General features: G+C 40.8%; 17 protein-coding genes across 23 annotated transcripts in view; 10 read left to right on the top strand and 7 right to left on the bottom strand.

The window, feature by feature from the left end:
• The window catches only part of nfascb (neurofascin homolog (chicken) b), a 9,283-nt gene extending 5,202 nt beyond the window's left edge, over positions 1-4,081 (top strand). The window contains exons 17-26 of the mRNA XM_076166255.1: positions 1-119; positions 508-623; positions 914-1,124; positions 1,275-1,397; positions 1,754-1,927; positions 2,048-2,179; positions 2,298-2,367; positions 2,737-2,748; positions 2,949-2,984; positions 3,086-4,081. The exon at positions 1-119 is cut by the window's left edge and continues 104 nt beyond it. Coding sequence (XP_076022370.1) covers positions 1-119; positions 508-623; positions 914-1,124; positions 1,275-1,397; positions 1,754-1,927; positions 2,048-2,179; positions 2,298-2,367; positions 2,737-2,748; positions 2,949-2,984; positions 3,086-3,317 — 1,225 coding nt within the window. The 3' untranslated portion in view covers positions 3,318-4,081. The remainder of the gene's footprint in view (positions 120-507; positions 624-913; positions 1,125-1,274; positions 1,398-1,753; positions 1,928-2,047; positions 2,180-2,297; positions 2,368-2,736; positions 2,749-2,948; positions 2,985-3,085) is intronic.
• A 1,588-nt stretch (positions 4,082-5,669) lies between these two features.
• On the top strand, positions 5,670-9,135 carry LOC143012914 (chitinase-3-like protein 1). Its single transcript, XM_076166254.1, has 12 exons — positions 5,670-5,694; positions 6,030-6,059; positions 6,162-6,366; positions 6,477-6,533; positions 6,629-6,794; positions 6,933-7,057; positions 7,145-7,268; positions 7,372-7,554; positions 7,649-7,765; positions 8,394-8,526; positions 8,621-8,935; positions 9,107-9,135. The coding sequence occupies exons 1-12, from the start codon at positions 5,670-5,672 to the stop codon at positions 9,133-9,135; spliced, it is 1,509 nt and encodes a 502-aa protein (XP_076022369.1).
• A 1,590-nt stretch (positions 9,136-10,725) lies between these two features.
• LOC143013454 (acidic mammalian chitinase-like) lies at positions 10,726-25,853 on the top strand. 2 transcript variants are annotated; one of them, XM_076167089.1, is made up of 11 exons: positions 10,726-10,816; positions 10,907-10,933; positions 11,032-11,236; positions 11,315-11,371; positions 11,468-11,633; positions 11,734-11,858; positions 12,085-12,208; positions 12,704-12,886; positions 12,994-13,110; positions 13,185-13,317; positions 25,546-25,853. In XM_076167089.1, the coding sequence occupies exons 1-11, from the start codon at positions 10,792-10,794 to the stop codon at positions 25,836-25,838; spliced, it is 1,455 nt and encodes a 484-aa protein (XP_076023204.1). In that variant the 5' UTR covers positions 10,726-10,791; the 3' UTR covers positions 25,839-25,853. The 2 variants fall into 2 exon arrangements, with proteins under 2 accessions (XP_076023204.1, XP_076023203.1); XM_076167088.1 differs by lacking the exon at positions 25,546-25,853 and adding an exon at positions 13,420-14,548 and having other exon boundaries at positions 10,730-10,816.
• A 2,629-nt stretch (positions 25,854-28,482) lies between these two features.
• LOC143012913 (chitinase-3-like protein 1) lies at positions 28,483-44,860 on the top strand (the record flags this gene model as incomplete). The annotated part of the gene is made up of 13 exons (XM_076166253.1): positions 28,483-28,537; positions 28,702-28,906; positions 29,002-29,058; positions 29,643-29,808; positions 29,916-30,040; positions 30,132-30,255; positions 30,340-30,522; positions 30,643-30,759; positions 32,765-32,894; positions 33,074-33,077; positions 33,515-33,810; positions 44,573-44,697; positions 44,765-44,860. Coding segments are annotated over 13 exons (1,683 nt in total), but the record flags the coding sequence as incomplete, so codon positions are not given.
• A 3,183-nt stretch (positions 44,861-48,043) lies between these two features.
• On the top strand, positions 48,044-56,751 carry LOC143012912 (chitinase-3-like protein 1). Its single transcript, XM_076166252.1, has 14 exons — positions 48,044-48,127; positions 48,304-48,508; positions 48,604-48,660; positions 49,190-49,355; positions 49,464-49,588; positions 49,680-49,803; positions 49,887-50,069; positions 50,190-50,306; positions 51,194-51,323; positions 51,932-52,419; positions 52,945-53,052; positions 54,409-54,600; positions 54,994-55,063; positions 56,714-56,751. Exons 1-14 carry the CDS (start codon positions 48,115-48,117, stop codon positions 56,749-56,751), a joined length of 2,016 nt encoding a protein of 671 aa, XP_076022367.1. The 5' UTR covers positions 48,044-48,114.
• Positions 56,752-62,073: 5,322 nt separating this feature from the next.
• LOC143013455 (uncharacterized) lies at positions 62,074-63,727 on the top strand. Its single transcript, XM_076167091.1, has 4 exons — positions 62,074-62,162; positions 62,284-62,336; positions 62,420-62,446; positions 62,587-63,727. Exons 2-4 carry the CDS (start codon positions 62,312-62,314, stop codon positions 63,198-63,200), a joined length of 666 nt encoding a protein of 221 aa, XP_076023206.1. The 5' UTR covers positions 62,074-62,162; positions 62,284-62,311; the 3' UTR covers positions 63,201-63,727.
• A 757-nt stretch (positions 63,728-64,484) lies between these two features.
• On the bottom strand, positions 64,485-68,403 carry LOC143013453 (N-fatty-acyl-amino acid synthase/hydrolase PM20D1.2-like). Its single transcript, XM_076167087.1, has 13 exons — positions 68,093-68,403; positions 67,901-67,987; positions 66,855-67,090; positions 66,682-66,768; positions 66,442-66,575; positions 66,066-66,185; positions 65,878-65,953; positions 65,717-65,778; positions 65,553-65,631; positions 65,403-65,474; positions 65,142-65,307; positions 64,954-65,053; positions 64,485-64,712 (listed from the first exon to the last, which is right to left on the bottom strand). The coding sequence occupies exons 1-13, from the start codon at positions 68,370-68,372 to the stop codon at positions 64,583-64,585; spliced, it is 1,629 nt and encodes a 542-aa protein (XP_076023202.1). The 5' UTR covers positions 68,373-68,403; the 3' UTR covers positions 64,485-64,582.
• Positions 68,404-69,181: 778 nt separating this feature from the next.
• Positions 69,182-74,421, bottom strand: lemd1 (LEM domain containing 1). The gene is made up of 10 exons (XM_076166250.1): positions 73,973-74,421; positions 72,485-72,596; positions 72,214-72,363; positions 72,055-72,131; positions 71,781-71,837; positions 71,530-71,682; positions 71,002-71,316; positions 70,776-70,841; positions 70,090-70,163; positions 69,182-69,800 (listed from the first exon to the last, which is right to left on the bottom strand). The coding sequence occupies exons 1-10, from the start codon at positions 74,165-74,167 to the stop codon at positions 69,488-69,490; spliced, it is 1,512 nt and encodes a 503-aa protein (XP_076022365.1). The 5' UTR covers positions 74,168-74,421; the 3' UTR covers positions 69,182-69,487.
• An 11,741-nt stretch (positions 74,422-86,162) lies between these two features.
• Positions 86,163-89,184, top strand: slc60a1b (solute carrier family 60 member 1b). The gene is made up of 10 exons (XM_076166493.1): positions 86,163-86,392; positions 86,500-86,698; positions 86,923-87,162; positions 87,280-87,439; positions 87,573-87,688; positions 87,809-87,982; positions 88,084-88,231; positions 88,311-88,381; positions 88,465-88,585; positions 88,688-89,184. The coding sequence occupies exons 1-10, from the start codon at positions 86,163-86,165 to the stop codon at positions 88,780-88,782; spliced, it is 1,554 nt and encodes a 517-aa protein (XP_076022608.1). The 3' UTR covers positions 88,783-89,184.
• A 236-nt stretch (positions 89,185-89,420) lies between these two features.
• LOC143013051 (acidic mammalian chitinase-like) lies at positions 89,421-92,517 on the bottom strand. The gene is made up of 11 exons (XM_076166494.1): positions 92,493-92,517; positions 92,336-92,365; positions 91,974-92,175; positions 91,779-91,835; positions 91,530-91,695; positions 91,220-91,344; positions 90,933-91,056; positions 90,667-90,852; positions 90,344-90,463; positions 89,894-90,035; positions 89,421-89,811 (listed from the first exon to the last, which is right to left on the bottom strand). The coding sequence occupies exons 1-11, from the start codon at positions 92,515-92,517 to the stop codon at positions 89,537-89,539; spliced, it is 1,452 nt and encodes a 483-aa protein (XP_076022609.1). The 3' UTR covers positions 89,421-89,536.
• A 2,223-nt stretch (positions 92,518-94,740) lies between these two features.
• On the top strand, positions 94,741-96,497 carry LOC143013055 (CMRF35-like molecule 1). Its single transcript, XM_076166505.1, has 3 exons — positions 94,741-95,266; positions 95,498-95,549; positions 95,663-96,497. Exons 1-3 carry the CDS (start codon positions 94,885-94,887, stop codon positions 95,799-95,801), a joined length of 573 nt encoding a protein of 190 aa, XP_076022620.1. The 5' UTR covers positions 94,741-94,884; the 3' UTR covers positions 95,802-96,497.
• Positions 96,498-97,128: 631 nt separating this feature from the next.
• LOC143013054 (cell division control protein 42 homolog) lies at positions 97,129-102,312 on the top strand. 2 transcript variants are annotated; one of them, XM_076166502.1, is made up of 6 exons: positions 97,129-97,216; positions 97,619-97,736; positions 97,839-97,911; positions 98,018-98,127; positions 99,792-99,989; positions 100,859-102,312. In XM_076166502.1, the coding sequence occupies exons 2-6, from the start codon at positions 97,632-97,634 to the stop codon at positions 100,946-100,948; spliced, it is 576 nt and encodes a 191-aa protein (XP_076022617.1). In that variant the 5' UTR covers positions 97,129-97,216; positions 97,619-97,631; the 3' UTR covers positions 100,949-102,312. The 2 variants fall into 2 exon arrangements, with proteins under 2 accessions (XP_076022617.1, XP_076022618.1); XM_076166503.1 differs by lacking the exon at positions 100,859-102,312 and adding an exon at positions 100,175-100,759.
• A 511-nt stretch (positions 102,313-102,823) lies between these two features.
• On the bottom strand, positions 102,824-105,862 carry LOC143013053 (F-box only protein 6-like). Of its 4 annotated transcripts, none has more exons than XM_076166498.1 (6): positions 105,213-105,862; positions 104,328-104,592; positions 104,097-104,211; positions 103,896-103,991; positions 103,605-103,740; positions 102,824-103,518 (listed from the first exon to the last, which is right to left on the bottom strand). In XM_076166498.1, the coding sequence occupies exons 1-6, from the start codon at positions 105,360-105,362 to the stop codon at positions 103,384-103,386; spliced, it is 897 nt and encodes a 298-aa protein (XP_076022613.1). In that variant the 5' UTR covers positions 105,363-105,862; the 3' UTR covers positions 102,824-103,383. The 4 variants fall into 4 exon arrangements, with proteins under 4 accessions (XP_076022613.1, XP_076022614.1, XP_076022615.1 ...); XM_076166499.1 differs by having other exon boundaries at positions 104,328-104,589; XM_076166500.1 differs by having other exon boundaries at positions 105,222-105,862.
• A 784-nt stretch (positions 105,863-106,646) lies between these two features.
• Positions 106,647-109,670, bottom strand: LOC143013052 (F-box only protein 6-like). Of its 2 annotated transcripts, none has more exons than XM_076166496.1 (6): positions 109,281-109,670; positions 108,406-108,670; positions 108,175-108,289; positions 107,974-108,069; positions 107,684-107,819; positions 106,647-107,596 (listed from the first exon to the last, which is right to left on the bottom strand). In XM_076166496.1, exons 1-6 carry the CDS (start codon positions 109,428-109,430, stop codon positions 107,450-107,452), a joined length of 909 nt encoding a protein of 302 aa, XP_076022611.1. In that variant the 5' UTR covers positions 109,431-109,670; the 3' UTR covers positions 106,647-107,449. The 2 variants fall into 2 exon arrangements, with proteins under 2 accessions (XP_076022611.1, XP_076022612.1); XM_076166497.1 differs by having other exon boundaries at positions 108,406-108,667.
• An 808-nt stretch (positions 109,671-110,478) lies between these two features.
• Positions 110,479-117,355, bottom strand: LOC143012910 (uncharacterized). Its single transcript, XM_076166249.1, has 13 exons — positions 116,969-117,355; positions 116,199-116,463; positions 115,968-116,082; positions 115,760-115,855; positions 115,421-115,556; positions 115,181-115,326; positions 114,874-114,973; positions 113,092-113,304; positions 112,312-112,576; positions 112,081-112,195; positions 111,870-111,965; positions 111,581-111,716; positions 110,479-111,488 (listed from the first exon to the last, which is right to left on the bottom strand). The coding sequence occupies exons 1-13, from the start codon at positions 117,107-117,109 to the stop codon at positions 111,342-111,344; spliced, it is 1,971 nt and encodes a 656-aa protein (XP_076022364.1). The 5' UTR covers positions 117,110-117,355; the 3' UTR covers positions 110,479-111,341.
• A 1,325-nt stretch (positions 117,356-118,680) lies between these two features.
• On the bottom strand, positions 118,681-125,866 carry dnajc11a (DnaJ (Hsp40) homolog, subfamily C, member 11a). The gene is made up of 16 exons (XM_076167163.1): positions 125,767-125,866; positions 124,902-125,031; positions 124,726-124,799; positions 123,397-123,498; positions 123,153-123,281; positions 122,895-123,017; positions 122,683-122,756; positions 122,409-122,598; positions 122,212-122,297; positions 121,931-122,047; positions 121,481-121,636; positions 121,297-121,366; positions 120,989-121,046; positions 119,900-120,042; positions 119,484-119,613; positions 118,681-119,139 (listed from the first exon to the last, which is right to left on the bottom strand). The coding sequence occupies exons 1-16, from the start codon at positions 125,836-125,838 to the stop codon at positions 119,114-119,116; spliced, it is 1,680 nt and encodes a 559-aa protein (XP_076023278.1). The 5' UTR covers positions 125,839-125,866; the 3' UTR covers positions 118,681-119,113.
• Positions 125,867-139,514: 13,648 nt separating this feature from the next.
• The window catches only part of LOC143012909 (calmodulin-binding transcription activator 1-like), a 226,733-nt gene continuing 225,214 nt past the window's right edge, over positions 139,515-141,033 (top strand). Inside the window, exons 1-2 of the mRNA XM_076166248.1 lie at positions 139,515-139,533; positions 139,595-139,698. Of these exons, the coding sequence (XP_076022363.1) occupies positions 139,515-139,533; positions 139,595-139,698 (123 nt within the window). The remainder of the gene's footprint in view (positions 139,534-139,594; positions 139,699-141,033) is intronic.

The raw sequence follows: 141,033 nt of genomic DNA, 5'->3' as shown, positions 1-141,033 counted from the left end.
GAGATACTACATCTATGACGCTGATACCTTTACTCCTTATGAGATTAAGGTCCAGGCTGTCAATGATTTTGGACTGGGACCAGAGTCTCCTATTGTCATCGGTTACTCTGGGGAAGACCGTAAGTACTTTTATCGACTGTCAGCTCATCAATGCTTACGATTTCAAACAATAAATAAATACCTAATAATTAACAATATATTTCTGTTGGGTTGGTTGTACTATGTTGATTGAATTGTATTGCGAGGGGAACGTATTCAATCTGAGATACATTGCTGACTTATTATGTGTGCCTGTGCATCTGTGCGTCTGATGTGCCTGATGTGTCTGAGGTTGTTTTGAATTCAGTGCAGCAGAGAAGGAGGAAGTAGATGAGAGACACTTGGCTGACAGTCCTTAGCACGCCCTGTGTTTATCTTGTATTTTGTCACCTCAGGGATCTGTTGACCTTCTTCTCATCTAATAATAATTCGAAGACAAATAAGTACATCCTATTTTGCCCTTCCCAGGTCCCATGGAGGCACCTCTGAACCTGAGAGTGTCAGACATAGAGAGCAGCCAGGTGACTCTGCACTGGGAACCAGTGACACGCAGCTCTATTATGGGAGAACTGAAAGAATACAAGGTGAGCCTGTTGTGAATGGCACTGTGGCTCACTAGCATTGTTAACACAGGAACAGAGGAACACATTTGTCCTCTGCTTTGTCCAGCATTGTAGGTGAGTTTGCTTAGGCAGTAATGTGAAGTGTAATAATTTAATATCTGAGGTCAGTTTTAAGATGATATACTTTGGAAAGTAAATTTGTCTCCTGATATTTGAACCGTATTAGTACAGTGATATCAACTCACAATCCAATGATTTTGTGTACTGGAAGCAGGGACAAAATGCTGGGTGTGTGTCTCCTCTCCCCTCAGGTGCATTACTGGAGGGACAGTAGCCAGCTGAGGTGGCATTGGGTCAACAGGGGCGTGAAGTATAAAGCATTTATAGATCATAGTGCAGAGCCGTCGGGCATTCTCTCTGGGCTCTTCCCCTATAGCAACTACAAGATGTACATAGTGGTGGCCAACAATCGATTTGAGGGGCCTCCTAGTAATACTATACAATTCTCAACACCTGAAGGAGGTAATAAAAATCACATATATGAAATAATGTCATATCCTTTACCCCCTCTCTTAAAATCACCATCCTGGAAAATAAAATAAATTAAGTGATGACATAAAATGGGTTTCCAAAGCTCATGTTTGCTGTCTCCTGCTGTGTGTTTGTCTGTAGTACCATCTGCCCCCAGATCTTTCAGGATACAACAGCGTCATCTGGACACTATTTATGTTGACTGGGACCAGCCGGCAGAACCCAACGGAATTATCATCGGATATTCTCTCAAGTACCAGACTGGTATGTTGGCTAGTTATTAGTATTAACAACTTTCATTGCTCCATAGACTGCACACTTGTGTTGTTTTAGCTCAAATGAATTTGATCACTAACAAAGGGAAAAAAAGGAGGAAGTGTGCTACTGTTGTCATACTGCTCAGCTTTCTGCTTATGTAATTGGTGCAAACAGTTTTTTGGTGATCAAAGGTTTGTGTTGGGCTACGGTGCATAGAACTCACTGGAGTAGGTTCTCAAGAGGGTAATGAACACTTTTGTGGGCACTTTCCAGCTAGGCTAGACTTGGAATTGCTCAGCTGTGTTCACTCTGCCACCATGAAGAGTTTTCATAGCTCACTGAAATGTCCTCTCTCGTCACAGTGAATGCCACCAGAGGAGAGGAACTGCGAGTTGAGGAGTTCCCTCCAAATGTAACAACCTTCTCAATTCGACGATATGACCGCTACACTCGATACGTATTCTCCTTGGCCGCACGAACTCGGATTGGGCTCGGGGAGTGGTATACAGAAGAGTCGCCCCACTACACCACTGAAAGTAATTGAATACATCACAACACTTTTTGTCACGGTGTAGTGAAAAACACAATATATACTGTAGATAATACTGTGGATATACTGTGTGTGTTTTTGAATATGCTTGTTTGTCTACACACAGTCTATGCTCAGGACCAGGTAGACATCACCACTCAAGGCTGGTTCATTGGAATAATGTGTGCTGTGGCTCTCCTCGTGCTCATCCTCCTCATAGTCTGCTTCATTAAGAGGAGCCGAGGGGGGAAATACCCAGGTACAGCCACCAATTATTCCACTCGGATTCATTCTTCATATGTCCACATTTGACACACTATATCTCTGTACCACATGTCAGTGAAATTAATCGATTAGGTCGCTTGTTTCATTTTCAGTACGGGAAAAAAAAGACATTTCATTGGAGCCGGTGGATGACAAAGATCAGGAGGGAACATTCGACTATAGGTAAGTGTTATAGATCAGGTTCAGAACAGGTTGGAAACCAGAAAATTTATGTTGATTTAAAGCACAATTTGTTTTGTGGTACTTTTGAAAATACTTACATATTGACATGGTATTTGACATGTCATTATGTATATGATATTTACGTAATGACTGGCGATAACTGATTTTCATTATCATTTCCTATAACACTGATTGAAAAATATGACAAGAGGCATGTTTTCGTATATGTTTGCTCTTAGCTGTGCATTCTTTTTTACTGGATTTTATATTCTGATAACTCTGATCATACTTAACATTATCTTCTGATTTTGTCTAAACCTATATTCCCTCAAACGCCACCCCTGTTGTTTTTGCATTGCACCACTCAAGGTCTCTTGAAAGGTATGGAAATACTAAATATTGACACATTGACACTATTGATAATTCCACTGTACAATCCTGCAAGCTTTCTTATTCATTAATGTTTTTTGCAAGTGAGCTGTAATAGACTCAGAATATTATAAATTAAATGTGACCAAATCATCTGCTGTATGTTCTTATGCAATTTTCTCAAACCAACTATGCATGATGCACCATTTCAGGATAGCACGTGTCTCCACTCTGCCCTACCCTCGCAGGTACGTCAATGTGTTGTGTCAATTAAAGTTGTATAATGTATAATTATTGTGGTATTTCATAGCTCAATCTTTTCCACGTGATTCCTTTAACATATTTGAAGGGAGGAGGAAAGAGGGCTCCAAAGGGGCCAGCCGTCTATGGAGGCGATGATGAAACGCTCTGACAGTGACGACAGTCTGGTGGACTACGGTGAGGGTGGGGAGATCCAGTTCAATGAGGATGGCTCATTCATTGGCCAATACACAGGAACCAGGAGAGATGTCAGGGAGCTGGATTTCGGTGGAAGTCTGGAGCTCCACTCACCAATGAATGCCATCTATTCCCTGGCTTAACTCTCCACCTGGAAATAATCAGACTTTCTGACTTAAACTCAAAATATTGACTGACTTTTCTTGTACTCTCCTTGAATAAAGAACCTGGAGGAACAGTGGTGCCTCTCCATGGAGTCCACAGTACTGTTGCCCTCTAATGTATGCCTTTGTACTGAGCTCTGGACTGATGATGCATCACACAAACATTTTAAGAAGATTAAGTGGAACATTTTGGCAATCACGCCAGAAGATGAAATACTTACTGAACGGAGGGGCATTAAGATTTAAATTGGGCTTCTTTTTTTCCCGTTTTTTACTGCATTTTACTGTAAATAAAAATATGGAATGTATATATGCCTACTCGCACACAGGGACTCGTACAACTGTACAGGCACTCGTGAACAGTTTCAGTTATAACAAAAGGGGAAATAGTGCTGCACATTAGCAGAAAGAGAAGTAAACCAGTTTATAATGATGATAAAAGCAGAAGCATGGATTAGCTTAATTACATTTTACTACAATTTTTTCTGTCTGCTAATTTCAGTAACGAGTTCATATATTTTTTGTATGTTGAACAATTGGAATCTACTTTCAGGGCCGCGTGACTTTCAGTTTAACAATGAAACTTTGCCCCCTATTTATGTTATACACTGCACTGCTACAAGTACAATGTGGGAATGTGTTTCATAAGTGAAGGATAATAAAAATCTCTACAGGGACTAATGATTCATCTGCACTGTCCGTTTGGTTTTGTTGGTTTACATTTAGGGGACCAGAGGTCATACCAGCAGGGAATCAGCAAGCAGCCATAAATAAGCTGTAAAATCAGAAGTTGCTGATATTTCTCAGAAAATAATCACCCACCACCTGCTAACAACAGAGATAAATATAAAATGTACAGTACAGGGTTTACTTGAGTTAACTCCTAATATGATGAGTGTATAATAAGTGTATACCTTGATGTAAATAAAGTGGAAATACATTTGTTGCATGTTCTGATCCTTTATATTCAGAACCCACAAATATGTTAATCTGGTCTCTCATATTCATGAACCGGTAGTCTTTTGGGCTATGAAGCACAGGGTACATACAAGTACTACGACTACTAACTGACCCGAGCAGCTGGTGACTACTCTCTCTCTCTCTCTTTCTCTCTCTCTCTCTCTCTCTCTCTCTCTCTCTCTCTCTCTCTCTCTCTCTCTCTCTCTCTCTCTCTCTCTCTCTTACAGTTCCTCCAAGTCAGCAAAAGGTTGGAGACCCCAATATATTTTGCACGCAGCTTACTTTTAACACTCCGTGAAGTTGAAGAAAAAGTGTCAAAACCTGCTGAGATTGTCCTTCTCATAGCAAAAAGCAAACACTGAATAGTTGGACCCTAAGAAACCTAATGACAAGATAACACACAATTGCACAGCATCTTATCTTTTGACCTATTCTGGTTTATCACACTGATATGATAGCCACTGGTATTGTTTAACATACATAATAAAAGCCTTAATTACTGTTACGTTCTTCTAAAAGCAATAAATGATAAATCTAAAAGTACAAGTTAACATAACAGAAAGCTGAGAGCCGTGGTCACAGGTCTTGTCATTCAACTCACTTTTGAGACTGAGACCAAACAGAAAATTAAGCAGAATCAAATATTTCACCAATTGTTACACACGCTTGTAGTAGTTGTGGTAGTTGTTTTAAGTTTAAATTGATAATATTGAACAAGGAATATGTGAATCTATCTGTATAATTCATACATTCTCAATGATTATCATGACAAATTCTGAAGGCAAGGAAGTAAGCTAAGACAGTGAATTCCTGTTCTCAAGGCAAGTACGTAAGCAAAGACAGTGAATTCCTGTTTACTACACAAAAACATGACCAACCATGTTAGGCAGTGCTAGGACAGTGTTAGGAACAAACAAACATTACCTTGTAATAAAATTACAAGGTAATCTTATCTTTGTGGACTGGCCACTTCAGAGGGAAGCTTACATAACCATATGTGTTCTGAAATATTTCACGCCAATAAAAGCTCATATCTTAACTGTTCCTCTTATGATATGTCGTTGTACTGGTTTACCACTACAATGATCCTGTTCTTGATCATGCAGCCTTTGTCCCCTCCCCTCACTCCTACAGGATATAAAAGACTGTGACATGGATCAGAGGACAGCCTCTCACCATCCAACAGGTAATCAACACATTGACACACTCTAGCATCCTACACAATTAAGGAATTCTGCTTATTGTGGTAAACAAAATGGCTGTAGAACTGACTGGAGCTTTACATTATCTGTAATGCAAACCTATGCATTAACGACTCACACCTGTTTCTTTAGCAGCAGGCCGCTTTGGGAAAGAGGTCCAACTAACAACATGGGTCAACTAACTGTCTTAGTCGGTAAGCATCTTAAAGAAACAATTTTTATTTATCTATTGATATCTTAATTTAAGGTAATGTGTACCTGTGTAATGTCAATTGTTGTCTAATTTTAATTTTAAGTTTACTTTAAGTGCTTATCTGAGTCTACTCCATTACTTTTATAAAGGAGACTTGTACTTTTTATTCTATATTACTTATCAGATTAAGACAGACAATTCAACATGAAATGCATTTATGAAATTTGTGTTTTTATTGAACTTCTTCTGTCACTAATAAATTGTTAATCCATTTCTAGGCAGTGTTCTTGTATTTAACTATTGTGCTTTTTCCAACACAAAATGTTTGATTTTTAGGACTGGCACTTTTAATGAGCATTCAAATGGGTATGGATTCATTCAACTTTTCATACGCTACTGACATTCTTCTGAATTGCATGCGACTCAGAGATGAAGTTTTATTCTAATTCATTCTTTATTTTTCAATAGTGTCTTCTACTAAACTGGTATGTTACTTCACCAACTGGTCCCAGTACAGACCAGGCATTGGCAAATATATGCCTTCCAGTGTTGACCCCAGCCTCTGCACACATCTGATCTATGCCTTCTCAATAATCAACAATGCTAATGAGCTGACAACCTATGAGTGGAATGATGAGGTTCTCTACAGGGCATTCAATGGACTGAAGAATAAGTGAGTCGCACAGTCGGTACAGTCACATAAGCAGTTGGTATGAAGTTGAATGTTTTAACATAGTTATTGGTATCTTTTCGTTTTACATAAAAAGAGTTCTCTCTTTACAGAAATCCCCAACTTAAGACTCTTTTGGCTGTTGGTGGGTGGAACTTTGGAACGCATCAGTGAGTCGGCAAGACCTCATCAGGATTGGATTATTGTTTCACATTTAATATTTAAGGCCATTATCAACATTGTAGCAATTGGTTGTTTTAAACAGATTTACCCGCATGGTTTCAACGTCTGCCAGCCGCCAGAGGTTCATCCAGTCCTCTATCAGATTCTTGCGAACACATGGCTTTGATGGGCTGGATTTGGATTGGGAGTATCCTGGATCACGAGGAAGCCCTCCAGAGGATAAACAGAGATTCACAGTGCTGTGCAGGGTAAATTTGGGAATCTAGCTCCACCTGAGACAGAAATACCAACATAGCAATACAGCGTCCTCATTTAATCAGTAACAACGATGTTCACTCTCAAATCAAAAACCTGATTATCCTCAACTATATTCCTCTGGGATGTAGGAATTGCTTGCAGCCTTTGAAAGGGAAGCCATTAAAACCAAAAGACCCCAACTGCTGCTCACAGCTGCAGTGGCTGCTGGAAAGGCATACATTGACAATGGTTATGAAATTGCCGAAGTTTCAAAGTGAGTTTGTATGGCAAGAAGTCCATTTTGCTAAAATCACAGTTGAAGTTATTTATACATGTGTGTTACACTCTCTTTGTGTAACAGGTACCTTGACTTTATCAATGTCATGAGCTACGACTTTCATGGAGCTTGGGACTCATTCACTGGTCATAACAGCCCTCTGTACCTTAGCTCTTCCGACATGGGTGACAACATCTTCTACAATGTGGTGAGTGAAAGACCCAAAATCGTCTTGTTGTGGTATCTTGTTTAAGCATCTGCAAATGCAACAATTAACATTTTAAACATACAGTCACTTTTTCCATGCACAGGACTTTGCCATGACATACTGGAGAGACCAGGGAGCACCTGTTGAAAAACTCATGGTTGGTTTTGCCACCTATGGACGCACATTTCGCACATCTTCAGCAGCTAATGGAGCTGGAGCACCAGCCAGTGGAGCAGCATCTGCTGGAACTTACACTCGCGAAGCTGGTTTTTGGTCATATTATGAGGTTAGTGGGGGTTTAACAAAAAAGATAATACAATATCCTCACAAATCTTTCTGACAGGATCATCATCATCATATCATATCTTTAATTTCAACAGATTTGCACCTTCCTGGAAAAAGGCAGCCTGCACTGGATAGGTGATCAAATGGTGCCGTATGCTACTAAAGGCAATGAGTGGGTTGGATTTGATAACAAGCAGAGCTTTACCATCAAGGTAATATATGACGTAATAGCCCTAAAATCATTGTCTACAGAGAGGAACACTAAAATCACACAAACATTTTGGGATTTTTTTCAATATAAAAGTTGCACAAAATGGTCTTGAACTGAGACCATGGCCATTTATATACATTACAATACAGTTATATTTTGCATTAATGTTTGAGACAGAAAGGTTTTGCACTGTGTAAATCAAAAATGTGTGTAATTCCTATCTAAATTACAAAAGACAGAGGACTTGTAAAGGCTTTTTAGGTTTTGCCTCACCAAAGCATGGCCCCCTTAATTCTTAGTCTAAGCAGGCATGCACATTAACTTTAAGTATTTAACAATTAAATCTGATCCAAAAGAAAAGTTATTCCTCAGTCTGCTCATGCTCAATTCAAGGTATATTTGAGCAGTTTCGATTAGCAGGTGTGTGGATATATTGTGGTATGATTCAGGGACGTTAGTTAGTACTAGAGTAGACAAAAATATATATGACAATCTCATGAGCCTCATATATATACTGTAGATGAAATTATGAAAAATAACTAGTTTTCAACTTCATATTTTACTTGTTTGTTATATATTCATGAGAAGTATCATATGTGTGTTGTGTGAAATGAATTTGGTTTCTGCAGGCTCAGTATTTAAAGGAGAGGAAATTTGGTGGCGCGTTCATTTGGGCTCTGGATCTGGATGATTTTGGTGGACGGTTCTGTGACCAGGGCCCTTACCCCCTTATTGGCCACCTGCGCTCTCTTCTGGATTCAGGTAAACACATGGAAAAAACTGCAGGACATGTAAAAGCTGGATTTAGAGACGGGAGAACCTTTATTTGTAATGTTATTGACTTCTTTTCCAACAGATTTGCCACCCGCTACTACTGCAGCGCCACCCGCTACTACTACAGCCCCATCCCCTACCACAACTGAAGCCACAACTATAACCTGTAACACAGAAACCACATCCACTCCTCGCACTACTCCCACTACCACTGCAGCCCCACCCGCTACTACTGCAGCCCCACCCGCTACTACTGAAGCCCCACCCGCTACTACTGAAGCCCCACCCGCTACACCCGCCACTGGTGCTCCTGACAGAAGTTTCTGTGCAGGAATGGCTAACGGCTATTACGTAAACCACAACGATGGCGGCCGCTCCTTCTATCACTGCTCCCAAGGTCTCACCTATCTCCAGACATGTCCTGCTAAACTTGTTTTCAATGTCAGATGCAATTGCTGTGACTGGCCCTAAATAAACATCATTTATAGCAAATGGAAAAGTGAGGCTTGGTGTGGATTTTAAATACTTCATTGGTCTCAAATGTTAAAGATCTTATGTGACGGTACAGCAGTGGCGGGCCGTTCTCTACTGGCCTAAACATCATCAGAATATAAATCTAATTTTGATATATATTTTTCACAAATATGTATTAAATTATTGCCCATGGTCTAGTCTCTTCATTTCAAAGCTTTCGTCTTGGTTGCGCTGCTTCCAGCCTCAGAACGAGATTTGGACTTTATGTTAGAGCTTTTATCCAATCATATTTCAGCCTTAATGTGTTGCCAGGGTCCATGAAATCCGCCCTTAGGCCTTCAAAATCAACAGTGAGGGCAGCCTGTAGCTTAAAGTCAACGCTAACAAAACTGTGGCGTTAAACAATCAGATTTCAAGTTGGCTACTACGGGCCAGCTAGCAGGCGAACAATAACATCAGAGCATGCACGTCTTTTAATTTGATACGCACTATTGAGAGGCAGAGCTATGCCGAGCTAGCAAACTGAACTTGAACGAGCTAATTTGTGTAGATTTCTACAAGCTGTTTTTCAACCCACAATGGCTGAACAAGGAGAAGAGATCGATTTGGTCGCAGAAATAATTTCAACGCCATTTTGAAGACAAACTTTTTTTTGAGAAGAAAACTGCCAACCCTGACGCTGGCGATCCAAGCGATCTTTGAGTTGGTAGTTTAACACTCTTAATTGTAAATGCGGATTTATTGATTATAAATGCTTCGGAAATATTAATATAACTCTGTTGTTCTTGACTATGTCAAGGTGATGCAACGCCCTGTTATACTGCATTTCTGTCAAATTGTATAGTTACTAGAGCCATGGCGTCATAATGATGGTATTAAGAGGTGGAATAATTCAGGTGGGACTGTGTAGGACATCACTGAAGGCCTAGGTGTGAAATGCACATCCCGCCACTGCGGTACAGTAATAGTAGTTAAAAAGGCAAAAGCCTGCACAACTGTGGAATGGATGGAATCACAGAAATGTTGACTCTGTATTACGTCCCACGCACCAACGTGACACACGATTGACAGCTAAGCTAGTGATACCCCTTGTGTGTAATAACGTTAATTTCTGGCTCATGGGTTTGCCCCAAAACAGATTCCATCAGTAGGAGGCGTAATGGCAAAATTATATTTTTGTCAGAGCGCTCAATTAATGGATGGATTCCTGTCAGGGTTTAAAGAGGATTTCAGCAAATTCTAAAAAAAACAACAGATGTTTTTATGACATTATTTACTGTTGCTTTAAGGCAAAAGTTGTAAATGATTAATTTTCTAGCTAGGCATTGACCTCAAACATGCCATTACATAAATGTTTTTCTCTTAACGGCCACCAGACCAAAATACCACAGAAAATCTTACAAGCCCTTTACAATTTAGAACATTGAGAATATTTGGCAATTTCTGACAAAATTCTATCTTGTATTTTGTAGTTGTGTTTTTAATAATGATTCTTGGAAGACAATCAGTGAATGTCAAATAAATAATGTTCACTTACATAATAATAACAATAATAATGCAATGGATATAGTATCATCATCATCATCATCATCGTGATAAAGTTCAGTCTTGTTTTATTTATCTTAGCTGGATGTGGCAACAGTTTGATGACCCAGACTTGTGGTCATCCAATTGGTTTCTGGTTAATGATTTTCATGGTTTGGTGTTTATTTTTTCAAAAGAACATCATTCGCTGCTCTGTTTTGTCACATTGCGAGAGCTCACCGAAGCCTCACAACCATGAGAAAGCTAATTTTAATTGCAGGTAAGGCACACGGCAAAGTGAGGAAAATATTCTGTTCTTCAAATCTGTTTTTGCTGTCTATATTAAACATCTAAATCTATAACTTTGAAGGTCTCTGCTTTACCCTTTGCAACTTGGGTAAGTTCACAAATTGTATTACCAGTTAATATTTTGCAGGCTCAGTACAAACTCGGAATTTAATTTAATTTTTGCATGTTTTTTTCCCGTCATTATAGCTTCATCTGCCAGATTACCATGTTATTTCACTAACTGGTCCCAATACAGACCTGACGGGGGAAAGTTTATTCCTTCAAATATTGATCCAAATCTGTGTACCCACCTGATCTACGCTTTTGCTGCTATTAATGATGCAAATGAGTTGGTCACTGTTGAATGGAATGATCAGGAACTCTACAAATCCTTCAATGGACTCAAAGACAGGTCAGTCATTTACCCTTGAAATAATGTAGCGCAATGCTGTATATTCTGAAACGTTAATAGAAAATAATTGTTGCATAGGAATCCAAATCTTACAACACTGTTGGCACTTGGAGGCTGGAACTTTGGCTCACAAAAGTAAGATAAAACATTAAAAACAATGAAGCTTTCTAATCAATACAGCCATTTCATTGATGGCAAACTAACATTTCTTTAACCCAAAATGCGGCCTAGGTTCACTATAATGGTGTCAACACCAGCCAACAGAAACAAATTCATCCAGTCTTCTATCACATTTCTGAGAAAACATGGTTTTGATGGGTTGGACCTGGACTGGGAATACCCTGCAGCCAGAGGAAGTCCTGTCCAAGACAAACAGAGATTCACACTGTTATGCAAGGTTCAGATATATTTTCCTTCTTGCTGGTGCTAAAACTGTAAATGATTGATTAAATTGATATTTCACATAAGCTGATTATAAAATGCTCTGTGCTCAACAGGAAATCCTTGTGGCCTATGAGGCTGAGGGAACAAAGAGTGGCCTCCCTAGATTGATGGTCACTGCTGCTGTGCCTGCTGGAAAAGGAACAATTGATGCTGGTTATGAAATATCAGAGATTGTAAAGTAGGTCACTAATACAGGTTGCAGTGCAGAGGCCTGTATGCAAACACAAGGGAAAGAATTTAGTTCTTTATTTATACAAATGTATATTCTCTTGTATGTATATTCTCAAATCAATATTTAACATTTCAAAAAATGTTAATATAAATGGCATACTTTCCCACTGTCTTCTTCTTCTTCTTCTTCTTTTTCTTCTTAAGTAAATCTGTTCTCATTTGCATTTTATCAGGTACCTGGATTTCATTAATGTGATGACTTATGACTTTCATGGCACCTGGGAAAGTGTCATAGGACATCACAGTCCATTGTACAAGGGGTACACTGACACTGGGGACCATGTTTACTTAAACACAGTAAGTACATTTCAGATGCATGACTGTGTTTCCGTGTATGTAAAGATTTGCTTTATTCTCCTCTCAGGTAGAGGCTTTGCATATGATCGAACACAACACTAGCAGTGTCACCCATACCTTAAATTTTTTTTTCCATTGCTAGTTATGTTACATGTAGAAGAAGGTGTTCATAAGAGGAAACGTTCATGTGACAATTTAGATTAAGTTGGTCATCACTTCTGACCAGAGAAGGGGTAGAGTCCACCCAAGACTTTCTAGGTCAGTAGGAAACCCATAACATGACTTCACACCCTTGTGGATTTTAGAGTAATAACTCCCAACAGCAACACTAGAGTCAGACTGTTTACAAAGCTGTCACCACACAAGAACCAGTTTCACATTTAATGGATTAAATTAATCGAGATTGCTTAGTTGTGTCCAAATTAATGGACACAATTGAGCAATCTCTAACAGGACAATCATCATCACTCCCATTCTCTTCTTTCTTCATCTCAGGACTTTGCCATGAGATACTGGCGAGACCAAGGAGCACCAGTAGAAAAGTTAAATGTGGGCTTTGCGACATATGGGCGAACATTTCACCTCTCCTCTCCATCTAGTGTTGTTGGAGCACCAGTCAGTGGTGGTGCTTCTGCGGGCCGGTACACCAGGGAGGCAGGCTTCTGGTCCTACTATGAGGTGAAACTTGGAACTACATTTTTACTTTCTATTTCTTGAATTAACTCCTCTCTCTCAAAATCTGCCGTCTGGAAAACTGCTGTATAAATCATACTTTTACTCTTCAGATTTGTGGATTTCTTCAAGGGGCCAGTGTGCAGTTGATTCAAGATCAGAAGGTTCCATATGCAACCAAACAAAACGAGTGGGTCGGATTTGACAACAAAGAAAGCTTTGAAACTAAGGTATTCTTCTGTGTGAGTCAGTGATACCTCTGCAAATGTTCTGCCCACTCAAGGTCTGTTCCTAATTTATTCAGGTCCGCTACCTGACAGACAACAGGTTTGGAGGAGCCTTTGTCTGGGCTTTGGATCTGGACGACTTTGGTGGACAGTTTTGCGGCCAGGGCAACTACCCCCTTATCAGCTACCTGCGCCTCCTTCTGGCTTCAGGTAAACAGTTCAAAATCTGTTCATTCTTAATTTTTCACCATTGGTTAATATGGACTACAGTATATTTGACTGCATACTGAAAACTCATTCTGATTCCTCCAGTACTTCCTCCGATTCCACCAACCAGTCCAAACCCAGTGACTACGATATCAAACAAAATCAAATTTCACCCCACACCGATTCCCGCACTGACCCCTACCACCTCCAACAACACACCTGACACAAACTTCTGTGCAAGGAAAATTGGTGGTCTTTATCCCAAGCCCGATACCCCAGGTGCTTATTACAGCTGTGCCAATGGAATAACCTGGATCCAACACTGCCCATCTGATTTAGTCTTTCGAGAGAGCTGCAAGTGCTGTGACTGGCCAACTGCCAAACTGCCTTCATTATAATTGACAGTAAAAAGTGAAAAATGTAAAATGCATATATGATCACCAGCAGCTTTGATGACAAATTCAGATTTATATTTTGAACAACTGGAATACAAATGATCGTTTATAGTTGATGCTATCCATTCTCCTTTGTGACACTATTGTGTGGTACTCTGTAAATCATTGAGGAATGTACCATATTACCATATTATTGAGACACAACATTGAGAAACAAGTGGCTCATAGTCCAAATAAAAGAATCAGATTCAGAATCACTTTAATCGCCAGTTAAACATTAAGAAAGTACTTCCATGTTAACACCTGAAAGCAATTCAATCCATGATTGTTAATTCTGATGGAACATGACGTGGAGTCTATTTTTCATTCCTCTTCTATTAAGCCACTGACAAAACAGTGGTGTGGTCTAAATGAACCCAATGGAATGTCTTACATCATAATTATAGTTACCTTTCATTCCTTTGGTTCCTCTGGTTTCACATTCAATAATTTGTAGATGTCCATGTAAAGGAGCAATCATTTAATTATACCTGCACATACAAATTTTAGTTGTCAAACAGGTGGTGAAGTAGTATATAATTAGTTTAATGAGTATGTGTGTCTGTTCTAGGGCTTTGTTGTGTTGAATGGGCGCTTGTCCTGGCTTACCGACACACCTCAATGCAGCACGGTGCAAGCATTAAGTCATGGAGAATACGCCCATTCATTTCCTGCCGTGAAAAATAAAATATGACCACAATGGAATAAGTGTCCCTCAATATGCAAATGATGTGTGCCTGCATCACAGTGTGCTCAAGGTACAAATATAAATGTGGAGGTTGATGGAACTTCAATCAGTCTCTGAAAAAAATGTTCCTGAATGTTTTTCAGAACAAATATGTGAATTGTTTACTTAAGTGTAATTATAACCTACCACCTTATCTTTAATCCGCATGCCATTAACCAGACGAGAAACTGGAAGAATGGCCTTCAGTGTCGGTGCTCCAAAAACATAAATGAAACTACAAAGTGTCACTGTCACTGAAATATTTTGTTTTTTCTAGCACTTTTAGCAGTTAGATTACATTATTTTTGCCTTTATGATTTAATTTTGATAGTTTCTGTTTTGCTTTTTGTGCTTTTGTGTATTGTAAATGAGGATTTTCTTTCCTTAATGGTTCTTTAAGATGAGATAAATATATACAAATATTAAATACATTTTCTTGCAACTGTACAAAAACACATGTATCATGTACACCACTGTTCAGAGAGTTTTTAAACAAGTAAATATCAAAATACAAGGTCTAAATGAAGGTTAACATGTGTGAGCTGATGCAGTGGAAGTATACCTTAAAGAAGATAAAGATAAAACGTTATACTACTCAATGTATTAATATGACATTCAGTGGAAACATTTCACATTGCATGGGAGTGACAATTCAGACTGAATTGTTCAGAGTTCATAATTACATTTCATACCTGTTGGACAAGTCCCATGTGAGTCTGACATGGACCATTTAGACCCATTGACAGCATTTGCAGTGAGAACAAATAATAATAGCAAATTATCTCAAAACAATTAGTCAACAGAATAATTATGATGATTTTACAGTCACCACCCAGTTGAGATGCCCCACCCCTATAGCTTTCTGCCTGTTTAAATTGAATCGGCCCAGAGGCATCGGTCACACCAGTGTAGAGAACATCCTCCATCCTGACATCACCTGTAAGTATTCAATTTACCTTGATATCATTGTTGATATAATTGTGAGTTTATAATTGAGTGTTGATGTTCCTATTACAATCTCAGTAATATAGCAAAAAAATTAAAGATGTGTTCATGAGATTTGTTAAACCTGTAGTACCAATTTTGTCCATTTTGTGTTCCGACTTGTGGTTTATAACACTCGACTGGCAAGGCACATGGACAGGTGTGAAAGCTTTTCTAACTGCAAATTTAAAATGTTGGCGTTAGTGGTTGCCGGTTTCCAAGCACACCATAGCACAGCTCACCATGTCAGTGATGGCAATTAAAGCCATCACTGACAAGGTTTCAGTTGTGGTGCTGTTTGACAATGGAAAACCAATTGCTTTTGGTATAGATGAAGCAGATATGATGGCCTGTCAAGAAGTGTAATCCAATGGCTTTAACCATTTCTTTGTCACATTGAATGGGTGTCCCTGAAACAGCAAACAAATTGTTGAGCTCCCCAAGGACCAATTCTATGTCCGCCTCTTCTTAGTTGAAAATGTTACTGCTGGGCAGGTAGTTCCTTTCACAGCAACACTGGTGATACTCAGCTGAAGATGTGTCTCTTGATGGCACATGTCCTCAATGTATCTTAGATATGAGTGTTATGATGTCACACAATTTTTTAAAGCTCACCCAGGACAAAACCCATCTAACTTGTTGGTACAAAAGCCCCGTTAGAGAAAGTGGCTGCAAATTCAATAGAAATTATGCCAAGCCACAAAGCTAAAAACCAAGGGCTTATTTTTGATTCTGAATTAAACCCTAATTCTCTAATTAAAACATGAACTAAACTGAATTATAAAGCAACTGAATAATATTTCTCTGTAATATTTATTTTTTCCTCTCTGAGTCACATATAGAGATTAATGTACTGTAACATATTGGACAACTGCAACACTTCTCTCTGGTCTTGGAACTTGTCTTAACCCATTCAAATGTCTTCAGGCACTTCTAACTACTTCATACTTTCAGACAGAGAAACCATCCAAACATTCAATCTTTCAGACATTTAATCAGCATCAGCAACTCATTCATCAGAGTTCCCTGTGTTTTGTTGGTTTTGCCCATGTCCCCTTAAGGGCCTTGTAGAATAACACTATGAGCACATTTTTCATTCTTTTATTCAAATTTATTGTATTCATCCACACAGAAACATGGGGAAACTACTCCTAACTGCAGGTAAGCAATGTAAACTGAATGAAAGAATGTTTCCTTCAGATCTGATTTCAACCATTACTGACTCAATTCTGTCATTTTGAAGGTCTCTGCGTTATCATGGCCGGCTTGGGTGAGTTTTTGTTTCGCATAAACTACTTATATTCAACAGTTTTGCAAGCAGTTAATTAGATCTGTATTGGGTTAGATGGCGTAAAATGATTATTGTTTACTCATAACAAATCCTAAATAAATATACAAAAATGAAAGGCTATAATGAGTTCCTTGTCTGTTTAGCCTCTTCATACAGACTGGTGTGTTTCTTCACAAGATCGTCCCAGTTCAGAGAAGCTGAGGGGAAGTTCACTGTTGGCAACATTGATCCGTACCTGTGTAGCCACGTCATCTATGCCTATGCCAGCATTAGTGATGCCAATCAACTGGTCCCCTTTGACCAATTGGACACAGGCTCCTACAAGGCCCTAAATGACCTAAAAAAACAGTCAGTTCTTCACCATGAAATATTTCGGAAATTGCATAAATGTTATTTTTTGCGTAATGTTCCATATTTGTTACTCAATCTGTTTATTCCCATAGGAATCCAGAGCTCAAAACCCTTCTGTCAGTTGGTGGCTTGAACATTTGGAGAGAAAAGTGAGATAAAGGATTTCTAATAATATTAATCTGATGCGTTGTGAAAGTGCAAAGATAAATTCTACATACAAAGAAATCATCATTATTAGGTTGTCAAAAGTTGAAATTCTGAGGTAAGAAAGTAAAAGAAGATGCAGTCATAATTTTGACTTCTTATCTCATATCTCATTTTGACCATTGTTTTTTTAGCTGGTTGATATGGGCTTCAATACAAATGATTGCCTTGTGTTTTTAAATAAAACAAAACCATTAGACATCATTACATGTGGAAACCATAGTGACCAGCCTTTCAATTATAAATTCTAATTCTAATTCTAATAGGCCAATAGTGTGCCTATAAAAGTACTGCACATCTACCAGTCAACATTTCTTTCCTACTTTGCCTCACCGTTTAGAGATGAATAATGCTCAGCTTATTCCAGTCTACATAGGATCTGTGTAAACAGAAATATCAGGTGTGCTTTAAATCCCCCTCAAGGTCTTAACATAACACTTTGCACTAGTATTTCCGACTGTACCATTCAAATAGAACATGGGAAATATCTTCTTGAGAGTACTTATTGTTCATATGTTCATCAGATTCAGTGTGATGGCGCAAACACCAAGCAGCAGATTGGCTTTCATCCAGTCTGCTTTAATACTACTGAGAACCTATAACTTTGATGGGCTAAACTTGGACTGGAGGTTCCCTGGAAGTGAAGGAAGTGATGCAAAGGACAAGGAAAAATTCACAGCGCTGTGCCAGGTGTGATCTAGATTCACTCATTGTGTTGGAAATATACAACATCTGCAACACAAGCTACATACTATGTATAACTCAGTGTGACTGATGTATACTTCAATGTTATATAGGAAATCTTTCAAACCTTTGAGACTGAAGGAACCTCAAGTGGCCGACCCAGATTAATCATCACTGCAAATGTTGCTGCTCATAAACCAATGATCGATGCCAGTTATGAAGTGTCAAAGTTTGGAGGGTGAGACTAAGTTTTATTCTCACTACTGTTTCCGTGATTCTGTGATTATATGCTACAGAAACTAATTGATCGCATAATTGTATTTTGTCAGGTACCTGGATTTCATTAATGTGATGACCTATGACTTTCATGGTGCCTGGGAGAGTGCCACTGCACATCACAGTCCATTATACCGGGGATCCCATGACACAGGGGACCACATTTACTCAAATACAGTAAGTACTGGGTTTCATAGCTAAACCAGTTCACATTTTGTGTAGGGAAGAGCTTAACTTTCTATTCCAATTCTTATTATTTAGGACTTTGCCATGCGGTACTGGCGTGACCAGGGAGTAACTGCAGGAAAGCTAAATTTAGGGTTTGCTACATATGGACAAACTTTTAATCTTTCCACTGCTGCCAATGGTGTTGGAGCACCATCCGGTGGCCCTGCTGATGAAGGCTGTTACACCATGGAAAACAACATCTGGTCCTATTATGAGGTAAAACTGTGTATTTTTTGTCCATAGCCAAACACAAAACCTCTCACTACCTATGATGTGACAAGTTGTTGTTTATGTTCATGCATGTGATCAGACACTGACATTTAATTATTCTTTTAGACTTGCCTTTATCTTGAAGGAGTACCTGTCCAGTCGATTGCAGATCAACAAGTTCCATATGGCACCATGACATATGATTGGATCGGATTTGATAACAAAGCAAGTGCTGAACTAAAGGTCAGTATCCTTTTCTTTAAAAAACTATAGTTCAGTAATTCATTGGCAAACTAGAGGGGGATTCTTTAGACCACATTCCTCTACCAAGCAAGCCTAGAAGTCAGAATTATCTTACTAATGATGAGCTGTCCTAAAAAGTTTGAAAATCAAAAGATTGAATCAATGAAATGACTGACATAAAAATAATGTTTTTTCTGGATCTATCTGGAATTAGTAAGAACAGAACAAACCAAACCAACCAAAACTGCGCAGATGCTGAATCAGCATCATCACAGTTACAGAGTAATGGTTGTTGAATGTGTGAAGCTCTGTTTTTTTCTGTGCAGCAGCGACTGTCTCTAGTCCATACATTTCAATTCACCACATGATGATACTTATCCAGATTCGGACCAAATTGCATCCATTTATGGGATCATCATGAGAAATCTTAATTGAGATTGGAGTATTGTCTTTGAATAAATTATTACATTTTAAATAAAGTGTCACATATATTATCAATACCAGACACTGGTATGCACAAAGGCTTGAAAGGTAAGTCTTATTCCACTTACAAATGGTCTCAAGTTGCCAAAAATGTGGGTATTTTCAACTTCATTTTAAATCTTTGCTTGGCAGTCATCATTGGTTTGATAGATTATCATTGAAGGGTGTCTAAAGCGAATTCTTGACATCCACATTATGTGGTGCTCACCAAATAGTATCTGATGAGCATGAGAACATATCTGGTGCTCAGAAAATAGCATCTGGAACCCAAGACATTGCATCTGGTGTGCAAAAGCATGTGAAACAACAGTTCTTTTGTAAAAATGAATTCAATGGTTTAAGTGTTTTCTTCATTTATCAGGCTAATTATGTAAAAAACAAATTTGGAGGAGTCTTCGTCTGGGCGCTGGACCTCGATGACTTTAACGGAGAATTCTGTGAACAGGGACATTACCCTCTCGTCAACCAGTTGCACAATCTTCTGCTTTCAGGTAAACCAAATATTTGTAAAAATATCATAGTTATTATAAGGTGGTGATTTAAGTTAGAGTTAGTGAAAAAATATATCTTTTCTTTCTGTAATGAGCTTTTTTTGCCTGACCTGACCACTATTTGATCTGTCAAGACAGTTTTAGCTCTTTTGATGAACTTGTTATTATCCATTTCTTAAGTATGTGTCCCCCGTATAATGAGGAAGGGTATTGAACAATGAATAGAACAGAATAATACAAACACTAAATACACTATTGGCAATTAATTTTCCTTTGAAAAACAGTCCATCTTATTAGACAAAGTTAAAAGGATTTCGTGTACAATGTAATGAAAAGCATGATTAAACATAGATTTACTCTTTCCATTGTCCAGGACCGGAAATAACAAGGCCAACTACACTTCCAACCACAGCCACAACTACACCTTCTGCAACCACATCTCCAGCTACTAACACTCTTGGCAACAATATTCTAACTAATGAAAATGAATGTTTTTTTCCGAATAGTGCAGACAGCACTACCTATTACCAGGGGTGTGGTATTCCCATTCTAAAATCATGCCCCCCAGGTACAGTCTTTTCATCAACCTGCAATTGCTGTACAGGAACAAGCTCACCTGTGACTTCTACCACAGCCATACCTGCTACCATAACTACTACAGCTACAACTACAACACCTACTACCACAACTACTACTACATCTACTACCACAACAACACCTGCGACCACAAGTACACCTGTACCTACTTCCACAACTACTACACCAGCTACCACAACCACCACAACGACTGCTGCACCTACAACCACAACTACTACACCCACTACCACAACCACAACTACTTCTGCACCTACTACTACAACTACTGCTGCAACTTCAACCACCACAACTACTGCTGCACCTACTACAACAACTACTACACCCCCTACCACAACCACTACAACTACTGCTGCACCTACAACCACAACTACAACACCCGCTTCCACAACCACAACAACGACTGCTGCACCTACAACCACAACTACTACACCTGCTACCACAACCACCACAACGACAGCTGCACCTACTACCACAACTACTACACCCACTACCACAACCACAACTACTTCGGCACCTACCACTACAACTACTGCTGCACCTACAACCACAACTACTACACCCCCTACCACAACCACCACAACTACTGCTGCACCTACTACCACAACTACTACACCTGCTACCACAACCACCACGACAACTGCTGCACCTACTACTACAACTACTGCTGCACCTACTACCACAACTACTACACCCCCTACCACACCCACAACTACTTCTGCACCTACTACTACAATTACTGCTGCACCTACAACCACCACAACTACTGCTGCACCTACTACCACAACTACTACCCCCCCCACCACAACCACCACAACGACTGCTGCACCTACTACCACTACTACTACACCTGCTACCACAACCACAACTACTACTGCACCTACTACTACAACCACTGCTGCACCTACAACCACAACTACTACACTCGCTACCACAACTACTGCTGCACCTACAACCACAACTACTACACCTGCTACCACAACCACCACAACTACTGCTGCACCTACTACCACAACTACTACGCCCCCTACCACAACCACCACAACGACTGCCACACCTACTACCACAACTACTACACCCGCTACCACAACCACCACAACTACTGCCGCACCTACAACCACAACTACTACACCTGCTACCACAACCACCACAACTACTGCTGCACCTACAACCACAACTACCACACCCCCTACCACAACCACCACAACTACTGCCGCACCTACAACCACAACTACTACACCTGCTACCACAACCACCACAACGACTGCTGCACCTACAACCACAACTACTACACCAACTCCTACAACCACCACAACGACTGCCGCACCTACAACCACAACTACTTCACCTACTACCACAACCACCACAACTACTGCTGCACCTACAACCACAACTACAACACCCGCTACTACAACCACCACAACGACTGCCGCACCTACAACCACAACTACTACACCTGCTACCACAACCACCACAACTACTGCTGCACCTACAACCACAACTACTACACCTGCTACCACAACCACCACAACTACTGCTGCACCTACTACCACAACAACTACACCTGCTACCACAACCACAACTACTTCTGCACCTACTACTACAACTACTGCTGCACCTACAACCACAACTACTTCACTCGCTACTACAACCACCACTACTACTGCTGCACCTACTACCACAACTACTACATCCCCTACCACAACCATCACAACAACTGCTGCACCTACAACCACAACTACAACACCCTCTACCACAACTACTGCTGCACCTACAACCACAACTACTACACCTGCTACCACAACCACCACAACTACCTCCGCACCTACAACCACAACTACTACACCTGCTACCACAACCACCACAACGACTGCCACACCTACAACCACAACTACTACACCCGCTACCACAACCACCACAACTACTGCCGCACCTACAACCACAACTACTACACCTGCTACCACAACCACCACAACTACTGCTGCACCTACAACCACAACTACCACACCCCCTACCACAACCACCACAACTACTGCCGCACCTACAACCACAACTACTACACCTGCTACCACAACCACCACAACTACTGCTGCACCTACAACCACAACTACTACACCAACTCCTACAACCACCACAACGACTGCCGCACCTACAACCACAACTACTTCACCTACTACCACAACCACCACAACTACTGCTGCACCTACAACCACAACTACAACACCCGCTACTACAACCACCACAACAACTGCCACACCTACAACCACAACTACTACACCTGCTACCACAACCACCACAACTACTGCTGCACCTACAACCACAACTACTACACCTGCTACCACAACCACCACAACTACTGCTGCACCTACTACCACAACAACTACACCTGCTACCACAACCACAACTACTTCTGCACCTACTACTACAACTACTGCTGCACCTACAACCACAACTACTACACTCGCTACCACAACCACCACTACTACTGCTGCACCTACTACCACAACTACTACACCTGCTACCACAACCACCACAACGACTGCTGCACCTACAACCACAACTACTACACCTGCTACCACAACCACAACCACTGCTGCACCAACTACAACCACCACAACTGCAATTACTACTACTACCACGCCTCCAGTGCCTGATTCTGTACTGCGTTCCTGTTCAGGAAACAGACAGTCAGGTACAATAGCCAACCCTAATGACCCAGCAAGCTATTACACCTGTACCAGTGGGGTTGCTACTATCGCATACTGCTCCCAAAATACATTATTTTCGCAGGGTTGCAAATGCTGTCAATAAAGTTTCAGCCCATAAGCAGTGCTATCGAAATGAGCTGTACTTATATAGAGCATTTATTCAAATTGCTTTACAATGATTTAATCTGGCTATATATATCTATATATATGATCTATACATTTGATCTTGATACTATTGTTGTATAGAAGTAATTCTATGTACACTGAATATGTTAATTGTTGTCATTTGTTGTAGTTTTAACGTGTTAGATTGGCAGTATGTCATAATTATTGTTTTGAGTTGAAATTGTTGAATAATTGTGTATGTATATCAACAAATAAAACTTATCGAACAAATCAAATGTTGAAAATACATTTATTCGATATAACCTTGTACATAGAATGTTATAATATAACATGTGTGACTTTCATAGGCCAATGCAACTTTACTCATATATCACTTCCAGAAATGATTGCTCTGACTGTCCCAGTGCTCTGATGTGTTATAATTGCTATTTCCCAAAAATCTGTATATTTGAAATCTGCTCTTACAGGGAATTCTTGGAAAAAATCTTTAAAACAATCTTAATAAATAATTTCGTTAGGGTTATACATATGAAATACATACATTTACATTACTTAGCCTGCAAAACAAGGAAATAATAAGAGGACACGAAATACCTGGTTTTGTCTCTTCTATTGTTCTGAAGAAAAGCACTTTACCAGCAGGTTAAACGCCTCGCTGTGGTTAAAACTGGAATTGACTCAATACTAGTATGATTTAATTTTAATAAACAGGCTGGTATTTCAGGCAGAAATGTGGCTCTTAGAAATTAATATTATAAATATTTCAAATCATAAGATTTGACCTTAGCTTTGTGTGCACATAACAATTAATCTGTGTACATTAGCTCATTCACTGTCTTTATTTGAGTAAATCTGTTCTCATTTGCATTTTATCAGGTAGCTGGATTTCACTGAAGTGATGACTTATGACTTCCATGCCACCTGGGAAAGTGTCGCAGTTTATCACAGTCCATTGTACAAGGGGTACACTGACACTGGGGACCATGTTTACATAAACACAGTAAGTACATTTCAGATGCATGACTGTGTTTCTGTGTGTGTAAAGATTTGCTTTATTCTCCTCTTAGGTAGAGGCTTTGCATGATCGAACGCAACACTAGCAGGGTCGCCCAGAGCTTGAATCATTTTTTTCATTGCTAGTTATGTGACATGTAGAAGAAGGTGTTTATGGGAGGAAACTTTCAAGTGACAATTTAGATTAAGCTGGTCATCACTTCTGCCCAAAGAAGGGGTAGAGTCAACCCAACACTTTCTAGGTCAGTAGGAAATCCATAACATGACTTAACACCCTTTTGGTTTTTAGAGTATTAACTCCCAACAGCAACACCAGAGACAGACTGTTTACAAAGCTGTCACCAAGTACCAGCTTTACATTAAATGGATGAAATTTATGGAGATTTCTCAATTGTGTTTAAGTTAATGTCACAATTGAGAAATCTCTAACAGGACAATCATCATCACTCCCATTCTCTTCTTTCTTCATCTCAGGACTTTGCCGTGAGATACTGGCGAGACCAGCGAGCACCAGTAGAAAAGTTAAATATGGGCTTTGTGACATGTGGACGAACGTTTTACCTCTCCTCTCCATCTAGTGGTGTTGGAACACCAGTCAATGGTGGTGCTTCTTCAGGCTGGTACACTAGGGAGGCAGGCTTCTGGTCCTACTATGAGGTGAAACTTGGAACATTGTAACTTTCTCTTTGTTAAATTAACTCCTCTCTCTCAAAACCTGCTCTCTGGAAAACTGCTGTATAAATCGTTCATACACATTGCTTTTCCTCTTCAGATTTGTGGAATTCTTCAAGGGGCCAGTGTGCAGTCGATTCAGGATCAGCAGGTTCCATATGCAACCAAACAAAGCAAGTGGGTCGGATATGAAACTAAGGTATTCGTCTGTGTGAGTCAGTGATACCTCTGCAAATGTTCTGCCCACTCAAGACTTTGTTCCTTATTCATTCAGGTCTGCTACCTGAAAGACAACAGGTTTGGAGGAGCTTTTGTCTGGGCTTTGGATCTGGACGACTTTGGTGGACAGTTTTGCAAAAACAGGGCAACTACCCCCTTATCAGCTACCTGCGCCTCCTTCCGGCTTCAGGTAAACAGTTCAAAATCTGTTCATTCTTCAGTTTTCACCATTGCTTAATTTGGACTACAGTATATTTGACTGCATACTGAAAACTCATTCTGATTCCTCCAGATCTTCCTCCGATTCCACCAACCAGTCCAAACCCAGTGACTACGACGTCAAACAAAATCAAACCTCACCCCACACCGAGTCCCACACTGACCCCTACCACCTCCAACAACACACCTGACAGAAAATTCTGTGCAAGGAAAATTGTTGGTCTTTATGCCAAGCCCGATATCCCAGGTGCTTATTACAGCTGTGCCAATGGAATAACCTGGATCCAACACTGCCCATCTGATTTAGTCTTTGGAGAGAGCTGCAAGTGCTGTGACTGGCCAACTGCCAAACTGCTTTCATTATAATAGACAGAAAAAGGTGAAAAACGTAACATGCATATATGATCACCAGTAGCTTTGATGACAAATTTTTGAACAACTGGAATACAAATGATCGTTTATAGTTGATGCTATCCATTCTCCTGTGTGTCCTAACAGTATACATGACACTTTTGTGTGGTACTCTGTAAATCCTTGAGGAATATACCATATTATTGAGACACAACATTGAGAGGCTCATAGTCCAAGTAAAAGAAACGTCACATTAAGAAAGTACTTTCATGTTAAAATGTCACCTGAAAGCCTTAGTGACTATACATGCCCAACTTCAATCCATAAATGCTTATTCTGATGGAACATGACGTGGAGTCTATCTTTAATCCTCCTCTATTAAGCCGATGACAAAACAGTGGTGTGGTCTAAACCCAATGGAATGTCTTAGATCAAAATTATGGTGTTTCATAGTTCCAAATCATAGTTAGTCCTTTCATTGTCACACTACACTCAAGATAAGGAGTAACTCCCCAATTACTCACGGTGATAATTATTTTCAAATGCGGAAAAGAAAACTGGAAACCATAGAAGGAAAATATAGAGCACATGACACTTTTAGTCTATATACCAGGGTGCCCAGTGATCAGTCTATTCAGTCATATATTTTCCCCTGGTTTCACATTTAATAATTTGTAGATCTAGGTCTATGTAAAGGAGCAATCAATTAATTACACCTACACATACACGTTTTAGTTGTCAAACAGGTGGTGAAGTAGTATAAAATTAGTTTAATGAGTATAACAGGTGTCTGTTCTAGGGCTTTGTTGTGTTAAATGGGCACTTGTCCTGGTTTACCGACACACCTCAATGCAGCACGGTACAAGCATTAAGTCATGGAGAATACACCCATTCATTTCCTGTCGTGACAAATAGAAATATGACAAAAATGGATAAAGTTTCGCTCAATATGCAAAAATTTTTCTAGCACATTCAGCAGTTAGATTACATTATTATTGCCTTTATGTTTTAATTTTGATTGTTTCTGTTTTGCTTTTTGTGCTTTTGTGTATTGTTAATTAGGTTTTTCTTTCCTTAATGGTTCTGTGAGATGAAATAAATATATACAAATGATAAATACATTTTCTAGCAACTGTACAAAAACAAATGTATCATGTACACCACTGTTCAGAGAGTTTTTAAACATGTAAATATCAAAATACAAGGTCTAAATGAAAGTAAACATGTGTGAGCTGATGTAGTGAAAGTATCCCTTAAACAAGACATAGATAAAACTTTGTTGTTTGGAGCACATCCTCCATCCTGACATCACCTGTAAGTATTCCATTTACCTTGATATCATTGTTAAAGTAATTGTTGTTGAGTGTTGCTGTTCCAACTGCAATCTCAGTAATATAGCAAAAAAATAAGAGATGTGTTCATGAGATTTGTTAAACCTGTAGTACCTAATAACACCCGACTGGCAAGGTGTGAAAGCTTTTCTAACTGCAAATTTGAAATGTTGGCGTTAGTGGTTGCCGGTTTCCAAGCTCCCCTTAGCACATAGAGGGCAATGAAAGCCGTCACTGACATTAGACCACCATTTGCAGCCAGACAGTTTCAGTTGTGGTGCTGCTAGACACAATGGATCACCAATTGCTTTTGGTATAGATGAAGCAGATATGGTGGCCTGTCAAGAAGTGTAATCCAATGGCTCTTACAATTTCTTTGTCACATTGAATCAGAATCAGAATCAGAATAGCTTTTAAAGTCAATTAACTTTACAGTTATAAGGAAAAAAAATCTGGTTATTGACGTGACATATAAAACCACAACTGTGCAAATGAATGAAATGGGTGTTCCCTGAAAAGCGGAAACAATTGTTGAGTTCCCCAAGGACCTATTCTATGTCGATCTCTTCTTAGTTGAAAATGGTATTACTGGGCAGGTTCACCAGGAGACATGACATTTCTTTTCACAGCAACACTGGTGATACTCAGCTGAAGGTGTTTCTCTTGATGGAACATGTCCCAAATGTAGCTAAGATATGAGTGTTTTGATGTCACACAATTTTTTAAAGCTCACCCACGACAAAACCCATTTCACTTGTTGGTACAAAAGCCACGGTAGAGAAAGTGGCTGCAAATTCAATAGAAATTGTGTCAAGCCACAAAGCTATAAACCAAGGGCTTAGTTTTGATTCTGAATTAAACCCTAATTCTCTAATTAAAACATGAACTAAACTGACTTTTAGCAACTAAGTAATATTTCTATATAATATCATTTATTGTTTTCCCTATCTGAGTCACATGTAGAGATTAATGTACTGTAACATATTGGACAACTGCAACACTTCTCTCTTGTCTTAGAACTGGTCTTAACCCATTCAAATGTCTTCAGGCACTTCTAACTTCCTCATACTTTCAGGCAGAGAAACCATCCAAACATTCAATCTTTCAGATATTTCATCAGTATCAGCAACTCCTTCATCAGAGTTCCCTGTGTTTTGTTAGTTAAGGGCCTTGTAGAATAACTATGTAAAAAAAATAGTTAAGATAATAATCTAATCTAATTTATTGTATTCATCCACACAGAAGCAACATGGGGAAACTACTCCTAACTGCAGGTAGGCAATGTAAACTGAATGAAAGAATGTTTCCTTCAGATCTGATTTCAACCATTACTGACTCAATTCTGTCATTTTGAAGGTCTCTGCGTTATCATGGCCAACTTGGGTGAGTTTTTGTTTTGCATAAACTACTTATATTCAACAGTTTTGCAAGCAGTTAATTATCTCTGTATTGGGTTAGATGGCGTAAAAGGATTATTGTTTACTCATAACAAATCCAAAATAAATATATAAAAATGAAAGGCTATAATGAGTTTCTTGTCTGTTTAGCCTCTTCATACAGACTGGTGTGTTTCTTCACAAGATCGTCCCAGTTCAGAGAAGCTGAGGGGAAGTTCACTGTTGGCAACATTGATCCGTACCTGTGTAGCCACGTCATCTATGCCTACGCCAGCATTAGTGATGCCAATCAACTGGTCCCCTTTGACCAATTGGACACAGGCTCCTACAAGGCCCTAAATGACCTAAAAAAACAGTCAGTTCTTCACCATGAAATATTTTGGAAATTGCATAAATGTTATTTTTTGCGTAATGTTCCATATTTGTTACTCAATCTGTTTATTCCCATAGGAATCCAGAGCTCAAAACCCTTCTGTCAGTTGGTGGCGTGAACATTTGCAGAGAAAAGTGAGACAAAGGATTTCTAATAATATTAATCTGATGTGTTGTGAAAGTCCAAAGATAAATTCTACATACAAAGAAATCATCATAATTAGGATGTCAAAGGTTGAAATTATGAGATAAGAAAGTAAAAGAAGATGCAGTCATAATTTTGACTTCTTATCTCATAATTTTGACCATTGTTTTTTTAGCTGGTTGATATGGGCTTCAATACAAATGAGTGCCTTGTGTTTTTAAATAAAACAAAACCATTAGACAACATTACATGTGGAAACCATAGTGACCAGCCTTTCAATTATAAATTCTAATTCTAATTCTAATAGGCCAATAGTGTGCCTATAAAAGTATTGCACACCTACCAGTCAACATTTCTTTCCTACTTTGCCTCACCGTTTAGAGATGAATAATGCTCAGATTATTCCAGTCTACATAGAATCCGTGTAAACACAAATATCAAGTGTGCTTGAATTCCCCCTCAAGGTCTCGGTGCACATAACACAACACTTTGCACTAGTCTTTCCGTCTGTACCATTCAAATAGAACATGGGAAATATCTTCTTGAGAGTACTTATTGTTCATATGTTCATCAGATTCAGTGTGATGGCGCAAACACCAAGCAGCAGATTGGCTTTCATCCAGTCTGCTATGATACTACTGAGAACATACAACTTTGATGGGCTAAACTTGGACTGGAGGTTCCCTGGAAGTGAAGGAAGTGATGCAAACGACAAGAAAAAATTCACAGCGCTGTGCCAGGTGTGATCTAGATTCACTCATTGTGTTGGAAATATACAACATCTTCAACACAAGCTACATACTATATATAACTCAGTGTGACTGATATATGCTTCAATGTTATATAGGAAATCTTTCAAACCTTTGAGACTGAAGGAACCTCAAGTGGCCAACCCAGATTAATCATCACTGCAAATGTGGCTGCTCATAAACCAATGATCGATGCCAGTTATGAAGTGTCAAAGTTTGGAGGGTGAGACTAAGTTTTATTCTCACTACTGTTTCCGTGATTCTGTGATTATATGCTACAGAAACTAATTGATAGCATAATTGTATTTTGTCAGGTACCTGGATTTCATTAATGTGATGACCTATGACTTTCATGGTGCCTGGGAGAGTGCCACTGCACATCACAGCCCATTATACCGGGGATCCCATGACACAGGGGACCACATTTACTCAAATACAGTAAGTACTGGGTTTCATAGCTAAACCAGTTCACATTTTGTGTAGGGAAGAGCTTAACTTTCTATTCCAATTCTTATTATTTAGGACTTTGCCATGCGGTACTGGCGTGACCAGGGAGTAACTGCAGGAAAGCTAAATTTAGGGTTTGCTACATATGGACAAACTTTTAATCTTTCCACTGCTGCCAATGGTGTTGGAGCACCATCTGGTGGCCCTGCTGATGAAGGCTGTTACACCATGGAAAACAACATCTGGTCCTATTATGAGGTAAAACTGTGTAATTTTTGTCCATAGCCAAACACAAAACCTTTCACTGCTTATTATGTGTTAAGTTGTTGTTTATGTCCATGCATGTGATCAGACACTGACATTTAATTATTCTTTTAGACTTGCCTTTATCTTGAAGGAGTACCTGTCCAGTCGATTGCAGATCAACAAGTTCCATATGGCACCATGACATATGATTGGATCGGATTCGATAACAAAGCAAGTGCTGAACTAAAGGTCAGTATCCTTTTCTTTAAAACTGTAGTTCAGTAATTCATTGGCAAACTAGAGGGGGATTCTTTAGAGCACCTTCCTCTACCAAACAAGCCTAGAAGTCAGAATTATCTTACTAATGATGAGCTGTCCTAAAAACATTGAGAATCAAAAGATTGATTCAATGAAATGACTAACATAATAATCATGTTTTTCTGGATCTTTCTGGAATTATCAAGGACAAAACCAACCAAAACTGTTTACATACTGAATCAGCATCATCACAGTTACACAATAATGGTTGTTGAATGTGTGAAGCTCTGTAATTTTCTGTGCAGCAGTGATAGTCTCTAGTCCAGGCTTCCCTAACAGGCGGCATGTGGATTTCATATTGTGGCCCCGACATGCCTGGTTATGAATGCATAATAATTATAATTAGCCAACCAAAATCGTGTGAAAATTAGGCAGTGCACCTTTAATTTAAGTTAAGCTGCAGTTGTCTGATTCAACCACCAGGAGAGTGGAAGTAATTTCAGACGATCTTTTATCACAGTTGATAAAAGACGTTGAAAGTGTGAGTACTTTAGCCTAGCATTGGATGAATCCACCGACCGCACAGACTTATAGTCTGGGTGCGCTTTCTTGAAGGGGACACATTTGCCGAGGAAATGCTGGCTTTGCTACCGCTAACAGGGCAAACAAAGGGAGAGGACATTCATTCTGCAATGATGAGCTTTTTTCACGGACCAGGCAAAAACATCAACTTAAAAAAGCTGGTTTCTCTGACTACTGATGGGGCTCCTTCCATGGTAGGAAACGAGAAAGGATTAATTGCTTCGCTCAGAAAAGATCCTGAAAAGCCTGACTTCTTCTCATATCACTGCATTTTGCAAGAGCAATTGTGTGGCAAGCTGAGAGGTGGAGAGCTCAGAGCAGCTACAACTGGGCAACAACCAGATCTGAAAGTACTTGTAAAAAGAATGCAGACTCAGAGCTCTCACTAGGAATAAGTAGCAATTGCAAACGTTATCAATGTCATCAATGCAAAGCTATTCACTCCAGTGTTCATAAAACATCAGCTTGACCAACCCCTGTCAACCTTGGAAACGCATTCGCTACACCACATTTGTTACTCAAATTGAGAATATTTGTTAAATATTCCATGATGCTTTGCAATGCATTAAAAAATTACTAGCAAGACAGCATATTAAACAGCAGTAGTAAATACAGGAAATAAACTGGAACAAATAAATGTTAATAATAATTTGTGGTCCTTTGCACGTGTTGTGGTTTAAATTTGGCCCTCTTGGCCTCTGAAGTTGAGTACCCCTGCTCTAGTCCATACATTTCAGTTCACCACATCATGATACTTATCCAGATTGGGACCAAATTGCATCCATTTATGCAGTGGCGCCATTAGGGAGGGGCCAGGGTTGGCCGCGCCCCCCCCTGGAAATTCGCTGGCCCCCCCGGTGGCCCCCACACCGGCCACTTGACCTTCCATCACTCACACTATCGCGCACTTGCCGTTTGCTGGCGGCTGCACCGATAGTGTGCCGGCGCACTCACTGCCACATTCAGCGGAGCACTCACCGATGCACCAATCGATGTACTCACTGGTGAACTCACTCACCGCAGCCGGCGCATTCACCACTAGCGCGGCACACAGTACACCCGTCGCACTTTGCACTTTAACTAAAGTGTAACATATATTATCAATACCAGACACTGGTATGCACAAAGGCTTGAAAGGGAAATCATATTCCACTTATAAATGGTGTCAAGATGCCAAAAATGTGGGTATTTGCCACTTCACTTTAATTCTTTGCTTGGCAGTCATCATTGGTTATTTTATTACATCATTATGTGGCGCTCACCAAATAGTATCTGATGAGCATGAGAACATATCTGGTGCTCAGAAATAGCATCTAGAGCCCACTACATTGCATCTGGTGTGCAAAACCATGTGAAACAACAGTTCTTTTGTAAACATGAATTCAATGGTTTAAGTGTTTTCTTCATTTATCAGGCTAATTATGTAAAAAACAAATTTGGAGGAGTCTTCGTCTGGGCGCTGGACCTCGATGACTTTAACGGAGAATTCTGTGAACAGGGACATTACCCTCTCGTCAACCAGTTGCACAATCTTCTACTTTCAGGTAAACCAAATATTTGTGAAAAATATCAAAATTATTAAAAGGTGGTGATTTAAGTTAGAGTTAGTAAAAAAATATATTTTTGCTTAATGTAATGAGCTTCTATACCTGACCTGACCACTGTTTGGTCTGTTAAACTGTTTGAGCTCTTTTGATGAACTCGTTATTATCCATTTCTTAAGACAAGTATGTGTCTCCCACATAATGAGGAAGGGTAATGAAGAATGAATGAAAAAGAATAATACAAACACTAATTACACTAATGACAAAATATATATTCTAGAAATACATTCCAGATGTTTGTGAACTGCCGTGAAACAGCAGCATTACTTTCAAAAACAATATCTTATTAGCCAAATTGAAAGGATTGTGTGTACAATGTAATGAAAAGCATGATTAAACATAGATTTACTCTTTCTACTGTCCAGGACCGGAAATAACAAGGCCAACTACACTTCCAACCACAGCCACAACTACACCTCCTGCAACCACATCTCCAGCTACTTACACTCTTGTCAACAATATTCTACCAGATGAAAATGAATGTTTTTTTCCGAATAGTGCAGACAGCACTACCTATTACCAGGGGTGTGATATTCCCATTCTAAAATCATGCCCCACAGGTACAGTCTTTTCATCAACCTGCAATTGCTGCACAGGAACAAGCTCACCTGTGACTTCTACCACACCTATACCTACTACCATAACTACTACAGCTTCTACCACAACCACAACTACCACACCTACTACCACTGTGGCTACCCCTACTACAACAAACACACCTATACCGACTACCACTACTATCGCGGCAACAACACCTACTACCACAACTACAGCTACATCTACTACCACAACAACTACAATACCTACTACAACAGCTACACCTTCTACCACTACTACAACTGCTACCACAACTACTGCTACACCTACTACCACAACTACTACACCTGCTACCACAACCACAACTACTGCTGCACCTACTACCACAACTACTACACCTGCTACCACAACCACCACAACTACTGCTGCACCTACTTCTACAACTACTACACCCACTTCCACAACCACCACAACTACTGCTGTACCTACTACTACAACTACTGCTGAACCTACTACCACAACTACTGCTGAACCTACTACTATCACAACTACTACACCTACCACTACAACTACTCTTGCACCTACTACCACAACTACTACACATGCTACCACAACCACCACAACTTCTACTGCCCCTACTACCACAACTACTTCACCTGCTACCACAACCACCACAACTACTGCTGTACCTACCACCACAACTACTGCTGTACCTACTACAACAACTGCCACACATACCGCTACAACTACTCTTGCACCTACTACCACAACGACACCTTCTACCACAACCACCACAACTTTTGCTACACCTACTACCACAACTACTACACCCGCGACCACAACCACCACAACTTCTGCTACAACTGCTACCACAACTACTACACCTGCTACCACAACCACCACAACTACTGCTGCACCTACTACCACAACTACTACACCTACTACCACAACGACTGCTGCATCTACTACCACAACTACTACACCTGCTACCACAACCACCACAACTACTGCTGTACCTACTACCACGACTACTACAACTACTACCACAACAACTGCTGTACCTACTACCACAACTACCACACCCGCTACCACAATCACAACTACTGCTGCACCTACTACCACAACTACTACACCCGCTACCACAACCACAACTAGTGCTGCACCTACTACAACAACTACTGCTGCACCTACTACCACAACTAATGCTGGACCTCCTACTACCACACCTGCTACCACAACTGCTGCTGCACCTACTACCACAACTACTGCTGCAACTGCTACCACAACTACTACAACCCCTACCACAACTACCACAACTACTGCTGCACTTACAACCGCAACTTCTACACCTGCTACCACAACCACCACAACTACTGTTGCACCTACAACCACAACTACTACACCTGCTACCACAACCGCCACAACTACTGCAGCACCTACTACCACAACTACTACACCTGCTACCACAACCACTGCTGCACCTACTACGACAACTTCTACACCTGCTACCACAATCACCACAACTACTGCTGCACCTACTACCACAACTACTACACCTGCTACCACAACCACCGCAACTACTGCTGCACCAACTACCACAACTACTACACCTGCTACCACAACCACCACAACTACTGCTGCACCTACTACAACCACCACAACTGCAACTACTACTACAACAACTGCTGCACCAACTACCACAACTACTTCACCTGCTACCACAACCACCACAACTACTGCTGCACCTACAACGACAACTACGAGACCTGCTACCACAACCACCACCACTACTGCTGCACCTACTACCACAACTACTACACATGCTATCACAACTACTACACCTGCACCTACCACCACAACTACTACACCCGATACCACTACCACAACAACTACTGCCACACCAACTATCACAACTACTACACCAACTACCACAACCACTGCTACACCCACTACCACAACTTCTACACCTGCTACCACAACCACCACAACTACTGCTGCACCTACTACCACATCTAATACACCTGCTACCACAACCATCCCAACTACTGCTGCACCTACAACCACAACTACTACACCTACTACCACAACCACCACAACTACTGCTGCACCTACAACCACAACTACTACACCTGCTACCACAACCACCACAACTACTGCTGCACCTACAACCACAACTAGCACACTTGCTACCACAACCACTGCTGCACCTACAACCACAACTAGCACACTTGCTACCACAACCACTGCTGCACCTACTACAACAACTACTACACCTGCTACCACAATCACCACTACTACTGCTGCACCTACTACAACTACTTCTACATCTGCTACCACAACCACAACTCCTGCTGCACCTACAACCACAACTACCACAATTGCTACCACAACCACTGCTGCACCTACTACAACAACTACTACACCTGCTACCACTACCACCCCAACTACTGCTGCACCTTCAACCACAACTACTACACCTGCTACCACAACCACCACAACTACTGCTGCACCTACAACCACAACTACCACACTTGCTACCACAACTACTGCTGCACCTACTACAACAACACCTACACCTGCTACCACAACTACCACAACTACTGCTGCACCTACTACAACCACCACCACTGCAACTACTACCACAACTACTGCTGCACCTACAACCACAACTACTACACCTGCTACCACAACCACCACAACTACTGCTGCACCTACTACCACAACTACTACACCTGCTACCACAACTACTACGCCTGCACCTACTACCACAACTACTGCTGCACCTACAACGACAACTTCTACACCTGCTACCACAACCACCACAACTACTGCTGCCCCTACTACCACAACTACTACACCTGCTACCACAACTACTACACCTGCACCTACAACCACAACTACCACACCCACTACCACAACCACCACAACTTCTGCTGCACCTACAACCACAACCACTACACCTGCTACCACAACCACCACAACTACTGCTGCACCTACAACCACAACGACTACACCTGCTACCACAACCACCACAACAACTGCTGCACCTACAACCACAACTACCACACTTGCTACCACAACCACTGCTGCACCTACTACAACAACTACTACACCGGCTACCACAACTACTGCTGCACCTACAACCACAACCACTACACCTGCTACCACAACCACCACAACAACTGCTGCACCTACAACCACAACTACCACACTTGCTACCACAACCACTGCTGCACCTACTACAACAACTACTACACCGGCTACCACAACCACCACTACTACTGCTGCACCGACTACAACTACTTCTACATCTGCTACCACAACCACAACTACTGCTGCACCTACAACCACAACTACCACACTTGCTACCACAACCACTGCTGCACCTACTACAACAACTACTACACCTGCTACCACTACCACCCCAACTTCTGCTGCACCTTCAACCACAACTACTACACCTGCTACCACAACCACCACAACTACTGCTGCACCTACAACCACAACTACCACACTTGCTACCACAACTACTGCTGCACCTACTACCACAACTACTACACCTGCTACCACAACTACCACAACCACTGCTGCACCTACTACCACAACTACTACACCTGCTACCACAACCACAACTACTGCTGCACCTACTACCACAACTACTACACCTGCTACCACAACTACTACACCTGCACCTACTACCACAACTACCACAACAACTGCTGTACCTACTACCACAACTACCACACCCGCTACCACAATCACAACTACTGCTGCACCTACTACCACAACTACTACACCCGCTACCACAACCACAACTAGTGCTGCACCTACTACAACAACTACTGCTGCACCTACTACCACAACTAATGCTGGACCTCCTACTACCACACCTGCTACCACAACTGCTGCTGCACCTACTACCACAACTACTGCTGCAACTGCTACCACAACTACTACAACCCCTACCACAACTACCACAACTACTGCTGCACTTACAACCGCAACTTCTACACCTGCTACCACAACCACCACAACTACTGTTGCACCTACAACCACAACTACTACACCTGCTACGACAACCGCCACAACTACTGCAGCACCTACTACCACAACTACTACACCTGCTACCACAACCACTGCTGCACCTACTACGACAACTTCTACACCTGCTACCACAATCACCACAACTACTGCTGCACCTACTACCACAACTACTACACCTGCTACCACAACCACCGCAACTACTGCTGCACCAACTACCACAACTACTACACCTGCTACCACAACCACCACAACTACTGCTGCACCTACTACAACCACCACAACTGCAACTACTACTACAACAACTGCTGCACCAACTACCACAACTACTTCACCTGCTACCACAACCACCACAACTACTGCTGCACCTACAACGACAACTACGAGACCTGCTACCACAACCACCACCACTACTGCTGCACCTACTACCACAACTACTACACATGCTATCACAACTACTACACCTGCACCTACTACCACAACTACTACACCCGATACCACTACCACAACAACTACTGCCACACCAACTATCACAACTACTACACCAACTACCACAACCACTGCTACACCCACTACCACAACTTCTACACCTGCTACCACAACCACCACAACTACTGCTGCACCTACTACCACATCTAATACACCTGCTACCACAACCATCCCAACTACTGCTGCACCTACAACCACAACTACTACACCTACTACCACAACCACCACAACTACTGCTGCACCTACAACCACAACTACTACACCTGCTACCACAACCACCACAACTACTGCTGCACCTACAACCACAACTAGCACACTTGCTACCACAACCACTGCTGCACCTACAACCACAACTAGCACACTTGCTACCACAACCACTGCTGCACCTACTACAACAACTACTACACCTGCTACCACAATCACCACTACTACTGCTGCACCTACTACAACTACTTCTACATCTGCTACCACAACCACAACTCCTGCTGCACCTACAACCACAACTACCACAATTGCTACCACAACCACTGCTGCACCTACTACAACAACTACTACACCTGCTACCACTACCACCCCAACTACTGCTGCACCTTCAACCACAACTACTACACCTGCTACCACAACCACCACAACTACTGCTGCACCTACAACCACAACTACCACACTTGCTACCACAACTACTGCTGCACCTACTACAACAACACCTACACCTGCTACCACAACTACCACAACTACTGCTGCACCTACTACAACCACCACCACTGCAACTACTACCACAACTACTGCTGCACCTACAACCACAACTACTACACCTGCTACCACAACCACCACAACTACTGCTGCACCTACTACCACAACTACTACACCTGCTACCACAACTACTACGCCTGCACCTACTACCACAACTACTGCTGCACCTACAACGACAACTTCTACACCTGCTACCACAACCACCACAACTACTGCTGCCCCTACTACCACAACTACTACACCTGCTACCACAACTACTACACCTGCACCTACAACCACAACTACCACACCCACTACCACAACCACCACAACTTCTGCTGCACCTACAACCACAACCACTACACCTGCTACCACAACCACCACAACTACTGCTGCACCTACAACCACAACGACTACACCTGCTACCACAACCACCACAACAACTGCTGCACCTACAACCACAACTACCACACTTGCTACCACAACCACTGCTGCACCTACTACAACAACTACTACACCGGCTACCACAACTACTGCTGCACCTACAACCACAACCACTACACCTGCTACCACAACCACCACAACAACTGCTGCACCTACAACCACAACTACCACACTTGCTACCACAACCACTGCTGCACCTACTACAACAACTACTACACCGGCTACCACAACCACCACTACTACTGCTGCACCGACTACAACTACTTCTACATCTGCTACCACAACCACAACTACTGCTGCACCTACAACCACAACTACCACACTTGCTACCACAACCACTGCTGCACCTACTACAACAACTACTACACCTGCTACCACTACCACCCCAACTTCTGCTGCACCTTCAACCACAACTACTACACCTGCTACCACAACCACCACAACTACTGCTGCACCTACAACCACAACTACCACACTTGCTACCACAACTACTGCTGCACCTACTACCACAACTACTACACCTGCTACCACAACTACCACAACCACTGCTGCACCTACTACCACAACTACTACACCTGCTACCACAACCACAACTACTGCTGCACCTACTACCACAACTACTACACCTGCTACCACAACTACTACACCTGCACCTACTACCACAACTACTGCTGCACCTACAACCACAACTTCTACACCTGCTACCACAACCACCACAACTACTGCTGCCCCTACAACCACAACTACCACACCCACTACCACAACCACCACAACTTCTGCTGCACCTACAACCACAACCACTACACCTGTTACCACAACCACCACAACTACTGCTGCACCTACAACCACAACTACCACACTTGCTACCACAACCACTGCTGCACCTACTACAACAACTACTACACCTGCTACAACAACTACCACAACCACTGCTTCACCTGCTACCACAACTACTACCCCTGCTACCACAACCACAACTACTGATGCACCTACTTCAACCACCACAACTGCACCTACTACCACAACTACTGCTGCACCTACAACCACAACTACTACACCTGCTACCACAACCACCACAACTACTGCTGCACCTACTACCACAACTACTACACCTGCTACCACAACCACTACACCTGCACCTACTACCACAACTACTGCTGCACCTACAACCACATCTTCTACACCTGCTACCACAACCACCACAACTACTGCTGCCCCTACTACCACAACGACCACACCTGCTACCACAACTACTACACCTGCTACCACAACCACTACACCTGCACCTACTACCACAACTACTGCTGCACCTACAACCACAACTTCTACACCTGCTACCACAACCACCACAACTACTGCTGCCCCTACTACCACAACGACTACACCTGCTACCACAACTACTACACCTGCTACCACAACCACTACACCTGCACCTACTACCACAACTACTGCTGCACCTACAACCACAACTACCACACCCACTACCACAACCACCACAACTACTGCTGCACCTACTACCACAACTACCACACACGCTACCACAACCACCACAACTACTCCTGCACCTACTACCACAACTACTGCTGCATCTACAACCACAACTACCACACCCGCTACCACAACCACCACAACTACTCCTGCACCTACCACCACAACTACCACACCTGTTACCACAACCACCACTACTACTGCTGCACCTACTACCACAACTACTACACCTGCTACCACAACCACAATTACTGCTGCACCTACTTCAACCACCACAACTGCAACTTCTACCACAACTACTGCTGCACCAACTTCAACCACCACTACAGCAACTACTACTACTACTACTACCACGCCTCCAGTGCCTAAATCTGTACTGCGTTCCTGTTCAGGAAACAGACAGTCAGGTATAATAGCCAACCCTAATGACCCATCAAGCTATTACACCTGTTCCAGTGGGGTTCCTACTCTCCAATACTGCCCCACAACTAAACAATTTAATTTAGGTTGTAAATGTTGTCGATAAAGTTACAGCCCATAAGCAGTGCTATTGCAATGAGCTGTACTTGTGATAAAGCATTTTTTTCAAATTGCTTTACAACAACCACCACTATTACTACTACACCTGCTACCACAACCACACCTACTGCTGAACCTACTACTACAAGTACTGCTGCACCTACTACCACAACTTCCACACCTGCTATCACAACCACCACAACTACTGCTGCATCTACTACCACTACTACTACACCTGCTACCACAACCACGACAAGTACTGCTGCACCTACTACCACTACTACTACACCTGCTACCACAACCACAGCTGCACCTACTACCACAACTACTACACCTGCTACCACAAGTACAACTACTGCTGCACCTACTACAACCACCACAACTGCAACTACTACCACAACTACTGCTGCACCTACTACAACCACCACAACTGCAACTACTACTACTACCACGCCTCCAGTGCCTGATTCTGTACTGAGTGCCACAACTACACAAAATAAACAAAGTTGCAAATGATTGCTGTGAATAAAGACATAGCACCAGGTTTACTTTTTTGACGAAACAAACAGTATTCATGATAACTGACAAGAAAATAAAGATCAGGCTTCACATATTAACATTTTATTTTCAGAGCAACAACATGTCTCTGTCCTCAAAAATGACAACTAATAAAATAATCAAAAACAACACTTATGCAAAAAAAAAAGTGCCTGCTACCAGGTTATAACTTAAAACAAAGTGCATATATAACCTGGCTATATAATAACCTGTAAAATTACCTGGTAACCAAAATAACAAATTAATAATAAATAATAAAAAAATTAACAACAGGCCAAGGGTTTTTTTTTCCCGAGTTAACCCCAACATCTAATGTTAACAAAAAACTAAGTGGTGTGTAGCCGTAATCGCCTCGGTCTTCATAAGCTGTCCGGTCTGCGTCAGTCATGTCACGTCTCCGCCTTTGGCAGTTTTCTGAATAAAATGAAGAAGAGCGGAGAGGAGACTATTGTTTTTTCCAGCGTGCATCTGTTTCCGGAAACAGATGCACGCTGGAACCCCTTCAGGGTTCACAAAAAAAATCCCGACAGACAGTTGCGACAGGCTGATTACAACCGATTACAACCACACATTTACGGAATGGTCAAATTATCGTATATTTGGCCTTTTTTTGGGATTATTGATCGTACATCGTACAGAGGGCAAAATTATCGTACAAATACGATAATTATCGTACACCTGGCAACACTGCACCCCTGTGCTGCTTTTTGTAGCAATACTCTTACGCTTGTCAAATTGGCTGTTTTCTGGCCGGGAGAAAACATGGGAAGGTGGTTATGTTAATCTGGGTGGATGATCTGATAATTGCAGCTAGCCATTTAGCCAGAAAAAGAAATGAAAGATATAAAAGAGATGCTTGTAGAAAAATTCAAGATGAAAGATTTAGGTAGACTTAAGCATTTTCTTGGTATCGATTTTACTCAAGTCTTAGTCTTTAGTCTGATGGATGTGTAAAGATGTCACAGGAAGCATATGTCAACAAGATATTGGAAAGGTTTGATATGCAAAACTGTAAACCCAGGGAAATTCCCTGTGATCAAAAACTGTGTCACACAGAAAATGCTACAGAGAGGCTGTGGGCAGCCTAATATATCTAACAACATGTACTCGTCCGGACTTAAGTTTTGTGGTGAGCAAGTTGTCACAATATTTTTGTGAACCAACTGAGGAACAATACTGTTAAACAAGTGTTAAGGTATCTCAGAGGCACTACAAACAGAGAGTTGTGTTTCAGGAGAAACGACAGGGAGGAGTTAGGCCTAGTAGCCTATAGTGATGCTGACTGGGGCAGCTGATAACACTGACAGACGTAGCACTACAGGTTACTGTGTAAGCCTGAGTAAAAACAGTTCTTTAGTTTCATGGAAAACTAGAAAACAACCTACAGTAGCGCTCTCAACCTGTGAGGCAGAATATATGGCTCTGGCTTCTACTATGCAGGAGTGTATATACCTAGAGCAGCTATTGAGAAACATTGATGACTACAAATACACACAGACAGTCGTGCATGAGGACAACCAGGGAACAATTGCCTTAGCCAAAAACCCTGTAAGCAGACAGAGGTGTAAACATGTGGACATTAAGTATCACTTCATAAGGTCCATTGTGAACGAGGGAAGGATGACCTTGGTATATTGCACTCCTGAAGAGATGGTCACAGACATCATGACCAAACCTGCCACTAAACTAAAATTGAAAAAGTTTGCAGGTGTTATGATTGGTGTTTAAAAGTGTGGAAGAGGTCCACATCTGCACTGTATTTGATTGTGATTTGTTTTTCTTTTGTTTTTGTTTGTATCTCCACAACCTGAGTACAAGTGGGGGTGTTAAGAGACATTTATTTATGTACTGGTTGGTGTGTTTGTGTAGCTGTTGACTGGAATGCAGTGCTATGTTCTTGCCTGCGGGGGTCGCTGTAGCGCTGACGGAGTGGAACCTGCAGTGACGTCATTCTGCTTTTCCTGTTCCCTTCCGGTAATTGTTCCCGCCGAGTTGAAGCTCGTGTTAATATCTCTAAATAAATATATGCTGAAGAAGCTTAAAGGAAATAGCCTCCGTCTGGTTACTCCCCGGGTTCAACGCAGGTGAAACCGCGTAGCCCAAAACTATTGTTATAAAGAAGTGATTCTATGTACACTGAATATGTTAATTGTTGTCATTTGTTGTAGTTTTTACATGTTTGATTGGCAGTACGTCATAATTATTGTTTTGAGTTGAAATTGTTAAAGAATTGTGTATGTATATCAACAAATAAAACTTATCGAACAAATCAAATGTTGAAAATACATTTATTCAATATAACCTTGTACATAAAATGTTATTATATAACCTGTCCCAGTGCCCTGATGTGTTAGAATTGCTATTTCCCAAAAATCTGTATATTTGAAATCTGCTCTAAGAGGGAAGTCTTGGGGAAAAAAACATTCAAACAATCTTAATAAATAATTTCTTTGGCACACTTTACGACACACTGAAATACATACGTTTACATTACTTAGCCTGCAAAACAAGGAAATAATAAGAGGACACCAATTACTTGTCTCGCTCCCTTCTATTGTTCTGAAGAAAAGTACTTAACCAGCAGGTTAAACGCCTCGCTGTGGTTAAAACTGGAATCGACTCGATACTAGTTTGATTTCAATTTAATAAACAGGCTGGTATTTCAGGCAGAAATGTGGCTCTTAGAAATTAAGAAGAAATATTTCAAATCACAAGATTTGACCTCAGCTTTGTGTGCACACAACAATTCATCTGTGTACATTAGCTGAATCACTGTCTTTATTTGAGTAAATCTGTTCTCATTTGTACCACAGGTAGCTGGATTTTCATTAATGTGATGACTTGTGACTTCCATGGCACCTGGGAAAGTGTCACAGGATATCACAGTCCATTGTACAAGGGGTACACCGACACTGGGGACCATGTTTACATAAACACAGTAAGTACATTTCAGATGCATGACTGTGTTTCTGTGTGTGTAAAGATTTGCTTTATTCTCCTCTTAGGTAGAGGCTTTGCATATGATCGAATGCAACACTAGCAGGGTCTTTATGCCAAGCCCGATACCCCATGTGCTTATTACAGATGTGCCAATGGAATAACCTCGATCCAACACTATCCATCTGATTTAGTCTTTCGAGAGAGCTGCAAGTGCTGTGACTGGCCAACTGCCAAACTGCTTTCATTATAATTGACAGTAAAATGTGAAAAATGTAACATGCATATATGATCACCAGCAGCTTTGATGACAAATTCAGATTTATATTTTGAACAACTGGAATACAAATGATCGTTTATAGTTGATGCTATCCATTCTCCTGTGTGTCCTAACAGTATACATGACACTATTGTGTGGTAATCTTTGAGGAATATACCATATTACCATATTATTGAGACACAACATTGAGACACATGTGGCACATAGTCCAAATAAAAGAAACGTCACATTAAGAAAGTACTTTCATGTTAACACCTGAAAGCCTTGGTGACTATACATGCCCGACTTCAATCCATGACTGTTTACTCTGATGGAACATGACGTGGAGTCTATCTTTCATTCCTCCTCTATTAAGCCACTGACAAAACAGTGGTGTGGTCCAAATGCACCCAATGGAATGTCTTACATCATAATTATAGTGTTTCCTTTCATCGTCACACTTACAATGAGGAGTAACCACCCAATTAATCATGGTGCTAATTATTTTCAAATGCGGACAAGAAAACTGGAAACCATGAAAGGAAAATATAGAACACATGACACTTTTAGTCTATATACCAGGGTGCCCAGTGATCAGTCCATTCAGTCTAATATTTTCCCCTGGTTTCAGGTGGTGAAGTAGTATATAATTAGTTTAATGAGTATAACAGGTGTGTCTGTTCTAGGGCATTGTTGTGTTGTCGCTTGTCCTGGTTTACCGCCACACCTAAATGCAGCACGTTGCAAGCATTGAGCCATGGAGAATACGCCCATTCATCTCCTCCTTTGACAAATGAAAATATGACAAAAATGTATTAAGTGTCGCTCAATATGCAAATGATGTGTGCCTGCATCCTATTAATTTAACGAGAAACTGGAAGAATGGCCTTCAGTGTCGGTGCTTCAAAAACATAAATGAAACTAAAAAGCAGCACTGTCATTGAAGTATTTTTATTTTTTTCTAGGACTTTTAGCAGTTAGATAACAATATTATTGCCTTTATGTTTTAATTTTGATTGTTTCTGTTTTGCTTTTTGTGTTTCTGTGTATTGTAAATGAGGATTTTCTTTCCTTAATGGTTCTTTAAGAGGAGGTAAATATATACAAATACATTCTTGCAACTGTACAAAAACACACGTATCATGTACACCACTGTTCAGAGAGCTTTTAAACAAGTAAATATCAAAATAATAGGTCTACATGAAGGTAAAGATGTGTGAGCTGATGTAGTGAAAGTATCCCTTAAAGAAGATAAAGATAAAACTTTGTACTACTCAATGTATCAAAATGAAATTCAGTGCAAACATTTCACACAGCATGGGAGTGACGTTTCAGATTGAATTGTCCAGAGTTTATAATTACATTTCATACCTGTTGGACAAGTTCCATGTGAGTCTGAGATGGACCATTTAGACCCATTGACAGCATGTACAGTAATAACAAATAATAATTAAAAAATAATGAAACCTTAAAGCACTTGTTTGAGGGTTTTTTCATCAATGTTTAACTTTGAATGGAACTCAGCATTAGTGTAATTATCCAAAAACTATTAGCCACTCTGAATGTGTGAATGTCTGAAAGCTTATTGGTTACAACTAAGCTACCCTGCTGAAGAAGTAGAAACGTTTCTGACTGACTCATTCCTACTGAATGCTTTTGTTTTGTTTTTATGAACTTTTAAACGTTCAGCTGATCAGAAAGTAGATCAACAGACTAATTATGATGATTTACAGTCACCACCCAGTTGAGATGCCCCACCCCTACAGCTTTCTGCCTGTTTAAATTGAATCATTTCAGTGGCATCAGTCACACTAGTGTAGAGTACTTCCTCCATCCTGACATCACCTGTAAGTATTCCATTTACCTTGATATCATTGCTGATATAATTGTAGTTGAGTGTTGATGTTCCTATTGCAATCTCTGTAATATGGACAAAAAATAAGAGATTTGTTCATGAGATTTGATAAACCTGTTTTTAAACCAAATTTTGTCCTTTTTGTGTTCTGACTTGTGGTTGATCCCTAATAACACTCGACTGGCAAGGCGCATGGACAGGTGTAACAGCTTTTCTAACTGCAAATTTGAAATGTTGGCGTTAGTGGTTGCTGGTTTCCCAAGCTCACCATAGCACATAGAGTGCAATGAAAGCCATCACTGACATTAGACCACCATTTGAAGCCAGACATGTTTCAGTTGTGGTGCTATTTGACGCAATGGATCACCAATTGGTTCTGGTATAGATGAAGCAGATATGATGGCCTTTCCAAAAATATTTTCACATTGAATGGGTGTTCCCTGAAAAAGCAGAACAAATTGTTGTGTTCCCTAAGGACCTATTCTATGTCCGCCTCTTCTTAGTTGAAAATGGTAGTGCTGGGCAGGTTCACCAGGAAACATGACATTTCCTTTCACAGCAACACTGATGATACTCAGCTGAAGATGTGTCTCTTGATGGCACATGTCCCAAATGTAGCTAAGATATGAGTGTTTTGATGTCACACCATTTTTTAAAAGCTCACCAAGGACAAAACCCATTTCACTTGTTGGTACAAAAGCCCTGGTAGAGAAAGTGGCAGCAAATTCAATAGAAATTGTGTCAAGCCACAAAGATAAAAACCAAGGGCTTAGTTTTGATTCTGAATTAAACCCTAATTCTCTAATTAAAACATGAACTAAACTGACTCATACAGCGACTGAATAATATTTCTATATAATTTTTTTTTCCCTCTCTGAGCCACATATAGAGATTAATCTACTGTAACATATTGGACAACTGCAACACTTCTCTCTGGTCTTAGAACTTAGAGTCTTCACCCATTCAAATGTCTTCAGGCACTTCTAACTTCCTCATACTTTCAGGCAGAGAAACCATCCAAACAATCAATCTTTCAGGTCATCAGCATCTGCAACTCATTCATCAGAGCTCCCTGTGTTTTGTTGATTTTGCCCATGCCCCCTTAAGGGCCTTGTAGAATAACACTATGTGCAAATTTTTCATTATTTAATTTCTAATTTATGGTATTCATCCACACAGAAACATGGGGAAACTACTCCTAACTGCAGGTAAGCATTGTAACCTGAATGAAAGAATGTTTCCTTCAGATCTGATTTCAACCATTACTGACTCAATTCTGTCATTTTGAAGGTCTCTGCGTTATCATGGCCAGCTTGGGTGAGTTTTTGTTTTGCATAAACTACTTATATTCAACAGTTTTGCAAGCAGTTAATTATCTCTGTGTTGGGTTAGATGGCGTAAAATGATTATTGTTTACTCATAACAAATCCAAAATAAAAAAATAAAAAAATATACAAAAATGAAAGGCTATAATGAGTTCCTTGTCTGTTTAGCCTCTTCATACAGACTGGTGTGTTTCTTCACAAGATCGTCCCAGTTCAGAGAAGCAGAGGGGAAGTTCACTGTTGGCAACATTGATCCGTACCTGTGTAGCCACGTCATCTATGCCTACGCCAGCATTAGTGATGCCAATCAACTGGTCCCGATTGACCAGTTGGACACAGGCTCCTACAAGGCCCTAAATGACCTCAAAAAACAGTCAGTTCTTCACCCTGAAATATTTTGGAAATTGCATAAATGTATTTTTTTTTGTAATGTTGAATATTTATTACTCAATGTGATTATTCCCATAGGAATCCAGAGCTCAAAACCCTTCTGTCAGTTGGTGGCGTGAACATTTGCAGAGAAAAGTGAGATAAAGTATTTCTAATAATATTGATCTGATGTGTCATAATTAGGATGTCAAAAATTGAAATTATGAGACAAGAAAGTTGAAGAAGATTCAGTAATAATTTTGACTTTTTATCTCGTAATTTTGACCATTGTTCTTTTAACTGGTTGATATGGGCTTCAATACAAATGCCTCGTATTTTTTAATAAAAGTAAACCATGGACATCATTACATGTGGAAACCATAGTGACCAGCCTTTCAATTATAAATTCTAATTCTAATTCTGATAGGCCAATAGTGTGCCTATGTAACTACTGCACACCTACCAGTCAACATTTATTTCCTACTTTGCCTCACCGTTTAGAGATGAATAATGTGCTCAGATTATTCCAGTCTACATAGAATCCGTGAAAACACAAATATCAAGTGTGCTTGAATTCCACCTCAAGATCTTTGTGCACATAACACAACACTTTGCACTAGTCTTTGCGATTGTACCATTGAAATAGAAATATCTTCTTGAGAGTACTTATTGTTCATATGTTCAGATTCAGTGTGATGGCGCAAACACCCAGCAGCAGATTGGCTTTCATCCAGTCTGCTATGATACTACTGAGAACATACAACTTTGATGGGCTAAACTTGGACTGGAGGTTCCCTGGAAGTGAAGGAAGTGATGCAAAGGACAAGAAAAAATTCACAGCGCTGTGCCAGGTGTGATCTAGATTCACTCATTGTGTTGGAAATATACAACATCTGCAACACAAGCTACATACTATATATAACTCAGTGTGACTTCATGTATGCTTCAATGTTATATAGGAAATCTATCAGGCCTTTGAGACTGAAGAAACCTCAAGTGGCCGACCCAGATTAATCATCACTGCAAATGTGGCTGCTCATAAACCAATGATCGATGCCAGTTATGAAGTGTCAAAGTTTGGAGGGTGAGACTAAATTTTATTCTCACTACTGTTTCCGTGATTCTGTGATTATATGCTACAGAAACTAATTGATAGCATAATTGTATTTTGTCAGGTACCTGGATTTCATTAATGTGATGACCTATGACTTTCATGGTGCCTGGGAGAGTGCCACTGCACATCACAGCCCATTATACCAGGGATCCCATGACACAGGGGACCACATTTACTCAAATACAGTAAGTACTGGGTTTTATAGCTAAACCAGTTCACATTTTGTGTAGGGAGAGCTTAACTTTCTATTCCAATTCTTATTATTTAGGACTTTGCCATGCGGTACTGGCGTGACCAGGGCGTAACTGCAGGAAAGCTAAATTTAGGGTTTGCTGCATATGGACAAACTTTTAATCTTTCCACTGCTGCCAATGGTGTTGGAGCACCATCCGGTGGCCCTGCTGATGAAGGCTGTTACACCATGGAAAACAACATCTGGTCCTATTATGAGGTAAAACTGTGTAATTTTTGTCCATAGCCAAACACAAAACCTTTCACTGCTTATGATGTGACAAGTTGTTGTTTATGTCCATGCATGAGATCAGACACTGACATTTAATTATTCTTGTAGACTTGCCTTTATCTTGAAGGAGTACCTGTCCAGTCGATTACAGATCAACAAGTTCCATATGGCACCAGGACATATGAGTGGATCGGATTTGAGAACAAAGCAAGTGCTGAACTAAAGGTCAGTATTCTTTTCTTAAAACTATAGCTCAGTAATTCATTGGCAAACTAGAGGGGGATTCTTTAGACCACATTCCTCTACCAAACAAGCCCAGAAGTCAGAATTATCGTACTAATGATGCACTGTCCTAAAAAGATTGAAAAGAATGAAATGACTAACATAAATATAATATTTCCTGGATCTATCTGGAATTATTAAGGACACTACCAACCAAAATTACTTACATACTGAATCAGCATCATCGTTTTTTCTGTGCAGCAGTCTCTAGTCCGTATATTTCAGTTCACCACATCATGATCCTTATCCAGATTGGGACCAAATTGCATTCATTTATGGGATCATCATTAGACATTTTTAATTGAGATTGGAGTATTGCCTTTGAATAAATTAACACATTTTAACTAAAGTGTCACATGTATTATCAATACCAGACACTGGTATGCAAAAAGGCTTGAAAGGGCCCATATTCCACTTATAAATGGTGTGAAGATGCCAAAAAATGCCAAAAAATGTGACCTGAAGTTCTTTTATCTAACTATGTTGAATGCACTTATTGGAAGTCGCTTTGGATAAAAGTGTCTGCTAAATGACCGTAATGTAATGTAATGTAATGTAATGTAAAAAAGTGGGTATTTTAAGTCTTATTATAAGTCTTTGCTTGGCAGTCATCATTGGTTTGATAGATTATCATTGAAGGGTGTCTAAAGCGAATTCTTGACATCCACATTATGTGGTGCTCACCAAATATTATCTGATGAGCATGAGAACATAGTTGGTGCTCAGAAAATAGCATCTGGAACCCAAGACATTGCATCTGGTGTGCAAAAGCGTGTGAAACAACAGATCTTTTGTAAACATGAATTCAAAGTGTTTTTTTCATTTATCAGGCTAATTATGTAAAAAACAAATTTGGAGGAGTCTTCGTCTGGGCGCTGGACCTTGATGACTTTAACGGAGAATTCTGTGAACAGGGACAATACCCTCTCGTCAACCAGTTGCACAATCTTCTGCTTTCAGGTAAATCAAATATTTAAAAAAAATATCAAACTTATTATAAGGTGGTGATTTCAGTTAGTTTGTAAAAAAATATATCTTCACTTAAGGTAATGAGCTTTTAAACCTGACCTGACCTGACCACTATTTGGTCTGTTTTAGCTCTTTTGATGAACTCGTTATTATTCATTTCTTAAGACAAGTATGTGTCTCCCGTATGATGGATAAAACAGTCGAGATGCTTGTGAACTGCCAGTGAAACAGCAGCACTACTTTCAAAAATAATATCTTATTAGCCAAATTGAAAGGATTTTGTGTACAATGTAATGAAAAGCACGATTAAACATAGATTAACTCTTTCCATTGTCCAGGACCGGAAATAACAAGGACAACTACACTTCCAATCACATCCACAACTACACCTCCTGCAACCACATCTCCAGCTACTAACACTCTTGGCAACAATCTTCTACCAGATGAAAATGAATGTTTTTTTTCGAATAGTGCAGACAGCACTACCTATTACCAGGGGTGTGTTATTCCCATTCTAAAATCATGCCCCACAGGTACAGTCTTTTCATCAACCTGCAATTGCTGTACAGGAACAAGCTCACCTGTGACTTCTACCACAGCTATACCTACTACCATAACTTCTACAGCTTCTACCACAATCTCAACTACCACAACTACAACAACACCTACTACCACAACAATAGCTACTCCCACAACTACACCTACCACCACAACTACACCTTCTACAACAAGCACACCCACTACTACAGCTACTACCACAAGCATACCCACTACTTCAGCTACTTCCACAACTCCAACTCCCCCGACTACAACACCAACTACCACAACTTCCACTACGACTACACCTACTACAACAACCACACCTATACCTACTACCACTACTACAGCTACAACTACAACACCTACTACCACAACTACACCTACGACCACTACTTCAGCTACTACCACGGCTACAACACCTACTACCATAACTGCTACTACATCTACAAGAACAACCACAGCTATACCTACCACAGCCACCACAACTACTGCTGCACCAACTACCACAACTACTACACCAGCTACCACAACCAGCACAACTACTGCTGCACCTACTACTGCTGCACCTACTACCACAACCACCACAACTACTGCTGCACCTGCTACCACAACCACTGCTGCACCTACTACCACAACTGCTACACCAGCTACCACAACAACCACAACTACTGCTGCACCAACTACTGCTGCGGCGGAAGCGACCACAACTACTACACCTGCTACCACAACCACCACAACTACTGCTGCACCTACAACCACAACTACCACACCTGCTACCACAACAACCACAACTACTTCTGCACCTACTACCACAACAACTACACCTTCTACCACAACAACAACTACTACTGCACCTACTACTACAACCACTGCTGCACCTACAACCACCACTACTACACCTGCTACCACAACCACCACAACTACTGCTGCACCAACTACCACAACTACCACACCTGCTACCACAACCACCACAACTACTGCTCCACCTGCTACCACAACCACAACTACTGCTGCACCAACTACCACAACTACTACACTTGCTACCACTACCACCACAACTACTGTTACACCTACTACCACAACAACTACACCTGCTACCACAACCACCACAACTACTGCTGCACCAACTACCACAACTACCACACCTGCTACCACAACCACCACAACTACTGCTGCACCTACTACCACAACTACTACACCTGCTACCACAACTAGTATTGCACCTACTACTACAACTACTGCTGCACCTACTACCACAACTACTACACCCCCTACCACAACAACCACAACTACTGCTGCACCAACTACCACAACTACTACAAGCCCTACCACAACAACCACAACTACTGCTGCACCAACTACCACAACTACTACAAGCCCTACCACAACAACCACAACTACTGCTGCACCAACTACCACATCTGCTACCACAACCACAACTACTGCTGCACCTACTACCACAACTACTACACCTGCTACCACAACTAGTATTGCACCTACTACTACAACTACTGCTCCACCTTCTACCACAACCACAACTACTGCTGCACCAGCTACCACAACAACCACAACTACTGCTGCACCAACTACTGCTGCGGCGGAAGCGACCACAACTACTACACCTGCTACCACAACCACCACAACTACTGCTGCACCTACAACCACAACTACCACACCTGCTACCACAACAACTACACCTGCTACCACAACCACCACAACTACTGCTGCACCAACTACCACAACTACCACACCTGCTACCACAACCACCACAACTACTGCTGCACCTACTACCACAACTACTACACCTGCTACCACAACTAGTATTGCACCTACTACTACAACTACTGCTGCACCTACTACCACAACTACTACACCCCCTACCACAACAACCACAACTACTGCTGCACCAACTACCACAACTACTACAAGCCCTACCACAACAACCACAACTACTGCTGCACCAACTACCACAACTACTACAAGCCCTACCACAACAACCACAACTACTGCTGCACCAACTACCACATCTGCTACCACAACCACAACTACTGCTGCACCTACTACCACAACTACTACACCTGCTACCACAACTAGTATTGCACCTACTACTACAACTACTGCTCCACCTTCTACCACAACCACAACTACTGCTGCACCAGCTACCACAACAACCACAACTACTGCTGCACCAACTACTGCTGCGGCGGAAGCGACCACAACTACTACACCTGCTACCACAACCACCACAACTACTGCTGCACCTACAACCACAACTACCACACCTGCTACCACAACCACCACAACTACTTCTGCACCTACTACCACAACAACTACACCTTCTACCACAACAACTACTACTGCACCTACTACTACAACCACTGCTGCACCTACAACCACCACTACTACACCTGCTACCACAACCACCACAACTACTGCTGCACCAACTACCACAACTACCACACCTGCTACCACAACCACCACAACTACTGCTCCACCTGCTACCACAACCACAACTACTGCTGCACCAACTACCACAACTACTACACTTGCTACCACTACCACCACAACTACTGTTACACCTACTACCACAACAACTACACCTGCTACCACAACCACCACAACTACTGCTGCACCAACTACCACAACTACCACACCTGCTACCACAACCACCACAACTACTGCTGCACCTACTACCACAACTACTACACCTGCTACCACAACTAGTATTGCACCTACTACTACAACTACTGCTGCACCTACTACCACAACTACTACACCCCCTACCACAACAACCACAACTACTGCTGCACCAACTACCACAACTACTACAAGCCCTACCACAACAACCACAACTACTGCTGCACCAACTACCACATCTGCTACCACAACCACAACTACTGCTGCACCTACTACCACAACTACTACACCTGCTACCACAACTACTGCTGCACCTGCTACTACAACTACTGCTCCACCTTCTACCACAACCACAACTACTGCTGCACCAACTACCCCAACTACTACACTTGCTACCACTACCACCACAACTACTGTTACACCTACTACCACAACAACTACACCTGCTACCACAACCACCGCAACTACTGCTGCACCTACTACCACAACTACTACACCCTCTACCACAACCACCACAACTACTGCTGCATCTACAACCACAACTACCACACCTGGTACCACAACTACTGCTGCACCTACTGCAACCACTACAACTGCAACTACTACTTCTACCACGTCTGTAATGAATACCTGTCATGGAAACGGATTTACAGGTGTCTTAGGCAACCCTGCTGACCCATCAAGCTTTTACAACTGTGATCATGGGATTGCTACTCTGCAATATTGCCCCGGTGGTACAGTATTTCGAACATCTTGCAATTGCTGTGCTTTCTGATCGGAATGATCGGAAGTTCACCCATTCCTACACACACACACACACACTCATTTACTGAGGGGCATGCCATGCAAGGTGCCACAGAGTTCAGTGTCTTGCTTCTTTATCAGAAAAACTAACAGGTAACAGGCCGTCAGTGAGGAGCCTGGAATCTAACCACAGACCTTTCAATCCTCAGACGATCACTCTATCTTTCTGAACCATGCCACCCATTTAAATATAGTAAAACAAATCTGGCAGCAGTAGAAGGAATTGTTTTTGTTTTTGTTGTATTTTAAGTTATTATTTAATCTGGCTTTATATTTATATATATCATCTATATATATATCAGATCTTGATACTATTGTTATAAAGAAGTAATTCAATGTACACTGAATATGTTAATTGTTGTCATTTGTTGTTAATTTCACTAATTTAAACATGTTTGATTGGCATAATTATTGTTTTGAATTGAAATTATTGAAGAATTGTGTATGTATATCAACAAATAAAACTTATTTAAACAAATCAAATGTTGAAAAAACATTTATTTGATATAACCTTGTACATAGAATGTTATTATATAACATGTGTGACTTTCAAAGGCCAATGCAACTTAATTCATATAACGCCAAATTACAACAAGTGTTATCTCGAGGCACTTTACATGCAGAGCATTTAAAGAAGTCCAACATCCTATGATGAGCAAGGACTTTGCAACAACTCCCCTTTAAAGGGATGAAACCTTAGGCAGAACCGGGACTAGGTGGGCTGCCTTGACCTTCTGCCTTGACCAGTTGGGTTTAGAGAGAAGGCAGAGAATGACAGAGAAAGAAGAGAGACCCTAACAGAGAGAGGCACAGCAACAATAACAATAGTACAGGTGTTACTAATGATATCAATACTAATTGCAGGACAGGGTCTTCATCTCTACAAGACAGGCCTCTCACATCAACCTGTGAGACGAGACAACACAAAAACCTCTGGGGAAGAAGTAAAGTTAGTGAAATGCAGTGATAATACAATGACTGATACAGATAGAGAGGGGAGGAGGAGAGAGGAGCCTCGTGCATCATGGGAAGTCTCCCACTAGTCTAGGCGTAAAGCAGCATAACTAGGGGCTGGTCCAAGGCAAGCCTGGCCGGCCCTAACTATAAGCTTTATCAAAAAGGAAAGTTATAAGCTTACTCTTAAACGTAGAGAGGTTGTCCCATTTGTAGTTGCACTTGTGAGGCTTTCTGAACACCTCAGTGCTCACACACAATGGAGGTCGGTCATGAATTTAGGACTATTTTAGCTTGGCTCAATCCTGCCTTGTTGACTTTGGCTTTTGCAGTGTCAGGGGTAAAAATAATTGATATAGCTTATAAACCCAACTACAGTATATGCTGCATATAAAGAATGTTTCTGTCTTCTTCTATCCCCCACACCCTGTGTTCTCTTGACACAGGTGATTATGCAAATTACCATTTAATCCGCAACAATTAAATGCTAAGTGTTAGGTTAGCCATCAGGTATGTACAGTATGTGTTGGCAAACAACAACAATGTATTTATATGAAATGATAATCACAGTACTGTCACTGTAAAGATGTGAGAATCCACCAAGGGCTTGTTTTTGTTGACAAGATATAGGAGACGAGTTTAGGAAGAAGGTGTAACGAGCATAAATATTGGATTTGGCTAATAATTTCATTTTAACTCTATTGTTTTGAAATGAGTTGTGTAAGACCAAAATGGACATTCAAATTGTTGCACACAAGACAGAAGTTGGCATGTTGGCTTTAAACCTCTGTGGACGTCTCAAAATGAAGCCATTATTTAGTTGTGTTCCTGTGGTAATGTAACTGTGCTTGGTTCTGTTGTTGTCCAGTTTCTAATAAGTGTTTACGTAGAGACTTCAAAGGAATCTCAGGGCTAACCTTATCTTAATTTCAACATAAAAGGCCAAGGATGATGCTTTAACCACATAAAGGAATGCTGCATGGTCTTACAATGTTCTCAGATCACACCTCATCCCTTGGGGTCGCATGGAGGGCCATATAATATGCAAATGTTTTGTCTCAATCCACTGACCTCTAGGCGAGGGGACAAAGTGGTGGATACATTCACACATCTCATTCTGTTGTCGTTGATTGTGCCAAAAAAACGATGTGACAGTCTTTCATTGGTTGTGGCAAAAGTATGTAAATGTCCAGGATAAGGGTATTTAAGAGGCCATTGTGAATAAGGCTCTCTCTCTTCTATCTGTGCTACCTTCTGCTCTCTTCTATATTTTCTTTGACCTGGGGCTCTGTCTCCCTGGCTCTTCTCTTTCTCCCTGATCCTTCCCTTCTCTTGCCCTTTCTTCTCTCTACTTCCTTTTCCATTCTTCTCTTTTGACCATCATTACCTGGTTTGTTTATCTGGTTTATTTTGTCATTTGTATCTCTTTAGATCTTGTTTTACAGTCTCTCAGCTACTGCAACTGTAACTGTAATTGGAATGTCAGCTATCAGATTTAAGATTTAAGATACTTTTATTCATACAATATAGTCATATAACATGCAATTCACGATCAAATCACGTGCAATTGAAATTTGTCTTGCACCCCCTCCTATATATCATACACACAAACACATGCATTACAGAGGGGGTGCAGGGCAGCCACTACACGGCACCCATGGAGCAGTTGGGGGTTCGGTGCCTTGCTCACGTGCACCTCGGCAGTGCCCTGGAGGCAAACTGCCAACTCACCAGCTACCAGTGCACTTGCTTGGTCCATACGAGACTCGAACCGGCGACCCTCCAGTTCCCAAGCTGAATCCCTATGGACTAAGCTACTGCCGCCTTCAGCTATGCCGCCCTGCCGCCTATCAGTTCATGTTAGTAAACTATCCACCCTTCAGCTCACTTCTATTCTGCCGTGCCTCTCTGTATAGCTAAATTAGTATCACTTAATCATAGTGCCATTCTTATTTATCAATGGAGTCAGATAAAACACAGTTAACTATCTCTGTCCATGGGTGTGAGTTTTTTCATCCTTACAGATGTTTGACGACAATCAATCCCCCAATAGAACAATTGTTTAAATAAAAAACATTTGGACTGTAGAACTGATTACTTTACAATAATTTATATAATGTGCTGTAATGTTTCAAAGGATCAGTGAAATCTTTATATTTTTGAATGAAATATATTTTGTGTAGTTCTTTTCAATTACACCCAGGTCTATGCTTTACATTTATGATTGTAAACCTCCATACATCATTGCAATTTCAGTCTGCTTGTATTCTACCTCAGGGTCTACGTATAAAGTTAAACAACAACAATAGCATTAATAATACAACCTTCCTCTCCAAAATATTCTACAATTGTATGCGCAATGTCATGTAAAATGTTTGCTTCAATGAAAATAAATAAAACTCCATCCAGCAACACAGGTGGAAATGTGTCTTTATGCAGTCTACATTAACAACATGCTACTATTGACTAGGGCTGTCATGCACAAACACACAATGTGCCTAATTTCCATGACTTTGGAGACAACAGGGGAACATAATTTGTTTGACTTATGCAGACATATGCAAAATCCTGCTTGTGTGTAGCTTGATCTACCTTTGGCATGTACATGCAAATGTGCAGACCAATGGTAGGGCAGCGTACGTGCAAATGTTATCCAATCAACCCCACAGTTGCTCCATCCCGTCTATTTTAAAAGACAGATACCTCACTCTCACCCTCACCCTCACTAGGCATTGCATGCGTCTCCTTTAAGTCACTTGTAAGTATCAAGTTCACATATTATTGCAAACTTTACATCTTCTCACTAATGTTTTCTTTCTTTAGAGTCATTATTTTGCCAAAGGTAATTTCTTTAGCAATAAATACTTTATTTTAATTTGTTATTGTAAGACCAGACTAACTATGTTGATTTATTCAGTTGATTTATTTATTTTTGTAACATTATATGTTAGATGTGTGTATCATTATCGAGTTTAATTGCGTCACTTGTCATTGTCATTGATTCTGGTGTCAATCAATCAAATCAAATTGATAAAAACTAAATAGTTATTACAACAAATTCTGGTTCTTCCTGTGGATGTGGATTGGTAACAGTACTTATTGAGTTCCACCCTGGGCCATGTTCACCCTTCCACCAAGTTTAGCTTAAATTGGTTTATAAGTTTTTGAGTAATCCTGCCAACAATCAAGTAAACCAACATATTGCTGTGAAAGCATTACCTCCTTGGCAGAGCTAATAATGTAACTATATAATATACAGTATATGAATATACATATAACAAAATGCATTTTTACTCTGTCCAATTTCTGTGCATTCTAGAATTTGCCTTCATCCACACAGGAACAACATGAGCAAGATCCTTCTAACTGCAGGTAAGGCACAGTAGATTTACGATGGATCAAATTAATGTTTTCTTAAACCTTTTAAACTCATACAAAGTCTTGTCTTTGAAGGTCTCATTATCATCGCCAGCATGGGTGAGGTTTTTGTGTTTGTGTGAAGAACTCATTATCTACACAGAATCATTCATAACAAAGTTTCTAAATGATGTATTTTAAGTTTGAACTCTTAACACACCACTCCAATTTCAGGGACTGCGTTTCCGTCCACAATCCCACCTCAGGCTGAAGAGGCCAAAACTCGCGCCACAGTCCCACCTCAGGCTGAAACTCGAGCCACAGTCCCACCTCAGGCTGAAACTCGAGCCACAGTCCCACCTCAGGCTGAAACTCGAGCCACAGTCCCACCTCAGGCTGAAACTCGAGCCACAGTCCCACCTCAGGGTAGCGCTATCATGCACGCTGATGAGATAGAAGACTGTCATGAAAAGGAAGACGGGATTCACGCAAATCCTAATAATCCGCACACTTATTTTAAGTGTTCCAACGGGGAAACCAGCATCCACACCTGCACACCTGCAAACCATGTTTATAACCAAGCATGCAAATGCTGCGAGTAAACTTCCTTCATGTTACATTTAAGAAATACAAAGAGAAGAAAGAGATTTCAGTTCTTAAATGATAATCTCCACAGATCCATATTAACGCAACGGGTGTCTTGACATATATTCTTAGAATGTAGATCTTCTGATTCATATACACTGAATATACTGTGAGACTAGAGAAGCTATATTTCATATATCCATTTTCTGATTGGCCTGACAGAAGGCATATTTCTCCCTCTCAGCCTTAAAGCTGAGGAAGGATCGAGTTAGATCATGTGTGAAGCAGGCAGTGGTCACAGAGGTGTTTTGATTTATATTGATTATTTACGCCAATTAAACATTCAACCATTTTAATACCTTGTTGTCGATGTCTGTAATAAAGAGGTTAATCATTATACCTGCTTGCGAGTTGTTTTTATTTCAATTCAAAGGTTTGAGGGGTTTTTTGGTTTTAATCTAAGGGGAATTAAGGGGTTAGTCATCTTAATTGAGGCTCAAATCTGATTCTTCCATGTCACACAGCTGAATCAGCAATCTGTTCCCATGATCGTTTCAATTTTACTGTCAACTTCTGTGTTGATCAAACAATTTCAAAGACATACATTTTTAACGACCCACATTTAAGAAAACAAGAAATTAGGGAGTAACTAGACTTGTCCACTTATTTAACTTTATCTAACTTTTTTATTCATATTGTCTGTTCAGTATCATTGGTAGCTCCCAAAAACTCAAAACTTGAATCAGATCAATTGAGATAGATTTCTGAAAACGGCTGAGGGTAATACTAACACAATGAATTTATGCCATGATTTCTCATGTTTATATCCTGTTTATTTACTTTACTTAATTAGGCGGAATAATTACAACTTTGATCGCCACTTTTATGGTTTTGGGACATTTTCAATTACTCTAGAATACATAGATCAAAGCTTAAAGGTGGATGCTGAGGTGACAGTGGGATAAGCTGCAGTGATGATGCAGTGTATACCAAATACCAAATATTTACAACAAATATAAACATAAAATAACATTTAAATGAATATCTATTTTTAAAAATCATAAAATATTCATCATCAGGGCCCACAGTAACTACATATATTAGCTAATAACTAAATGCGCTCCTGATTATTGGTACTGTTTTGTTAGCAGTGAATCAGACAGGGGAAGAATGAGCAGATCAACAGAATAAAACACTGTTTCATTGCCCGGAGCAGTTTAGAAATGACATCACATGTTCAGTATAACAGCATGTCTTGAGGCATCTTTACTGTCTCATCACTTACAGGTCCAGTACCTAAGACGAGACGACACAAATCATGTTAAACTCTGAATATTCATGATGAAAAAGAGAGAATTCAAAAGAGGAGAATCAAATTTCATACTTCCCCTCTTGTAATGACTGTGCTGAATGGATTTGCAGATTTACGCTTCAGCCAAGGAGGGGGATGACGTTCACCTGCAAGGGGCAAGCGCCAATGCTGCTCTCACTGTGAGGCATGGAGGAGTGACCAGGGACGGTAGACACAGTCTGCTTCCCTGTAGCCTGGCCCTTCTCACTTATCCCAATCCTACACAGCACACAAAAAAACATAACAATGAACAGGTGGAAGTCAACCCATTAGTTATGTTGTTACACAATTTATATGTGCATTTTAACTTTCTTTGGCATGTAGAATAGAATAGAATAGAAACTTTATCGTGTCAAATCACACATGCGAACACGTCACCGTGCAAACACGGCAATCTGAAAAGTATCTTGCCCGCCGCCCCCTCTTACACACACACAGGCTTTACAGAGGGGTCAGCGCAGTGTATGCAGGGTGTGTACATGCAAATGTGCACACCAATGTTAGAGCAGCTCACATGTTAGAGCAGCTCATGTGCAAATGTAAAAGGCAGATACCCTCTCTCAGTCTCACTATGCATTGCATGTGTCTCCTTCAGGTCACTTGTAAGTATCAAGTTAACATATTATTGCAAACTTTCTTCTCACTTATGTTGTCTTTCTTAAATAAATGTATAACATTATATCAAAATAATTTGTTTGTCTGTCCAAATTCTGTCCATTCTAGAATTTGCCTTCATCCACACAGGAACAACATGAACAAGATCATTCTAACTGCAGGTAAGGCACAGTAGATTACCGATGGGTCAAATTGATGTTTTGTTTAAAAAAAATTATACTCATGCAAAATCCTGTCTTTGAAGGTCTCTGCATTATCATCGCCAGCATGGGTGAGGTCTTTGTGTTTGTGTGAAGAACTCATTATCTATACAGAATCATTCATAACAAAGTTTCTAAAATTATGTATTTCAAAAAAAAATTCTGTCAACCATTAGCAGCTTGAACTCTAAACACACCACTCCAAATTTAGGGACTGCATTACCGTCCACAATCCCACCTCAGGCTGATGGGACTCCAGCCACAGTCCCACCTCAGGCTGATGGGACTCCAGCTACAGCCCCACCTCAGGCTGATGGGACTCCAGCCACAGTCCCACCTCAGGCTGATGGGACTCCAGCTACAACCCCACCTCAGGCTGATGGGACTCCAGCTACAGCCCCACCTCAGGCTGATGGGACTCCAGCTACAGCCCCACCTCAGACTGATGGGACTCCAGCTACAACCCCACCTCAGGCTGATGGGACTCCAGCTACAGCCCCACCTCAGGCTGATGGGACTCCAGCTACAGCCCCACATCAGGCTGATGGGACTCCAGCTACAGCCCCACCTCAGGCTGATGGGACTCCAGCCACAGCCCCGCCACAGGCTGATGGGACTTCAGCCAGAGCCCCACCTCAGGCTGGAGCTGTCGTGCACACAGATGAGATGGGAGACTTCTGTGTTGGAAAGGGAGACGGACCTCACGCCAATCCTGATAATGAGCACACCTTTTACGTGTGTTCAAAGGGGGTAACCCATATCCAAACCTGCAGATCTTCGGACTTTGTTTATCAAGAAAGCTGCAAATGCTGCAAAGCACCCTAAATTGGTCAACTTCATTCATTTTACATTTAAGAAAAAGAAAGAGATTTCAGTTCTTGAATGGTAATATCCACAGATCTATATTAACACAAAGGGTGTGTTTCCACATATTCTTAGAATGTAGATCTTCTGATTCATATACACTGGATGTACTGTAAGACTAGGAAAGCTACATTTCATATATCCATTTTGTGATTGGCCTGACAGGAGGCATATATCTCCCTCTCAGCCTGATAGCTGAGTAAGGATCTGAGTTAGATCATGTGTGAAGCAGGCAGTGGTCAGAGGTGTTTTGATTTATATTAATTATTTACACTGATTTCTCAACCATTTTAATATCTTGTTGTCAGACTCAGGACACGGCTGCGAGATGTGGTGCCAGTGTAGTAGTTGTCTGTAATAAAGAGGTAAATCATTATATCTGCTTGTGAGTTGTTTTTATTCCAATTCAATTTATTGTCAAGTTCTGTGTTAATCAAACAATTTTTAAGAAGTACATTGTTAACGACCCACATTTAAGAAAACAAGCAATTATGGAGTAATTAGTCTTGTCGACTCATTTAACTTGTGAAAGAAATAAAAAATTCTATTTCACACTCGTCCTGTGATCAGAATTCAAAACTGAAGAAGAGATATCAAATTTCAATATGCAACTCATAAAAAAATCTGATTCTTATTTAAACTTCAAATTCAAAACAGTTTCACAATTCATTGTTTTATTTTTAGGATTGAAATACAGCTTTGAAATCATTATTATTCTGTTGCAGTGTTACATTAAGAAGCATCTTTTCATTCATATTGTCTGCCCAGTATCTTTGGTAGCCCCCAAAAACACAAAACATGTATCACATCAGAGCACCTGAGATACATTTCTGAAGACGGCTGAGGGTAATACTTTATAGAATTAATTGGTAAAGTAAAATAAACACAATGAATTTATGACAAGATTTCTCATATTTATATCCTGTAAATTAACTTTACTTAATTAGGCTGAATATTTACTTTGCTCCCCACTTTGATAGTTTTGGGACAGTTTAATTACTCTAGAATACATAGATCAAAGCTCAAAGGTGGATGCTGAGGTGACAGTGGGATCAGCTGCAGTGATGATGCAGTGTATACCAAATACCACATAGTTACAACAAATATGAACATAAATAAACATCTATTTTTTTTAAATAATAATAAAATATTCATCATCAGGGCCCGTAGTAACTAAATGCACTGCTGATTGTTGGTACTGTTTGTAAGCAGTGAATCAGACAGGGGAAGAATGAGCAGAGCACGTCAGAATAAAACACTGTTTTATTGCCCAGGGCAGGTTAGAAATGACATCACATGTTCAGTTTAACAGCCGTCTTGAGGCATCTTTACTGTCTCATCACTTACAGGTCGTGGTTAGTGCTGTGTGGGGCAGGGAGGTTCTGAATGTCACAGTTTTGGATCAGATCGAAGTAAAATAGCACTAGCTCCTCGTAGTTCTTTTTGGAAATCCTTTCATTGATGCCATGGAACCTAAGGACAGAGAAGATTTTTTTTAATCTCTTGATTCAATTGACAGAGACACTTGTGTTATTCATCCTTTCTGCTATAATTGGCTTTCCTTTAAATTACCTTTTCAATGTCAAAACTGAGAGATGGAGTCATAAGTTGAGGACTACTCGGCCTTAGTGGAGGTATATGCTCACTGAGTTCCTTCTAGTTGTATCTGCAACTGGCTAATTTTAGGGTGACATGTACCACATTAGATTCTTACCTCTTAGAATCACCCGGTTTAAACCAGGTAGGGGCAAAGCGATAAATATCATCGGTCAGCTCTTTGAAGTGACGGCTATCTGTGTTCCCAATGCAGATGCCTGCAGATTCAAACATTAAATCAAAGGACAGGAATAGTTTGAACAAAATGGTAGAAATATGAATCTTTCATTTCTATTTGGTTTCTACCTGGAGCAACTGTAACGCTTGGAAACAAGGCCAAAACTGTTTTCTTAATAATCTGGAACCCAAAGGAGGTTTCATCATAGCTGCTGATAGGCAGAGGGTCAAAGCCCTCTTGCAGCTCTATCTTCACACGCTCATCCCCTATTGTGGAATGGATGAGGTCCAGCACCTAGGAAAGGAGACGACGCAAATCATGTTAAACTCTAAATATTCATGATGAGAAAGAGAGAATTCAAAAGAGGAGAATCAAATTTCACACTCCACCTCTCGTAATGACTGTGCTGAATGGATTCGCAGATTTACATATGCTTCAGCCAAGGAGGGGATGATGTTCACCTGCAAGGAAGCAGAAAATCAGCATTCCATTCTCATTTCCTGCAAATGAGTCTTCTTTTGTAAATTGACTTGCTGTACCTTAACTCCTCCATTAAACATGGTGACAGCTGTGGTTGTCCTTACGAAAGCATTGGTGTCTGGCCTTCTTTCCATTATCCTGCAACATAAAACACACATTTCCTGATTCATTCTATTGGACACAAAAGAAAACTGATTCTGAATCTATTTCAGTATGTAATTACCTGCCAAGGATTGGAGCAAACAGCCACAGATTTGTCATTATGAACTTCATTGGTAACCCAAACTGAAGTCAAACAATCAGAAAATTGAAATACAGCATGTTGAGATGGAAAACTGCATATGAAGAGCAGTGGGTGAGTCATCAGCTCCACCACTGTTTTACCTTATGGGCGAGGTGCTCAAAGGTTCCACGTTCTGGCCCATGACCAAATAGCCTTGGCATTGGGTTATCCTCTAGTCTGAGGAAACAGGACCATACAGTCTTGGATTTTGACTTATCGAAGTACATCAGACACATAGAAAGGCTAAGGTGCATGAAGAGCTTTTATTCTGAAAAAAGGGTCTCATCACCTTTTGACCGCTGAAGCCAAGATACCAATGCTGCTTTCACGGTGAGGCATGGAGGAGTGACCAGGGACGGTAGACACAGTCAGCTTTACTGTAGCCTGGCCCTTTTCACTTATCCCAATCCTACAAAACACAGCGCACACAAAACTATGACAATGCATGTAATGAACAGGTGGAGGTTAACCCATTAGTTATGTTTTTACACAGTACATATGTGCATTTTTATGAAAAACAAAAGCCTAAATGATGCACCAATTCCTAAGCCTTATTGTAAGTCGCTTTGGATAAAAGCGTCTGCTAAATGACCGTAATGTAATGTAATGTAAGCAAATCGCATGCTGCATTGTGACACAACAGAACAGCAATGATTTGTTCTTACAAGGCTGCAGGACCCTGAAGACCATTGATGACCTCATCCAGAATAGCCAGACCCTCATCCAGGACAAAAGACAGTTTCACACCGCGCTGCTTTAGTACACGCACGATGTTCATGGCCCCATTGAGACCGCTGACCTTTAGCAAAAACATGGAGGCACACAGAGAACTAATCTATAGTCACAATGTCAAATAGAAATAAGAGGAACAGTGGTATTGATGATAATGATAATAATCAGTTTACTTCTTCATCATGTCCAAGGCCAATGTAAAATCCTCTGCGTGGCGCATAGCCTTTTATTAATAAGTACTCCAGTGCCTGAAGAATTCCCTGGAAGACAAAATGAAGCACTAGCAGTTGTTTACATTGACATATATTTGCTAAGAATTATTATATTAATCAGGAATGCAATTCACCATAACAGCCTGCTTGTTGTCAATAGTCCCTCTACCATAGATGAAGCCATCAATCTCCTTGGCAGAGAATGGTGGCGCGTCCCAACCATCAGACTCTGAGGCCGGCACCACATCCATGTGAGCCAGCAGGATGTAGGGTGCCAGGTCGGCCTGCCGGCCTGGCACCCAAAACAGGTGGCTGTAGTTTGCCACCACTTCATGATGAACCAGGTCAGAAGAGAAAACTGTTGGGAAAGCTTTAAGAGAGAGAAACAGAACCAGGATTTTATTTAGTAGCAAACGTGACGTATCTGACGTGACTTATTATGTCACTGCTGCTACAGAATGTGGCTGATGATAAATCATACAAAAGCAATGATGCAGATTGTGGCAGGACTTCTTGTTTGCAACCAACAACAAAGCTGCTCAGTTTATTACATAAGAATTATTATCATAGTTGCTAATTTGGGCCTGTTCCACTGCCTTGTTCCTCTCATGACTTCTTTACTGGCACGATTGCTTGATTGTCTTGTGAGATTTGTCAACATCCCCTCACATTTCCCTTTACATTTCCCTTTACTCATTTGACAGTCACTCCTATCCAAAGCAACGTGCAAATGAGATTCAAATACAACACAAACAAGGATCAAGTCAGGAGAGAACAACAACAAGTGTGCGTGCAATGAAGCCAAGGTCATGCCAGCTAGTGAAACACGGTGAGAATAAAGATGAGACATTCAGGGAAGAATCCAGTCAACTGTGCCTTATGGTGAAATTGTACCAGTTTTGGATTAATAAAATCAAATGTATTTAACTGGATTCCTTGAGTCTAAATTTGACATGTAGAATGTTTGAGCCTTTCTGGACAAAAGTTTTATCTTAATTTGTTGATATTCATTACTGTGTTGCTATTAAGGTCATGTATCATCTCAGTTAACAAAAAACCTGGTGGACATGTGTGCTCATTGCTTTCATCAGACAACAGAAAGCTTTGACACTTGTAGTAAGAAAGCCAGTGGCGCTGCCTGGAAGTGGCGTGACCTTTGTGTGACCCGGAGGTGTGTTACCTTTCCGGAGGAGCTTGCTAAAGTCGAGCAGGGCGTCGGTATCGATCTCTGTCGGTGAGAAAGACACTGTGGGGATCCGGATCGCCTCTGCGTGAATGACAAGCAAACACCGACTCACACATCACACAGTCACATGTTTGGACTTCAGACAGGATCGGCTACTTCCTTCACCCTACGATGAGCGAACTTTACCTTTAAGATTATTTAACAGCTCCTCTCTCTGATGCTGATCTATGACAAGCGATAAACTCTTGGTGTCCTCCCATTCTGCGAGCTGAAGTCCGGCGTTCACGTCCAGTGACAGAGTCCGTATCGACGCTATCGTGAACAGCAATAGGATTGTGATTAAGAAGCCACAGATAATAATCTTTACGCACTTATATACTTTTTGCCCCGAGGTTTTCATTGTACTGTAGTGTGACAGACGCTCGATTGTATTTGTTGAGTGAGCGGGTTCACGATCTGCTGACATATCAATGGTTTACTAATGTTGTCGGTTGTGTTGCCAGATATCGCGAGACCCACAGGCAAACGTGGGCCTTTGAATTCAACCAAACAAGTGACTGCTTTCCAGAAGAAGCCGAGAGTGAACCCTTTTTTCTTTTTTTTGTTGTTGTTGTTGTTGTGTGGAGGGTATGTAGTCAGAGACTTATTGCTCTATTCAATTTATTCCAGTTGGATAATATTGGTTTATTATGGTAAACAGTCCATAGACATAGGTAAAACTTTACCTTAACTGTGCCTACTGGATGAAAGAGTTAACATATAACCAAGTTGCCGACCACAAAAATAAAACAAGAGATCACTGTAGGGATGGATTCTATTCAGCACAAATGAACTAAGTAACAAAGGCAATTTCTATCAATGATGTGTCTAAGAATTGAAAGGGCTATTTGGAGGGTGCACGGAAAAAAGTCCCAAAATAAACAGCTTCATTGTGAAAGCAAGTAAAGAAAACCACAACTCGTAACCACCACTATTTATAAGGTTTACTGGGGGAAGGAAAGTAAGCCCGATATTGCTTATAATTAGCGGACTTGGCAACACTGATGTCAAAGCCCGTCATAGAGCCGCCTGGTGGTTAGACAGCGCGCCCCCGTGTCTGTGCTGGGGTACTGCATCATCACTCTGTCGCCATGAACAACTATTTATTCAGCATTGTAATATACTGTATAGCACAAAATACATTGGAATACTTGTGAAGCGAAATATCCTTTATTCAAATATGGCTTAAATATCCTTTTAAAAAATCACATCATAAACACATTAGAAAATATTACATTTACAACATATGCATTTTATTGACATTACATTTTGGCAGAATTGCTCAAATTCGCCACTATTTCTAAACTTGATAATACCCTGCACTCCCTAGGCTTCCACCATGTAGCCATTTCTGCTGTCTAGACATTTGTTGACACAATGTAAAACTGAACTTTGAAGTTTGCTCCCATTCCAATACATTGTCAAGTGTTTCAACAGAAGAAGTCTTTGAATTTACCCAGACAGAAGGTCATTGTGGCTTGGTAACACCAGAAAAACACAAGCAGTCTTCACATCTGAAGACCAATGTAGAAGTATCCACAGTTACTCCTGTCCAGAGAGAGCTGGTGCGACCTCTGTCTCACTCTGAATTAAAAGTCCCTCCTCGCTGTCTGAACCCTGGATCAGACTGTCCAGTAAGGCCACAAATGGACTGTATGAGTTCTCCTCCACACAATCATAAATGAGGTATAGAAGGCCTGCCACAATGAAGAAGACGGCAATCTGAACGTGGATAGGTACAAGGCAGCGCTCCACTTCTCGCCTCTCCAAGGTCGTAGGACTGACTGGGGATTCTGGGTATTTATACTGGACGGGTCTCCCTGCAGCACCCTTGATGGGTCTCCGACGGCTGACACTGAAATACAACAGGATGCATGTAAAACCAATCACAATGCCGGATTATATGGAGAAAAGTGCAACAACGTGTGCTAGGTGGTTTGGTGTCTGCCTTGTAAATCTACAGGTCACCCTGTTGTCTCTCTTCTATCAGAGCAATGCGTTACCCTATAAGGTTTGGCATTCACTACTAATACAATATGCCATTAATTTCTTGTAATTTGAAAGTCTGTTGAACCTTTCACCACTTATATAGCTGTGAACAATTTGTAGGTAGTGCAGTGCAATACTGTGGATACTGTCCTTACTAGATGCCTGTGGGTGTGGTCTCAGCGTTTGGAAACATCTCCCTGAAGATATCTGTTGTGGACTCCTGAGGGACCTAGAAGACGAAGTGGAAATTACAATGTCAAAGGGCACGAGAATACAGAAAAATGTCCCAGTCGCCAGTGTCCCAGAGAAAGAGAGAAGATTGGGTTCACTATAGTGACATACTACACTTGCCATCAGCAATAGTGTGACCTTTATGACATTGCATGCACCCCTACCAAGTGAAAAAAAAAGTATTAGAGTTGATTTATATATAAGTTCGGAGCCTGACACATGAGGGATTGAACAAATGTTGAAGAAGTAATGTTATCCATTATGTGTTTTTGCACATCATCTGCATTCATTGGCAGTCATTATAACTTACGAGTTGGTACTTAAGTACCAATGGGCAAGCCATCACTGTGGCTTTAACCTAGTTCAGAACCTGCTAAAATCACCTTGCCCCCCTTCGGACTTTCACCTCCAAATCAGCCTGAGATGATGACAACAAATCAGTTGGGGGATTAAATCCCGCCGGGTATAGTGTCACATTAAAAGGGAATTATATCAGGGGGGAAAAACCCTACAACACCTTCCAATAAGATCTTTCTATCACAGACTCAGAACTTATCAATCAACCGTTGTGAAACGACATAAATCAAGTCAGCCAAAGAGTTTTATGTGCCTTCATTCCCCGTTTGTAAAGGGGCGCCTCTGGAGTGTAGTACAGGGACTGGTTCCTCATGGTGCACTTGTCCATATTGGGTGTGTCCAGCTAAAGAAACAAGACATAAAAAGACGGACACTGTGGACACATTTCTGTAGTCTACTACTCCTTCTCTACCCCGTCAGCCTCTCCAACTCTTTAACCACCACTTAAGTTTAATTAAGCGTGACTGAACATTGAGAACACTACTGACCCTGTTGGACCGTGACCAATGTTCCTCTACATTGCTTCCATTCAACACCTTGTCTGAGTCTGCACTAGGAGTGAGAGACCTCCGACTCTCCACCTGTTGTTGAGATATTACGCGGTGAGTATTCCAGCGACAATTACGGAAAACAAAGACATTGCGTGATGGGTGATTTTTAAAGATGTGCAATGTCAGCCAAAACTTGAAGGATTCACTTCCCTCCTCAACCATTTGAGTGATGCTGAAGGTCTTAGAGGAAGAGGAGGAGGAGGAAATATTAGACATAACTGATGCAACAGATCCAGATGGAACCTGTGGAGGTTAGTATTATCATGTTTAGAGAAAAACATTACATTACATATAAAATACATCACCCCATATTGGCACCAGTGATACAATTCAAATGAACAATGGCCATTAGTGCAAAACAAAAGGCTGTCATGTGAGGACCCAGAATGAGTCAGTTTAAACACGGAATGCAAAGAATTTCAAATCCATAAGAGGGGTGGAATACTATCAGCATACCCCAGATCCTAATCCTGAATGCTGAACTACAGAGGATGCTCCAAGTCCAGCAGGAATCTGGGAGCAGCAGGAACGACCCTGCTCTGATGATTCTAACACATTCCTTGCATTCCTCTTGGGACTGGGTTCCCAGCGTTTAGTAGGACAGGCACGCTATACATGACCAATGGCACACAGGTAACAAAGATGCAATTAGTTTGACGTGATCCAAGTTTGACATTCGTGCAAATATGAATATCTGCAATATTTACCAGTCTTGATGAGAGTAAAAAGCACTGGTGGTAAGCATGACCACCCCTGTGCAAAACCTACAAAAGGTTAAAAAGCACAAAAACACTCAAAATGCAAGCACTTAGACCAGAGAGTGGCCACTTCCACTCCAACTTCCCCCTTTAACCAGTGAGTGGCACTGCAGGGATGACCTTCTCCACAACAAACAGTTACAGACAATACAAGACGCAATAGCTCAAGCTTCCAACCAATGCAGGAAGAAACATTGTAACGTATTATTTAACAAAGAGATACCAACAGCTCAGACAGTTTTCTTACCTGGCTAATGTCTTCTAACTGTGCGACTGCGTCTTCTCTAGCTTCCTCTGAACCTGTGCCAGTCATGGACAATAACACATAAATATGATTACCTGGATACCATTTATCAAAACAATCTAAAAACACTCGTCATACCTGACTCTTCATCCTCCTCCTCCTCCTCATTTTCCGCCTCTTCTTCACTGTCTGAATACACTGCTCCTTCCTCTGCACCGTTTATTCCATCCTGTGTGTGAGTCTGGAGCAGTTTCCTCAGCTTCTTCTCATATATGGCCCTGGTGGAAGCTAATACAGATAATACATAGATTATTATATAGATAGATAATAATGGATTAAACCAAATTAAATTATTCTTTCAAATCCTGTTACGCGCAGATATCAAAGAGTGTACTATGTGGAATCTCACCAACAATGGGTCCAGCTTTAATCCCATGTTTCAGCAAGGCAGCCTTGAGATCCTCATCAGTAAGTGTGCTGGGGTCCAGGATCTCTGTATTGTCCGGAACCTCTTCCTCCTCCTAACAAGACAAAAATCGCCCAATTGATGTTTTTCCACGGGGGGACATTTTGACTTATGGCAAGAAAAACACAGGCAAAACCGAAAACATTGATGGTGGCTTCGTTCCACTTAGACATGCCAGTAAGACAGCATCCAACACCAAGGCCAGGGCGCTGTCAACGGCTCACCTGAATGGAATGCAGCCATGATTAATGCTATTCATTACACCTGCACTTGCCAAGTCACAACGTCTGCCGTAAGACTGATCTATTACCGAATGCAGCTCGAGACGTGACAGGGACTGAAGCTTGAATGCCAAATGTAGAATATACAGAAACAGACCAAGTGGAGAATGAAAACATGCTGATCACAACTATTCAAATGTGGAAAATATTCACCTAATCAGGGTATGAACCTATTTGGATAACTAATAATAAATATAGAAAAAAGAAGGTATAGATAGAATAGACCATATTATTGTTGATACTGGCTTAATCCAATCAGATACAGTATATCATCACTATAGTACATCCCAGCTCATTTAGTCCCTTTGCAGATTGAAATGGGAGGTGAACTGTCCATCCTCGTTTGTGCAGCAGAACAAAAGTCAAATGTAATGTTTAGTTGCTACACATTTTGTTTCATACGCCTCGGTCCCAACTTCCGAGAGTAAAGCTTGTGTGATCCTTCCAGACATAATCACACAGTGGGTTTTATCCTACAACTCAAATTCCACCCAGATTACTAAACACAGTCTACCCAAACAACCATTCCACCCCATGATGCAGCTTAAGAACAGCTTTTACACTACCGCTCTTGGAGTAAATATATAAGCGTGACAGGTGTAACAGCCCCCCACACACACACACACACAACTGTAATGGTAGCCCCCCCTCTCATGTAAACCTATACCAACTATACAGCTGACAGCTCAGTGGTCAACGACCCCAAATGCTTAGGGGTCTGCTGGGGAGGGACTGACCCAGATCCTCTTCCTCCTCCATGCTCTGTGTGTGTGTGTGTGTGTGTGTGTGTGTGTGTGTGTGTGTGTGTGTGTGTGTGTGTGGACTGAGCTCTGCAGCTTGATGACTTGCATGGCACCAATCATATTCCAAATCAAATATTATTCACAGCAGCTGCTCATCTTCACTCTGGATCTTTGATGTCATGGGGGGGGGGATCTTGTGCTACTTTCCCAAACAGTAGGTATAACGGTGCTGCTTTTAGTCTTTCAAATTAAACTCTGATTACACGGTGAGTATTCAGTGCTATAATTACTTGGTAGCATTATTACACAAGATGTAATCAAGAGCAGCTGTGTTTACTCTGTCAAATTAAATTCTAAGTAAAATATCCTTGTGGGGGAGAGAGAAAAAAACACACAGATCGACTCACTTCTTCATCTTGTGCTTGATCTTCCTCGTCGCTAGAGAAATCCGCCGCTTTTTGGCGATTGATATGTTTCAGGTGTAACTCCACGTAAACCTGCTTTTTGCTCTTAGAGGGCGGCAGAGCGACGCTGTGGGCGATTAAATCCGACTTGAGTCTGGATTTGGAGAGCTGAGTGGGGTCTTCCGAGATCACCGGCATGTCACGGGGAAATGAGACGAAAGGAGAAGAGGAGAGTGGAGAGAAGCCTCAACCTTCCCGTTGATTGTTTGGAGAAAAGCTCTCAGGAGGAGCGAGGCAGGAGCATGGACCTGCCCGGGCTGAGCTGGGGGGAAGGAGGGGGGGGACAACAACAGCTGCGACTGCCCCCTTGATTGACAGCAAACGATCAACATGTAAACATACACAAGCTATTCCAAGTCCAATCACCAGTCAAGATCCCTTGAATGTGAGTTCAACCGAAAACCTTTTGAATACATTTTATTTTATTTTATTTTATTCTATTTTATTTTATTTTATTTTATTTTATTTTATTTTATTTTATCTTTTATTTTATCTTATTTTATCTTATCTTATCTTATCTTATCTTATCTTATTTTATTTGATTTGATTTGATTTGATTTTATCTTATTTTTTTGGCCAATAGTTATTTAGTAAATGTAACTTAAAATAGTATGGGTTTAACCAATTCAATTCTATCTATCTGATCTGGTAGACAGGATATTATTATAATTACCCCATATACGGTGTAGTTGTAACTTTCGGTTCTGATGTAGGCTTTGGTTTGTGTTGGTGTGCCTGCATCCTTGCTGCATTCTCAAGGGAGTGGTGTCACCTAGCAGAGTATGAAAACGAGAAGTGAGTACTGTTATTCCAAAATACTGTACATTGATACATTAACAATAACATGCTAGTAAAACAGTTGAAATCTAATTGTGTGACCTTAAGCCTTCATACCAAACTAACAGTAAACATGCAGATTGTTCAGTTGCTCCTGAAAACACTTCTTGAAACAGATAACACAGTGATTCTCCTTGTCATCACAACTTCAACCATGTAAGTGGGATGAATATAACTTCCCTATGGCTCAAATTTAATTCTGCTAAAGACAAAATATGTGTCTTGTTTTTTAGTTTGCAATGAGAAAAATAGTCTGAACTCCGAGATTGCAGTCACTTGTGAGACAGAAAGATGGAAACATCTGGAACTGTAACACATTTCATTTGTTGTCCATCACTAGTTGATAAACGGAATTGTAAAAGTGGAGCTTAATTTATCAAGCATTTAGGGAAGAATGAAGAAAAGAAAATGATACAATGCAAATGATGCTAGCAAGGCAACAACACATCAAACCTCACTAAATATCCTGATTTATGCAATGAGCTTAAACATTAATGGGTTTACATGATAAGAGATGGAACAGATCTAAGAAATGTGATTCTAATGAAATGAAGTGGTTTACCTTCTCCTGTATAAATAGCCTGTCATCATCATCAAACCAACTCAACTAACTAGCTTTACTTTATGACGTCATCAAGTGGGGCCAGCTGTGAGATACAGTTATTATAATAATATCATTAATTCTTGGGGTGTCTAACAATATGAAAAGAGTCTCACTACTAATTTCCAATTAATTTAGCTCAGTTCCTCCCATCGCAGGGGACTGTCAAATACCTGATGCCATGACGGATTAAGCAATATCTTTCACGGCAGGAAACGGTAGGTGTTAGTTCTAGAATAGGAAGTCCATCATCAACCTCTGCAGTCCATTATCAGAAAATAACTGCTTTAGCACTACAGAGAGCTGTATAATGAACTCTTTTAAAGGTTTACCAGCTGGTGCTAGAAAGCTACACATTTGTCATCAAGTAGGAATTGGAGGTGTGCCATTGAGGAGTTTCCCTGCAGCCCATTTGCTTTTCGTTTGATCATTCACCCCTTAGCATATGAAACAAAAGGGCACATACTAGAAAATCAACATGTGAATCATCTTATCCCTCCCTGAGCCCTGACAGCATTTTAACTGTGCCAGTCAACATTGTCTTATTTAACCTGCCACTTTTCCAGTTTTGTGACCTTGTCATTCTCAATATGCAGGTATGAAATGACAAGACAGGTTGTGGTTACATTGGAGCTCACTCACCTGCTGTTGTAGGTTTGAGTCGGGATTCTCACAAGGCCACTTGGGCTGAGGTCTCATCATGAAGCTCCTCTTGGATCTAGATGGGGAAAGGATGGGGCTGCACAATAAGCCAGTGGTGAGTCCAGATTGGTTAGTGCTGTTTAGGAGCAAGTTAGACAGTATTTCTGTTGATTTACCGATTTGGGTGTTCAAAAAAGCTTTTTCCTTTCAGTGTCTCAGTTAGTAGATGTAGGATGCTTCTCTTTCTCACAGCCCCGATTTGGTGGTCTTGGAAGAAAAGATTTGTATAAATATGGTGATTTTATTTCATTGTGATTTTAAACCTAACAAAGCAATATGCATAAGGTTTTGTGCTTTGTCCATGGAAGATCGGGAGATTGAATAAACTCAAATGAAAGGTCTCAAATCTAAATCCTATAGTGGTCTGATATTTATCTTAAAACTTTTCTCATAAGGCCTCATGTGCTCACATCCATGGTCAAAGAAATAAATATATATTCCTCACAAAGGTTTGAGGCTTTTGGAATCGGAACTTTGAATATTCCTGGAATGCTTTTGAAACATACTTGACAGGAAGGGGGAAGGAACCATGAGAGGTCACATGTTAAGGGTTCTCTAATAGCACAGTGATGATGCTGGTTATGATTTTTTTAAATGATTCAACCAGGAGTGCTTGTTGTATGGGAAAGCGCTGGATTAAAGCCAAAATGATTTACGTGCTGAAGAGTCATCCTCATTTAAACTCTTACCTGGAGAGTAGAGAACAAGTGGGGCAGCAGGTTTCTGTCACAGGTGTCAATCCCACACAATTTTCAAATATCAGTCACATGGAAATTGCCTGATATTTGCTTGCTTATGTCCCTGCAGCTCAGTGTGTGACTGCTCTCTGTTTGAATAAAAACTGAGAATGTAACATGACCCGTGGGAGCTAATTTGCCCTATTTCCATGTTCTGGTTTGTTGTTGTTATGACACTAGAGCATTTAAGGGTAGTGTTTTGCATGATATAACAATTAAGGGAAGAAATAAGGAGAATATTGTATTGTAAATGATTGGAGGCCTATTGTTGCAGTGTTGACTGTCACACATGAAGGTCTGCATAGCATTTCTGGGATGTGTTTGCTAGATACAACACTGATGATGTCATAGTATATCAAAACAATCCATGACAGGCGATTGATTAATGATGTATAAAGCAAAGTCAGAACTTACTCTATAAAATGACACATACTGCAGATAAACCGACACTCATTTGGATATTCAAAAATCTCGAAGATGTGATTTCTCAAGTGCTCTAAGCTGTTCATGGAAGTTGGAGAAAGGCTGACAGCAGCAGGAACATAACTGTTTAATTTTTATGACCATCTGCTACTGCACAGTTTTGTTAAAAACACAGCTTTCATTACCCAAAGCAGCTTCGGCGTTAAAATAAAGTTAGTTCTCTCCCGAAACATCAGCACTTTCCCCTCAACTCATGATGGTGGATGCAAGGATAGATGCTGTCAGCCATGGCTATTATTGATATCAACACATAGCTGAGTTCAACATTTAACCTATATCGGAAGCTCAAGTTTACATTGTAAGTCATTAGAAATACCAAATGACAAAAATTTGTCTTCCATCAGTCGATTATCCACTCCATACCCAATGGCTTTAAACCCTACATGACATGTTAGAAGAAACTCACATAGGAATAGAAAGCCATAGGACACAGCAGTGGTGTGCTTTTGATTATAGAATGTTCCTTTTATCAGGAGCAGTTTCAGAAAACCACAGCCGAAAGATTAAAAACAAGTAGAGGAGAGAATTACCAGATGCAGGTTTCACACTGCATGAATAATTAACCAATGGAACTGGAAGGATTCATTTAAGTGAAGTGACACTCGTTTGATTTCTTAGAGTCAGACAGGAAGAATTATATTCTTTACAATACAAGCTTAAATGTAATGAGCCCCAGTCACAGCTAGTCCGTCTTAAAAGTGATATAACGCAGAACCTTCCCATGATTAGAGGTCTACTGAATATCCTATGATTAAAAATTGAGCTCTAAATCGGTGTCTTCTGGAAGGAGGAACAACATGTACACACAAACACACAAGAATTCCAAAAAAGATTCCTTCAAATCTTTTATTCTGTAGGAATCATCCGCTTGACAACCTCAAGTGCAGAGGAGACCATTATTTCAGCATTTCAGTTCAACTAACAGCTGCAGAAAATGTCATAAAATAAGATAATATTTGTTGTTTATAAATCTATATTGTCTTTAGTTTAATAATTTTCTACTCAAAGCCTCCTTATCTGCCTACAGAAACCCCTTAAATCAAAGCCATTTTAGGAGTCAAGCTCACAAATTGAATGACATTTGCAGTACTGTGCTTGGTTGGGCCTATTGTAATTTTTTTGCATTCAATTTTATATTTAAAGAGGTCAAAAAGCCATCACTCAATTTTGTACAGATTCATTTACCACAATTTATGTACCACAGTGATGTTTTGGACCACGTTGAAACTCCCAGTGAGGAGAGATAGTGCACAAAACCCTTGCAGGCCAAATCTGCTCACCCAGATGTCTACACAGAGAACAGCAGCCTTTATAATAACATGAAAAAATGTCTGTGGACAGAGAGGAAACGGCTACTATGGAGGACAGAGGAGGCATTTGTTGACATTGTATCAAGTGCAAAGCTGAGGTATTTGAGGCACAGAGGGGCCAGGTATTTGTCAGTCAGTCTTTCTTGTGCTTTTGCTGTCTCCAACTCAAACAACAAAAGCCCCATTGAATCAGGCTTCTTTTTCAGCACACACAGCTTCCTGTATTAGCCTGCAACTGTCCGCCACTGAGAGAACCATGTCTCGCCATCTTTCTATGCACCTGTGTTACTGCAAGAAACTATCAAAAGCACTCCGAGAAGAAAATGCACAAACTTTATTTAGCTATTTCTTCATATTTAGAAGTCTTTTCTCTTAGTTTTGTGTCCGGCTGTAGAATAAAGTATCCTTTCTACTCATTGGCCACATATGCACTGAAAAGTGTTTACTCAAGCAGCCTTTTCCTGGTCAAACAAGACCGTTCATCCTGCGCCCCGGGGAGCCCATGCTTATGTGTGTCTCATCATAAAATCCTAAAGCCCCTGTGTCAGACTTTGTCCAGACAAGAAGGTGAATCTCATCCATATGGAGGATTAGCTGTAATCCCACACATCATATAGGGTCCCTCTCAACAGGGAGCCATTTGGGCATTCATCAGTGCCCAGATGTTATTAGTTGCTTTAAATTCTATCCATGCCTCTGTTGTTATGGAAAACAGTCAGCGGGTATGAAGGGATTCAGTCTGCCGGGCCCCCTCTTACTGTGACAATACAGCCGATGATTGTTAAACCACTATCAGACATTTAGACACACGATCATAACAATTTCAAGGGCTACATCCTTTTTGCCAAGATGAGGGAGGGGCACTTGATTAATTGTCATTTACAATTCACAAGAAGTATGCACTTTTCGTTTATTAAACACATACCTAAGCACCTTTCACTGTCAGACTAGACAACCAAAACACACTGGAATGCTGCATGTGAAAGCCTCAGTATCGCAGGCAGTAGCTGTCAGACTTGATGAAAAGAAACATCTTGTTTTTTTTCACAAACATAACATTATTTTGAAAGTAATGGTGATGTGCTTTTAGTGGCGGATGCAAATATATATGTGCCATAAATCTGCCACTTACCTCCGTCTCCCTCTCCTGCATCCCTCGCTGGAACGAGTATGGCATCCCCTCTGCCTAATACTGTATAGAGAGACAATGGGTAGTGGGGGGGAGGAGTTACTATGAAAGCAGGAGGGAGAGCGAGCGGTGAGATGGATGGAGTAAAAGCAGAATGAAAACTGTGAGAGAGAGAGAGGGGGGTGAGGGAGAAAAGGGGGCTCTGGGAGATCACTGCCTCACAATACAGTCAAACCACAAATCTGGCAAAACGTTACTTGAATGGCAATTCTAGGATCACACCCCCCCACCCTCCACAGACACACACACACACACACATACCCGTATGCAATGTCAGAGAGAAAACGGCAACCAAAAAATTCCTGTTCACGTGGGAAATGTAAGGAAAAACAAGAGAGCGGGAGAGAATGGCTCCTGATTTTAAACAAGTCCCTTTCTCTGTCTTTCTTTGAATGAGTTCTTAAGATTCCAAGTTGGCAGAGTGCCCATGGGTCTTGGATAGAGCGGATAAAAGAGGGCGTGAGGTAGGGGGGCTCTCTATTGTGTTTGTTCCCTTCCTTTCAGACCTGGCACTCTAGTTCATCCAGCCAGTTTCTAAATATTTCAGTTAGTTATTCCTAGCTTGGAGAATCTAACATCCAATTTTCATCACTTTTACTGGTATTGAAACATTTTACATCCAGACGGTGACACTAAGTTTGTTTTGTCATCCTGTACAAATAGACAGTGTGGGTGTATGGTCTGTAACAGAAACCCAGGATCAACACCCACCCAGAAAATGAACAAAAAGGCAGAGCTTCCAAGTCTGGGAGATCCTGGTGTCCACAGAGTCTTTGTTTGCTGTCTCCTTTTCTTCTTTCTTTGTCCACCAACAGTCCATCACTAGTAGAGCTAAGAAGGCTGTTTGCCTTGGATGAAGACAGCAGGTGCTGTTGCCCCTCTGTGTGTAGCTTTCTCCCCCTCCGTCCGTTTCCTCTACTATTACGCCCTCCTCCCCCCGTCTCCTCTGAGCTTTCTATGGCCAGTGGATAGGGAGAATCAGCTTCTGTATAATGAAGCTGAAGAAACACAAGCGGGGTAAAAAAAAAAAAAGATGCAGTTTGTTGAAGATTTAATGAAACGATGTCAGGTCATCCTGAGCTGCGTGACACAGAGGGAAGGTGATGGTGTGAAGGGGGTGCAGGATTCACGCAAGTGTATCTCTGTCACTCAGCTCTGTGCTCTCGCTGCTGCATCAGTGCTGTAAGAAAGGCCCTGTTTTCACTCTCGGTCTGCACCCCAACCCCACCCCATCCCCTCCTCCCTCCCTCACAAACCCCTATCCTACCCTCTCTCTCTCTCTCTCCCTCTCTTCCTCTCACTTTCCCTCAAATAGACACACAGGCTTGCTTCATTACTATTCACCAGGTTTCACTAAGACACGCATCACTGCTCTGTTCTCTACAACTGTGCCGGGAGAGGCGGGGAGAGAGGAGGACAGCGAGAGGGAGAAGAAGGAAAGCAGAAGACATGATAGAAAAGAATAAATCACCACTGTGTTATCTCTACCCGGATGTGTGTACAAACATACGGTATATTACTATACAGCTGTATGCATGAGTAGGTCTGTCTGTGGCTTCTACAGACAGTACTAAAAGAAACAAAGCCGGTTCGGTCCTCATACAGAAATCTATTATCCCCCACAGGGTTTGAATTCACTACTTGCCTTTTATTAAGTTCACTGTGGTTGTAAACCGCACTGCCATCTTTAAATTATCATCTGTAGACAGAACATTTCATTCATAAAATTGGGCACAATGCTAAGTTACTATTCCTGGGTTGCATCAGCCTCAGCCTTCTATAGTCTCTACAACACTCAGATGCATCTGTGTCAGTGCATCAGTGTGCTTCCAATCCTTTGTCTTCCAATTTGTTGCTGTATATCAAATGGGTGACAGTGATGTCTAAAATTACTGGAAAGCGTAAAAGGAGAGAAGACTATTCTGTAATGGCAGTCTTAAAATGAGATCTTGATGTGGCTAATAGGCTGAGCCAGCTTGCACAGATCATAACATCTGTAATAGCTGCCAGGCAGTTTTCCCACTAGGCGATGCTGTTTGAATCCATACGCATTAGCAGAATACGATTTTATGAACATTTTCAAACAGGTGAGATGTATCAGCATAATGACTAACACTCTATTCCGACATAGAGACAATTCACTTTAATTACACCTACATGTCCTGAGGAGCAAGCTAAATATGTAACAGACATTACTCAGACTTTGGCTTACAGAGTACTGCATGGCTCACTTACTGTTTTTTGTTTGTTTTTTTGATCATCAATATAGGTATGCTCAGGATTCCATTTTAGAAATTAAAAACATCTGTTGATAGTTTATCAAGGGCAAACAGGAAGCTGAACTGGATGTGAAACATTTGTGTTTTTACAGTAACATATAGGATGTGATATATTATAAACATAGTGTGCTAGACTGGAACAGTATCTAAGGAATAAAACATTTCCATCTGGAAATGTTTTATTCAAGGGGATGTCAGTTTGTAGGTGATATATGATTTAATGTCAAATGTTATGTTCTTATTGTCTTTGAGGTTAGATTATAAAACTCCACAAACATTTTGTCACTTATTTAAATTTTTCATAAGTGTTCCAAATTCATTTGTAGCCCTGAAGATACTGAACAATAACATGGATTTTTATACTGTTCCACTGCAAGATGACTTTACAATAATCTGGAATTTTACGATGTTGTCAGACAGTCATAATGGCAAAGGTCATGATATGATGGCACAAGATAAAACAAATAAAGCAACATAAAATAAACTGGCCACTAATAAACAGATTACAAGGACAATAATAGAGAATAATGAGGCAATAAAACATGGATGGACAGATATTACAGCTCCCCCATTCACATGAATTACAGAGCGAGGAGTCATATTCAGAGGAGCAGCAAGGCCCGGTTGATTTCAAATGCCTGTTCAATGAAAAGCGTTTTAATGTCTCGGTTGTTTGGGGCTTTGTATCAGGTTAACCCAGTAGACTACTAATCATAACACATTCAAAATGATACAAGCGTACAAGAAGAGAATTTTTAAAGACATGAAAACATCCCCCCTGCCTTTTATCCTACTGTCCTTCCAGCTTATTATTATTATGGTTATTGTTGTTGTTGTATCATAAAATGTGGATGAGGTGTAAGTCAGTTTTAAAGACCGCATTAATCTTAGTAACGCATCCTCTCATAATAGTTTTATAGCATGCGGCTTCCTTTTGTTGTCTAATCATAAAGTGCTCCCAGCCTTAACCCAGTATTTGATATTATAGGTGGAGTCATGTAAAAACTGGTTCAGTGTTTGGTATAAAAGGAGGAGTGGGCACTGCAGGGCTTTTCTGACTGTGGCCACTGGGGCTGAAGAGAGAACTCAGGATAAGTCACAGATACATTTCCTGTGTCATGTCATTATAGCTAATCATCTTCATTTTCTTAATACATACTGAATCATACTTACCTCAATACTGTACCTGCCTGCTTGACAAGATAAGCGATTCCATCCAGCTCATAAACAGTGAAATCCTTATTTTGTTCACTCGCCTGCCATTAAATATACACAACCACAGATTTGTGACGACATATATGAGCTTATCATCATATATTCTACAACTGCAAGTGCCTTATGCTGCAGGTGTCTGAGGAGACTGAGACAAGTACATAGTAGAAGAAGAGGGAGGGCAGAGAGAAGAAAGCAAAGCTTTCAGATTGTGATTCCTATCACACTAACCTGACACTGTCTCAGACCGCTGAGTGAGACTCGGCTAAATGTCAGCCTATGGAGATGAGACAGAGTGGGCCAACACAGCTCTGGGTCACTTTTTCCCCCAGTTACTGATGTCTTTGTTATTCACGTGGCTGCAATCACCACACCAGGGGTAAACAGACTTAAACACATACAGTGGTGTGTGTGTGTGTGTGTGTGTGTGTGTGTGTGTGTGTGTTTGTGTGTTGTGTGTGTGTGTGTGTGTGTGTGTGTGTGTGTGTGTGTGTGTGTGTGTGTGTGTGTGTGTGTGTGTGTGTGTGTGTGTGTGTGTGTGTGTGTGTGTTGGCTGACAGTCATGAACAGAAACAGAAAATGAACAGTCAGGTCAAGCAAAGGTGAAGTTTTAGATGAGAATTTAATGAAGCACTGGCTACTGATTTGTAATGGTTTGTAAAGTACTATTAGTATTATTGTGAGGGCATGAGGTTGGAGCTCAAAGAGATGTCAAGCATTTACACAGAGATGCAGACTAGACCTAAAGTAACCTTGAGGAATTCCAAAAGTAAAAGGTTCAGGGGTAGAAGAAAGGTTCCTAAAATGCACTGAGAAAGTTACAATGTGCAATTAGTATTCTGTGATCATCAGGGTCGAAAATGATGGTAATAAACAGCTTTTATTAAACTTTGAGAATGGTCTAAAATTTTAAAGCGCTGTACAGGTTCAGATGTATTGTGATTTACCACATGAGTGATTCTATGTCTATGGTAGAGCTGATAGTACCTTGTACCAAGGATGAATGCAGCACTGTAACACCATCTAGTGTCTGAAATTAGAAGAGAACACATGTAAATGATATTGCAGATGAAATGGAACCCTTCTGCATTGTTGTTTGAGAGTTAGATTAATATATAATTTTAATATATAGTTTTTGAATGTCTCTCAGTGAAAGTTAATAAAAAACTGAAACAAGACATACTGGTTTGGAAGTTGATGTGTGAGTTACATTTGTATTTTTATAATGTGATCTAGAATGTGATCTAGAAAATCTATGTATATGCAATGTCAACAATAAGAGCCTTTTGAAAGAGAAAGAGAGAAGAGAGGAAATGTGTTTTACTTTAACCAGGTTGATTTTTAACACCCAGTACCCGCCTCTGAGATTATGTTGGTTGACAATTACCTGAAGAAGTCACCTTATGTTGTTCTGTCCCAAGAGGAGGAAGTATGGGGGATGATGGATGTTAATGAATGCCTTTTGTGTAAACACATATATGTCTCAGGTTTTACATCCTGACATCCAGTCATCACCTGGCAGGAGAAAGGTGATTCTCCTTGCCAAAGGGCAATGTGTCATATTGTGTAATAGTAACAAATGCAGTGAAGCAAGGGAACAAGATTTGGGTTAATCAGTCAACTAACAAAAAATTGCATCCTACAACTGTATAAAGAAACACACGGGAGGCAGTAGCAGTAGCTCAGTGGGTAGAAGTGGTGTAGTGGTAACCGGAGGGTTGCCGGTTCGAGCCCTTGCTGAGGTGCCCCTGAGCAAGGCACCGAACCCTCAATTGCTCCCCCCTCTGCGAAGGGTGGTTATGTAATGTAAGTTGCTTAAGATAAAAGTGTTTGAATTTCTTTGTCTTTTTGTTGTTTTTAGGCTTAACCGGAAGCCCATGTTTGGCCACAAGCAGTGAAGCATCTTTTCTCATGCAATCATTAAAAGGATTATGTATTAGCCTCTTTTCTTTTTAAGAATTTGCCCATTGACATTCAAGAAAAGAGACTGAATACCTCACAAGTCCCCAAAAGCAGCAATAGCTGTTGAATGAAAAGCAAATTAGTACCATTAGTAGTAGTCAATTCATTACAGCTTCATTTACCGCTGAAGGGCATTTGTGTGACAGCTCAAGGCCTCACACACCTTTGACAAGTACTTAAAACATCATAGAGAACCATGTTTGTCAAGTGATATGACACATCAACAACTCATTATCATAAAATATTCATATCTTAGTTGTAGTCGTGACTGAGAATATTAGTTTCCTACCCATTTAGAATCTTGCTTTGTATTTTGACACATTCTATGTATTCATCATACCACCTGCTCATTTGTCCGCCTAACAGGGTTGTCCAGAGAACATGGAAAACATGTCCATATGGAGCATATGTGTCATCGCTCATTGATACAATTTTCCATTGATAGGGTTAAAAGTCATACAACATATGAATTAACTCTTTCAGGAAACATTTCAACAGAGATTCCTTTTGGACTGCCAATCATTGACACAATTCAAATAGGCATATTATGCTTAGAGGGATCACACTTCACACATTAACTCGAGGGCTTCCTTTGCTGTTAAGCAATCAAAAGAGGAGGGAACTAACCTCAAAAAGCTTTAAAAGAAACCAAGATTGAAGCTTGTTTTATCAGGAAAAGCATCTGCCTACAAAGCAAATATTGGCAGAGCGGCCACAATAAATTAATATCCATAGTTGTGAAAATCGTTGCCAAACTGTTTCACTGAGCTGCATCTTTTCTTTATTGTCCTTTAAAAATACATCTGCAGGAACGGTACAAGATGTTCGTGGATGATCGCATCCTCGTTCTGTTCAAAAGGAATGCTCACCACACCTTGACCTACTGGAGCGTTTTCTTCAGTTTTGGACTCTGCATTGCATTTCTTGGACCTACAATTTTGGACTTGCAATGTCAAACAAAGTCGACACTCAGTCAGATCACCTGGGTGTTTTTCTCCCAGCAATTCTGCTTGTTGATTGGCAGCTCCGTTGGTGGTGTCTTCAAGAGAACGTAAGACGCTGATTTGTTTGTTCTATTCATAAACTAAACACTTCTGCGATTTTCAGTCCAGTATCTATTCAACCTCACTAAGACTGCTTTTTGTCTCTTCCTTCAAGGTTGTTGAGTGCTCTGTCTGCCTTATTTGTCTCTGCTCTCATCATTTCTATAATATTTGCCATGATTCCTCTGTGTGAAAATGTTCTGGTGCTGGCCATTGCAATGGCTGTGTCTGGTTTGGCAATGGGTATAATTGACACCATTGCTAACATACAACTGGTGACCATCTACCAGAAGGACTCTGCTGTTTTCCTACAGGTGACCACAACACCTGCACTGACACAACATCATTCACATTCAATAAATGACTGATAGCAGCCTAATAATCCAATCTGTGATCCAGAACACACTAGGAGAATGAAATCAGTATTATCCCACAATTATAGACTATTCATCTAATGGCGTGGTATTCTTTTTGAAGAAAATGCACATAATATTTTAAATTTGCTCTGACTCTGGCTTTTATCTTGCACATTTTGCAGGCTCTCCATTTCTTCATTGGGTTTGGAGCCCTAGTGAGCCCGCTTATTGCCGATCCTTTTCTCTCAGAGACAGGCTGTGGGAATCACACTGGGAATGGCACTGAGGTCATGCATCATTTCAGGCACATGCACTTTCACAGTCGGATACAGGACAATGTAAATCAAAGCCACCTGCTCCATGAAACCTGGAAGGAGGACTCCATAGTGCATTACGCTTTCTACATCATGGCACTTATCAACGTAAGGCACTGAATACACACAGATGAAGGAGAATAGTTACTTTGTGCATGATTTCTCATTCTACTACTTCACTGAATGGTCAAAAATGACTTAATAAGTTCATTTGTACACCCTTAGCTGCCTGTGCCCATTGCAGTCTTTTTCCTGATGTATCGGGAAAAGCTGTTACCGTGTTTCCAAAGCAGCAACCGTCTTCTGGACAAAGATGAGCTTGCAATGGAGAACCAGCAGGGGGCAGAGGGCACTGACACAGAGCAGAAAGAACAGGAGGCTGGAGGTAAAGATAGTGGGTTTTCAAACCAGTTTAGGAGGATTGATGCACACTATCCTTATATTATAGACTGCTTGGAATATATATAATCCTCTGCGTACCTCTTCATGTTTTCTAATCAGTCATTTCTCTGGTACAGGTCATGGGAATATCTTTGCTTGCTGTCAGAATGATAACCTGCGCGGGCTGCCAGTGTCCTTCTTTATGATTCATGTCCTTGGTGGATTGGTGCTGTTCATGACTGATGGCATTGTGGTGAGTGAGGGGTGCAGATAATATATGATGCACGTTTCATTTGTTATGTATTGATACAAATATGTCTTAGATAGAGCACAGAAGGCAGAACATACGAGCAGCCCTGCTTCTTTTTTTCAGGGTGCCTATGCAGGTTTTGTGTACACCTACGCTGTGGAACCACCCATGCTGTTACCCAATAAGACAGCAGGTTACTTGGCTAGTATTTTTTGGGCAGCGATCACCGCTGGACGCCTAATGTCCATTCCGCTTTCATACCGTTTCAAGCCTGTGAGGCTGCTCCTGTTCAACCTGGTAAAGCCAATAAAACATTTGGAGTGCCCGTACATTGAGGAATATGTACTGTCAATCACTGATAGAGTTCCTAATTGTGTTTCTCTGCTTCATTCCTACAGGCAGGCGCCATTGTTACCGTGTTGTTGCTTCTTATTTTCTACACCAGCAGCACCTTTCTGTTTGCAGGCACCTGTTTATGTGGGTTGTTCCTTAGCAGCATTTTCCCCTGTATGCTTGCCTACACTGAAGACATCCTCGATTACCAGGGTACAGCCAGATGGGTTACCGCACCATAATCATGACACAGTAATCAAGGGAAGACTAAATACTCCATTTCCCTTTGCAGGTTGCGCAACCTCGGTCCTGGTAACCAGTGCGGGCATGGGAGAGATGGTCATGCAGGTTTTGGTTGGCTCTGTAAGTCTGATGCGTGTATCTTCACTTTTATAGAAATGAAGGAGGCATCGGTACAAATGTTAATATTGCTGTTTCATACTCAGATAATCCAGACTGAGGGCAGCTACAGCTTCCTGCTTTGTGGAGTGATCATGGCCTGCATGGGTTTTATCCTCTTCATTTGTCTCTTATTGTTCCATCGCTTGCACCGAAACTACCTCACAGGTACACTGTTAACCAGCACACAAATAGTATACTATAGTTTTAATGTCATATTCATCGTCCTCTACCCGCTCTCCCCACCCCCTCTCCCTCCACTTTTAACAGGAACACAGAGCAAAACAGCCATGACAGAGGAACCAGCTGCAGAGCAGAATGGAACCGTCAAAACAGAGGAGAAAGAGCAGAAAGACAGCAGCTGAGAGACGCCGTGTGTTACCCAGCACTGTGTTTTTACTGCCATTGCAGAAGATTGAAAAGTATTGCAAGTATTTTTCATTGCTTTTAAACACAATACATCACAAATTAGTAAGTAGTACTACAAATGTTGTTTAAGTTCTAAGTCTGTTGTGCTGGGGATGACATGCGAACATCGGCAATATTTGCAAAGTATATCTGCTACTGTTAAAGCGGATACTTCACAATTGTGTTGTGTTTTGTAAATCAACATTAATGTTTATGAAACAGTTGATTGGGGTTCTGTTTTATATTACAATTCAGGAATTGTAATTATGTCAGCGGTATGCCACTGGAAATATTCTTGTGGTATATCGTTGGTTTTATTGGTTGCTTTAGTTTTATCTGATGTTGAATGATTTCTTTCCCCTGCTGCTTTTAATTGTAATCTTTTTCTCATAAAATGTGAAACTTTAATGTGTTATCCTGTATCTTTTGGGATTGAAATATTCATATTTTATGTTGTGTTTATTAAAACACTTACACCAATGTAGTGGATGAATTTTTGATGGAGTTTTTGAGTGTTTTTTAAGTCACAACAAATGTTCAACAATTCAAATGTTTATTTAATTTGCTTTCTGATTAATTTCTCAAGAGGACAGCCTCAAGTTTTACACTGTTAAGCATCCCGTTCAGTTTGAAGGACTTTGTACTCAGTGTAGTAATCATACAGAAACTGTAAAACAGAGGCATCCAACCAGTCAATGTGTAACTTCAGCTTTAAGACCAGTTACAACACAAGCAGGCAGAGCTAAAGACCAGACCAGCTGCACAGTGCTCAAAGTAGGCCTGTCCATGACTGCAGTTGTAGAACTGGTTCTTGTTTTTGGGGTTTGAGTACATGCCGTCAGCCTTTCCGGCACAGAACCCACTATCCATGCCACTGGTGCCAGAGCTTCCACCAGAGGAGCCGCCACCACTGGATCCTCCCCCAGAGCTTCCAGCTGTGGTTATTCCCGCAATCGGAGGCAAAGGAGTAGCAGGAGGAGCACAGGCTGAAAAAGTGACCAAAAAAACGTATATTAACTGATTCATTTGTGATGTTTTCCTGAGAACACAATGAAGAAATGATCTTACATGATTGTCCCAGATTGAGGCTTTTTTTGAGGACATTAATGAGGGGGTATTTCCCCTGGTTACAGAAAGTGCCCATGTAGTCGTCCAAATCAAGGGTCCACACCATGGCTCCTCCAAAGTTACTCTTTACCAGCCAGTCAGCCTATAGACAGCGAGAAGCATTTAACTCAGGTTAGAAACACAGCAACACTTAAAAACAGCTTGACACAAGACTGATAACTGATAACTGCAGCATGTTCTGCACAAACAGAAAAATGGTAATAGAATACAAACTTTCCACTACATTTGCTGCTGTCACATTACTTCTTGTGGCGGAGGTACCATCACATTGCAGAACACCTCTCTTGACAGGTTATGATGACACTCTAGGCTCAGTCACAGCTCAGTGAAACCGAGCATATTTCCTCACAAAATAGCAAAATAATTCAATATTCAGTACAGGTTTGTTACCTTGATCTGGAAGCTCTTGATATTGTCATAGCCCACCCACTGGTTCCCCTTGTAAGCATATGGTACATCCTGGGCCTGATTCCAAACCTCAGTTGCTCCATCTTTCAAAAAGCCACATATCTGCAATGTCACAATAACACAGTGTAAAAAATAGCAAACAAACCCACTCATTTCCTCATCTAGAGACTGTTTCACTGTCAGCAACACTTTGCACCAATTCATATGAAATTTCATCAAACCAAAGGAGATTTAGCCAAGACTGAACCACAAAATGGAGTTAAGCCTGTTTGTTTTTACTTCATCTTGACAGTAAAGAAGTGTACCTCAAAGTAAGCCAGTTCTCCAGCCTCTTGTGTGTACTTTCCCGGGGTTCCAGCACCAGCAATAGATGCTCCGACACCATGGTCAGCAGGGTTCCTGAGGGTAAATGTGTTGCCATATGTAGGGAAACCCACAATCAGCTTCTCAGCTGGGGCTCCCTGGCTCTTCCAGTAGTTCATAGCATAATCCTGTAAAAAGTGTCTTGTTAATATACAAGGCCAGCTATGGCTGTTTGCATAATGTCCAAGAGGGGCTTCTTTGAACTCACCACATTGAAGTAGATGAAACCACCTTGGTCCTCAGGGCCTCTGAACAGGGGGCTGCACTCTCCTGTCATGGGGTCCCAAGAGCCATGGAAGTCATATGTCATGACGTTGATCATATCCAGGGACCTGGGTATGCAAAAGCAAAAGGTTATTACTTAAACTTAAACATGTAACAGGCTTAGAGGAATAGGAGGAAACATCACAGTTGTTTTATCCAACAATTTGCCATTATGTAGTCAAAATGATAAGGTGGGACACACTGAACACCAATACTGATTCACATGCTTACTGGCCAAGCTGGGGAATCTGATAAGCAGAATCAATTGTGTCCTTTCCAGCCGACACAGCAGCAGACATCAGAAGACGAGCCTTGTTGCTCTGCTTGGCCTCGTTCTCAAAGGCAGTTCTCATCTCCTGTTGAATGTCAGTAGATATAAAATATTTAGTATTGACTGAACTTCAGCATTGATAATCCACAATCTGCGGTCAGTTTAAGATGTTTTGCTTTTATCTTTATCTTCTTTTTTCTTATCTTCTCACAAGCTAGATGCAGGAAAATGATGATTTAGGCTTCACTGAAAGAACACTGACTAACCAACCTGCAGGAAAACAGAGTAGTACTGCTTATCTTCTGGGGGGCCTCCTCTGTTGGCAGGATACTCCCAGTCGATGTCAAGTCCATCAAATTCATACATCCTCAGGAATGTGATGACTGAGTTAATGAAGGTCTGACGGTTGGCAGGGCTGGATACCATTTGAGAAAAGCTAATGTGGGAGCAAACATGTATTATAAAGCAGATCTCCATTGCTATTGTTTCAAGTGTGCAGATAGCTGTCGAGTATCTTACCCTGCAGAGCCAAAGTTCCATCCGCCTACAGACAGAAGAGTCTTAAGGTTGCCATTCCTGTGAATGAATCAGACAGCATACATGACTTCTCCATTATTGACAGAGGTTTTTTGTCTTTTGTAAATGCAAATAAATTTCATATATGGGAACATTCAAGAAAATTAAGAGAATAAAACTGGATTTTCTGTGTCTCACGTGTTCTTCAGGGCATTAAACTGGCTGTAAAGCTCCACATCATTCCACTCATAAGTGGCCAGCTTGTTGTTCTTGATGGTGGCAAAGGCATACAGAAGATGGGTACAAAGGCATGGGTCGATGTCATTGGGCATGTAAATGGTCGGTGGTGGTCTGTACTGCGCCCAGTTGGTGAAGTAGCATGACAGTATAAAGGATGAGCCTTTGGTTTAAGATTCACATACAAAAGAAAGCTATTCAAGTGATCATTCAGTGCATAGACTGTGTGATTGAATTTCTGACCCAAAAACATACATACATTCTGTCTCAAAATGATCATTTATCCCTTTGTCCCATATTGATAACCGTCATCATTTACTTACCAAGCTGTGCATTCAGCAGCAAGGCCAGTGCTTGAAAATGAGAACACACATTGTTATCCAGTACCAAGAATAAATGATTGCCAATGATGAAATGCTGTAATATGTATCATAATATTGAAAGCAATTATCCGCAGACCATTTATAGCAGTTGACTTACCTGTCACAAACAGTACTTTACCCATGATTGCCTTGTACAAAGAGTTCTCCCACAAAATGCACTCACTTTTATACACTCCCAGTTGGATTCATACCACAAATGCGGCAATTGCCAAAGGGTGTTTATTTGCAAAAGATTGTTTTCATAAAAGATTATCAAATGTGATTACTTATCACAGTTTCTTGTATATTCTCCACAGGCAGGCATTGCTAGATTTACCTCTTTCTCCTTGAGTGAAGGACTAATTTATAAATAATCAACCAAAGCAGACTCAAACAGGCATTCTGCTGGAAGTCTGCAAAGATTTATATGTATAAAAACTACGGAAAGAGATGTTTGTTTAAAAAAGTAAATGTAGTTTGTGGTTTGGGATTTGGATACAGTGATTTCTGAAATTATGCCATAGAGTATTTTTTGTTTTTGTTAAATGGTCATGACACCAGTTATCTAATTACTCATATAAGAGGGGTCATTTGTAAATGTTTATATCATACATACATACAAAAAAACATAAATAAAGCCACACATTTATGCCAGAGACCAGCCACAACCAAATATAATGCATATGTGTGTTTGGAATTTGAGTAAAATGCATTAATTCTATGATATCTTATCAAATATCCCATTTATGTCATGCAGAAAATATACGTGTGGGTCTCTGCAAAGCGGTGATCTAAAATATTACAAGCGGACACAGATAAGCAGCCTAAATTGGCTGTGCTGCAGTAGCTAGATTGCTGATATGAGACGATAAATATGTTTGACAGTCTAATCATGATTAAAAAGGAGGATTGTAATATGTCATAAAGAGGGATTTGCATTATAATCAAAAGCTTTCACAGGGTGAGTGGAAAACTTATCTAATCATTTTCCTTCCATTATGGTGTAGCTGTTTTTATCTTACAAAGTGTATGTAATATTTAAAGAAAGATCTGCTGGTGTCAGCAGAAAATACTTTTCTTGGCGGAGCTCAAGCCTGAAAGCAGAAGTAATGCAGTGCACGTCCTAAGCAACTATATCTGCTTTGTGTTTGTTTAAGTTGAAAAGAAGTCAAGCAAATGTCAAACCTACGTCAGCCTCACTGAGGGTATTTTTTCATGGTCACTGAATTTGCTTAGTTCAGTGTGAAAAGATCAGTCAAACCATTTCATAATGAGAGAACCTTCACTTCCCTTAAGCTACAAATCAGAACCCAGAGACTAATCTGTCACAAATATTTTATTCACTACCATCAGAGCTGCTGACATTATGGCCGGAAAAAAAAAGAAATCCTGAGTATTCAAAAAGAAAAAGGTTAAATATTATGTCTCCGGCTGAAAGAACTGAATTTGAAATATGCCCCACTGTTCTACTAAACTGAGAATCTATTTATAAATGAGCCATTAGAAGGAAAAATACTTAAGACATTTTAAAGTCTCCACATAACATCTCATAATAACATGAAAATCTTTAGAATTGCACGTTCAAAACTTCAAGGTCCTGTGGATGAAATTACAAGGATCCAAGTCTATGGACACTGGATTGCATAATCTTTTATGATAATATGCCTAAGAGTTCATTACTAAGCAATTAAAAATGTACTTTCTTAAAAAAAATGCAATGAATCGAATTAGAGGACAGAGTTTGAGAAATTCTGAGACAAATTTCATGGATGTAAAACATTGTCACAGCAAAAACAAAAGATATTTTGCAAATTATACTTTCAAAGCATTATAGGACTGTGCTATATAGTTGATCAGCTGAGAGAAAAGAAGAGAGTTAGTTACACAGAGCAATTAATAATCTTACATACATATTATAATGGGAAAAAGCCAGAACAAAATAGAGAAGAGAGTGAATGTGAAGCAATAGAAGCGCTGTGCTGTGAAAAAAAATACTGCAAACTAAGCAACATTCTTATTTGAAATTCTCCATTTCTAAATCTCTCTTGTTCCTTCTTCTTTCGATTTAAAATTTCAGTATGAACAGTGTTAAACATATGATGACCTCTGACAGTGCAGCCTTTAGTGCCACCTGCTGTAATTTAGGAAGGTGGAAACACAAAGTGCAGTATTCCCCCAGGATGGCTTGATACACGGTGAGAGAACAGGTATCTCACCTTAATTGATTCTTGCTTACAGACACCCACACACACAGACACATACGTCAGAATCATTGCCCACTCACATATTTTGCAAGTATTACCAGATTGACAAACACGTCACTGAAGAAAAAAGAGGAAGCCACACTTACTATTGGCACAGTTAGCTTCTGCTTCACATTGTTCTCCCCTCATTCTCAGGGGCCCCAGGGATTTTGTTGGCTTCCTTCATGGTAATGACAGCTTTTTAATAGCTCTCTAGTGGCAAAGTGATTTGGAAGGACTACTTGACTGAGTTGACTATAGGCTGAAATGTTTTGGCATTTTGCCGCTCCCGTTATCTGTCTCATCTGGTTAATGGAGCATTCAGTAGACTCGGCTTTCAGACTGTCAGCTCCACAAGTGGTTACAGCAGAAGAAGGGGGATCTGTGACGGTACCCTGTCAGTATGGCTCGCGGTATGAGGATTACACAAAGTACTGGTGCAAGGGAGACGTGTACGAGCTGTGTGAAATAATAGTGAAAACTCCCAAGCCAAGGCCACCAAGCAGAAGTTCCATTGTTGATGATGCGGGGTTCTTCAATGTGACCATGACTTCACTCAACAAAAGCGACGAGGGCAACTATTGGTGTGTCATCGCGAGAATAGGGAGGAACGTGTACACTAGAGTCACAGTCCAGGTCAAGCGCACAGGTACATACTTTCTTTGTTTGAGAATATTTACCAAAATGTTATGCAAAACTCTGACAGAATAAAGCATAAGACAAAAGGACAAAGGCTGTTTTTAAGGATTTTGCAGGATGGTAGGGTTTGACTGATATTCTGTGTAGATGATTGCATGGTTAATGCAGGGGAGGAGACAAGGTCAAGGGGGTTTAAGATGCCAGGTCTTCATTGTACTGCAACATGTTCTTTGTTTTGCAGTGGTAACAACCCCGACCCATGCAACAGTTACACCGGGACAAGATGAAATAACGTGAGCAGCAAGAATTCATAGAGACTAACAGTGAATACATTTGGATACGTAAGCTTTCAATCCACCACCTGCTATATCCAGTTTATTTATTTGTTTCTGTTTATTTTACCCAGATGGTGGGCGGTTCTGCGTTGGATCCTTTTCATTTTAATGTTGTGTTGTTTGGGTGCAACACACATTATTGTATGGCGGATAAATGCTCTGCAGAAAATAGGACAGAAACAAAAGTCTGATCAAAACGTCAATATCTGATACAAATCTCAAACAATTATGGGGGAATATTTGACATATAAGTCCACCTCCAAATCTATTGCAGCCTAAATATTAAGCATAATGGGAATGAGTCTACTAATGTGTAGAATATGTGAAGATGTGAATCCTTTAGTTAGATTAGAGTCTTCATTTATTTCTGAGGTTATTTAAACTAACCCTCCAGTAACTATAAAAGCTAAATTACATGCATTTCCTGGAGACTATCATCCATTAAATACTAGGATAAAGACAATTTGATTCTTGTTCGAGCAGATTGTATTCCTACGCTAATGGCTGCGGCTGCAATAACCGTGTTTTTAATCTCTGAAAGAAACGTATTCCCATTGGAATTTGTAAACTGATGTATCACAACATAGTTCACATTACACTGCTTGATAACATTTACATCTTGCTACTGTATGCTGCAACCATGTTGAGTGTCAAATATGTGGATTCTTTTTCATACTTTTGTACTATTTCCATTGTAAATAAACTGAATTAAAAGCAAACTAAAGGAAAAGGGGAACAGATCCCTCAATTTCTAAAACTATATTGTATTTTCCTTGATATGTGTGAACATCTAGATTGGGTGGGAAAGCTCGGGGACTGGGATCTAGTAATATCTTTGCTGTACATCCTTGCTTTTTGTCTTACGGTGTTTGATTGTATGCAGAAATGCAATAAAAAGATTGAAAAACAAAAACACAAGAAAATAATGTATGTTAAATATACAATTGTGTCAATCAGTTATGGGAAGCACACAGGTGTAGCTTGGTATAAATCCATTGCTAAATAAAGCAGAAAACTACATTTCACTTCTTTGAAGCACCAAACTAAGTGTCCAGAATACTTCGTTAGATCAGTGACATTCAAATCTTTAATTCATTTATTCTGAAACTTAAGTCCAGACTAGAAGCAAAGTAACTCCAGTCCATAGTGTGTGATTTGAGGTGAGGGGAGGAAACGAGGTAGGAAGTGGGGAAGGAAACTAGCCTGGCTTGAGTAGGTGACATCACCGTTTCTTCTGCCCTAACACCCGTAAAGATAGAACTACAGAACCATGGTAAAACCTATAGTCACCTTCAAAGTAAAAGCATCATATGTTTCTCTTGGGGAGAAGAGGCATTGCGGTCTATACACAAAACAACTCGTATAGATATATGATATGAATTGCAGATTTGAAGTACGCAATTATTTCTCTTTGACGCAGATTGAATTTTTTGAATCGTTTTGTCCCGTTGTTAGTCTATCTTGTACCAGTAATGACGGTACGTGTTTTATTTTGGTAGCATATGGATGTTGTATTCTGTGTGACTTGACATTTTTGGAGGCGGTCTGGACGTGCTACTGCTCTTCTCTGTAGCAAGTTGCTGCTGCCAACGCCCGGCCAAGCACGCATCGCATACCGGATACTGGTAAGTTACACACGTAGCCGCCTCATGACATCTTTATTTGCGTTAAGTTTACAGCTACAGTTTCGAATATTGCCTTTTGGTTCGTCTTTCTATCTGAGAAGCAGGCACAGAAACTAAACAAAGGCCAGTTGACAGGCTACCCTACATCCTGCTACACGGCGAGCTAACCCTACCGGTAACGCTGGCTAGGAATGCTAACCGTAGCTTACTGATGGGTGTGTTCGTCTTCATCCCAAATCTGTTTGTATTTGTTAAAGGGCATGGAACAACACGCGCTTATCCCTCTGCTTAGCTGAAGCTGCCCGTGGCTTATAACGTGGCTACATTTGTGACTCATGCATTCCAGGACGTAATGTTTATACATCTACCAAAATGCTAACGAGCTAACGTCTCTCCCACCAGCTAAGGCACAGAGATGCAGACCATCAAATGTGTTGTGGTCGGTGATGGAGCCGTGGGAAAGACCTGCCTGTTGATTTCATACACCACCAACAAATTCCCCTCTGAATATGTCCCCACAGTAAGTAACAATCTTTAATGTTTCTCCATTATTGTAGTTAAACCCCCCCCCCCCGCCCAAAGTAAGCAGTAACTCAGTGTTCTCCCTGTTCTCTCCACTCAGGTGTTTGATAACTATGCAGTAACTGTAATGATTGGGGGTGAACCATACACCCTTGGATTGTTTGATACAGCAGGTAAACCTTTCGTCATTTTTGATTCTATTGTTTGTGATCTGTCTTAATGATTGAAGCTAATCTGTGTGTGTGTGTTGTGTGTTGTGTGCGCGCGTTCTCTCCACAGGTCAGGAGGATTACGACAGGTTACGACCACTAAGCTACCCACAGACAGACGTGTTCTTAGTCTGTTTCTCAGTCGTCTCACCCTCCTCGTTTGAGAATGTTAAAGAAAAGGTGAGTGGGCAAACACGCGTGTCAAATGAGCGACAAATTAGCGATAACAGCAGCAGCAACAACAAATTGACGTAGACAATCTTTTCTGTAGCTACCAAGCTTAGAACCAATCGTCTTAATATAAACTAGTAAACATAAATTTAATATAAGGTGAGTTCAAAAGGTAAATTACAGCATCCGCATCTGTTTTCTGTGTTTTTTGTCTTGTTTTGTTCATCCAAACTTCTTCTATTACATAATTTGTCGTCGTCTGCAGATTTTCACACTGCCACCTCCATTTTCCCGAGGAATGTCAGTTGTCTGCCACTATTAATGTAAAATCCTGGAAAGAGATGCATTTGAAAGTGATTTAGCTGTGGAATGGTAAACAATGAGAACGGTGTGGGAAATGTTTGTGTATGCTTCACTGGGAAATTGCGCAGCGAAAAAATTGTGGCATTTTGTAGAATTTAAAATTTGGATAATTGAACCAATCGATTTCCCGACTATTGGATTGCCGCAGCCCTAGAATGGGTGGCTTCATATAGAATAGAATAGCTTTTATTGTCATTGTACATGATAATACAACAAAATGCATATGACATGTCCCATGCCTCACATGACATCATAGCTGAAGATGACCATAGCTCAAGATGCCCAATATGTCCCAATATGTCCCAATATTGCAATTGACTTTTGGGGTACTAACTTGTCTAATGTTTGATTTTGTTGAGTTCACTTATGGCCCTTACAAAGAAGCTGTTCTTCAGTCTGGTGGTTCAGTGATCTGTATCGCCTTCCAGAGGGTAACAGACGGAACAGGGAGTTACAAGGGTGGGATGCATCTTTCAGGATGGTGTTGGCCCTGCGGAGACAACCAGTCTTAAAAATGTCCTCCAGAGAGGGCAGGGGAAGGCCAATTATTTTTCCTGCTGTTTTAACATTCCTTTTGAGTTTTTGCCGATCTCCCTCAGTGCAGTTTGCATACCAAGCTGTCAGACAGTATGTTAGGACGCTTTCTATACAGCATTGGTAGAAGGCTCTGAGCAGCTCTGCAGACAGGTGGTTCTTCTTCAGTGTGCGGAGGAAATAGAGTCGCTGCTGCGCCTTTTTGACAAGGGCCGAGGTGTTCACAGTCCAATTGAGGTCTTCACTAATGTAAGTCCCCAGGAACTTGAAGCAGCGAACCCTCTCCACCTGTGGTCCTCATGGTGTCTCCTGAAGGCAATGATTAGTTCTTTTGTCTTTTTAATGTTGAGTGTGAGGTTGTTGTCCATGCACCAGTCTGCCAGCTTGTCTATTTCCTCACGGTAGTGGGTTTCATTGTTGTTTGAAATGAGTCCCACCACTGTTGTGTCGTCGGCAAATTTGATTATTGTGTTAGTTGGTTGTGTCGAAATACAGTCAAAGGTGTAGAGTGAATACAGCATTGGACTGAGGACACAGCCCTGCGGTGCCCCAGTGCTGGTGGTAAGACTGGGAGAGAGCTGTGAACCAAATTTGACTGTCTGTGTGCGGTTGGAAAGAAAGTCTTTAATCCACATACAGAGGGAGCTATCGAAACCAAGGCCAAGCAGTTTGTTGACCAGCCTGCTGGGAATGATGGTATTAAATATAAAGCACTAACAAACAACACAAACACTGATCCTTTCCCTTGGTTGTTGTTGTTGCTTTTCCTCTGCCAGTGGGTTCCTGAAATAACACACCACTGTCCGAAGACCCCGTTCCTGCTGGTGGGCACTCAGATTGACCTGCGAGACGACCCCTCCACTGTGGAGAAGCTCGCCAAGAACAAACAGAAGCCAATCACCCCCGAGACGGCAGAAAAGCTGGCTCGGGACCTCAAAGCAGTCAAATACGTGGAGTGCTCAGCCCTAACACAGGTAAGAGCCACAGCTTTCGCCACCGTGTGTGTTTGTGTGACAGGCACGCGGTTCAACGGCAGATTCCTTACCAGTGTGAATTGCTTGGCTTTGTCTTTTACTAACAGCGTTTGGCTCTTAATTCCATCTAACTCTGTGTCGTGTGCCTTTCTCTTTCTCTCTCCCCCCTTTTCTTCTTTCTGTAGCGGGGACTGAAGAACGTATTTGATGAGGCTATCCTAGCCGCTTTAGAGCCCCCCGAAACTCAGAGAAAGAGAAAGTGCTGTTTGTTCTGATGTCCTCTCGAGTCTCGCTTTGCCTCTCGATCGTCTGTTGCTTATCCTCTGCAAACTAAAGTCCTTTTCTCACTTAAATAACCATGAATCTCTTTTAAACTCTAAACTTTCCATCTGCTCATGTGTGCTTTATTTTCAAACTTGGCCTAATCACAATTACCCATACTGCCTTGCTGCCTGTATAACAAGGGTGCCAAACCTTTTTCTTCCCTGCATTCAGCACCTCGCGTGCTCGTCCATGTATAGCTCAACCTAACAAGTTTGTTTTTGTTTTTTAACTTTTACATTCCTGTCATCATGTCAGTATTGAACTCTTTGGTATAAATCGTACCCCTATAAAGGATTTACGCTAAGTGCTGTCTCCAACAGTGATAATGAAATGTTTTTGTACCGCAGCATCTAAATTTTCCATCAGCTTTTTGTCTTCACTCCCGACAACTTGATCATGAGGGGAATCTTGTAAAATGTCATTTGAATAAATTTTGATTGCCCAGCTCTACTTCTTCTTCTTCTACTACTCTTCTTCAACAACGTCTGTGCTTTGCATTTTGTTGATTTTTATTTTGAACATATATATATATTTTGTTTCCACAGAAAGGATTAAAGAATGTGTTTGATGAGGCAATACTGGCCGCCCTGGAGCCTCCCGAACCTAAGAAAAGACGTAAATGCGTACTGCTCTAAGTCTGCTCCCAGCCCCTACACACACACACACACACACACACACACCACGTACCATATCTAGGTTAACAGTACTGTAAAGCTCTTTACCGTAGCTGCTAAAGGAACATTCCGGCACGTGTTGAGATACCATGAAGTATTTGCCTGCTGTCTGACTCTTACTACCTGCATATTCCATGATTTGAATATGACTAAAGATTCGATGATGACTTATTGCGGTTTTGGATGAATAAAAAACCGACACAATGGGTTAACGTTAGATAAACATAAACACTGGATGCTTAAAATATACCATCGACTGTAGCTGACGTTTAATCTGCAGATGTATTGGGCTTACAGTTACAGCTAATTTTGAGTATAAAAACATGTAATAGTATTGTCTTGCAGCCACTGTTAGTCCCTCAGCTTTTTGGATATTGTGTTTTTCCATTAGTGAGGCACAAACGTTATAATGAAGGATAAGTTTCATGCTAAAGTCTAGTCATAAGTTTTCTGTTTCTCAAGTTTCTTTATATTTATATTGTTTATTATTGTCTTTTTGAGACGGCCGGTGTTCTCATCATTCACTGGTGGTCTCTCTACCACAAGACATTTCAGGAGTTCTCACTCAAATGTTCAGCACCAAACCATAAACGTATTTTCTTCTTCTTTAATGCTACTCACACATTTTCTCTAATTTCTCCAAATTTACTTTACTTAAATGTTCATTGTTAACCTTGCCTTCAAGCTCCAAATGTATGGAATATGACTGAGGCTATGCCCCATCTCAGTTATTTTGTCAAAACGTGGGAAATTGATATTTATCATGTTACAAAATGTACTTTGATTTATAAAGGAACTCAATGGGAACCAGTCTTTAAAATCCAGTAATGGAATGAAAGTATTTACATCATTTAGGCACAAATATGATGTAGTGTTTGATAGTTAAGGGGTAATAAGATCACTGAGATGTCTCCCAAATGCTTATTGGCACAAGTCCTCTTAGTTGGGATCCTTGGAAGTTATTCGGCATCATCATACATAGACTGAGAAGTTAAACTCAATTGAAAAGTGAACTGTTCTCAACACAGACTCAGTGGAAATGATCAAAGACAGAACTGTTCTTTTACTACCCCCATGCCTGGCTGGTGGGTTTAAATTAGAGCTCTAATTACAGTGAGAAGTACTCATAACTTCAACTAACTGGATGATTAAAACATGAAGTGCATTAAGATTCAGACAAGAAATATAATTCACTGAAAATTCCTTTGCAATAGAGAAAATGTTATCTTTGACTTTAAACAAAAAAATCTATTTGACATGAAAATTGTACTGTATCTCACTTGTGATATGACATCACAATAAACCAGTATTATCAATAAACTAACTCCAATGTGTCAATTATGTGTTGTTGACTCACTTGATGGTAACATACTTACTGTACATTGTTATGAACAGATACACAACTGATTTACATAACAGCATACATTGTACCCCTAAGTGCTGCTTGAGCAGTAATGAAATGTTTTTGTACCGCAGCATCTTAATTTTCTTTGCTCCTGACAACTTGATCAACAGCATGCATCACAACTGAAAAGCACTAGCAGTCACGCCATGATGCACACAAGCACACACACAGGTGCACACTCATGCCGTCATCTCGCATTTGAAATGGTCTACAGTGGCTCCGAAGTGTATGGCCACACCATCGGACACACCCTTGCATCAGTCAACCCAGGCGAGCAGAGCGCACCCTGAGAGAAAAGCGACAACCTGGCAGTGTGACGGGACAACGGCATCCTGCGGCTGTAGAAGGCACAGGATTTGCCCTCACCAAGCTGTGACACTGGTGAATGTGCAACCCTGTTAGAGTGAATTTATCACATAGACTCATGCAGATAGGATCATCAGTTTATTACAGCGCCGGTTCACTCCGTGCCACTACATGCATAGCAGAAGACAATGACAATTCTTATAGGATTGTACCAGATCTTTATAGCCATCCCAGAACCTAACATCTACTCCGGTGTACCTCAACCCCCTGCTTCTCCATCCTTCATCAGTTTAACATCTCCTAGACTTATTGACACCACAGATAAGAACTCACGAGACATACATGTCGCAAAGAGAGAAAGGTGAAAATAGATAGATAGATAAAATGAGTTCATCCTTATCATTTAAACACCTCTCAACCCTAATGCACTTCACAGACATTCCACATGTGTAACCATCTTCAACTTTTCCTGTCAACACCATAAAAAACACTAACAACCCCCAAATACTGAAAACTACAATCGAAATGTCATCGTATTTAAAGAAAATAACCAACACATTCATTTCAGACAAAATATGGCCAGACATAATACGTAGAAGACCGGAGATGTACACTTTCATGTACAGGCAGGAAGAAACAATTACACGAATCCTAAAAAGCAAAAAGCTATGTGTCCCCATATGGACTATGGACATATCTCAACTTGGCTGTCAGTCACCCGGATTCCATACCATCCTGCCCAGAACAGTGTGTCCTTGCCTCCGTGGATAAAATGGACGTATCGCACTCCTGGTCCATAATTACTGAAAACATGGGTCACCTAAAAAAATAAAAAAATAAATAAAATCAAGTCTAGTTTCTCAACTCCATCATACTCATTAAACAGACTTCATGCTGTGACAATACCTGATGCCATTTCATATCAATCCACTGTTGAAAAGAAACAGTTTCTGGGGCAAATGCCTTGATGCACTTCTTTCTCTGATCCAGCAACTCCACACGGATATGATATTCAGAGCCAAAACTCGATAGTGGTGCATACCTAGGATAACACAGACACAAGCATAATGAAACACACTTGAATGTTTGGTAAATGTACAAACATGATTGATGATTAAATCAGGCTGAGTTTACCTTTAAGTCAGGCATTACTAATCAGACCGGCTGCATGGAGTGATTTGTGCATATTCTTCTTACCAATCAGATATTTTGATGTCTGGCTGGAACTGATCCAAAAATGAACGGGTATAACCCTCCTTCACCAAATCAATCAGCTGCGACTTTGTGCACATACTATAGGCAAGAAAGAAATATTCATATATATCAGGCACTTATTCACATGTTTATTATGAATGTACAATGTAAGCGTCATGTGTTGTTCAGCTCCTGAATACTCACTGGAAAGAGGTTGCGAAGATATTCTTGACTGCCTCGTTTGGATGTGGCAGTTTAATATCCTCTACTCTCCATTTATCACCACCATTCTCCACAATTTTCCATTCCCTCAAACCTCCTACAAGAACAAGGACACGAGTTGTGAGTTATGAATCATTCTTTGTATCTACATGAGGAGAATAATGGCCTTCATACCACCACATGTTCAACTCAAGTCCCTCTGAAGCCTCTTACCTTCTGCTCTGGGGTTCTTCAACAGATTCCTTCTCTTCTTGCAGAGGAAGTAAAACAATCTCCAGTCTTCAGGTGTTTTGGAACTATCTCGGAGGTGATAGCCTTCTCTTCTACATCTCTCTCTCCACAGGGCTTCACTGTCAACCATTTCCTTCCATTCACGGCACACTAACCGGCCACGATTCACTACTTGTTCGGCAGGAAGATTCAGGAAGATCTCCTCCACAACCTCCCGAGGAAGGAGAGGGATTTCACCGGCGAACTGCTTTAGAAACACACACACACACACACACACACACACACACACACACACACAGAGACACACATACGATAAGGCTCAGTTGACCCTCAGAGTATCCGTCACTGTATATTGTGTAAAGTAGTAGTAGTAGTACATTTCAGCAATGTTCCCATATTTCCTCTCAAAACTCAATTCATTTTTCAAAGCATAAAGTCAACACGTGGAAAGGATCTTATGAAAACTCCAAATTCATGAATACTGAAAACAGCTTCATTTCCTTTAAGCTATCATGTTTCTACCAAGTATGTGGACGTGCGCATGGACCAAGAAAGTGGACTGGCAGCTGGTGAGTTGCCAGTTTGCCTCCAGGGCACTGCCGAGGTGCCCGTGAGCAAGGCACCAACCCCCCCCCCCCCCCCCACAAAAATGTAAATGACACAACCCATGAACAATGTTTCTGCTTAGTTTGGAGTTGCCGACCCTCCCATAACATTTTGCCCCTCTTCACCCTCACCTAACCCGGCCATCATCCCTAAGCTGCTCCTCCTGTTCCTGACAACTGTGACATCATCATTCCCACTACTATGATTTGCCAATACAAATAAAGCGCGCGCGCAAACACAAAAACACACACACACACACACCATGGATACCTGCATGAGAGGGCAGGGTGTTGTCGCTTCCCCTCCGTTCTTCCGTGACTCCGCGTCTCTCGTCGCTTCTCTCTCCGGGCTTGAACTTAAAGTTGTGTTTGAGGCAGAGCTGTGTCTTGCGCCCATGGTTCTCTTCCTCATGGCACTGACACAGACGCTGACTTTACCGTTATTTACTGCCGTAACTCCACCCGATAGACACGGTTTGAATGTGTAAGTCTAACTTTCCTATTAGACATAGGTGCCGGAATCTGCTATCTATGAAACATCATACGCGCCATTTCCTTCAATTTTATTTTTAGATTTGACTTATCATGCGCACTTCCTTGAAATGACACTGGAACAGATTCACGCCTGTTGTGAATCGTCACACACACGGGCGGGCTAACTCCGCTTCCTACTTAAAGGAATAGTTGACACCGCCCAATCGGTCGCCTTCTGAATTTATGTACAAGCGATTTTTGTTGGGATAAAACGTGATTATACGGAAGGGCCCGTTTAAAGAAACACACGAAACGAATTATGTTTCGATCACAAATTATCGGGGTTTAGAAAAGAATAAATTGAAAGAAGGGGGCCTTCACTCTTCCAGGTCATGTAGCTAAAATCATAAATCAAAGCAAATATATATCCAAACTCCATAGTCCACCTGAGAACGTACTGTGGACTAAACAAAGGATAAGACAACGTAATCAGTCACATTTGGATCAATGGTACAAAAGGATCCCATCACTCAAGACTTCGCATTCTGTAGATTATCAGGTGACTTCACCACCATTGGTTGTCTAATGACACCTGTCCTGAGTCAAACCTCTTGGATGGATCCATTGTGTGATCAAGAAGTGGATCAGACCTACAAATGGTGCAAATGATACATCATAATTGGGTCATTTTGTCAACACAGACTCAGTGGAAATGATCAAAGACAGAACTGTTCTTTTACTACGCCCATGCCTTGCCGGTGGATTTAAATTGGAGCTCTAATTACAGTGAGAAGTACTCATAACTTCAACTAACTAGATGATTAAAACATGAAGTGCATTGAGATACCAACAAGAAAAATAATTCACTGAAAATTCTTTTGCAATTGAGAAAATGTTATCTGACATGAAAATTGTACTGCATCTCACTTGTGAGATGACATCACAATAAACCATTGTTATCAATAAACAAACTGATGTGTCAATTATGTGTTGGTGTGTGTTGACTCACTTGATGGTCACATACATTGTTTATTACATTGTACAATATCTTGAACAGATACACAACTGATTACACAACAGCATAACTTGTACCCCTACAAAAAGGATTTACGCTAACGGCTGCTTGAACAGTAATAATGAAATATTTTGGTACCGCAGCGTCTACGTTTTGCATCAGCTTTTTTCTTTACCTCCGACAACTTCATCAACAGCATCACAACTGAAAAGCAGTAGCAGTCACGCCATGATGTGCCTTCAAGTCTCATCACTGCACGACTGACACACACACACACACACACACACACACACACACACACACTATCTTAGTATTTACATTAACTTGCTGAAGTGTGCTGAGAGTAAGTGGTCAGCTAACAAAGACTCCTTAAATATTCAAATATTCAGTCAGAAAAATGGTAGATATTAACCAATTAGGCTGATTTGTTTTGTGAAATGGAAAGCATGAGTATTCTTTGGAAAGGCATATGACAAACTGAATTATGTTTCCACATCTCATAACTGCACATAGGTCTGAAGTGGATATCCTTACTGCAAAGATATTGGTGCTCAGGAGTGTGTGTGTGTTTGTGTTGAATGCCTAACAGGTGAGGCCATGTGTGCAAAAATGCTAGGAGGGAAATTGCGTGCATACTTCAATCTCATGCCGTCATCTGGCATTTGAAATGGTCTACAGTGGCTCTGAAGTATATGGCCACACCATCGGACACACCCTTGCATCAGTCAACCCAGGCGAGCAGAGCGCACCCTGAGAGAAAAGCGACAACCTGGCAGTGTGACGGGTTAATGGCATCCTGCGGCTGAGGAAGGCACAGGATTTGCTCTCACTGTGACACTGGGGAACGAGCAACCCCAAAAAACTGAAAACTTCAATTGAAATGTCATTTAAATTAAAAGGAAATTGCAAACATATTCAATTCAGACGTAAATGACCAGAGATAATGTAAGGCTCGAGATGTACACTTTCATGTACAGGCAGAAAGAAACAACTACACGAATCCCAAAAAGCTATGTGTCCCCATATGGACATATCTCAACTTGGCTGTCAGTCACCCGGATTCCATACCATCCTGCCCAGAACAGTGTGTCCTTGCCTCCATGGATAAAATGGATGTATCGCACTCCTGGTCCATAATTACGGAATACATGGGTCATCTAAGAAAGTAAAAAATAAAATTAAAATCAAGTCTAGTTTCTCAACTCCATCATACTCATTAAACAGACTTCATGCTGTGACAATACCTGATGCCATTTCTTATCAATCCACTCTTGAAAAGAAACAGTGGCTGGGGCAAATGCCTTGATGCACTTCTTTCTCTGATCCAGCAACTCCACACGGATATGATATTCAGAGCCAAAACTCGATAGTGGTGCATACCTAGGATAACACAGACACAAGCATAATTAACACACTTGAATGTTTGGTAAATGTACAAACATGATTGATGATTAAATCAGGTTGAGTTTACCATCAAGTCAGGCATTACTAATCAGACCGGCTGCATGGAGTGATTTGTGCATATTCTTCTTACCAATCAGATATTTTGATGTCTGGCTGGAACTGATCCAAAAATGAACGGGTATAACCCTCCTTCACCAAATCAATCAGCTGCGACTTTGTGCACATACTATAGGCAAGAAAGAAATATTCATATATATCAGGCACTTATTCACATGTTTATTATGAATGTACAATGTAAGCGTCATGTGTTGTTCAGCTCCTGAATACTCACTGGTAAGAGGTTGCGAAGATATTCTTGACTGCCTCGTTTGGATGTGGCAGTTTAATACCCTCTACTTTCCATTTATCACCACCATTCTCCACAATTTTCCATTCCCTCAAACCTCCTACAAGAACAAGGACACAAGTTGTGAGTTATGAATCATTCTTTGTATCTACATGAGGAGAATAATGGCCTTCATACCACCACATGTTCAACTCAAGACCATCTGAAGCCTCTTACCTTCTGCTCTGGGGTTCTTCAACAGATTCCGTCTCTTCTTGCAGAGGAAGTAAAACAATCTCCAGTCTTCAGGTGTTTTGGAACTATCTCGGAGGTGATAGCCTTCTCTTCTACATCTCTCTCTCCACAGGGCTGCACTGTCAACCATTTCCTTCCATTCACGGCACACTAACCGGCCACGATTCACTACTTGTTCGGGAGGAAGATTCAGGAAGATCTCCTCCACAACCTCCCGAGGAAGGAGAGGGATTTCACCGGCGAACTGCTTTAGAAACACACAAACACATACACAAACACACACACACACACACACACACAGAGACACACATACGATAAGGCTCAGTTGACCCTCAGAGTATCCGCCACTGTATATTGTGTAAAGTAGTAGTAGTAGTACATTTCAGCAATGTTCCCAAAATTCCTCTCAAAACTCAATTAATTTTTCAAAGCATAAAGTCAACACGTGGAAAGGATCTTATGAAAACTCCAAATTCATGAATACTGAAAACAGCTTCATTTCCTTTAAGCTATCATGTTTCTACCAAGTATGTGGACGTGCGCGTGGACCAAGAAAGTGGACTGGCAGCTGGTGAGTTGCCAGTTTGCCTCCAGGGCACTGCCGAGGTGCCCGTGAGCAAGGCACCAAACCCCCCCACAAAAATGTAAATGACACAACCCATGAACAATGTTTCTGCTTAGTTTGGAGTTGCCGACCCTCCCATAACATTTTGCCCCTCTTCACCCTCACCTAACCCGGCCATCATCCCTAAACTGCTCCTCCTGTTACTGACAATTTAACATCATTATTCCCACTACTATGACTTGCCAATACAAATAAAGCGCGCGCGCAAACACAAAAACACACACACACACACCATGGATGCCTGCATGAGAGGGCAGGGTGTTGTCGCTTCCCCTCCGTTCTTCCCTGGCTCCGCGTCTCTCGTCGCTTCTCTCTCCGGGCTTGAACTTAAAGTTGTGTTTGAGGCAGAGCTGTGTCTTGCGCCCATGGTTCTCTTCCTCATGGCACTGACACAGACGCTGACTTTACCGTTATTTACTGCCGTAACTCCACCCGATAGACACGGTTTGAATGTGTAAGTCTAACTTTCCTATTAGACATAGGTGCCGGAATTTTCCATTTTCCTACAACTTTATTCTTTCGATTTGACTTATCATGCGCACTTCCTTGAAATGACACTGGAACAGATTCACGCCTGTTGTGAATCGTCACACACACGGGCGGGCTTAATCCGCTTCCTACTTAAAGGAATAGTTGACACCGCCCAATCGGTCGCCTTCTGAATTTATGTACAAGCGATTTTTGTTGGGATAAAACGTGATTATACGGAAGGGCCCGTTTAAAGAAACACACGAAACGAATTATGTTTCGATCACAAATTATCGGGGTTTAGAAAAGAATAAATTGAAAGAAGGGGGCCTTCACTCTTCCAGGTCATGTAGCTAAAATCATAAATCAAAGCAAAAATATATATCCAAACTCCATAGTCCACCTGAGAACGTACTGTGGACTAAACAAAGGATAATACAACGTAATCAGTCACATTTGGATCAATGGTACAAAAGGATCCCATCACTCAAGACTTCGCATTCTGTAGATTATCAGGTGACTTCACCACCATTGGTTGTCTAATGACACCTGTCCTGAGTCAAACCTCTTGGATGGATCCATTGTGTGATCAAGAAGTGGATCAGACCTCCAAATGGTGCAAATGATACATCATAATTGGGTCATTTTGTCAACACAGACTCAGTGGAAATGATCAAAGACAGAACTGTTCTTTTACTACGCCCATGCCTTGCCGGTGGATTTAAATTGGAGCTCTAATTACAGTGAGAAGTACTCATAACTTCAACTAACTAGATGATTAAAACATGAAGTGCATTGAGATACCAACAAGAAAAATAATTCACTGAAAATTCTTTTGCAATTGAGAAAATGTTATCTGACATGAAAATTGTACTGCATCTCACTTGTGAGATGACATCACAATAAACCAGTGTTATCAATAAACTAACTGATGTGTTGTGTGTTGGTGTGTGTTGACTCACTTGATGGTCACATACATTGTTTATTACATTGTACAATATCTTGAACAGATACACAACTGATTACACAACAGCATAACTTGTACCCCTACAAAAAGGATTTACGCTAAGTGCTGCTTGAACAGTAATAATGAAATATTTTGGTACCGCAGCGTCTACATTTTCCATCAGCTTTTGTCTTTACTCCCGACAACTTCATCAACAGCTTCACAACTGAAAAGCAGTAGCAGTCACGCCATGATGTGCCTTCAAGTCTCATCACTGCACGACTGACACACACACACCACACACCACACACCACACACCACACACCACACACACACAGTATCTTAGCATTTACATTAACTTGCTGAAGTATGCTGAGAGTAAGTGGTCAGCTAACAAAGACTCCTTAAATATTCAAATATTCAGTCAGAAAAATGTTAGATATTAACCAATTAGGCTGATTTGTTTTGTGAAATGGAAAGCATGAGTATTCTTTGGAAAGGCATATGACAAACTGAATTATGTTTCCACATCTCATAACTGCACATAGGTCTGAAGTGGATATCCTTACTGCAAAGATATTGGTGCTCAGGAGTGTGTGTGTGTTTGTGTTGAATGCCTAACAGGTGAGGCCATGTGTGCAAAAATGCTAGGAGGGAAATTGCGTGCATACTTCAATCTCATGCCGTCATCTGGCATTTGAAATGGTCTACAGTGGCTCCGAAGTGTATGGCCACACCATCGGACACACCCTTGCATCAGTCAACCCAGGCGAGCCGAGCGCACCCTGAGAGAAAAGCGACAACCTGGCAGTGTGACGGGACAACGGCCTCCTGCGGCAGAGGAAGGCAGAAAGAAACAACTACACGAATCCCAAAAAGCTATGTGTCCCCATATGGACATATCTCAACTTGGCTGTCAGTCACCCGGATTCCATACCATCCTGCCCAGAACAGTGTGTCCTTGCCTCCATGGACAAAATGGACGTATCGCACTCCTGGTCCATAATTCTGGAATACATGGGTCATCTAAAAATAAAGAAAGAAATAATGAAAGAAAATCAAGTCTAGTTTCTCTACTCCATCTTATTCATTAAACAGACTTCATGCTGTGACAATACTTGATGCCATTGCTGATCATTCCACTGTTCAAAGGAAACAGTTTCTGGGGCAAATGCCTTGATGCACTTCTTTCTCTGATCCAGCAACTCCACACGGATATGATATTCAGAGCCACAATCCCATCGTGGTGCATACCTAGGATAACACAGACACAAGCAATATAACACACCAGAATGTTTGGTAAATGTACAAACATGATTGATGACTAAATCAGGCTGAGTTTACCATCAAGTCAGGCATTACTAATCAGACCGGCTGCATGGAGTGATTTGTGCATATTCTTCTTACCAATCAGATATTTGAATGTCTGGCTGGAACTGATCCAAAAATGAACGGGTGTAACCCTCCTTCACCAAATCAATCAGCTGCGACTTTGTGCACATACTATAGGTAAGAAAGAAATATATACGTGTATATTCAGGCACTTATTCACATGTATATTATGAATATACAACGTAAGCGTCATGCGTTTGCTGCCTCTCAGCTCCTGAATACTCACTGGTAGGAGGTTATGAAGATATTCTTGACTGCCTCGTTTGGATGTGGCAGTTCAATATCCTCCACTTTCCATTTATCACCACCATTCTCCACAATTTTCCATTCCCTCAAACCCCCTAGTAGAACAAGGACACGAGTTGTGAGATATAAATCATTCTTTGTATCTACATGAGGAGAATAATGGCCTTCATACCACCACATGTTCAACTCAAGTCCCTCTGAAGCCTCTTACCTTCTGCTCTGGGGTTCTTCAACAGATTCCTTCTCTTCTTGCAGAGGAAGTAAAACAATCTCCAGTCTTCAGGTGTTTTGGAACTATCTCGGAGGTGATAGCCTTCTCTTCTACATCTCTCTCTCCACAGGGCTTCACTGTCAACCATTTCCTTCCATTCACGGCACACTAACCGGCCACGATTCACTACTTGTTCGGGAGGAAGATTCAGGAAGATCTCCTCCACAACCTCCGGAGGAAGGAGAGGGATTTCACCGGTGAACTGCTTTAGAAAAACACACACACACACACACATAAGATAAGGCTCAGCTGACCCTCAGAGTATCCCTCCCTGTAGTAGTAGTACATTTCCCCACTACAATCATTTGTTAAAGCACATACAATATAAACAAAAATGTAAATGTCATGAAAAGCCCCATATGCACATGCCGGACCCATGAACAATGTTTCTGCTTAGTTTAGAGTTGCCGACCCTCCCTTAACATCTTGCCCTTCTTCACCCTCACCTAACCCGGCCATCATTCCTAAACTGCTCCTGTCACTGACAACTGTGACATCACCACTCCCACTACTAGGACTTGCCAGTACAAATAAAGCATAATGTAAAATTGTAAATAACATTGAAAGCACCATGTGCACATGCCGGACCCCTAAACAATGTTTCTGCTAAGTTTGGAGGCGATCGGAGGAACGTTGCAACTCCGGACGAACACATACACAAAGACTCACAGACGCACACTCCCATTATCGTAGTAAGACACAGCCGGCTGCCATGTATACCTGCATGGGAGGGCAGGGTGTTGTCACTTCCCATCTGTTCTTCCTTGACTCCGCGTCTCTCGTCGATTCTCTCTCCGGGCTTGAACTCAAACTTGTGTCTGAAGCCGAGGTGTGTCTTGCGCCCATGGTTCTCTTCCTCATGGCACTGACACAGACGCTGACTTTACCGATATTTACTGCCGTAACTCCACCCGACAGACACGGTTTGAAAGTCTAAGTCTAACTTTCGAAGAAGACAAAGGTCCCATTATTCCGCTATTTATAAAACGCCATACGACGCCATTTCCTTCAATGTTATTCTTTCGTGTATACTAATCATGCGCACTTCCTTGAAATGACGCTGGAACCGATGAACGCTTGTTTTAGATCCTCACACACACCGGGCGAGCTAACTCCGCTTACCTCTTAAAGGAAAAGTTGACGCCGCCCACTCGGTCGCCCACTGAAATCATACACAAGCGATTTTTTTTTTAGTTGGGATGGCAACTTGATTTAAACGTGATTATACGGAATGGCCCATTTAAAGAAACACACACAACGAATTATGTTTCCATCACAAATTGTCGGGGATAAATGAAAGGAGGGGGCCTTCACTCTTCCAGGTCATGTAGCTAAAATGATAAATCAAAACAATATATATCCAAACTCCATAGTCCACCTGAGAACGTACTGTGGACTAAACAAAGGATAAGACAACGTAATCAGTCCCATTTGGATCAATGTTACAAAAGGATCCCATCACTCAAGACTTTGCATTCTGTAGATTATCAGGTGACTTCACCACCATTGGTTGTCTAATGACACCTGTCCTGAGTCAAACCTCTTGGATGGATCCATTGTGTGATCAAGAAGTGGATCAGACCTACAAATGGTGCAAATGATACATCATAATTGGGTCATTTTGTCAACACAGACCCAGTGGAAATGATCAAAGACAGAACTGTTCTTTTACTACGCCCATGCCTTGCCGGTGGATTTAAATTGGAGCTCTAATTACAGTGAGAAGTACTCATAACTTCAACTAACTGGATGATTAAAACATGAAGTGCATTGAGATACCGACAAGAAAAATAATTCACTGAAAATTCCTTTGCATTATAGAAAATGTTATCTTTGACTTTAAAAACAATACATCTATTTGACATGAAAATTGTACTGCATCTCACTTGTGATATGACATCACAATAAACCAGTATTATCAATACACTAACTCTGATGTGTCAATTATGTGTTGTTGACTAGCTTGATGGTCACATACATTGTTTATTACATTGTACAATATCTTGAACAGATACACAACTGATTACATAACAGCATAACTTGTAGCCCAACAAAAAGGATTTACGCTAAGTGCTGCTTGAACAGTAATAATGAAATATTTTTGTACCGCAGCGTCTACATTTTCCATCAGCTTTTGTCTTCACTCCCGACAACTTCATCAACAGCATCACAACTGATAAGCAGTAGCGGTCACGCCATGATGTGCATTCAAATCTCATCACTGCATGACTGACACACACACACACACACACACACACACACACACACACACACAAACTGAATTATGTTTCCACACCTCATAACTGCACATAGGTCTGAAGTGGATATCCTTACTGCAAAGATATTGGTGCTCAGGAGTGTGTGTGTGTTTGTGTTGAATGCCTAACAGGTGAGGCCATGTGTGCAAAAATGCTAGGAGGGAAATTGCGTGCATACTTCAGTCTCATGCCGTCATCTGGCATTTGAAATGGTCTACAGTGGCTCCGAAGTGTATGGCCACACCATCGGACACACCCTTGCATCAGTCAACCTAGGCGAGCCGAGCGCACCCTGAGAGAAAAGCGACAACCTGGCAGTGTGACGGGTTAATGGCATCCTGCGGCTGAGGAAGGCACAGGATTTGCTCTCACTGTGACACTGGGGAACGAGCAACCCCAACACTGAAAACTTCAATTGAAATGTCATTCAAATTAAAAGAAAATTGCAAAAATATTCATTTCAGACGTAAATGACCAGAGATAATGTTAGACTTGAGATGTACACTTTAATGTACAGGCAGAAAGAAACAACTACACGAATCCCAAAAAGCTATGTGTCCCCATATGGACATATCTCAACTTGGCTGTCAGTCACCCGGATTCCATACCATCCTGCCCAGAACTGTGTGTCCTTGCCTCCATGGACAAAATGGACGTACCGCACTCCTCGTCCATAATTCCGGAATACATGGGTCATCTAAAAAAAAGACAGAAAGAAAAAAGAAAAAAAATCAAGTCTAGTTTCTCAACTCCATCATACTCATTAAACAGACTTCATGCTGTGACAATACCTGATGCCATTGCTGATCATTCCACTGTTCAAAGGAAACAGTTTCTGGGGCAAATGCCTTGATGCACTTCTTTCTCTGATCCAGCAACTCCACACGGATATGATATTCAGAGCCACAATCCCGTCGTGGTGCATACCTAGGATAACACAGACACAAGCAATATAACACACCAGAATGTTTGGTAAATGTACAAACATGATTGATGATTAAATCAGGCTGAGTAAGGCCAATTAAATGATCCAGAAACACGTCTTGCATTTGCCTGATTCAGTTTACCATCAAGTCAGGCATTACTAATCAGACCGGCTGCATGGAGTGATTTGTGCATATTCTTCTTACCAATCAGATATTTTGATGTCTGGCTGGAACTGATCCAAAAATGAACGGGTATAACCCTCCTTCACCAAATCAATCAGCTGCGACTTTGTGCACATACTATAGGCAAGAAAGAAATATTCATATATATTAGGCACTTATTCACATGTATATTATGAATATACAACGTAAGCGTCATGCGTTTGCTGCCTCTTAGCTCCTGAATACTCACTGGTAGGAGGTCATGAAGATATTCTTGACTGCCTCGTTTGGATGTGGCAGTTTAATATCCTCCACTTTCCATTTATCACCACCATTCTCCACAATTTTCCATCCCCTCAAACCCCCTAGTAGAACAAGGACACAAGTTGTGAGATATAAATCATTCTTTGTATCTACATGAGGAGAATAATGGCCTTCATACCACCACATGTTCAACTCAAGTCCCTCTGAAGCCTCTTACCTTCTGCTCTGGGGTTCTTCAACAGATTCCTTCTCTTCTTGCAGAGGAAGTAAAACAATCTCCAGTCTTCAGGTGTTTTGGAACTATCTCGGAGGTGATAGCCTTCTCTTCTACATCTCTCTCTCCACAGGGCTTCACTGTCAACCATTTCCTTCCATTCACGGCACACTAACCGGCCATGATTCACTACTTGTTCGGGAGAAAGATTCAGGAAGATCTCCTCCACAACCTCCCGAGGAAGGAGAGGGATTTCACCGGTGAACTGCTTTAGAAAAACACACAAACACACACATAAGATAAGGCTCAGCTGACCCTCAGAGTATCCCTCCCTGTAGTAGTAGTACATTTCCCCACTACAATCATTTTTTAAAGCACATACAATATAAACAAAAATGTAAATGTCATGAAAAGCCCCATATGCACATGCTGGACCCATGAACAATGTTTCTGCTTAGTTTAGAGTTGCCGACCCTCCCTTAACATCTTGCCCTTCTTCACCCTCACCTAACCCGGCCATCATCCCTAAGCTGCTCCTGTCACTGACAACTGTGACATCACCACTCCCACTACTAGGACTTGCCAGTACAAACAAAGCATAAAGTAAAACCGTAAATAACATTGAAAGCACCATATGCACATGCCGGACCCCTAAACAATGTTTCTGCTAAGTTTGGAGGCGATCGGAGGAACGTTGCAACTCCGGACGAACACATACACAAAAACACACACTCCCATTATCGTAGTAAGACACAGCCGGCTGCCATGTATACCTGCATGGGAGGGCAGGGTGTCGTCGCTTCCCATCTTTTCTTCCCTGGCTCCGCGTCTCTCGTCGATTCTCTCTCCGGGCTTGAACTCAAACTTGTGTCTGAAGCAGAGCTGTGTCTTGCGCCCATGGTTCTCTTCCTCATGGCACTGACACAGACGCTGACTTTACCGATATTTACTGCCGTAACTCCACCCGACAGACACGGTTTGAATGTCTAAGTCTAACTTTCCAATAAGACATAGGTCCCGTTACTCTGCTATTCATAAAACGCCATACGACGCCATTTCCTTCAATGTTATTCTTTCGTGTATACTAATCGTACGCACTTCCTTGAAATGACGCTGGAAACGATGAACGCTTGTTTTAGATCCCCACACACACCGGGCGGACTAACTCAGGTTACTTCTTAAAAGAATTAGTTGACACCGCCCACTCGGTCGCCCACTGAAGTCATACACAAGCGATTTTTTTCCTAAAGTTGGGATGGCAACTTGATTTAAATGTGATTATACGGAATGGCCCATTTAAAGAAACACACACAACGAATTATGTTTCCATCACAACTTGTCGGGGATAAATGAAAGGAGGGGGCCTTCACTCTTCCAGGTCATGTAGCTAAAATGATAAATCAAAACAATATATATCCAAACTCCATAGTCCACCTGAAACGTACTGTGGACTAAACAAAGGATAAGACAACGTAATCAGTCACATTTGGATCAATGTTACAAAAGGATCCCATCACTCAAGACTTTGCATTCTGTAGATTATCAGGTGACTTCACGATTATTGGTTGTCTAATGACACCTGTCCTGAGGCAAACCTCTTGGATGGATCCATTATGTGATCAGGATGTGGATCAAACCTACAAATGGTGCAAGTGATACATCATAATTTGGTCATTTTGTCTGTCCTCTTTTCTTGAAGAAAAACAAACGTTTGTCTTTCATTCACTCCCTTCTATTCATTGCACACAGTTCGGCAAACACCCAACGGGAAGCAAGATCCATGAGCTCAGTCGGCACCAACAAAGGAAGAGCAAGGAGAAGATGGTAAAGAATGAATCCTTCATGTTATGGACCACATAGACTTTGTCTCTAAGTTTATCTGGACAGGAATATGCAAACACCTCTATCTTTAATGTTATATGGTCTGTGCATTTTCAAGCCGCTGAGCTATGTCTGAAGCTGCACTGTTCAGTGTTTGTTTGTTCTCAGTGGATCTTTGATTTTCTCCCCCAGTGTATCCACTTCCGTTATCTCCACCACAGCGTTGTCATTTAATTGTCATTGATATTCAATGCAAAACATTTCTAAATAACAGACACAACAGCAGGTATGTGTCTTCTGAGCAGGGCCTCCGAAAAGTGACTGAAATCCACTGAATACACATCAAGTCATATACTTACCAATACAATCAGTACTGAAGATTAACCCATCACCCAAAAAGATAAACTGAAATTTGTTCAATCCTTAATAAAATGGCTAAGCAACATGAGAGAGATAGTAAATGCCTTTAACAGCATTTAACCCCATGTAGCAACCATATCCATTACTGGGGCATGCCCATCCACTGTGGAAAGTGGACATAGTCCTGGACAGGGAATCAACAATGTCCACACAATCATCACACATCTAAGCGGGAGGTTATCACACTGAAGAAGTCTTTCAGTTCAATGGCGGAATGTCTTAACTTAAGTGTAGAACCTTCACAGAGAGCAACTGATTTTAATAATATGGCAAATATACAGAGGTGCATTCATGTCTTCAATCACATAGGCACTGCAGTTTGTGTACGATAGAGTACATACAGCTAGATCATACATTATAAGCCATACCAAAAATACATGGGTACAGTAAAGGGTAAAAGACCCGAGGGGGGAGGGCAATAGTAGCCATTGATTTTGGTGTCACTTTAGAATTTCAAGCAGGTCACAATCATGTCCATAGACGTTGGCTCATAATCAAAGTCTGTGATACTTATACTCCACTCTGCATAATTAAATGGACAATAGAAAGACATAAGTAAATGCATGTCTGGGTCACGATGAGTTAAATCGATGTCATATCTAAAACAGGTTTATCCATCTTCTGTCAAATGCCTGACAGGTGGGTTCCACGAGTGTCTTCAGAGCAGAGTAGAGTTTCTATGTGTCTGCGTCAATCCTGTGAGCTGTACAGTGGAAGCAGGAAGAAAGAAGTCAACAACTAACACTGCTGACAGGCACATAAGACTGGCAGATAAAGTAGCTTAGTGGGTTTGAGCTGAAAATACAAAAACAAGTTATGCTAGATCAAATACATCCACAGTTTCTCAGTGTTAGCTCTACCCTTCTGTAGGAAAGATTTGGAACAAGTGTAGGTGCAATATTTCAAATTCAGCAAAGTATACAATGTAGTGGAGCATGAGCCTACACTGAAGTAGTCAAACATTACAGTAACGGGGCCACAAATATGACACAATCCTCCACACACAGCCATGAGGTATTGTGTTGTATACTAGTCTATGGGACTTACATTGCTTTGGTATCCTGAGTGCTTCTGAATCTCCTGACAGCACTTGATGCATGACTCCCCTGAACTGATACAGCACCTTCAGGCTCTTCTCCTCCCCCACACAGGGGTCATAGAATCCAGGAAGTCCTGCCTGGAAAGACAACGTCGGCATTACTTACTGGCATCACACAGTCATCATACAACAAGGCGAGGAGATGGATTTGTGTACACATCCACAACAATACAATTACCAATTCAAGCAAGACATGTTTCAAGAGCCAAGAAAGAAAGAATTAATGTAACCACTCGTATGAATCACTATCATTACGCAAAACGATGCATGAGAAAATACTATTAGTTCATCCATTAAAGCTAGATATGCATGGTGAAATCTAATAATACGTTTTGGAAGTCTTGTCCTAGATAAGTGTTCATACCTTTGTGGCCTCAGTGAGGATGAGTTTTGAGTCTTTTACCAAGCACTGCAGTGGTACGGTGACATCAATGACCTTTGCCCTCTCATGTTTCCGGCTGTTGTCAGTCACAAACTTGCCATACCAGGCGTTGAGGATGATCAAACCTAATTTTGGAAGTAGCCAAGGATTAAGTGAATCATTATCTGTCTTTAAATGTGTGAGAGATCAAAGTATTGACCTCTACACAGAAAAATGGGATACTCTGGTTATTGATGAGCAAACAACACATTTTTTACTTATTTTACATGCCAGCACTCCCAGCCACAGTTTTGAGCTGAACCAGTTGTTATGTTTGAGAATCTGCTCAAATAATTGTCATTGTTGCTTTGAAACCAATACCATATCACCAGTGTAGTCAATTGAATACAGGAGTAGCTGTGTGTCACATAGACATTAAACGTACTCACAGTGATTTAACAGGGACTTTACAAGCCTGAAGTCTAGTCTAGGGCATCTCTGGTGATACCCAAATCAGCCAGAGCAATTTGTATTAAGATAGGTGTCATGAGCAAATTATCACTTGCCTAACCACCCAAGGTGAAAATTACACTGTCTGCTGAGAGCTTTTTGTTAGTATACTTCTCAAAGGCAAACTAAAAAGCCCCAATTATCACCAGTCTAAATGGAGGCAGTGGGGTCATTATAAATCCAGTGACATTCTAACTGTAATCTAAAAGGTTTGCATATCACAACACAAATCAGCATGTCAACAAAGTGTGAGGCTCACAGATTACAGTCTTCCAAGACTTGTATCCACCCATGGCGTGGAGTTTGGATAATTTATAGGTAATGTATTAAATGTTAATGAACAACATGGCTGTGAAGTTCCTGTTATGGAGGACTGGTTTTGTTTCGGATTTTGAAAAATAATACTTTATGAGTAATACATTTTGAGGTGAGTGTCACTAAATCTGGCATACCTTTCACAACTCTTCTCCAGAACTGAATGAAACAGATTCAGATTCTAGCAGAATGAAATAAGTTCATATTCTGCTTAAAAACATCATTCCTAGGATACGCTCACTCTTAAATACTTTATATTATTCTTACCCATTCTAGACTCCTCTGCTTCAATTATTCTGCGTACAGACTCCTGCATGAGCAATATCTTTACAGATGAGAGAGGCACAGGGGGAGAAGGAGAGAGAGAGAGAAATTACAAATAAAATTACATTCTATTCAGTGAAGTAAAAGATTGCATTAAAACTAACAATCCTGGCTAAACCCATCTCAGACCCTTTGCTGGTATAACTTCATAACTGCTGTGTGTGATTGCGTAATATGTCTTGACAGTCACACATCATACCTTGGTCTCTTAGCTCATAATGTAGCGACACGTAGGCTCGTAAAGTACTCACAGCGGATTCGGCCTCCTGTTTCTTCTTGGCTATGTTAGAGGCAGAACTCTCCCGGTGCTTCTCCAAGTCACTGTTGAGGTAAAAGACACAGGGAGACTTATGGCGGGTTCTTCGAATAATTTTTAAGCTGTCTTTCATCAAATGACCAACTCAAACAATGGTTATGTACAAAGGTGTTCCTTACTCTTCCTTCTGGGCAAGCAAGTAGGGCCGGATAACAAGCCGATGCATGGCGAGGTAGAAAACCAGTGGTCCAACTGTGGCATAAAATACTGCACTAGGCAGGAGTTGGTCGGTAAGGTGAATCGGGAAGAAATACGTCTGGCTGGCTCTGTTTAGTCTGCAGACACAGTGGAAGGTGTTTGTTCATAATCACAGGTAAAACATACATTTCACAACACACATGTGGTTTTTAGAGCTCAGGGTGTATCCAATATTGGAGTTTCCCAGCCTGCACTGGGGCTAATCCAGCATGTGCATCCTTTGAGTCATAGGGTCTTAACAATTCATTTCTTCTTTGCATTTCATTGGTTGGTACATCATGGAACCTATGGGTGCCATGGCAACAGTTCTGTGAGTAAAACCCTGTGGAACAGACACTAAAGGGTAAAGTGAAGCAGTAAGCTGCACTTACTTGATCTTGAGGGAGACACCTTGGGGCACTCCGATACTGACTGTGGCCCCCAGAACACTGTGTCGACTGATCTTCCTCTCAGCACCGTACTCTACCACCGTGCCAAAGAAACCTGATCTGCAACATTAGGACACTGTCATTACTTATCCACTGGCTGACTAAATATATGCATTCACATGGACAGAGGTTCTGGAAACAGATCAAGCAAAATCAAAATAAATTAAACAGTAATAAGGAATCTAGAAAAGCTGTTGGGGGTCAAATTAGCTGTGAAAACATACTTTACTGAGCCCTTAATCTTTGTCTGGTCGTCATCCTGGAACTTGTATTGGTAGCTCAACATCACAAACGTGTGCGGAATGCCAAGCTGCAGAGAAAGAAAATAAATGATCATTTCTGGCAGAACCATTAACAGCAACTGTTCATTTAATGGAGTCTTGGCTAATATTCAAATAAAATACAACTGCTGACTGCCAACCTGCATTGCAAAGGCAAAATGGCTGGTCTTGGTGTCCCTGACTATGCTGGTGTTCATAGAGGACTGGATCCCCCAGCGCCATTGCAAGTAGCCCATAGTGTTTTTGTCGAGGTGACGAGCGAGCACGGTGGTCATCCCAGGACGCACCCCTCGAGATGAAAACCGGAGACCACACTGGGCCGTCACAACGCTAAGGAACAAAACAATCATGTTGGGACAGAATTGTACATGTTGCAGAGTGAAAAGTGTTTTACTTTCACATATTTTCACTTACAAGCGAGGCGTCAAGTTTCTGAATATCTTCATTCCAATGTGAGGGCCATTAGTGTCACCAGCCTCAAACTCTACCTGTGTACACACGGGCGGATCAAACAGTAACTACAGGTTCTGAATTCAGATCACTGTTTTGAGACAAAGGCTGAGAAGGAGACGTTACAGTAACCTATTCATACACAGCATAGACTATCTAATAGAATAAATACCGACCTCTCCCCAGCCTTTAGGTGAGGTCACTCTTCTCAAGGCCAAGTTAATGGTGCCACCTCCATTTCCATTGTGGGTTGACAAGGAGCCAGACAGAACGGCCGTGTCTTTTGTAGTAAGAGGGGCCTGTAGCGGGTAACATAGAACAATGATCATAGGATTTTCTGACATAAATTGAGAACACTTGATAAGTCTGTGGTTTAACGCCAATTCACTCAAACATGACTTTAATATGATGTTGCCTTTGATGGATGCCGTTACCTCTATGGATTGTGATATGTTCATCTTGTTGATTTCCACATGTGGTACACCCCCTCCAGCCCCATCCTCGTAGTCCTCCTCATATCGGTCAAAGAGGTCTGTGGCATCAATACCCACGCTAATTGTTCCCTGATAAAGGATAAATTCCCAAAATGAATACAGGTGTGTAATATGTATGACGTGCCCCAATTACTTTACACATCAATTTGATGAAATGTACGAGGCTAACTCCATCTTAACACACCTGTGGGTTGGTCCTTTGGTGGAGCCTTCTCTCCTCTCGCTCTCTCTGAAGACGCTCATACTCTTCTCGAATCTCTGTGGGAGTCCTTTTTCTTTCCACCACCTACAATGAGAAAATACAGTCATCATTTTAGCCTCTCGCATATTCTGTGCAAATATTTAGTGACAAGAATAAATGTAAACAGGTTTAAAGGGGCGACGCTAGGACAGAAAACGTCTGACATAGCGTATACACAGGTTCAAGACCGCAAACCTGCTTATATATGAAGTGACAAAACTTAATTTAAAGTATATTGCTCCAAAGTGCTTAACAAGCAACTTACAAGATGATGCCAAAAATAATGAATACAAACAACAAAACATAATTCTTATTCAAAATAAATGCCAATGAAAACAAGTGTGATTGATAAGGTTGATTAAATATGTAATCTATCATAAAACCAATTAATATATCAACACAACATAAAACAACTTATCCAAAAACACATAAAGTGAAAATAAGACAATTTGTATGCAGTTCTTTTGATGTTGTGATGCGCACAGCACAGACAGGAGAGTCAAAGTACCACGGGTCGAACTAAACTGAATTTCATTAGCACCAGTAAGCATTTTTCAAATTATAAATAAATAAAAAATGCATCCTTTTATCCTACTTGCATTATTCACCGACCACCACCACGGCCAGAATTCGTGAGTTAAAATAAATGTGAAGAGAAAGCTGAAGTTTCAAATTTCTGCATAAATGAGTATTACTAATATTTTTTGATTGGTGGAGTCACTAAGAAGCTGCTAGAACCCACATGTAGACTTAGACCAACTTAATTGTCATTCAAGCTATACATATAGTGTATATCCAAACAAAATTACTTTGCAATTGGCCCACCTGATAGTTATTTACAGCAGAAAAAAAACAATGCATAATGTAGATCTAAGTATATACTGTTCTAAAGTATATATATATACAAATGTCTGTACAACATGATATTAAGAGTAGGGGTATGCTATGCTGCCTATAGATTGCACAGAATAAATGAAATCACTGCACTTATAATAAATAGAATATAAATAGAATGTGTCCAGAAGAGTCTAAGTAAGTCACTTAAGAAAGGGGAATGATGTAGGTAAGCTTTGTTTTCATTATTTTTATAAACGAATACAGGACAATAGATTTATTTGAGTCGTTTTACTTTTGGTTACAATTGCAGTTGTGTAACAATACACATATGATATTACCATTGCATTAAGTTTGTTGTTTTAAGCACTAAGCAGAGCCTTTATGGTGTCATGCATCCATGCAAACATCAGCTGAGCATCAACATGTGGGACTCACCTCCCATCCGTCCACATCCAGCCCTCGCTTGCCATAGATATCATAGATGGCTCGTGCCTGAGGGTCACTTAGCACTGTAAACACAAGATCAACCATCAATACTACTCAACAGCACAGAACAACAACATGGATGCAGCACAGAACAAAAACAACAACTGGAAATGAATGGTTTCTACCTTCATAAGCTTCGTGTACGAGGTTAAAGAGCTGCTCGGCTTGGGTCTTCAGCTCTGGGTCCCGGTGCTTGTCTGGGTGATACAGCATGCACAACCGCCTGTATGCTGCCTTCAGTTCATCCTGTGTTGCCTAAAAAAACACAATGAAGACATGCATTATTGAAGTATATCAACATCACAGTAGCAAAGGTACAGAAGAAGAAATACAAAATAAAAACACACAATAAACTATATACACACACAACAGTATACACAATATACACATGTACACAAATGCACATGTTTGTATGTATGAAGCAAGAAAGAAAACAAGACTCTTATATTGTTATCATTATTATTATATATATATATACATACTGCACAACGCGACACTAGATGCTAGAACTGAGCTCACTTAGTCGCAAATTCATTTTTAAACATCATTAAAGTTACGGTAAGACCGGCGTGTTGTTGTAGTAAATGTAATCCTCACTTTTCCTACATGGTAGCATTAGCTGCTTAGCATAGTCCTGCAGGTTACACTGGGTGTCAGTTCGCTAACATTACCGCGCGCTCCGCCAGTTTCACCAATTAAACCATTCTTTCGTCACTTTTAGCAGTCCTGACGTAATGCCCTGCACTTTATCAGGTAATACACTACAAGCCTACAGGCGAACATAGAAAAGCACCGTTGTGATTGTCTACAGCTGTCACAGCTGAGACAGAGAGAACAAGAATCAATGTCGAGGGTCACAAGCTAGCCACCTAGCCAGCGTTTCCCCTTATTATACGCCTGCCGGTCACATAGCGAATGTGCGATGGTTAAAGTATGACTTCAATATGTACGTGCACAGGCAATGGATGCATCCGTTGTTGAGTACTGTACCTCTCGTCTAACATTTAGCAGGGAATAAAAGTCATCGTTGTCAATCTCATCATCATCCAAGGCGGACGCCATGTTTACAACCGGTCATGCCTTCCTCGTGTAATTATGAAAGCGCCCATAAGTCTCCAGGCTCTCTGTCGCCCCCTTGTGCTGTGGATGATTTTTGTTTTTTAAATAGATTTTCACGCATGTACTGTATACTGTACTTATTTTTTAAGTTTCAAATTTACATACATTCTTTCAATCGTCCTTTATTTTAAGCTGCGACACTGAGATACAATGCGTGATATGTTGGAAATACAGCATACAATAATTCAAATGAAAACATAGTGTGGGGTTCTGAAACAGCCAAATGCCTATTTCCACATCATTGTCCATTACATCATTATCTAACTAACATTATAATACTATATGGTTGCTCAGTGTTTGACGTGTAGACAACATTGATATGTCACATCAAACACTATAAGTAACCATATAGTGCCTGCATGCACAATTGAAAATTAATATTGTCTGTATCACATTTTCGTATTAAATAGTAAGGCAACGGTGTGGAAAACAGCTGCATTAATTTAAGGATTTAATTATTAGGTCGTTATTTCATCACTCTGGTAGAATTCTGGTCTGCAGAATGCCGGCAGCAGAGGAGCTGTCCTTTCAGCACCACCGTCTTACACTCCACTCCCTGTCCAGCAGTGTTGGTCTACTACAGCCTGTTAATGGGCTATAGGATGAAGGCTGTCTGTAAGTGATGTATTAGACACGATTGCCAAAAGCGCAACAATCCGTAATTAGATTGGCTATAGCCGTTTCACGACGTTTGTAAGTAAAAATTATGTAAGTTAAACAGTTTGAAATAAAACAATAGACGAATGAATTCATGGAATGATTTTGTTTCCAACCACAGAAGACATTTTGGCTTGTCATAGCAGCAAAAGTATAATTATAATAGCAAGTAACTATTAACGGATGGCTCTGTTCCATTTAGGTTTGCTCGTGATTGCCAGTATCTGATGCTGACACCCCTAAATAAAACGCAGCTGTTGTTGACGTTATAATTTCACCTGTCAAAATGCCTGATGTTAAAAAGGCAGGTTTGTTCAAATCCTTGATGCCTACTTGATTAATTCAGCGACCACGTGCTTTATCTAGTGTGAAATGACTGTTGTGTTCTATATTTAGGACAAGAGAAACAATCACATTCTTTGTTTTTATTACAAAAGCAAAACCTTCACGCGCTGAGCACTGTTAAAAAAAACGGCCCAGATGCCAAGGTAAGGGAGCTCTATAAGCGCGCGTGTGTGTGTGTGTGTGCGTGCGTGTGTGTGCGTGCGCGCGCGCGCGTGTGTGTGTGTGTGTGTGTGTTCCTCTCTGTCACTCAGCCCCTCGCAGCCAATAGTAAGTTCGCTTCGGCCGGACCGACTCCCCGCGCGCTGCTCCGGTCCCTCCTCGTGCTGTCCTCGCCGTGCACGCGCGTGGTACCCACGGTCGTGAGGAGGAGGAGGATGTTGCGCGTGAAGGGGAAATGGCTGCCGAAAACAAGCCGGAAGGTAAGAGAAATATAATGGGATTAATTTACTAGTATAACCGCGGTGTGATTTTAGAACAGTTCCAAGTCGGTGCGGAGATGACACACGCGTCAGCACGAGTGGAGAAATTTTTGTTTGAAAACGGCCCGTGTATTTTCTCCCGATTTGGCAGCTAAAACGTGGAGACATCACCTAGCCAGCTAATATTAGCTTGCATTCTAGCCAGCTACTATTCCCATCGTAGCCCACATTTAAAGCTCGCCACGGGGATAAATAGTCAGCGTGGTCACCGTACCGTGTTTACCGAGCTTTCTGCGCACTATTCCTCGCAAATAACTCGCAATTTAAGTTGTTAACAACACAGCTAAGTTAATGACAACATGTCATTGGCATCGACTAACTTCTCCCGTTATTACACCAGCTTTCAAAAGCAGCTCGGTGTTGTAGTTTATCTGCCAGGAGGTTTGTTGTCGCTAACCGCCGCTGTGTAGTTTGTTTTCGAGGCATCAGAAGAAGCATGAAAATGTGCAAGTAGAGTTTTTTCCTAATTGTCCGCGCATCGTTGGAGAGGACCCCCCCCCCCCCTTTTTTTTTTTTAGGAATAGTGTTGCGAGTCTAGAAGTGATGTATTTTTAAATCGGTGAATATGTTTTCTCCCAGCTGCACATTAATACTTGGCCTATATTCGCTTTGAGACACGGGCAGAAAACGCTGTGTTGCCCGCTCCGGTTTAACGTTCACCGCACTTGAAACGGAATGCCATCACACAGAGGAGACGGAGGATGGAGGGTAGGATTTCCAGCTGCCTGCCCATCAGACGACTTTACACAGAACTGAACTATAGCATCACTTTTTCATCAGCTTATTCCGTACGGCTCACTAACTTCAAATCAAATGAGTTGGACTTGCTTATTCCGTTTTTAGTGCCTTAAGAGCTGTGATATGATTCAGACAGTCCTATGAATATTTCAGGGTTGATAAAACAATATCCAAATCAATGAGAGATGAGCTATAATAAAGCATTTCATTGATGGCAGCTTAGCATTTGAACGAGGCTGGAGTTGTCAGATGTTTCACTTCTGATAAAGATGAAAATCACAGAAAACACAAAGCAACTTAAAAATGCTGTTTAGACTCTATGAGGCAACACGGGGGAAAGTTAACTTGATCTGAATATTTCATTAGATTATATGTGTTTATGTGAAGTTGTTGTGGTAGCAATCGTCTTGAGATTTTTTGCTAAGCAGAATCAAGTGTAATGATACGTCCTTTATACGATATGCTCTCCCCTCTGTGCTGTGTCTGTGGTTGTCAGTGTTTTTAAATTTTATGCATTTATTTTGACCCTTAGGGTGGAGCAAAAGAGTCATCTTAGACTTTTAAATTTGATGCATAATTTGAGAGAGAGCGAAAGAGAGAGAGGAATTTTTATGTCCAGTTGTTTCTGAGCTTCTGAGTATTGTGCCTGGCTGGCATCGGGATAGAACAGACCTCTGTCAGACTTTGCCGTCAGCAGCCTCACATATAATGTTGTTTTAACTTAAGTCCATTTAAATCTTTTAGTGAGTGTTAATATATTGCCTTTGTCCATATAAAAGAAAACGACAAATATAAGAGATCTAGTTACATGGCTGTCAATATATCATCCAGTAAACATAGCCCCACCAGGGGGTGGTATTGAGCTAAAGAAGCACAGCGTTTGAAGGATCTGTCTTTGGCTATGACAAAAAATGAAGACATCTGGTTCTATGATAGTAATGACTTCACTGTGGTGTATAGGCCTAATGTATTCCTCCACATAGCTGAACTTAACAAACAGGCCACAGCTGTTAATTTCGATGCCTTCCAACACAGTGAGCTCTAACTGAAAACCCTGGCTTGAAAGTCCCATTGCTGAGCAGGTTAAGTTATTTTCAGTGTCCCTCGGAGGCCAGTCACTGAAGGAGGAAGAGGAGTGTAAAGAGAGTATACATCATACCTTCATGTCCACGCAATGAGTCTCCTGCAAAACAATAATACAGAGCTTTTACAGAGGCGTGTCAAACTGCGTCTTTGTTTGTGATTGACTTTGGTTAATGCATGACTATTAAAGAGATATTTTTAGTATAAACCTCTATTAAAGAAATTGTGTATTTGCTCTGTAGCAGGCAGCCATTGAAACAGCTAAACCTTCCTCCTTAACCTTTGTCTTTGTGTTACGCTGGCAGGGCTGCACGGACTTATCAGTCTCAGTTGTTTGGCAGGTGGTATGATGGCCTGTAACAACTGATGGTTACACCTTGTGTTAAAGCCAGGGGCCATGACCCAGTCTCACTCATTTGTGTAATGTTTACATCCTGGGGTATTTCTCACGAGCTTAACTGATTGTCAGGCCTTGTGGGTATATTTTCCCACACACTCGACAGTTACGACTGTTACGTTAAGTACAAGGCCTGGAGGGCAATGTACAGACAGGCTTGATATGTCTTACACTGTGACTGCTCTGGATGAGGATGAGACTGTAGACACAGTAGTCATATGAATCCACCAATCTACCATTTTTCTGTACAAGAGCTAAATTTGAGATACGAGACAAGTGCTGAGACTCCGTTTTCTGTAAACATACCACAAATACTTCAGTGATTTGGGGACTCACCAGGAAAGAAACTGTTACTGTATCTTGATGGTTTTAGTGTATAAAGTTGAGTTTGTGTAGAGCTAGCACTTACTGGCAGTGTGGTAAATGTGCATGAATCAAATGCTCGGATACAAGCAGGGTCAAACATTATTTCTCACGCATGTAAAACTCACAAAGGTATGCTACACACGTCTGAGGGGATAAGCAATACAGAATAAAGCAAACCTAAAATACGGGGAATTAGGCCAATAACCTCAACTGTGGATGAAGTCATATATCTCTTTTATTTTCAAGGGAGTGCAGTTTAAAAACTTTTATGATTTTATCATTTCACTCAAAGTTCGGGGTGAAGCGGCAGCAAAACATCAAGTAAGCACGCAGTCAGCCATTAACTTACAGAAGTGCTTGTGCAGCAGTGGTATAAATATTTCTCTGCTGTTTTGTAAAGAAGAATGAATTTAACCTCCTCGTGATGTCAGATGACTTACTCTCACAGTTTTGTGTTGAATCAGGCCGTAACATTTGTCCAGCGTCTTAATTTAATACAGTAAGCGAGGTGTGGATGTGTCCCACGTCCGGCCCGTGGTTTCTGAGACGTATCATTCCTGTTGTTGCCTGTCTGTAACAGACCTTTACTGACTGCTTCGCACGACCTCCTCTGATTGATTGTATTGATTCATCCAGTTTACCACTGATGTGCAAAAGGGAGTGCTATTGACCTGAATCAAGCAGGCCAGAGCCACAGTGACCGTGATTGCTGGCCCTTAAGATAGAAAGTATTCAGTCGATTGAAAACCTTTTCAGTTTCAATGGATGGATTAATACACATTATTATTATTATTATTATTATTATTATTATTATTATATCTTTTACACAACAGGTCTGATGTGGTTAAATGTACTACATGCTGTATAGCTTCTGTTGATGATGCTTGCATGGGGACTTTGCTTGGTTATCACAGGCTGGGAAAATGCTTCTTTTCCTCGATTTTCTCTACTTTTCTCTTTGCTTCCTGAAGGACTGAAGAAAGTTCGTAATCCGGATCGAATGTACAGATCAGCAGTGTGTTATGCTGGCCATGGTCCACCTAAGAGTATCAGTGATGACACAGAGACGAACAGTAAGAGTCAGTTATTAATACTGCATTGCTGCTCCGAGAGGCCACTAGCTGGCCAATCTATTATTCATTCATCGATTCATTTATTTACTTCTTGATTTCATCCGTCCCCATGCCCCCCCCTGCATCCCCCCTCATCTGTTCTCCTCCAACCAACACCTCCTCCGGGTGCTCTGTTGATTGAAGTGTCTGCTTTACGGGATCACGCTGTCAATAGCTGAAGTGTTGTCGTTAACTAAGAGTGATTGTTTCAGGTTGAGGCCAGGAGATCAGGACCTGAGCAGACCCTCAGAGAGAAAGCTTGCTCTTTGAGCCATCCGTTATACCGGCCTTTTCTCTGCTCTCCTTAAACCGGCGTGAACAAAAATGAACTGTTACAGTGTTTGCTTTTAGTGTTACAAAACTGAACTGTAATGACCAAAATACTGTGGCAGTGCTGAAAAATTGACATGGTAAAATAATACTGCTAAATACTGGTAAAAAAAGTAGTGATTAATGTCTAATGATATTTAGTTTCATTGAAATCGACTAGTCATTGTTGGTGCATCCCCTTATTTCTGCATCATCATTATGATTAATCTAAACATTTGCACGCCAGGGGCAAAGAACCAAGACAGGTTCAGAGCAGCTTTTTCATAATCTGTAAAACCCAGCTTCTGTGTGAATTATTCCAGTGCACATATAAGACTGTGCACGAGTGCTGTTTTGTTGCACACCAAAACAAATCATCCTGAAATATAGGCCAACATCTTAATTTATCTCTGCGTGATTTCTCATTGATTCCGCCTTATAAAACCTCTTCTTACTGTTATCCTCTGTCTTTTCCCATTGAAGAGACTTTGCTCTGTAAAGCAGATTGTTTCTCAGCAGAAAGGAGCCCCTTCATGCTTAATGAATACACCAGCTTTAGTCTCTTCACTGCTGGAAGACTGTGTTGATCTAGACTAGAGTCTGGGTAATTAAGCGTGCTCATGTATTGTCATTTCTAAATAGAGAGTCTGAAATCACCCCCAACCCCTTGTTAGACTCTTCACTCGATATCTGTCAGAGGAAGAGGTCTGCTGCACCAAAGTGTTTGATATTTTTAAAGGAAATGTTGTAGATTTTGTAGCAGAGGACTACTCGTGCAGATCTATGAAACAGGGATGCAGACTGTAACAGGGACATTGCTGATAGACTTGCATTACCCTCTCTAGTGTGACAGGAGTGACTGGCAATGGTTTTTGCCAGTCTTGCTATTTCCCCCGATGTTATTGCATGGTATTACAGTATCCTGTGCCCATGTCAGACACACAGCTTAATGTGTTCAGCCTAGAGGTTTGTGCCTCGCCAGGACACTCTTGTACTCAATAAAGCAACACAAACAGTCAGGTAAACCATTGATTCCAATAACCATTTGAGTAATTGCTGGAGTAGTTATGACAAAGGGGGGAAAAGGCTTTGTGTGTACGTTAAAGCAAGAGTAAGAAAGTGAAAGAGAACAAGAGCAAGAGAGAGCGAGAGAGAGAGAGAGAGAGAGAGAGAGAGAGTGAGAGAGAGAGAGAGAGAGAGAGAGAGAGACCTCACCTCTGCTCTCCTTGAGATGGGATTTTTATGGATGGGTGAGCTTGGTGAGGGCTGAGAACATATAAAGAGTCATTTTCAGTTTGTTGCAGGCAGTTAACCGTGTGTGCATGTTTGTTGAACTTCCAGTAATAGGCCCTGGCTTTTATTTTTTTCAGCTGTTTGACTCCATCTTTCAACAGTCTTCCCTTATTATGCTATTTTAAAGTACACTATTCCACTTACACTATTGTCAATAAGGAAATGTAAACAATTATTAGCAATGGATGCCACCTCATCACCCCTGGCAATTGCACAGACAGTGTTGTCCGGTGATATTCAGTGTAATTCAAATCTCTCACTGATATGTTGATTCTTTTTTATCTATCTCACCCGCAGAAAGAAACACCTTTATGTGTGTAGAAGGTCAAACACATCCTAGATGCCTACTGCTGGAAGCCATATAATGTTCTCTCTGTAGTTTTGTAACATAGCAACACCATAGTGAAGTTCAGTAAGACTTCTTCTTGTGGGCAGTTGGTAATTCCCCTGTATGTAAAAGTGCTATGGAACAGGCTATAGGCCAAATGATAAAGATAATTGGTTTCCCAGTCCCATACTAAAACAGGGCTATTTTAAGTCTACGTAGTCCTGCATGTCCCCATCTAGAACCATCAGACTGCAGGGAGACTGGCCCCTGGACTATTGGCCAATCATTGTTATTACTGCTAGGGAAATTTGACACTGCTTAATTTGTGCTGTGTGTAGTGAAGCTCAGCTCAGGTTCCCCCACAAGTAGCAGGATATAGCTCTGTTCATGTTTTACAATTAGGAGCCAAGTACCACCAGTCTTCCTTATAGCCAGTTTAAAATAGATGATATAGGAGATTATTATTCTAATGATGCTCATCAAACTCTTTAAATTAACAACGCTAACGTGTGACACAAAATTGAATTGAATTGTAAACATTTTCCTAGATGATCACATTATCATACAACTGTACAATAAGTCATTGTGTGAGTCTTGTCTTTGGTTTGAACTTATTCTTCAACAAACTTTGTCTTCTGTAAAGTTCAGTGAGCAACCTTTGGTGAGAAATGGTTGGCAAGGTAGTTATCAAGAGTTTGGTGCTCAGCTTGATCACAGGAATCGGAGGGTTATTGCAGGTTAAATCCCTTCTTTACCTTTCCCCCCCCCCATCTCCTTTCACGCCTCAGAGCCAGATTGATCACATTTAATTCACAGCATGCCATTAGTCGACCACTGCACCTTGGTTGACCAACTGCTTCTTGCTTCACGTTTGACTAGATTTTCTTTCTGCCATCATTGTAGCATTTTAATGAGAGAATCCTGTTGTTAGTATGGAATCACTAAAGTAGTCGGGGCCACACAATCGTTTCACCTTGACTGGACACACACTGACAGTAATTTGTGTTCTACACAGTGCTTGCAGTTCATTTTATTTGAAAAATTTGACTGATCATTTCTATTATGTATTTGAATCTATTATTTGTTTCATATTTATACATTTTTACAGTGTGAGAGCCTTGAAGGAGGCATGTGCTGTGTGTGTAGAATATTGTCTTGTGTCTCCCACCTGTCCACTGTGTTCATCTTTTTTTTTATTTCTGTATGTGCATGCATGTGTTTTGTGTCTCTATCAAGGCTTCAGTTTGTGCTTTTCTTTTCTTTTAAATGTGTATGAAATCTCCTAGTCTAGTAATGCATGTTAACTGAAAAATATGTATGAAATATGCTGTATCTGTTTATGACTGTGTAAATATATTCACACACAGTACAATTCTGTCCACATAAAACATCCAAATGATCCAAATACCAACTTCCTCTCCAAAATAAGCTATAGAAGAAACACAGTCAGGGGTTATAATACAGTAGATAAGTAGAGGAAGTTTTCATGTAAAATACATCTCTTTTTTTTGGTTTTACTTTCAAATCAGGACTAGTATCAGACAAGGAACATTCAATATCAGGTATAAAAAGGAGAATTGCATTCATCAGAAATATCTTGGCAGTTTTTCTTGGTAATTTATATTTGTGATTTATGTATACAATTACACAATTACAGCTGTTTGCGTTATACTGTGTGTATATATATATCTATATATATACAGTATATGAGCTTTTGATTTTCACCTCCATCCTCTGCTGTTAACAACGTGTTGCTTTGCTATAGATTTAGTTTCGCAGACTAAGGAGTTTGCTTTTGTTTCTGCTAAGCTTGACTTTTCTCACCCCAGTTGATGAAATGTCTAAGCTAAGCTCATTAGGATAACTGTGCTAATTTTGCAGCTTAACTCTGAGAGCATTGTTGGTCCAGCCCAATGTGTGGCTGTCATCCAACTTAATGATAGCAGACAATGACACAGGCCTAATTTAGCTTTACAGCCCATTTTACAGCAAATAAGAACAGTTCTAGGCTGAGTGACACATTTCTATCCAAATGGTTGTTCTTTTGTGGTTTTGCTCCAAGGTTTTTCAGATAGAGTTACAAAAAAGTCGAGAACTGTAACCTGCCTTTCTCATCCTCAAGTCAAATTAGGCACTAAAGCGTTGTAGTAAATGTTTGCATTCAAACTGTTACTTTGGATATGCACCACCAGCAGCAATGTGTTGAATGATCTATAGCCAAAACATTAGCTTGCAATTTCTCTACAATGTGGGCACAGATTAAAAAGAAAAACTGTCACTCCCAGAGCGCTCTGAGACAGAGACGGAAGAGAGAGGTTTTTGCGTTCAGGGCTTGGATATTGATTAAAGATTTGTTTTTGTCAGCCTTTCCAGTCTCATGACCCTCGCTCCCGTCTCTAGGGTGGGGCTGGAGCAAGCTAGCATGACAGATACCCTTAAATTCTCCCCACGTGTTTGCTTACCAGCCAGGATCAGTGATAATCCAAACATCAGCACACAAAAATATATGTCTTTATAACCATTTGACAGAAAGCGATGTGACTTATGAAGGAGGACATCCAGGCTGCTGTGGCTCAGCACACAAATGGCCAGTGACGGCTACATGGAGCTGCAGACCTGTAGCGTCTTTGTCCAGCTGAGAGCCTCTCCGTATTTAGCCTTTTGTATGTACGCTCACTTATCAAGACCAAGAATGTAATTGGCTCCAGTGTGCCAGCTCAGCTCAGCACATCCTCTCATGTAACAAGCTCCGGTTTCAGCCTGTCTTGCACTTTAGTGTTTTACAACCAAATAGTAGTTTTCTGCGTATCTCTTTCTTGGCTAATGTACAAGCAGTCATTAAGTCCACTGTTTAGCCTCCAAAATAAAACTTAAACTTTCAAAGAGAGTGCACAAGAAATGCAATGGTGCAGAGGTTTCAATTAGTATTCAGCAGGGATAAAAAGGCTATGTTTACAATTTCAGAGTCAAATTTTTGTGGGTGATTTGTTAGTGGCGTATTTATCACACTCCACAATCTGATTAAGAAGAGCTTGTGTACATGTCGTAAAGCTATCCCAAATCTGGCATCCAAATCTGTTCCCATGTGAGATTCTTCCAGCTGACGCACCAAATATATGTGGATTTCCATGCCACAGCGGACAAATCTTTAATTAGTAAACAATACTCTGTTGGATCTCTCACAGTTCCTCCTTCACATCTGTGGAAGTGCCTGGTGGAAGGAGGGAGACAGTAGGCATAGAGCAGCTGAAATAACATTAGCGTAGATAAATAGCAGCTGAAAGAACAAAACAGTTTAAAGTAATGATAGTGTAACGCTGTAGAAAAGAAACCTCGACACTCACTGAACATTTATATTGAGCTCACTTTTGCGTGCCTGGAAAGAATCACTGTCGTGTAAAATCAAGGCCTTTCTCAAATTAGGCAAGGACTCTATCTGTCTGTCTGTGTGCAATGAGGGCCTTTTTATTAGGTACAAAGTGTGAAAGGAAATGTATTTAGGTAGTCACTTTACCACAACCTCGACTGCGACATACTGTAGATGTGTCCAATTGACAAACACATGCTTGCACTAGGTGATATGTTGTGTTGGGTGAGCTGTAAAATCCTCTCAGGCCCATATCTAGTGTATTTATGTGCTCCAAAGTGTTTTCCAAGAAGTTATTCTACTAGGTCACAACTATCTGCAGTACCAAAAAAATGGTTGGTTATACAAGAGTCGGTTCCCAGTTTCCAGCTGTGCCTCATGAAAATCTCCATGTTATGATAGAGCAGTGAACTCTTATCTTTTCTTAATTTCTACAGTGACTTTATTTCAAAGTCACGTTAATGTAAAATTAAGGAATTAAGTGAATAAGAGCTGGATTACCCAGTTTGTTAGTCCTGCAAGGTTTGCTGTATTGCTTAGAATGGTTGTTAGCTGACAAATACAAGTCTGGCTTTTCAAAGTATAATGCATTTATATTGCAGTTCTGTCACCTTTTCATGTGCACAGCAGATTGAACTGAGATGCTTTTTGCATAATTCAGGTGTCTGTCTCGCAGAGAGTGGTTGAGCTAACTTTAGAATGCTGCTCACAAAACATGCAAAATGCTTTGTGCCATGACCAGTGTAATTTAAGTTTGATTCAAAATCAAGCAAGAGACCATTGTTGCAACAATTGCAGCAATTCTAACTGTGAATATCTTTCTATCTTCCCATCTCAAGTCTTTTTTCCCGAGTCATTTTCAGTTGTGTCCCCCAACAGGAGATTTCTTTCTTGACTCTCTCGGTGAGGAAAATCTTCAACTTGCTGCAGGCACATATTCAATTGAAGTTCATGTTATAGGAGGGTGTGTCAGAGGGCAGCATCAAATCTTGGCCATATTCTGTGGAGAGACAGAGATGCCATAAATCTGCTGCTGCTGCTGCTGTCAATCGGTTGCAAAGAGAAATTCTTCAGAGCAGACTTTGTGGAGTGGTAGTTGGTCAATGCTGCATGTGCGTGGGGGGTCACATTTTAGAGGCCCTTGTCCTTGTTCTTTCTGTTAATGAAGGAAAGGGTGGGGCACAGCATGAAATCTAGACCAGGCCATTGTTTATTTTACATTAGGTTCATCCATAGAAGTAAAGCTCAACAGAACAACCTCCTCCCTGCTGAAAGCCTCACGTCCTTTTCCTTTGTCCTTTTTTCTTGGCACGTCTCTGATTTACAGTTCTGACAGTGAAACTCTGCTGGTGCCTCACAGCAGATGCTGTATGTGATTCTTAATTGGGTGAAGTAAATGATTACGCATACAGTACCTGTACAGCCCACATAAAAAAGAGCACGCATGTGGAATCACGCAGGTACAGATGGAAATGGCTACATAGCTACATTTGTACATTTACACTCTTATGAAAGTGACGCCTTGCCTGCCAGCCGGTTTCATCTCTACGGACCAACTGTGTTCATTCCCTTTGACTTTTCCATATGGAGGTATCTCTGCAATATGGCAGTTTGATGTTTCTGTGATGTACAGTAAAGCACACATGTTCTCGTGATATTATCATAATCAGTTGCACTGCAGGATTATTCTTATTAAATGACATTTTGCTTTGGTTGAGCATTTTACTTTTTTATAGTCAACCACTGGCATCGGCTGCCCCCGGGGATCCATAGTCAGCACTTATTTCAGCTCTCCACCCATCTTCACCTTCACTCTCCCATGTTTTTTAGTATCCTAATCTTGAGTTGATCATACATGCAAAAGAAGGTGACTAAGTCTCATTTTTCCAATTAATTATTCGTAAAGCCTTTGCATTCCAATTAAGTTCCTGTTGCAACTGATATTAACACTTCCAAAAATTCAGTATAAGCAGACTTTCCACAAGTGAATACCAGATAAATTTGCACATGATGGAACATTAACTGTAGTAGCATCAACTTGATTAAGCACAACTCTGTACCTACATGATTGTCCGTGTTATCGTTTGTAAAGGTGAGATATGTAGATCGATGCCTACAATTTGTGCGAAAGGGAGATAAGGAAAAAGCCTTAACTCATATGCAGCTATAGAGACCTGAGCAGCTGATATTGTTGGCTGACTGTTTAATGGTACTTTTCGGAGATGTGTAGGTTAAAATATGACCAAAATACAGTATAAATTTTCTCAAGTTCGCAATGTGACAAAAGTGCTTCGCCACCTTTTAAGAGCATCTTCACTCTCAATGCATGATGCACCATTTCCATATTACAGCTATTATTTATTATGGAAATCTTCACAGTCAGTTTCAGATTTGGACTTTTTAATGTCGAGGCCTCTGAGGTGAGCTTGTTTTTCTAGTGGCACTGCTGCATTGTCTCCAGTCTTGTAAAGGTTCCCCTGTCATTTCATTGTGATTGGTAGCCACTGTGCTGTGAATCTCCTTATTTTGTATTTTTGTAGGTTTTTGACTCACAAGCATACGTTTAACATTCTGATGAGAATAGTACCCTTAAAGCTGTATTATGGTTTTCCATAATATTATAATTTCAACATGTTTTTGTCTCCCTGAGCAAATACTCACACTTAAGCCATCATCACATGTGAACATAAGGAAGCCAAATGGAATAAAATCAGCATTTGAATGTAATCACGCATGATGGCACCTTGAAACCATACAGTTTTATAAAGCTTGTGAACTGATTGTGAAATGTAAATGATAGATTAAACGACATACATTATAATGTAAGCATTGGGCCTGGTAATTGTATAATTATTTCCCTGAATAATATACCACATTCTGGCATGCAATACACAGATTCCCATGCTAAATCCCCATACACTATAAAATCACTCAAGGGTGTTTATTGTGTCTAAATAATGAATAGTCACAGTCTTTACAAGTTGACAGTGAAAATTTTCTGGTGAGCTCCCCTGATAGAATGCATTTCACAGTAAAATTATTTAGTCAAGCACAATATAAAATGTATGCAATATTGTATCTTAAATTAATTTTGTAATTCAGCTGGGAATAGTTTTGTTGCAGTCAGCATATTGCCACAGAAAGAATGATAAAGAGGGAGACAGGCAAGTCAATAAAGAATGACGTATGTGCTAAATATTCTGCTTTGTCTTGCTCTTGTTGTAGATGAACATGGACATTTGAAAATATACCTGCCTAAGAAGCTGCTTGAATGTCTACCAAAATGCACCTCGCTGCCAAAGGAGAGACACCGCTGGAACACTAATGAGGTAAAGCCACATGACTTTATCCTACAACTTCAGTCCATCTCTTATCCTATCATCTCTCAGTATTCAGCGACAAAACAGCCCAACTTCTTGGTCTTCCAAGATTGACCAAAATATCATTACATTTTCTCTCTGCTTACATGTCACAAGTGTGTAACATTAAATGTGCTGTCCTACATTTAAATGTTTTATTTCATTTTATAAGATTGATTTGGGTATTATCACTTTTTGTTGTAACTGTATGAAATATCATTACACAATTTATTCCTTTATATGTATTGTTATATTTGACAAGTTATTATTTATTGTTCATTTCATTTCACAGAAGATCACATTTGCACTGATTTATATGTAGTTAAATATTTTGTCTTAATTTTGACTCAGCTCTTCCCAAAACCTTTGTTGTTGTTGCTGCCATTACAAATGTACTCCCACAATATGGGAAGCACATTGTCACATTGTTCAGCCTGACCTTTAGTGGTGATATGGTACGTTCTCAGATATTCAGTAACAAAAGAATAAAGACAAAATATACCCAACATTATTTCCACCTAATCTCACATAATATTATGAGCTACATCTAGCTCACTGTTTTGTAGTTTATGTCTGTGATGGCTTTGCCAATGCCCATCCTGAACAGCCCTGTTTGGTATTAATCAAATTTTATTGTCAATTTCCATGTTGATTTTTATTAACAGAACCTCATTGCTGATTTATTCAAGAAGCATTATGATGGGCTCCTGATCTAACATAAACAGTGTCTGACATCGGCTCTATGAAAGCCCAAGGTGTCGTTTCATATTTGCATCACATGAGGGAAGATATCACATCATATTCAATTTTCTCTGTTGAAATTTAAAGCCAAAAACTGTTCAATGTGCATACTTTTCTAAGAAGTAGTGATTTTCTTTTACATTTAGGCCAGCCATTTTAAATTTGTAGTATTTTGTCATCGCATTTGTTAAAGGGAAATGTGTCTCCCTTTATATATATGAGTTACCCTTAGTTACAAATGCTCAAAAATTGTTTTGTGTATCATTCTGCCTTTAAAAAACCAAAAACTTACTATTAAGGAGTGTGGTTGGCACGGACATAATATCATTGACTATTTAAAATGAAAAATACTGAATGGGTATCATTTTTACCCAGAGTGCACATTGAGGGTTGAACCACTACAGTGATGACTGGTATCAACTACAAACAAATCATTTGTAAAATAATTAAACAAGGCTGTTGCTTTTAACAAATTTTGAGGTCACCAAATTACATTATTGCAAATAACTGGGATTTTGTCTGCCTCATTTACCTTGAAACCCAATTTGTTTAATTGCAAACTGA

The sequence above is a fragment of the Genypterus blacodes genome, unplaced genomic scaffold, assembly GCF_046128005.1.
Source record: "Genypterus blacodes isolate CSIRO-AG114 ecotype Tasmania unplaced genomic scaffold, CSIRO-AGI_Gbla_v1 ptg000156l_1, whole genome shotgun sequence".
NCBI classification, from domain to species: domain Eukaryota; kingdom Metazoa; phylum Chordata; class Actinopteri; order Ophidiiformes; family Ophidiidae; genus Genypterus; species Genypterus blacodes.
This window is presented reverse-complemented; position numbering and strand designations above follow the sequence as displayed.

What these genes read in the sequence shown, in the direction of transcription:
- LOC143013054 (XM_076166502.1), top strand. Translation starts at nt 97,632, where the DNA reads ATGCAGACCATCAAATGTGTTGTGGTCGGTGATGGAGCCGTGGGAAAG. An exon ending in TGGATTGTTTGATACAGCAG is followed by an intron (nt 97,912 to 98,017) that starts GTAAACCTTTCG and finishes TTCTCTCCACAG; the next exon opens with GTCAGGAGGATTACGACAGG. An exon ending in TTGAGAATGTTAAAGAAAAG is followed by an intron (nt 98,128 to 99,791) that starts GTGAGTGGGCAA and finishes TTCCTCTGCCAG; the next exon opens with TGGGTTCCTGAAATAACACA.
- LOC143013052 (XM_076166496.1), bottom strand. Translation starts at nt 109,430, where the DNA reads ATGAGGAAGAGAACCATGGGCGCAAGACACAGCTCTGCCTCAAACACA. An exon ending in GAAGAACCCCAGAGCAGAAG is followed by an intron (nt 108,290 to 108,405) that starts GTAAGAGGCTTC and finishes TTGTTCTTGTAG; the next exon opens with GAGGTTTGAGGGAATGGAAA. An exon ending in ATCTTCGCAACCTCTTACCA is followed by an intron (nt 108,070 to 108,174) that starts GTGAGTATTCAG and finishes TCTTGCCTATAG; the next exon opens with TATGTGCACAAAGTCGCAGC.
- LOC143013453 (XM_076167087.1), bottom strand. Translation starts at nt 68,372, where the DNA reads ATGTCAGCAGATCGTGAACCCGCTCACTCAACAAATACAATCGAGCGT. An exon ending in TTTGCTCCAATCCTTGGCAG is followed by an intron (nt 65,632 to 65,716) that starts GTAATTACATAC and finishes TTTATGTTGCAG; the next exon opens with GATAATGGAAAGAAGGCCAG. An exon ending in TGTTTAATGGAGGAGTTAAG is followed by an intron (nt 65,475 to 65,552) that starts GTACAGCAAGTC and finishes GCTTCCTTGCAG; the next exon opens with GTGAACATCATCCCCTCCTT.
- LOC143013055 (XM_076166505.1), top strand. Translation starts at nt 94,885, where the DNA reads ATGTTTTGGCATTTTGCCGCTCCCGTTATCTGTCTCATCTGGTTAATG. An exon ending in AGTCCAGGTCAAGCGCACAG is followed by an intron (nt 95,267 to 95,497) that starts GTACATACTTTC and finishes TTTGTTTTGCAG; the next exon opens with TGGTAACAACCCCGACCCAT. An exon ending in CCGGGACAAGATGAAATAAC is followed by an intron (nt 95,550 to 95,662) that starts GTGAGCAGCAAG and finishes TATTTTACCCAG; the next exon opens with ATGGTGGGCGGTTCTGCGTT.
- LOC143012914 (XM_076166254.1), top strand. Translation starts at nt 5,670, where the DNA reads ATGGGTCAACTAACTGTCTTAGTCG. An exon ending in AGCAGAGCTTTACCATCAAG is followed by an intron (nt 7,766 to 8,393) that starts GTAATATATGAC and finishes TGGTTTCTGCAG; the next exon opens with GCTCAGTATTTAAAGGAGAG. An exon ending in GCGCTCTCTTCTGGATTCAG is followed by an intron (nt 8,527 to 8,620) that starts GTAAACACATGG and finishes CTTTTCCAACAG; the next exon opens with ATTTGCCACCCGCTACTACT.
- LOC143012912 (XM_076166252.1), top strand. An exon ending in GAAGTGTCAAAGTTTGGAGG is followed by an intron (nt 49,589 to 49,679) that starts GTGAGACTAAAT and finishes GTATTTTGTCAG; the next exon opens with GTACCTGGATTTCATTAATG. An exon ending in ACCACATTTACTCAAATACA is followed by an intron (nt 49,804 to 49,886) that starts GTAAGTACTGGG and finishes CTTATTATTTAG; the next exon opens with GACTTTGCCATGCGGTACTG.
- LOC143012910 (XM_076166249.1), bottom strand. Translation starts at nt 117,109, where the DNA reads ATGAGGAAGAGAACCATGGGCGCAAGACACAGCTCTGCTTCAGACACA. An exon ending in ATCTTCATAACCTCCTACCA is followed by an intron (nt 111,966 to 112,080) that starts GTGAGTATTCAG and finishes TCTTACCTATAG; the next exon opens with TATGTGCACAAAGTCGCAGC. An exon ending in GACATTCAAATATCTGATTG is followed by an intron (nt 111,717 to 111,869) that starts GTAAGAAGAATA and finishes GTGTTATCCTAG; the next exon opens with GTATGCACCACGATGGGATT.
- dnajc11a (XM_076167163.1), bottom strand. Translation starts at nt 125,838, where the DNA reads ATGGCGTCCGCCTTGGATGATGATGAGATTGACAACGATGACTTTTAT. An exon ending in ACCAAAGGACCAACCCACAG is followed by an intron (nt 123,282 to 123,396) that starts GTGTGTTAAGAT and finishes ATCCTTTATCAG; the next exon opens with GGAACAATTAGCGTGGGTAT. An exon ending in AACAGGAGGCCGAATCCGCT is followed by an intron (nt 121,047 to 121,296) that starts GTGAGTACTTTA and finishes TCATCTGTAAAG; the next exon opens with ATATTGCTCATGCAGGAGTC.
- LOC143013051 (XM_076166494.1), bottom strand. Translation starts at nt 92,517, where the DNA reads ATGGGTAAAGTACTGTTTGTGACAG. An exon ending in GTTTCATCTACTTCAATGTG is followed by an intron (nt 90,853 to 90,932) that starts GTGAGTTCAAAG and finishes CACTTTTTACAG; the next exon opens with GATTATGCTATGAACTACTG. An exon ending in CCTCAATCTGGGACAATCAT is followed by an intron (nt 89,812 to 89,893) that starts GTAAGATCATTT and finishes TCACTTTTTCAG; the next exon opens with CCTGTGCTCCTCCTGCTACT.
- LOC143013053 (XM_076166498.1), bottom strand. Translation starts at nt 105,362, where the DNA reads ATGAGGAAGAGAACCATGGGCGCAAGACACAGCTCTGCCTCAAACACA. An exon ending in ATCTTCGCAACCTCTTTCCA is followed by an intron (nt 103,992 to 104,096) that starts GTGAGTATTCAG and finishes TCTTGCCTATAG; the next exon opens with TATGTGCACAAAGTCGCAGC. An exon ending in TTGATATGAAATGGCATCAG is followed by an intron (nt 103,519 to 103,604) that starts GTATTGTCACAG and finishes TTATTTTTTTAG; the next exon opens with GTGACCCATGTTTTCAGTAA.
- slc60a1b (XM_076166493.1), top strand. Translation starts at nt 86,163, where the DNA reads ATGTTCGTGGATGATCGCATCCTCGTTCTGTTCAAAAGGAATGCTCAC. An exon ending in ACATCATGGCACTTATCAAC is followed by an intron (nt 87,163 to 87,279) that starts GTAAGGCACTGA and finishes GTACACCCTTAG; the next exon opens with CTGCCTGTGCCCATTGCAGT. An exon ending in GCACCGAAACTACCTCACAG is followed by an intron (nt 88,586 to 88,687) that starts GTACACTGTTAA and finishes CACTTTTAACAG; the next exon opens with GAACACAGAGCAAAACAGCC.
- lemd1 (XM_076166250.1), bottom strand. Translation starts at nt 74,167, where the DNA reads ATGCCGGTGATCTCGGAAGACCCCACTCAGCTCTCCAAATCCAGACTC. An exon ending in GGTCCAACAGGGTCAGTAGT is followed by an intron (nt 70,842 to 71,001) that starts GTTCTCAATGTT and finishes AATATGGACAAG; the next exon opens with TGCACCATGAGGAACCAGTC. An exon ending in ACCACACCCACAGGCATCTA is followed by an intron (nt 69,801 to 70,089) that starts GTAAGGACAGTA and finishes GTTGTATTTCAG; the next exon opens with TGTCAGCCGTCGGAGACCCA.
- LOC143013454 (XM_076167089.1), top strand. Translation starts at nt 10,792, where the DNA reads ATGAGAAAGCTAATTTTAATTGCAG. An exon ending in TTCAATGGACTCAAAGACAG is followed by an intron (nt 11,237 to 11,314) that starts GTCAGTCATTTA and finishes ATTGTTGCATAG; the next exon opens with GAATCCAAATCTTACAACAC. An exon ending in GATTCACACTGTTATGCAAG is followed by an intron (nt 11,634 to 11,733) that starts GTTCAGATATAT and finishes TGTGCTCAACAG; the next exon opens with GAAATCCTTGTGGCCTATGA.
- LOC143013455 (XM_076167091.1), top strand. Translation starts at nt 62,312, where the DNA reads ATGAACAAGATCATTCTAACTGCAG. An exon ending in CAAGATCATTCTAACTGCAG is followed by an intron (nt 62,337 to 62,419) that starts GTAAGGCACAGT and finishes CTGTCTTTGAAG; the next exon opens with GTCTCTGCATTATCATCGCC. An exon ending in CATTATCATCGCCAGCATGG is followed by an intron (nt 62,447 to 62,586) that starts GTGAGGTCTTTG and finishes CTCCAAATTTAG; the next exon opens with GGACTGCATTACCGTCCACA.